General features: G+C 36.7%; 4 protein-coding genes across 14 annotated transcripts; 3 read left to right on the top strand and 1 right to left on the bottom strand.

Moving 5' to 3' along the window:
- Positions 1–44,410: 44,410 nt before the first annotated feature.
- Positions 44,411–108,794, top strand: LOC116180168 (SH3 and cysteine-rich domain-containing protein 2-like). 11 transcript variants are annotated; one of them, XM_031500025.1, is made up of 17 exons: positions 44,411–44,543; positions 48,396–48,560; positions 63,371–63,451; positions 67,380–67,577; positions 67,631–67,906; positions 78,631–78,785; positions 78,918–78,962; positions 96,009–96,127; positions 96,172–96,336; positions 96,471–96,569; positions 96,825–97,079; positions 103,947–104,012; positions 104,241–104,399; positions 104,602–104,664; positions 104,751–104,890; positions 104,944–105,156; positions 107,210–108,794. In XM_031500025.1, exons 2-17 carry the CDS (start codon positions 48,516–48,518, stop codon positions 107,369–107,371), a joined length of 2,241 nt encoding a protein of 746 aa, XP_031355885.1. In that variant the 5' UTR covers positions 44,411–44,543; positions 48,396–48,515; the 3' UTR covers positions 107,372–108,794. The 11 variants fall into 11 exon arrangements, with proteins under 11 accessions (XP_031355885.1, XP_031355890.1, XP_031355889.1 ...); XM_031500030.1 differs by lacking the exon at positions 96,471–96,569; XM_031500029.1 differs by lacking the exon at positions 96,471–96,569 and having other exon boundaries at positions 96,822–97,079.
- A 1,740-nt stretch (positions 108,795–110,534) lies between these two features.
- On the top strand, positions 110,535–111,948 carry LOC116181011 (leucine-rich repeat-containing protein 27-like). Its single transcript, XM_031501224.1, has 4 exons — positions 110,535–110,854; positions 110,899–111,400; positions 111,449–111,773; positions 111,829–111,948. The coding sequence occupies exons 1-4, from the start codon at positions 110,578–110,580 to the stop codon at positions 111,883–111,885; spliced, it is 1,161 nt and encodes a 386-aa protein (XP_031357084.1). The 5' UTR covers positions 110,535–110,577; the 3' UTR covers positions 111,886–111,948.
- Positions 111,949–115,630: 3,682 nt separating this feature from the next.
- LOC116180947 (short-chain dehydrogenase/reductase family 16C member 6-like) lies at positions 115,631–116,977 on the top strand. The gene is made up of 5 exons (XM_031501139.1): positions 115,631–115,842; positions 115,896–116,050; positions 116,105–116,282; positions 116,337–116,707; positions 116,758–116,977. The coding sequence occupies exons 1-5, from the start codon at positions 115,741–115,743 to the stop codon at positions 116,831–116,833; spliced, it is 882 nt and encodes a 293-aa protein (XP_031356999.1). The 5' UTR covers positions 115,631–115,740; the 3' UTR covers positions 116,834–116,977.
- A 9,471-nt stretch (positions 116,978–126,448) lies between these two features.
- On the bottom strand, positions 126,449–129,557 carry LOC116180015. The gene is made up of 2 exons (XM_031499837.1): positions 126,531–129,557; positions 126,449–126,487 (listed from the first exon to the last, which is right to left on the bottom strand). Exons 1-2 carry the CDS (start codon positions 129,555–129,557, stop codon positions 126,449–126,451), a joined length of 3,066 nt encoding a protein of 1,021 aa, XP_031355697.1.
- Positions 129,558–144,179: the final 14,622 nt, after the last annotated feature.

Raw genomic sequence — 144,179 nt, 5'->3', positions numbered from 1 at the left:
GGAACATTGGCTTGTTTATACGTGCATAATCACAATCTCGAGTTTCACGAAATTGAAACCGGTTTGCTTGAATTCGCGGAACTTTTCTTCCACTAAACCTTGCATTCACAACGAAGATAAACGTACCAGGGTGGTGGAGAATTAACGGTACAATCGAAGCGATCTGTTTCCATTTTGCTAAAGAACGCGACATTTTCCAAGGAAAGATCTTACCAGAACCCACATGAATAGATGTACTGTACAGGGTGGTTCAAATTCGTGGGAATTTTCGTAAGTTCAACGCCGGTACAGTTGCCCCTTTTCGTGATGAAAAAAGCGCATTTGAACTAATATATCACCGAAAAACTAAAAATAGCAAATATCGTTTTCATTTTTCCTACCTTGAACGGCCGAAAATGGACGGTTCCAATTAGCACCTTCTGTAGCCACTATTTTTTCGGAGAATCTGAATCTCTTATATCCTATAACTGGTGACTTCCAAGTGTATAATCGCTTCTTATGATATTCAAACCAAGTGTTCTTTACAAACATGTTACTTAACCTGCAAAACTCTTTAAGCCTGTCTCCTCGTAGATGTCTCCCACTAAGTCTAAACTTTCCAACAGTACCTTCCACCTCACCTTTCCCAATTGAACCTTGTACCCTGGAACTTAGAACCACGAGCCTTTAATTTCGAAAACTATATCTTGTGTTTTTACTTGTGTATTTCTTATACGAGGAGATATCCAAAAAACTTCCCTTTTCTGTCAGTTCTAACAGCAATCCCTCCTCTTTGTCTAATAACAGGATCTCTATTGTTTGCCCTTTTTGATCCATTTTTCTTTATCCTAGCGTTTAGATCCCACCCCCTCCTCTAATGTAGCCACCTTCTCCACTCTCCTAACCATATTTTTTTAGCGTCTCCTTCAGTCTCCTTTACAGGTTTTCCCCCTGTATGCTCTATTCCTTGCGTATTTCCCCCCTTCTTTTTCGTTTTGGATCGTGGTCATTATAATATAATTTTTCAGTATTGTATAGTTTATTGCTGTTGGAATTTTGTATCCTTTTACAAAACCCCAAAAATGTGTACCCTCGCGACGCCGCGGAACATAATCTTCAAGTCCTTTTTTATCTTTTATCATTCTCGTTTCCTTTTTAAGTCCATTTTCTTTCTTTCTCCCTTTTTTCCTCTCTTACACCTTGTTTCTCCAAACCCCACCTTTTCCTTCCTAGTCCCCTCTTACTCTTACTAATTAGATTTCACGTGGTACTCTATTGAAAGGTATCGTGTTCCGCTATTTTTATTGGAGGGGGGTGGGGTGGTAGTGTCAGAAAATGATTTGATCTTTTATGGTAAATTTAAGTAAAGGTCTCAACGAATGGAACTGTTTTCTACCAACTTTCTTTTTCCTTTCTCCATTTCAAAATTCCAGGCAGGGGGTTGGAGAAAGAAGAACTGGCTTTTATTCCCAACGGTACTCTAATAAAACGTCTCAACGAAAGGAATTAATGTCCACAGCCCTCCTCCTCAACCCTTTGTCATGACCGGCTATAATTCCTCACGTCTCAAGAGCGGCACTCGAATTATAACATTCACTCTTATATCGACGTACTTATTAGTAAAATCTCTGATAGCACTAACCAACTTTCTTCTATAATAAACTTATACAATCATATACACTGACTGTGTCTCAAAAGCTCGACTAAGCAGACTGTCATGCTCCAAAAATGTCCCCAACAAACAAAAATCTTGACGAAAAAGCAACAGTTCCGGTCCGGTTCGTCTTTAAACAACCGCCTGCCTCCCCTCCGCTTCCCTTTCCTTACCAAATTAATGCGTCGTCGAACGATAAACTGAACACCTCTATTTCATTCGGCGAAAAAATGTCCTTATCTTGAAACTAATTAGCTTTACGCAGTGATAACGAACTCGTATCCCACTGACCGGAGATAAACTTCTACAATTCCAAATCAAAACACAGCGACTATTTAAACAATTAAACATCAAAGAAATCTGATACAATATCACACTAACTTCGAATTCAAATACAATTATCGAGTGTGTTCAAGCTAAAATTAGAGACCACATTTGAACTTGAGATTTGCATTATATTGGGGAACCCATTGCTAATATAGGTGGTGATGGCAAAGGATGCAACATTATCTATGTTCGAGATCGAATCGAATATCTTGAAAACAAAGCATCGGATGAGGATACTCATAAATGGCAATAACTGTCTTTCTCACCTCCGCTTCCCTTTCCTTACCAAATTAATGCGTCGTCGAACGATAAACTGAACACCTGCATTTCATTCGGCGAAAAATGTCCTTATCTTGAAACTAATTAGCTTTACGCAGCGGTAACGAACTCGTATCCCACTAATCGGAGATAAACAATTCCAAATCAAAACACTGCAGCGACTATTTAAACAAAATTAAACATCAAAGAAATCTGATACAATATCACACTAACTTCGAATTCAAATACAATTATCGAGTGTGTTCAATCTAACATTAGAGACCACATTAGAACTTGAGATTTGCATTATATTGGGGAACCCATTGTTAATATAGTGCTGACTGCTGATGCCAAAGGATGCAACCTTATCTTGGTGCGAGGTCGAAACGAATATCTTGAAAACAAAGTATCGGATGACGATACTCATAAAAGGCAATAACTGTCTTCCTCACCTCGGTTTCCCTTTCCTTACCAAATTAATGGGCATCGAACGATAAACTGAACACCTCTATTTTATTCGGCGAAAAAATGCCCTTATCTTGAAACTAATTAGCTTTACGCATCGATAACGGACGTATCCCACTGACCGGAGATAATCTGTTACAATTCCAAATCAAAACACAGCGACTATTGAAACAAAATTAAACAACAAAGAAATCTGATGCAATATCACACTAAATTCGAATTCAAATAAAATTATCGAGTCTGTGTTCAATCTAAATTAGAGACCACATTTGAACTTGAGATTTGTATTATATTGGGGAGCCCATTGTTAATATAGGTGATGATGCCAAAAAATGCAACATTTGGAGATTTCATTCCGACTATTTGAATAAGTATGATTAACTGCAATTAGTTAAACGAGTTACAGACAACAGGCTTCGGGTCAGTTGACATTATATCCGTTAGGTGTGCTCCTAAAGAAACTTGAATTTTGACACCGGCCGTATTTCTACGACTAAAAACTTTGTTGTTTAACCGTATCTTTTGCTTTCTGCATTTTGCATCATTGCAAACTGCGTATCGTAATCTTGAGCTTTTCCGTAAATTTATTTTGCATTCAGACCGTTTACTTTTTACATTAAGTTTACCGCACCGTATCTACAGTTTTTGCTTTTTTTTGCACAGTAATTTCTACCGCTGCGTTAATTGCAATGTAAGCTATTTTTGCTACTTTCCGTTTAATTAATTATAAGAAACTTGACGAATATTATGCAGCTGATTGCAAATATTTAGTAATCGCCGAAACCGAGGTCATATCTCTTTTAATGTTTTTTTTTCTAAATTTTTATAGGGTTATAGTTGGTAGACAGAGAGGTTCTCTTACATAGCGGGTTGTTATTCTAAATTTTTGTTTAAGTCAGTAATTATCCTAAAGAATTAAGCGCACTTTAATTCAATAAGACGATGGCAGATGTCATGGAATTTTTCTTTTGTTTTAATCATGGCCCGATAAAATTAACAAGTTTGGCACGAGAGTGGATGAAGTTTCCAGGAGGAGATATTTAAGATTCAGGTATGTTTTATTGGTTGCTGACAGGGTTTCATTGATTGAGTTGGGGTCATATGTTAAGTCGGACTGGTCTTGGAATTAATGGGGAGGTTAGTAGTTTTCGAGAGAGGAAATTATTGAATGCGGGTTGAACCGTCGTAGTGCTCACTTGAAAATGATTAATGGATTTGATTGTTTTGTTACATTTTTGTAAGGTAGGCAATTTAAATTAATTATTTAGTTATTACATTGCACGTTGTCAAGAAGAAAAATGGTTCATATTTCCAAAATATCAAAATTGGTCTGTTTAACCATCAGAATTGGTAAAGGGTATGGTGTTCTACTCACAATTCACAAACTCTAGTAACACGATCCATATCATTTGCTAAGAGGTCAGTTGATCCTATACGATTTTTTACGCGTTTATAAATCACCTTTGGTTACGTACGTTCGCGATGACGTCTGTGAAGGACAATATTTACAAGGAGTAAAATCTCAAGATCTATTTATTCATAACCTCCAGCGGCGCTCGTATCTAATAACGTTGAGAAACTCGCGTAATGTCCGCATATGTTACGAACGTACAAGAAGATCAGCGTGGTGTGCGTTTGAGTGATGTTAATTGCATTTCTTGCAAAATCTCGCCTCCGTAACCTTCGTGACATATTATAACGATTACTTCACCGTTGCACATTACGAGTGAATCGGTAATTGTTTATGCAAATCGCCAGATTGACGTTATTTGCCTAAAACCCCTAAAAATGATAGTTATTAACTGGAGGAACACACGCGCCGTCTCAAAATCGAGCAATTCCCATTCTCGACGTCGGACGAGTGCGGCTTATAAATAAACTGCCCGGCGTATGATTAAAATTGAGCTGGTCGCAAAAAGTTGCACGCTCTCTTTCATTCAAGCATTCGGAATTGTTTAAGAAGGAAAAAATCGACCGCCATTGATACCAACCCGCAGATAAAATTCGATTTCTGCGCGAAGACGAATGCTACCGGTTATTCGAATTTCGGCTCGATTACGTCGACCTTTCACGGAACGACAATTAAAAACTATTCCGCAACGAAACGCGGTTTCAAACGTAAAACCGCAGAAATTTCTCCGTTACACAACCACCTTTTTGTCGCACGGCCATATACCAACCCCTATCGCCGGTCGAGAGAAGAAAATCGATCGATTCGACGTAATTATTGCGATCGAGTTTGTGGCCGCGTTCAGCCAGACAGGTGCCGACCTCGTCGGATTGATTTCAAACAAATTTAAAATAATGAGTGAATCTCGGCATTCAGTGAACTATGGAAACGTCACGTTTATCGCAGGTGGCCACTTAAAAATCGATCCGATGATTAAACGACTACCTGCCGAACCATTTGTATCGAATTTGTTGTTTAAGTACACCTTATTATAGGTCAATGGTCCTTCGGGGACCAACAAACTTTTATTTTTAATCTCTTTATTATTAGGAACGGATAAATCAACAGTTCCACAAGCTATGAATTTGGAAGTTCACACCTTAGCTATGTACAAGAAGATGTTAGACAAACATCATTTCCATATCATCACCGCTGGAAGGGTTCCAATCGCAACTCCTAGCGTCCCCAATACAGCTACAACACAACCCATATGACGACGGCCCCAAAAATATGAACCTCACCGGAACCGCTAAAATATTATACCATAGACACAATCAAAAACAACATTAGAGCGATCTCCGATACCAAAAAAAAATTACCTCGTGGTTCACGAAATCCACAAATCGACGTAGTTAAATGATTGGATCCCGCAAACCAAAAACCCAAACTGACGCCCCAATTAAGACCAATTAAACGCCGGAAATAATTTAGACGCGAGGTTTAGGCTGTAGTAATCCATACCAATTCTTACATTAAAATCAAAGTAACCGTCACAACGGCCTGATTATTTGGATCATTAGACAAAGAGAAAACCGTAAGTAACAAGATTTTTTTAATTTTTTTTTACTATCGACCATCTGCGTACGGGGTGTTTTGCAAAAACAAGCTTATATCAGGAATTTTGTTTAATATTATTTTCATGTGTGTTTATTCGAACCCATTGTGCGACCCTGATAGTCTTTATGACAGATGTAAATTCCCGTATCCAAGATTTATTTCAGGTGTTAATCAAGATTCGCGTAGTAAATTCAGTGGAACGTTCGGAAGTTAACACTTAGCCTCTCAAATTGTTAATATTTAGGTCTGCATTGTAATTTTTTTTTTGGAGCAGATTTTAGGTTTCAATTTTGATTTGTTTAAGCTAGCCAGACAGGTATTGTGGGAGGTGTAGCTGACCGCACGCTATTGCACACAGCAATACATTCAATAAACAGGTTTACTAGTATTATATGGTCGTTGTCTATTTTTAGAGCTCAGAGAATTAGTATCTGTTTGTATGTTGAGTCTAGTTCTACGCGCTTTATATCGTAATAATGTGTCCTTGAACTCACCTCCAGTTTGTAAAAAGATCATTTGGAAACGTGAACTGACCTTTGATCGACACATTGAAGGTTACCACCAGGAGAGAGCTTGTCCCACTATCTAAGGTCACCGCAGGGTTACTAACAGAGACCTCGGAGGACCTTGAATATTTACGTTGTCAATGACCTCAGATGACCTTGAAAATGTAATTTGACATCAGAAAAATGGAGCCAATGACCTCGGATGACCTTGAAAATGTATGGGGGTCATATGACCTTGAAAATGTAATTTGACACCACAAGAAATGGAGTCAATGACTTCGGATGACCTTCAAAATGGTGTCTGGTTTTTAATGGCCTTGAGAATGTAATTTTACACCCCAAGAATGAGGTGAATGCTTTCGGGTCAATCGCCACGTGGCACGTGACCTTGACCTACTTCATAAGGTCACCACAAGGGGAGCGAGCGACCTCGAACTGGTCCAGGATCGGCCCCTACTGTTAATGCAATAATTGCACTATAAAATGCATACCTGTTAGTATTCGGTTGTCTAAAGACGCGTTAACATATCCTAAGGTTTACGGGCATCCGGTGCATCGCTTTCGCGTGCGAATGTTATGTAAACTTTGGGATTTTTTTCAGAGCAATAACTAGGAAAACGTTACAATACAGACCCTGTTTTGGTTTGATTGAACGCTTTGCTTTTTTTTGCAAAATTTCAAATGCATAACTTGTCATCTAGAAAAAGCTTAAGCAAAAAGGCCTCTTCCCCCGTTTTTTCCTACCGCTACCTTTCACACGGATTATTTATTTAACTTATACACGTGATGTGTTTTATGAATTGCCCTTATTCGATTGCTTGTCTATTTTTAAGAACACGAAAACAAAAAAACCAAAGAAATATTCCAAAACATCAATACGCAAATATTTCACGGTTAGTCCTTTTTGTTTTGCTTGAACGCGCAGGACCTACACCATAAAACAAATGGCCTGACTTATGTCACCATGGGAAATTCTCTTACCCAAGGCCGCGACCTTGGACGAAAAAATGTGGTGGGATATGTGCTCCTGTTCTACTTATAAACAATACTTACGAACTTACCAATTTAATTAACTTGTGTTATTTATTGTGTGTTAACGAAGAAGTTGTGATAATTACCCTGCATGAGTTTCATTGTAGTCCAACGTTCTACCACTGAACCATAAAGCTGGTTTAAGGCTTGGATATGGAATCTGGTTCTGGTTTCTGGTCGGTAACAATCACATTTTATAGGGACAAGGAGAAGGTGGGAGATTGAGAAGGGATTTAAGTTCAAAGAATGGGGACGATAACGGCGACATCTAACGGAGGAATTTTACAACTCCGGTATTTACCTTACGAATTAGGAAAAATGCAGGAAAACCTAATTCGGAGTAGCGTGCAGAATGCTCCAAACTGATCTAAGGAAATTCCCATCTTTGCCACGGATGAAAAATTCTTACGTCATTCCAGGTTCGAACACCCGACCTCCGGCTATGTAGCCCAACGCTCTATCACTGAGCTACACAGTATACAAGGTGGCCGGCTATTCCAGAATGTTGTTTTTTTTTTCTAGTCGATGGATTCCCAATGTATTCGGCGCTCTTTATTTATCGGATGCGCCACTGGTCGGTTAAACGTATAAAATCTGATGGGTTTTGATATAGTACCCTTATACACGCGTGATTTGCTTATCTAAGCGCAATCTATTTATTAATGATTAAAGATGACCGACGTGCCCCTTTAGCACCACTTTGGGGAGTGTTAGGAAATTAAAAAATAGTAGGGAGGCGTCCAGGAACAAGTTTTTGGAGAAGGCATTACACAGGTAGCCGTCAATCAGTGAAGTTTAGTGGTTGGAAAGGACTGCCCCTCTCACTAGGCCGGGCCCTGGGATTGCGTATTTTTGGAAGTTTAGAGGTAACGAAGGTGACGACTGTGTTATACGGCCTCTCGGACACGGCCACCACCTTGAGGCAAAATCCTGGTTTCAGGACGAGCCCATTGACGACGATCTTGCGCAGCAAGAAGTCTACTAGGACCCTTCTTGGATTTGGTGTCAATGAGGCGTCCTATCGGGCCCTCCAGCGGCAGAACTTCTTCGGTATCGACCGCGAAGGGGCGTCGGAATGACTACGGGCGCCCTCAGAAGTTGTCGAGCTTTTAGATCATGTTCCACTTAGGGATCGGAACTGTCGGCATCACTAGGGGAGTAGGGAACCTAGGTAACCTTCTTACAGAGCAATTTGCAGCACACTAAAAGCGCGACCTGTTTCATTGGTCTTGCTGTAAATCAGACAGGCGCATGCCTCATAAATGAACTTTAGGTTTACAGGGGACAAGTAGGAGGTCTGAGGCAGGTATTATAATAGAGACAGCCAACTGCACTCTAGGGCTTGCATCTATGTCCAGAGACAAATCGAGTCTTATCTAATGACCGATTTCTGTTTCAGGGACCTCGTAGCTTTAAGACTTAAGCTGAAAGATGGCAGAAGACGGAGCAGGCACTTGGTGATCTTTTCAGCCTACCTCCGTACAACTCGTGAGAGTCTCCACCTACCAAGGAGCTGGGTGAGTTGATAAGAACTCGCCCACTTTCTGGCGCACGCGTGATCATAATGATCTTATCTGCATTGGGACATACGTAGGGAATGCAATACCGGGATCGCGGGATCCCGAAGTACCGGGATCCCGCAGCATGTTTACAGGATTAATTCCGCACATAAATGGAGCGGGATTTGTCGACCAAGGGGACGACTCTGTTTACTTTACTATGATTTTTGAGGCACTTTAAAAGTTCACCTTTTTTGTGCTTTACCGGTGAGGTTTTTTTGAGTTCAAAGTTAGGCTGAAGGTACTTTTTGTTCAATATTATGATAATTAGCGATTTATTTTATTACAGAAGTTAACCGCACAAAATTGCTTATTAGTTATTTAAAATTTTACGGGATCCTGCAAATACCGGTATCCCGCGGGATTCTAACGATCCCGCAAATACCGGGATTGAGATTTTGCTGCGGGATTGCATTCCCTAGACATACGGTATCAAAAATGTTTACTACGCCATTATACGTGTGGCTGCGTTACATTTAACTAAGTTAAATAACCTCATTAAATGAACCATAGAAACATACGGAATATCTACTTGAAAACTTAAAATTTATATTATATTTTACTCAGTTAGAAGATTTTCGTGGCTTAATATTGATTTTAAATTGAAAACTTATTACTTTCTTCTAACCGAGTCCATACACCAAAATTGATTATTAACGAGCTCCTATCGAGTTTATAATTTTGCGGTGTCTGTCCGTCCGTCCGTTAGCACGATAACTCATAAACGAATGGACCGATTACGATGCAATTTTGCAGGTGGATTCTTTATCAAATTTGTAGATCGGAGTTCGTGAATTGGCAATGTAGGTCAACAAATAAGGAATGCCCTTTTGACATCTCCGTTAATTATGAACCGAATTGCATGAAATTCAATATGCGCATAGATTTAGCCATATAAAACACAATTCCAAAAGTTGAGCTTAATTGATCAGCATTCACAGTGCTCTTTGCGCATCTCGATCATTTACAGATGGAATTGCAAACTTTCTTATTTAAGAAGGTAAGTATTTAAATGAAATGTGATACATAACCACTTGGAATAAAAGCAAATATAACGCCATTTTCCAAATTTGGTTTTGTGTAGGATGTGCCAATTCATATTTATGGAAGCAATTAAATGAAATTTCATACATATACACTTTAAATAAAAGCAAAACTAACAGCAGGTTTAAAATTTGGTTTTGCACATGTTATAGCCGTATTCAGGAACTCGTTTGCTATATTTGTTTAATTTATTTACAGTAGACAATTATTTTGTTTTACAAAACCCAAACGGATACAAAATGATTAGACAATTACAGTCTCAACGTCAAAATTGCAATATGTCAAAATCCTGTCTGTATTGAAGATAAAACAAAATACAATTTACCTTAATCACACGGCGCCGGCGTCTAAAACTACCAACCTTGCAAAACTGAATCAGCCTGTATTTACGATTCGTGGAATGGAACTCCAAAATCACTGACGTTAACTCCAGGTTCATAACGGGGAGGCCCACTTGTTTGTAAAATCCCGAGGAATGCTCAACGTTGCGGGACAGGGAGTAACCCCTACCTTCTTCACAGCGATCTGATGTTGGGCTCCTTTTCGATAGCTCACATGATCACGAATTGTAGTGTCTGAAAAGAGATCTGGTGAAGAAGGTAACCCCATTAATAATAATAATAATAATAATATGAGGACAGCTGTAAGTAACGGACCTTTCGAGAAACGAGCCCACGTGCAGGTTCGGTGGCGAGAATGTGATCTGCCACTGTGACGCCTTGATCAGAGACAGACACGCTTGTAGGCTCCTTGGCGACAGTTACTTGTCAGCGGAGAGGGTGAAGCAACTTAGGCTAAACGGGGCCTCTCCTTTAGTGAGAGGAACGGGCTCTGAACCTAGTTGTGAAAGAAAGGGGGTGGGCACAATGGGCTTTGGTGTGCCTAAGTGTTACCTGGTCTGACAACCCTGTAAATAGCATAGAATGGAAACCTTTGTAGGTAGATTGTATTCTTTCAACCTGAAACGCTTCGATTACAAATTTTGAGTTCTGATTAAGGTTTCGTATAGTCCCTTCGGTTATTTTTAGAAGACGGTTTTCGTTTGCTCTTGTTGGTGTATTCGATCATTCAGCATCAATTACAATTCGTACGAAATAGTAAATGGCCGCGTTATATTTTATGGTACGTAATTCGAAGTAAAGTGGAAAAATTCGATGACGTGGGTGTTCCGTCCGGTAGCTTAAAAGGCCGAAGGACGCCGCGCCATAAAAAAAACAGGACGATAAAAAAATTAATCAAGACCAAAACCAAATAAGATTATTTAAATCCGAGATAATAAACAAACTATTAACCGTATCCCTTATATATTAGTTCTACATGAGCGCTCGGTATTTATCCGACCAACCAAGCAATGTAATACCTTCTCACCTGTCGGTGACCACTACTCGGACACGGTTAATTTGTACCTTACATTACGCGATTGTTTTTACCTACATCAAAAATGGCGCCGCACTCGGTCGCCTAACACTTCATTGGTTATCAATGAAGCAGCAAAACCGTAGGATATTAACTAAGTTCACAGTTTATTATTGTAATATCGTTTTTGTTTATAAAATGGGGCGTACACCTTGAAATATACAATTTTATTGGACAAAATTAAATGTTAATAAAAAGTGCTTTATTTCCGGACTGAGTAGGTGCCTAATTTTGTTTCGCAAATGATTTCATTTATATGTTAAGTGAGGATCCAGTTTGAGTCGTGTCATTGTTCCAGGAATTCTTTCATTTTGGATACACGCCCCTGAGCTTCATGGATGTGTCGAATTGGGCCCTTCATTATCAGAAATAAAAATCATTAAATCACGTAGTTTGAGGAAAAGGACTAAATGGCTGTTGTATACATGAATTGCATTTCAAAACGAATGGTACCGAATGTGTTTTGAAATTTTGATGTCCATTAACCTAGCAGAACAAGGTCACAATCAAACGTATTGCATAATTAGGTGCTAATTAGATGCTAATTAAGTGCCCTTATTCCCGAATTAAATGCACCTTTTTTTAAAAAATTACCTGTCAGGTTCATATGAACTCAGCAGAGCACTACCTCAAAAAACCAAGAAAATGGAAAGTGAACTAACTATAATTAGGTGCTAATTAGGTGTTAATTAAGTGCCCTATCCCCGAATTAAATGTTCCCTTTTTTTAATTATTACAATAATTATGTTCTGCCAGGTTCATATGAACTCAGCAGAGCAGTACCTTAAAAACACAAAAAAAATGAAAAGTGAACGAACTATAATTAGGTGCTAATTAGGTACTAATTAAGTGTCCTATTCCCGAATTAAATGCTCCTCTTTTTAATTATGAACCTGACAGAACATGTAATAATTTAAAAAAAAGGAGCATTTAATTCGGGGATAGGGCACCTAATTAGCACCTAATTAGCACCTAATTATAGTTAGTTCGCTTTTCATTTTCTTGGTTTTTTGAGGTAGTGCTCTGCTGAGTTCATATGCACCTGGAAGAACATGTAATAATTTAAAAAAAGGAGCATTTATTCGGGAATAGGGCACTTAATTAGCACCTAATTATGAAATATGTTTAATTGTGTTCTGCTGACCTTGCTCTGCTAGATTCATGGACATGAAAATTTGACACACAGAACAAAAATTTCAATTACTACACCAAGATATAGGGATGATAGTCATGGGAAACCATACAGGATGAAATGATCAAATTAGGGAAAAGAGAAATTATCATGCCTTAAACGAAACCAGAAATTTCCGATTATTTCCGGAGATATGCCAGAAAAACCGAAATTTTGTTTTTATTTTATTCTGAAGCTATTGGAACAGATACAAAAAAATTAAAGCACTTTATCATTGCCGCTTTTTGAGCTCTACAAGATAGTGTTGAGAGATTTTCAATACAACGTTTCATTTCGGAGAAAGCATCATCAACCTTACTTTTTATGGCACTTACAAAAGTACTTATTGTATTGGGAAGAATTTTTTATTACGAATACAATGATGTATATCACACACGAAGAAAACAAAAGATGGAAACTGTTGGTTTCAACAGGATGGCGCACTTGCGCACAACTTCAGAAAATAGCTATCGGCCAGATGTCTTGATGGAAAATGGAGAATATGTCTAATAGATATTCTCGCGTAACAAGTGGCAATAAGTGGCAATTTTCTATCTGTTCAAATAACTTCAGGATGAAATAAAAACGAAATCGGCAATTTCCGCCTTTTCTGGCCTATCTTCGGAAGTAATCGGAATTTTCTGGTTTTCTTTAAAGTATGATAATGACTGTGCAACCTTTTCCCTGACCCTCGTCGCATCTTCTATGGTTTCGGAGATCTCCACGATAGACATCCTTATCTTGGACACAGAGAAGCAGGGGGAAATTTAATGAAAGGTTTCCCTTACTTTTAGAACTTACCCACGCAGCCCGAGCTACTTCCACTTTAAAATTACAATATGCGCCCATCCGCAATCGAGAAAAAGAGAAAGACTGTCTTTCGGGGGAGAAAATTATCTTTACAAAAATACTACTGTGTAAACAATGGCCGATTGGGACGTTGTTGTTTGGAACAAGGCATTTGAAATCAATTTGCAGTGGATCTAGACACCGCTATGCTTGTAGAAGCTCGACATTTAATGAAGTTAGTGGGTAAGTTTCAGGAGCCGGGAACAGTGTATAATAAAAAAAAAATTGAAGTAGCTACTCGGTCAATTATCCTACGTCATCAATTCGAACGCTCGCAGAATTGAGTAATGTGTCTACCGGGTCAGTTCATGACGTTTTGAAGAACAAGTTTTTTTCCATACAAGAATTGGGCGAAGAACGTTCGGAGAATTGATTTCTCCCAATTAATGCTCCAACAATATGAATGGAGGTGCTAAGGTATTCTTGGGAATCAAATTAATTCCAACTTTTTACAACACATTATAGACGTAAAATCTAAATTTTGAGCTCAGCTGAAAGATTCCCATTATTTAATGTTACATGTTACATGCATGCAGTGCATTTATTCTTTTGGAAAATATTTTCAAACCGATTAACATGAGGCGTCCGAACTGTTAAGGGTTTTTCTTTACTATTTTGATTGGCAAAATTTTCGATAATTCAAACACCCTTAAAACAATCGGTTCAACTTGAATATAAAATAATAAATTTTACTTGAAACCGTCAAGAAAATCTAAATTTCAGGGTTATTTTGACATTGGAAAGTTGATCTTTACCTGACTAGTACTGTAATATTTTTGCCAGACTCCCATTACAGTCCTAGTACATGCAAAATGAAAACAAGTTAAAAAGTAATCGTAAACGATTTACATAAAGCGCATTTCCACTTGCATTCATTTCCCATTTGTAAGATGCAACTTCTGTTAAAATCATAAAAATCCGGCCACAAATATGAAAGATAGCGTTGCACATGGGCAATCCATTGTTGACGTGCTACTTCAATTTCAGTTTATGAGAAGAATTTCATTTCAATACTTTTCTAAATAAGAAAGTTGGAACTGCGCATGCGCAAACCTAAATTTTAAAACTAATGTTAGATTTTCCTTTGTTCCAAGCGCCTAAGTATCAAATTTCACTTAAATGGTTCCATAGATAAAAAAGTTGGCACTGCGCATGCGCAAAATAAAATTTTGAAACTGGCGCTAGATTTTCCTTTATTCCAGGTGCCTATGTATCACATTTCATTTAAATTCTTCCATAAATTAAAAAGTTGGCACTGCGCATGCGCAAAACCAAATTTTGAAACTGGCGTTTGATTTTCCTTTATCCCAAGTGCCTATGTATCAAATTTCATTTAAATTCTTCCATAAATAAAATAGTTGGCACTGCGCATGCGCAAAACCAAATTTTGAAATGGCGTTTGATTTTCCTTTATCCCAAGTGCCTATGTATCAAATTTCGTTTAAATTCTTCCATAAATAAAAAAGTTGCCACTGCGCATGCGCAAAACTAAATTTTGAAATGGCGTTTGATTTTTCCTTATCCCAAGTGCTTATGTATCAAATTTCGTTTAAATTCTTCCATAAATAAAAAAGTTGGCACTGCGCATGCGCAAAACCAAATTTAGAAATTGGCGTTTGATTTTCCTTTATTCCAAGTGCCTATGTATCAAATTTCATTTAAATTCTTCCATAAATAAAATAGTTGGCACTGCGCATGCGCAAAACCAAATTTTGAAATGGCGTTTGATTTTCCTTTATCCCAAGTGCCTATGTATCAAATTTCGTTTAAATTCTTCCATAAATAAAAAAGTTGGCACTGCGCATGCGCAAAACCAAATTTTGAAATTGGCGTTTGATTTTCGTTTATTACAAGTGCCTATGTATCAAATTTCATTCAAATACTTTTATAAGTAAAAAAGTTTGCAATTCGGTTTATAAATGGTCGAGACGCGAAAAGGGCACTGTGAATTTTGAATCGATTCGATTCAACTTTTGGCATTGCGTATTATATGGCTAAAGCTATGCCCATATTGAATTTCATGCAATTCAGTTCATAACTAACGGAGATGTAAAAGCGATCGAACATTTCTAAACAAAGTTATTGTTCACACGGACAGATAGATGGACAGACAGACAAAAGAAACAGACGGACAGACCAGCATACAGACGACAGATAGCAATGCAAAATTATAAACGATCTCTAGGATCGTTAATAAACGGCAAAAGTGTAAAATTATGGAACATGTAAAAAACGGTTTTTTGTTTTTTTACAATAACTTTTTTTTGTAAGCGGTACAGAAAAATTTCCTTCCTTTGTACAAGACTCGACACCATAACGAACCAAATAGCGAAAAAAGTAGAACAATAGCTCTTAAGATAAAGAACTAGTAGCGTCGCAAAATGAGCGGACGGACGGACCGACGGACGGACGGACGGACGGACGGCCGGACGGACAAAGTGGCCACAATAGCGCATTTTTTTTATTTTTGTGGAAATGCGCTAAAAAGATATTTAAACAAAATGTGATGCTTTTCTTGCGTATACTATCGATACCGAAGGTTATAAGCGTCTAAATATTTACAAATCGAGAATCGCGTTTATGTTGTTTAATTGCTTAAACCAGCACAGTTCTGTTTTATCTACGTCTTAAAGAGACTTATTATTTACCCTCATCAATCGGCTACCTAATATTATTGTGCTGATTTCAAATTTCTATTCTTGTATTTCACTCGTGCTTAAAATCATTACCTAATCTTTTATCGAGTGTATTCATCTCGTGTGCGGTAAATTCAGGCCAAAAGACTCGGTCCCAAGAGAACTTTCGGCTCTTCGCTTTCGGAATATTAGCCTCCGGAAGATTCCACAGTGGAAAATTCCCCGGCTAAGGGCTCTAAGACAACTTGTCCTATGAATTTTTACCCCTCTCCCCTGGAGTATTTTTTCATAGAAAATTCGTCCTCGGAAAATTTGCCGTTAGTATTTTCGCTCCCTAGGAACCTAGGAACCATATCGTCTGTCACTTTTAAATAGAGGCCCTCGAAAACAGGTACCTTTTTTTAATTCTCTGTTCAGGTAAGCTCACTAAACGACAAATGAGAAGCAATTAAGCAAAGATAAGCAAACCTTCCTTTCCAAATTGAATTGCTTATCTTTCAGTTATTACCCAACGGAAATACTGATATCAAATGTCAATTCTACTATGAGATATTGAGTGTTAATTCATCAGAAATAAATTTTAGTTAATCTTCTATGATTTCTGAAATGAAAACACAGGTTTTGCGATGTTGATTTATTTACAGTGTTTTTTACATACTGTTGCGTAAACCACGTCATGTAGACGTTGTTTTGGTTTAAACAACAAAAATAATGACGGGACACCCTGTATATGGTAATGTTTCAATGTATGTGTAAATCTGGAGGATTATTTGTGAAATAAGCAAACAAAGTTGGTTTGTTTTATTTGAGTATGTGTCTCGACGTCTGTTTTCCTCTTAGAAATTTTGTTAGATGCGTAATTTTATCGCTGTTGTGCATTATTCAATTTAGATATGGTGCATCTCGTCAAATTTGTATTATTTAAAAAATGCTACATCTGGTCGTTTGCGATAAGGAGTTTATATTAGGCGAAATTTAATTAAGGCAAGTGTTCTATGCTGTTAAGAGATACGGTTTCAAATAATTGCGCGTTTGCTTTTGGAGAATGGAGCCTCGTTCCCTGTTAAAGCTGGAGTTATAGAAATCTATTATGATTGGCAGTTTATTGGAAAAATTTCTTAAAAAATGAGATTATTTTATGGTGAAAGTGGTGATTCAACAAAAACGTGGCTGCTGCTGGTAGTTTTCGCGACGGTAAAAGATGGTGTACATTTTTTTACGTTAAATTTCGGGCAGTCAGCCCCATTTTTTCTGATGGAAGCGCGTTTAGTCATTTTTTGTAATAAATCTGTGCAAAAGCAAGTTAAAAAAAATTATATAAGAAGTTTAAAGCGTGTTATTCAATTACGGAAAAAGGGTTTGTCGAGTTGAAAAATACAAGCAGTTGTAGTATAGTAAGGCGTTTTGTTAAAATCGTCTTTTTAATGAAAGTTAAAGGTCTCTATCGTCCGAACAGATACCGCAAATTTGTCATCAAATTCAACAAGCCAGATTTTGTCATCAAGTTCAGAGTTATTAAGAACAAGCGAAGTTTGCTGAAGGTGTCAGCGAGTGTTTTTGTTCAGATTCACTACGCCTGAATATCGCAAACCTTGTACGACCAGATTATTTGGATTATTAAGAAAAAACTGTAATTCTGAGATTTCAATTTTAATTGTCGACCGCTTGCGTCCGAGGTAATATGCTCAAACAGGCATTTAAGCTCTTCTTTCTTTCAAGGATTTTGTAGTTTGTAAAAATGAAGCTTCGATATTTATTATGTGAGGACTGTATATGGAATGCGTGACTTTCGCATAAAGAGGAATGTTATATCGACACTAATGATTCACGTACTTAATTATTAAAAATACAAATAAGGTAAATTGATTCTAATCTTGCATTGGTGAATCGATACGCAGGCATGTACTAACAAATACAAATTGTGCACAACCCTTGTGCATGTAAAGCGCGTTTTTAAAGCACCCCTACGAAATTTCTTCCATAAATTTTATTTGAATGCCTCCATAAATAAGAAAGTTGGCACTGCGCATGCGCAAAACCAAATTTGGAGAATGGCGCTACATTTGCTTTTATTCCAAGTGGCTATGTATCAAATTTCATTTAAATCCCTCCATAAATAAGAAAGTTGGCACTGCGCATGCGCAAAACAAAATTTTGAAACTGGCGTTAAATTTGGTGTTATTCCAACTGGCTATGTATCTTATTTTATTAAATGCCCAATGGTTTTATTTCTTCCAAACGTCCCAATCGTCCTCGCCCTTTGTAGGTACTTTTCCTTTGACAATTCACCCTTAAGATTAGAATACCATGAAGGGTAGAACATATGTTTACCCCCCCTCTCCCTCCACTTTCTAAAGTTAACGGTAGAAATGGACCCGAACGGACGGACGGACGGACAAAACGCAAAGAATAGCACGTTTTTTTTAATTCTTAAAAAATGCGTTAAAAATAGGATAAATTACAAAAGATATGGCCAGAGACATGCACGTTCAGACTAGATCATTCTTTGTATTCTGTAATGTTGCATATTTTCGAGGAACAAAAGAATACTAACCCACCCTTAAATATTTCTTCATTTTTAGTACTTCTAGTACGTCACTTCATTCATCCACTTAAGCAATGGCTTCAAATAGTTGCATGCGAATACATCACTGCCACGACAGCTCCCGTGAGAACCGTACCACTAGTTAAAAATGGGGATTATTTCCGAAGTCGAACCATGCAGGGGTGAATCTTGCGTGCGTGAAGTTTCTGGGGCAGTTATTGTGACGGTGTATATCCCGGGGACGCATTTTCAAGGGCGAATCTTCGGAAGGCGAACTTACCTGCTGTTTTTTTTTAGAGACGAATATTTTTTAGGCGGATTTTTTCGGGAGCGAATTTAGAGGGACCAATGTTCCATATCGATTCTTTCACAATCATTATATCTACAATTCATTTCTATTGTTCCGTGGTTGTATACAACGTCGTCCATTGTTAACCACAAAATCTCTGGCATAATGAGCTATCCGTGGTTATGGCTTCTGGTCTCTTCGTCAACATGAAATTCCTTCAGCCGGTGGTCGTGTACTAAAGGAATGAAAGTGATCAGACGATAGCTAACCCTCCTTTTTGACAAAATATGAATACTGTACAAACTGACGCAGCTTCGAAGCCCTCGTTGGTTCAACCGGTACTGTTCTATTTACGTTGCGAGCCAGTTTCTTAGACAGCTTCACAATTTACGAGTGGGTAAAATCAATTGACATGCGATTACTATATAATATATAAGGTGGTAATTAACGATCGAACCAAAACTCTCACTCTCAAACCATCTTCAATTTTTTTATACCAATATCGTGAATGATGGAAAAAAATTTCTTCAAATGGTCCATATTTCAGAAAATTAAGATATGACCTATGTTGCAATTTAAAAAAATAAAAGATGGTGGTCGCATTCAAAATCCATGTATCAAACACAATTTTAACTTCAAAATATGTGAAATAATTTGAAATGGAAGCTTTCTAATTTTCATGTCTATATCTCAAACGGTTTGAGCGTGGGAGGTCTGGTTCCATATTTAATAGGGGCCCTATATACTCGTATATAATCACAGTTGGAAAGGCAACTAATTAAATTTACACTTGAAAGAGATGTTGAATGAAAGTGTAGATGGAGAAAAATCAGAGCAATATAAACTAATCGATTAAGCAATTTGTTTCTGTTATGGATCATCGAGACTCTTCCGGTCACGTTCCTTCCAGCATTTACACGAGACGGTGTGAGCCGTTATTTACCCAAATAGACGCGTCATGTTTTATTCAAGATTTGAGAAGTAAATTTATTATATTTTTACGCTGAAGCTTACCGTGTCCTCAAGTTTCTGTAATTTATCACCCTTTCTTCTGATAAAGGGAAAACGTAAAACAGGACAGAAATTAAAGTGCAGTTGTGAGAATTATCGATTCTGGACGTTTGCAACGGGCAATTACATTAAAAACTGTTTACGTGGCGTATGTGAAATCTTCGCAAATTGCTTCCTTTACACACCACTTAAGCTCTAGTGTGTCATTTTACGGAACATCATGTTCGGGAACGTTACAAAATGGAAAATGGGAAATTTTACGATTTTCTTGAAATTGCTTTGAAGTGTGTATGATTTATTACCTCAAATAGCTTTTCCCACCGACTACGACTTATATGTTATGACCGTAGTTATCGCATTAAAACTTTTATAGTGTAGAAGAAAGAACTCCCCTGTGGCATTGTAAATTCCCAGTCATTTAACATTCACCTCTGCTTTCAGTGCTGTGGTTACCAACATTCGCTTCGTACGACCACGCATTAATCTACCTAGTGTTCATGTTATCCATTTACGTTACGCTGAATGTAATAAGATTGCGGCCAAGAGATTTACTTTTGATTATGTTCCTTTTTAATTTATATAATTGCAAGACTTTTAACAAAAGCAAAGGAACTAATTAATTTCTTCACAATGAGGTTACCTGCAGCATTTTTCTCAGTTTGCTTTGAAACGAATCGGAGAGATTCTATTCGCCTTTTGAATTTTGATCTCAAAAGAAAATTGAGAGCACTAGGAATTTTTTGCTGCAATTTAATCAAGTTATTTTGGATTCTTTCCTCAACATCTTTAAATTTGTACGAATTTACTTTTTTAAGTGTAGGTGGTCAGTCTTTTCCTTCACAACATGATTGTGCTTTTGTTTGATTGTAAATGCAAAGGTATCTAAACGTAAATGGGGCGTTAAATGATTAAATACGGTTCTATTCATCTGCCTTGACATGATTATTTATCTCCTTTGTTTGTAATAAAGTTTCTCATTATATTAACTAGGGGCGGTGCTTTGCTCCAATAGAAGAGAGGCTATCTGTGTATCATGTTCATCACCTTGTCAAAGGATGGGGAGACCTATCAGCACCATCACCGTGGCCCAGGTGCAATTTGACTTCGGGAATAGCATCTTCCGAAGTAAAAAAGAGATGTAATTAGGGTGCATTGGGTTTCAAGTAATCTACTTCAGTATGGAGTAGAAAGAACTTAAATGTGTACTTCTACCAGCCGAGGTTTTCGAAACCATAAAATTGTTTTGTAAGTGCGTTTTAGTTGTGTCAAAGTATGACAGTTGCTAGCTGACTTTAATCAAATATGCGTGCCTTATGTCAATACGAAATAGCTCGTAGGATTTGGTTTTATCAGACTATCAAGTCAACCATAAAACGAGCAAAACGTCAAAATTGACTCAAATTTGTATTAAAAGTACAAAAATTTCTCTTAAAACATACTTATTGAAAACTTTAATTTTTTTTCAACTCAAGAACTTCCTTAAATTAATAATAAATAAATCCTCAAAATCCAAAATTTAGAAAAGGAACAATCACATAATTAAAAAAATGGTCAGGGAAATTAAAACAGGCCAAATTCGAATACATCTGAATGACAATTCGGATAACAATGAAAAATTCAGAGACATTCGAGAAAGAGAACCGTATAAATTAGTAACCTTGAAACTTCGAACAGTTTACAAGAATTTAAAGAAGAAATTTAAATGTTGACGATAACCCACAGTTCAGAAGATCCAAAGTTATAGTGCCCCAAATCATGCAATAAGTCATTAGGAGAATTTTTCCCTTTGATAATTTGGCCCCTAACCTATTTAAAATGAGTGGGTGGGAAATTGGGGCACTATACGTCAAGTAAAATTAATTTTTCACCATTAGTAATTACCTATGCAAGTACCAAATGTATAAAAATTTTCCAGCTCAATTGAACTAACAGGCTTTATAAATCTGATTGGTTACAATTCATTTTGATTATTACTTTCTAAAATTAAGTATAATGGTGCAATAGACCCAAGTGGCACTACGATTGAACTCTTGCTAACGCTTATTTTTCTTTCCAGGTGAGTACGAACATCTTCCAGTTCCAATAATGAGGTTTGGTGAATTAACTTTGACTTTGACACAGAATGACTGATACAATTACGAACCACTCCAACAGAAGTCGTTAAACTCATCAAATGAGAAAAAAAGGTGTTGAATAAACCATTTTTTTAGTGTAATTCTAAAATCTGAGAGGGGTAGCGATCTAATCTTCCGAGGAACTATATTAAATAAAGATTGCGATTGGTATGTTGCACCATTTTGGCTCTTCAGCAATCGGCAAAAAGTCACCCTTAAGTTATCCTTTTGTCGAGTGTTATATGAATGCACCTGGGATTGTAACACATTCTCCACCATATTTTTCTTACAAAAACACAAGGCCTCAGGAATATAAAGACTTGGAAGAGTTAGGATCTTTAGTTCCGAGGATGATTGACGACAATCATCCCTGTACTGTAGATTGTTAATCACGCGCACGGCCTTTCCTTGGAGGCGAAAGATGAACTTCCATGAAGCACTATGACCCCACGCTAGTATTGCATAGGCAAGAGTACTGTAAATCAATGCGTAATACGCGGAAGGCATAACTGTTTTTGACGTACTACTGCGCAGTCGTTTAAGTAAAAATATTGACTTATTCAGTTTGTATGTAATATTATCACAGTGTCATAAAGTGACCTTTTTGTGAAGTACTGCAACAAATGGGAAGTATTAAATGATGGCATTTTTTTTAAATTTAATTCGCACCACCAAACAACGTCATTATGTATTTACAAGGCAGCATACTCAATTTCGGTTTAATTTTCTTTGTATATATTTATCGAGATGTGTCGCTAAAGTATTAAATAACAAAAGTGCAGAGAGATCGAGCGACCGACATAATCGAGAAATGACGGGTCATTTTTTACCTCCAAAGCAATACCTCCCTTATCAACGTTCGGGGAACAAAGTCTAATTAAATCAATACAAAAATGGCGGCAAAAAATTACAATAACATTTTATTTTTCCATTTAAATTTGAATACAATCCACAGACGTAGCGTCCTTATTCCCAAAACAATTCGGGTTTCGGGATTAATAAACCGAGAACATTGTATACATGTTTGTTTGCCGTTGAAGTCGTATAAAGCAAACATTGGTGTACGCCTAATCACCATTGAATTTTAAAAATCCAATATGGATGTATGTACCTAATAATATTTAGCTACACAATCTCGAAAATCGATACACCTGCGCCCGGCAGACAGAATATATTTCCTGATTATCCGAAATACACGGCTTACAATATGAACAGCAATTGCTGGCTTTAACATAAAGAAAATTCCAAAATCAATTACTCGATTGTGTAGGCAGCAGTACAATTGAGCAATCTCCATTATTAGATATTAAATTTTGATAGCGTGCACAATTCCCACGAGTTAATTGCTTCAAATACCCTCTCCGGTGCGGGAATAATTACAATTAAATTTTGTGTAACGTAGTTAGATGTAAATTTATTTTCAAATGCTGTTCAATGAGATTTATTCCTTTTATATCAATTAATTCAGATTCGTCAGCGCTCTTTCCACTCGCAGAGAGTTTTATCATTCGAGTATCATAATCCTTTTCAGTTTTTGAGAACGACACGCTCCTCACTTCGTCATCGGCGTTCTTGAACTTCCCCGTAAACGTAATAGTCGATTTTATAAATGTCATTTGGTGCACGAAAATTTGGTTCAAAGGTGGGTTTTTCGTTGAGCCGAACCTACGCAATCTGTTTGCAGAATTCTTATAAGTAAACACAATACTCAATTTCATTAAGACGAATAATTGAAAATACCAGATATTATTTTTCCAATAAATATCTATCCACGACCTACAACTCCTAGTTCATAATATCCGACCAATCATGTTATCTTACTAATTTAAGTTTCAATTTAACAATAGTCTTTAATATCCCAAATAAACTTGGTTTATCAAAATTGAATGTGATTCAAAACAGTGTATAGATGATATTAAATTTTTCCTATATTTGTGGAAATCGTTATTAAAACTATTAACAAGAAACTACATTATAACGGTCTATAAATATGTTGATTTATAACAGAGAATTATGATTTATCACTTAATGTACCTACTCAAATTCCCGGATTTCACTATTTTTCATTCCGGCATCAATGTTAAGAGGAAGTCACAATAATTTGCTTATATAGCAAACAATAATCCTAGAAACATATCATAAAAATGAGTCATATCCGCTTTCATTTCTTATCGCCAGTGACTAATCCTTTAACGATGTGATGATCTATAATGTTTTTAAAGGATAGCTACAAGACTTCGCCCATAATACACAAAAAATGTGGGCAGCACAGGAACAATGTATCATAAAAACTCCCACGTTCATTAAGTAAAAATATTGGTTGTGCTTCAGCAATAAATGTTAAAATTTAAAGTAATTCAAGGGTATTTATAATCGCAATTGAGCAGCATAACCAAACTTTTCGTAATTAATTTCTATTCACACACAAAACTATATCCTTATATAGAACTGAATGTCCACAATGTAGATTTTACCTTACGCAGCACTTTTATTCACAGAATTTCGCAAAAATACCAAAAGAACATGTGAACTCCTATTAATACCAAGGTCATTTAGCCCCAATATGGCGGCCGGAATCAAGGACTACAAACAGCACGTCTTGCAAAATGTAAACTCGTTGTCGGAGTGAAGAAGAGACTCGTCTACTCGTTAAATAAACAACAGACACTACCCCACCACTGGAGGCCCGACTTATTTTCGAAATTGAATTTTTATTATTTTAATGTCCGAAATCTTTAGCAAAAATTGTAGTACTTTGTGGGAGGCCTCCAGAACTATAAATGCAAAATCTTTTGAATTCCATGACCAACTTGTTTTTTTTTTGTCGACTGTAGGATTATAACCATTTATTGCATGGCCCATGAATGATTTACTAATTTTTCCAGTGTTTTTTTGCTTCATGTTCAAATGTAATTTAAGTAGTAGGTATGTAGTATTTATGTAGTCACTAAGTAATGTTGAGTAGCTCATGAAGGGGAGAATATTTATGTATTATGTGTGCCAAATGAATCGAAAACGTTTCTTTAGAAAGTTTCTAAAATTCTGTATGCAAAAAATTACAAATCGAGATAGTTTTTCATTACAGATTCCTGCACTATATTACTCACTTTAGAAAAACGGTTAATAACCAAAATTACCTATTTTAAAATCTAATCGATTTTGTTTACACAATATTGCACTTTGAAGATCCGTAACACAGATCTAGCTTGGCGGTAAGAGGTACAAAGATGAGAGAGAGCATTTTTCCATAACGAAATCAACATTTCACCGCCTAAGGATTTTTTTTTCGTTTCGCCATTCACTGTAAACTAAAGAATTTAGACAAGTTTAGTTAGACAAGATTATTTAAAAACTGTTTCATGAAAATGAGGGGATTTTATTAGTGTCAAGTGAATGCCACTCCGTTCTGCACATACTTGCACTGAAAATTTGGAAATCAACAATAGATGTGTCTCTTCTAGACGTTCAACTTGCCTTTTATGAGTACTCTCTTCCGACATTTCATTTTTAAGATATTCGCTTCGACTTCACCAAGATATAATATGTCATATGTGATAATATGTCAATGGATATAGTTTATCCAGACGCCGTAATCTTTTTTTGTGTGTACCCTCCTCCGACAATCTACTCTTGAGATATAAGGAATTGGTCGAAATTAATTCTTTTCATTGAGTACCATGAAAACCTGAAACCTTTAATTAGAATACCATGAAGGCATACGTATGCAAAATCTGAGATCAATTGGTTGTCGCATGTAAAATTTATGCACGTTTCACTTTCAAAGTATATCTTAGGAAATAATTCAGGGGGAAGGGGAGGGGGGCTTAAGACAACAAAATTTGACGACCGTTTGGCACACCTTCAAGGTCTAGGCTACCCATTGGAAAAAATTCCTGGACTCGAGAACAATTCCTCTAAAAGTTCAAAACCGTAGAACTGGTCTGGACAGACGGACGGATGGATATACAAAACACAACAATAGCACGTTTTTTTAGCTCTTCAAAAATGCGCTAAAAGTGGTTTCATTTTTATTAAAAGACGAAGGCTTTTGGTCTGAAACAGGAGTAATAGCGCTTGTTTGAAAAGTCTTTCGAAGTCCTTTATTTTGACGTTCGATTTTTTAAAATCGGTCGATTCGTTTTCGAGAAAATGGATTATTAACGTGGGACAAAGCTCTTTCATGATTTAGGACTTTCCGTCCGCCTGTCCGTCCGTGACATGATTAGCCGCGAATGGTTTCGAATTTTCCAATTCTGTTTTCAGTAATAGGTAGACAATGCATGGTTAAGGGACTAACTGATTAACTTTTGGTCAATGCTCGTCAACCCGAAGTGACCTTGGTGAAATTGGTTCAGTTTATTATGGATAGTGATTTCTTTGCCCAAGTAATCCGAAGGACAAACATTCGTAATGCTTAAAAAAATGTGGCAAGAACGTCCCTTCTAACTATGTATGGACTGAATATTGATGATCATCATACGACCAAATCTTGTCAAACCCTTTGCTTTATGACATTCAAATCTATTTGTCAACGGAACACTCCCACTTTCCATTAAAGCAGGTGTGCACGATTCCTACTCGTAAAATTATTCGGAATTCCCTACGTATTTTGGCAACTATTCAAGAGAAGTTCAAAGTACGCTTTTCTCATGATGACGCTAACTGTGTTAGCAAACAAATATTTTTTAGTCACAGCAACTTTACGTACATAATAAAGGCACTCACACTCCCTTGACGTTCGTAGGGTGTCAAAGTAACTGACGTCTACATGAAAAACTCTAAAATTAGATTGGAAAACGTGCCTAAAATATCTAATGAAAAGATATGTAAACTCTATTGCAGAACGTACAGATATCGTCTGACTGTCAAGAAAATGAATGACTCCGAGTGGAAAACGACGGAATCAAGAAAAGTGTTAAAAAAGGTTTGGTTATCTTTTATAATTAAACTGCCACTGTGATTTGTATTCGTGGATACCTTGCTGTTTTGTCAAACAGCTCTTGTTACTCCTGGCGTCTTGCGGTTACATATCATTCTGATTCATGTTTGATTCGTTGCCAAATTCATCTAGAAGCTATATAAGCTACCGAAAGTGTGGAAATTGATTTCGTGCTCTGCAGTTGCGTTGTTAATGAGTCAGATAATTTTATTCACGTACACGCATATATTTATAACATTTATGTATACACGCGTACTGTAATTCGTAAATTTAGAGCTTTACTTGAACGTTTTTTGGCTATTAATTATCTGTAAGGATGGCTCACTTGAGTGTATGTCCTAATTGAGTGGAAAGCCGCTGACAACATTAGCCAAATTTAAGGATCACTTTTAAATTAAGTTCTGGAAAGAAGCTTTATTCTATAGAAGCATTATTTATTAGAAAATTCAATCTTTAATTGTTAAACCTGAAAGCGTACATAATTGATAACCATACAGCCGTTCTAAAATTATCACCACTAGTACTATCGCATAAGATGCTTGATATTTAAAAGCTTTCAGTATGTATAACATTCCCGAAAGCTGTTTACAATCCCCATATTATATTTCCCATTTTTAAAAAGGTCTGTTTTAACAATTAAAAATTGAATTTTCTAATCAATAATGCTTCTGTGGAATAAAGCTTCTTCTCAGAACTTAATTTAAAAGTGATCCTTAAATTGATAAGGATTTTCGTATAAATTAATCTTTTGGAATTAGAAACGCGGGCGTAAGCCGCGGAATTATTCGACACTTTATACGAATAAATAATCCCCCTAACAATCGTGTCTATTAAGTTAGTCGCTATTTCTAATGAATATCGAAGTTGACTTCGCGTAAACATGTAGCCAAGACAACCCTCAAATGCTATAATTTTGATATAATTCCAAAAGGACTTATCGTAACATGACAACACAACTGAGATTAATAACACTTAAGTTAACTAACGTTTCTCTGGGAACTACTCATCTTGCTCAAACTGTTTGCAGAAGATAACTACGTCGAAGACTGTGCCGTTCAATGTCCCTTAGACGCGTCGATGGTAATGTACTTTAGCAAGCATAGAATTTAAAATTGGAGCTCTTAATATTTAAAACCCAACGCTTTGTGTTGGAAAAAAAGGTGGAAACCCTTTTCAAAAATTCCCGAATTTCAACGAAACATGCGCTTCGTCAAATTAAATTTTCAACGGGTTTGTAATGTATTAACGCGGATGGATTCAAGCCTTTATCTTATTTTTCCGTTTTTCGCCTTGCCCATCTTCGTATTTGCACAATTTAATTTTAATTCAAGGCGGAGTGACTGAGTTTTCCCTTGTCGTGATTTGCGGTTCAAAAGTTTAGTGAACGTTGCACTTAATTTGCGAATATATTACCTAGGTACTTATGCGGTCGTTGCGAAAACTGGGTCATAATTGAAATAAACAACCAGCTCAAACTTAAGTGCTTCGAATATTTTATGTTGATACACCGAGAGAGCATCGACGATTGATATAAGCGGAACAAAGTCTTCGATGTAAACTGAGCTTAAACTTTAATCTAAGCGGGACACTAAATTAGGGTTGTACTTGTATAGATACGAAAGTTTCCTTTCTAACATTTTATGGATACGTCCACGAGATATTTAAAGCTACCAATAAAAACTTTCTAATCCAGTCAATGGATGCTCAAAAAGGGGCTTAGAATGAAAAGGGCGATAGAACTGTTGCCTTATAGGATTTTTTTTTTATTTTTAACAGGCAACCATGTAAAACGTTTCTGATCCTATGAGGTGATCCACTTTCGGCTCTGCAAGATTGAAAAGAACCGTTCTTGAACGAGTTACAGCACATGCAGTTGACAATGACATTCTTCTTCTTCTTCTCAAACTCAAATCAAGCAGACCTACGGATGTTACAAATTTAATTCTTTTCCTCCTTCCTCTGATTAATCTTAGTCTATCTTAATCAAATTGGGGATGGTTCTTGTTATGTAATTATATAATTAAACGTGCTCCGGCTGAATGTCAGTCAGAGATCCTCTCTTCTGGCCTCTTAAGGACAGGGTAAAGGGATAAATAGTAATTCATCTTTATTAAATTGTGAAACGTTCTTGTAGGTACCTCTGCTGTAATAGAATAAAATATTGCTAAATGAGGGTTTGAAACGGAACAACCCTCTAAAGTAAATGGTTAAACCATATTCATTCGCAAAAAAACCTCGCATTGATATGAAATATCCAACTTTATTTATAAATTATAACCATAGGCAGTGTATCAGGAATCACCGTCAGGTGTTCAAAAAAAATCAATTAATTAACACCTGGTATCATAAAAATAAATCGGACTGCAATACGTTAATATGTTAATAATGTTTTTAAACTATTTGGTACTTAAATACCAAATAACTTAAGCTTTTTTCAGTAAGAACGTTTTTTTAAATTGTAAATAAAACACATTTTGAATGAAATTTTGGAATATTTTAATTGAAATCTGTTGTACAGACTACAATTTATGAATGAAAAACAATATCCGATAAATGTCCAGCACGACTACAATGGCAGACATGGATTCTTTGACAAAATTTTCGATCACATTTGTGCAGCGAAATTGAATTCGTTTTATTAAATCCTTCTACTGTGAATCTAACCACAAACTGAATGACGTATCTGTCATCTAACCTATCGAAAAATCGCTGTGGACATTTTTAACTTTCTGGAAAATGCTGCGAAAGATCTTCGCCTGCAGCAGAAAGATTATTTGACGTAGACGCTTTATCTTACAACGACGAATCATTTAAATACCCTTTTCGAGCTAGCTTAAGCTTTTTGTCATTGAAAATCAGTAACGAGTAGAGGTACTTTAACTCTGGTTCGTACTTTAATTACAATGACCCGCTTCATTTACCCCATCCTGAATATACATACGTAAAGCAGTATTTATTAGCTTATTCTATTTACATCTGAAATAAAACTGCATTTTTAACCGCGTTTGTTACTTTATATTGCTAATTCCCTTTTAGCTTCCTTACGGTTAAATAAAATACCAACTTTTTTTTGCTATTAATAAATGAAATAATATATCTGATTACAATTCTAAAGCACACATTCGCTCACTCACTTCTTGCATATTTTGTGTTTAATAGAAAATTATGGGTCATCAAGGAACCCACTCAGTTAGAGAAACTCTCCCTAACAGAAAAAAGTTTGAGACATCCCATTTCCTTTTTCACCAGTAAATTTAGATAGACAGAAATGAACATTTCTGAATTGCTCATATATATAATTGGATTAAATCTATTATTGTTTCTATAGCAGATATACTCTCTCTAATATCTTCGTTTCGTCTCCTTTCTATTCTAGATGTTCTTCTTAAATAATCCATCTCTACAGCTATTAAACGTCCTCTATCTTCCTCCCGTATAGTTCGCATTTTCGATCCATATATTAGTACTGACTCTACCATAGCTTCGCCTATTCTCTTTTTATTGGTGCTCATGTAGTGATAAAATTAAAATATAATGGTAAAATACAAAAAGAGACCAGTAAAAAGAGAATAATAAAACCTTCGATCTAAATTTGATATAATTTGCGTTAGCTGCTATATGCGCGAAATTAAAAGTAATTATCGTTGGTAGAGCACATAAATTGGCATTTAGGTAAAACAAAGTGGTGGGAGATGCATTCATTTCGAGGCAATTGAACCCCACGCAAGTTTTGTGAATTATAAAAGCTACGCGCAAATTATTATCTATTGAATTAAATTAATCAATGCTAAATGAAAAGAAATTACATTGCAGTACGGCCTGCAGCTTATCTTAAAACCGTATTATTGCGCTTAACGGCGTAGCTGACTTACGTCAGTGCTTTTCCCAAGAATAGGTTAACATCAAAATATCATAAGAGGTGATACTGGTAAACTGATTATTGACTGCAGTGCCGGCCCGTGTGGCGCAGTGATGGGGAAACTGCTGTAATTATTTGTAAATGTATAGAGGGTTGGGTTGGTAGAACAGCCAGAAACAATTAAAATTAAATTTGAAAGGAATCGCACTTTTACGTTAATAAAAAATTTGGCTTGAGTCATAAAGCCAATTCACCAAGTTGACCAATTGAACCAACCTAATTTAACAGGTGCAATAAACAATCACTTCTGACCGTTGCGTTGTCTAACGTCAGTTTACTTAATTGACATGATTAAGAAAATAGATTGAACTGATGTTGAGCTATAGTTGTACAACCGGCTCTTAGGGCGGCCGTACACGAGCCGCATTTTACAGTTAAGGTAACCACAGAATTGTGGTCACGTCGACTGCACCGCGCGGTTGACCCATGACATTCTTGTGATTGACTTGTGGTCATATGAACCGCACTTAATGTATACCTGTCAAACGTATCGTCCTTTCGCTGCGATCGTCGATGCGGTCGATCCGACAGCAAAATGCGGGTGTGTGTATGGGCGCCCTTAGGCTCTTTGTTGAAACATTGCGCTGGGAATTGTGTTTGGACTAAGACGTAAACCTTTTGTGGAACGGACGGTTGGAAATATTACCACAGGGTGTATGAGGCTAAATAAGTGAAACACCGTACGACGGTTTCGTCTGCTTCATATTTATTTTACTTCGAACCAATTATTCTTCAAATAAAAATTCTGATGGAACACAGATAAGAGCAAAAGGCAAATAGGGGCCGGGAAATTCATTTGTTCTTTTTCAAACCGTCAATATTACAATATAATAAATCAAATTCATTACTTACAAAATAGTTTTAATTAATCTTCGTCAATTGTAACTGACGGTATGAAAAATGGGGCATAAGAGGGCCCTAAATATAAAAATGTCAAACAGTTGTTTAAAACACTTTCCTATTTAATCTAATCATGGAAATAATATTCCGTTTTCACATAGTGTTAACAAAAAGTACCATTTTTGCGATTAATTTTCTGAACTTCCGGCATTTCAATAAACATTTTGTAATCTATAATTTTTTTTTATTTAATTTTCCTAAATTTTCCAATTTTCAATTTTCTGTTTTTTAATTTCCACAAATTTTTCTAAGACGGAGTGTTGGTGCAATTGACGTTATTTGAGCTTTGTTTAAATACATATAAATGGAATATATGCAAACTTATAGTATCTTATGCTTGTACAACTGGCCACTATATATGTAGTTGCACTCGTGTACACCTTGATAATAATGATAATATGCTTTACATTATGACTTTTGCATTTTAATTTAGCGCATTTATGTAAATGGGTACTGTTTTTTTGATTATGATTAGAGAATAAACCCATTCGCCAGTTTGTGCTTCAGGGTAATTTTTCTCAGTTAAAAAACCATAAACACCGTAACCCGCAACAGATTATCACGACTGCGTTTTCGACTAATTTATTAATCATCGTGTACTAAGCTACGCGACAGGACCGGGCTTAAGGTTATCTAGAGTGGATAATTATTTATTTACTCACAACATGAAGGGAAGCTGAAACCATATTACACTATGCTGAAACATAAGCCATTGTTAAATTTCATTGGACAACGAAAAGCCATAGAATTTACATCTAAAGGTGCCAAGTTACTGTCAAATTGCAATAAAACAATTTAATTCTACTTATTTTGAATTTTACTGGTCACACCAATCTGATTGTATTCTAGAAACTGAACCTTCGTTGTCACAATAATTTAATACCGGATATTATACGAAATCCTACGCCAGAAGGGTTCTATCTAGGTTAAACATAAAAAGGAATGATTCAATTTCTCGATGTTCACTCCAATTAGGCTACCCCACAATTTGAAGTGAGGCAAAATGCATAACAAAAAATCATACTATTTCGCGCGTATGTAGATGTTCCTTTTTGTCGTATACGTTCGGACAACCGTCAGGTGGTCCTCGCATCCGAATGCATAATATAGATGCGGCGAATGTGGACGGTCGTGGAGGAATATTTATGCTAATTCAAAATCGGTTAATTCACGCAGAGGGTGCTAACAGAATTGTGATTTATTATTACCAAAATACAAACCCTAAAATTACTACACTAAAATTAACGCGGATTTATGAGGAAATTTGCGCTTTCATTTCTCTTTTTAGAAACAAAAGGGTCCGTGGCGTCGTGACTGAGGCGTAGATATGTCAGAAAGATATGATCTTGAGATGAGAGATCTAGACTACGTCGTAGGGTTAAAAAGAATCGCTATTAGTAAAAAGTTTGATTAATTTTGTGTGATTAAAAGCGTTCAAATTTTGTCTTTACAGTTTTCTTTTTCCCCAAGTACAAATAAATAAATTTTATACCTAACAGATTTCTTCTACTTATCAGAGCTCGTTCGTCCATTATATTTAGGAGGTCGCCGTGATTTATTTTACGCTCAGTGTATTGTGCATATTTTAAGTAATAAATGAACTTTAATATCAATAACACCCTTAAATAACAAAATATAGTATCAGTTTTCTCTTTACCAAACACTTGAAAATTTATAATTTACATATTTGACTCAGGTAGGAGACTTTGATTATTTAATATTGTGGTTAAAAATAGATGAAAAGGACCGACTTTTCCCCTACACAAATTTTATTTACAATGGAACAATGTTGCTTTTACAATATTACACAACTACAAAAGACAATACATTAAATTCGCTATTTTTGTGGTTCCAAATTCAAAAATTGTGTAATGAAACCCCTTGAAAGACACTATCCGCATTTAGTATAAAAATATACATTACTTTATTTGGATAGAAGTCTAAGCTACCCTCTAGTCGTTCGCGCGGATTGAAATCCGAATTTGTGTTATGCACTACATTGTTTTTTATGACACTAACACGCCTGGCACACTTTCTTCTTGCGTAAGCAGAAACTGCACGTAATCTCAAATACGTATTCTATATTCTTTGGCACCCCGTGACGGAGCCTCTAATTTTTTTTTTCAGACGCTCGTATAACATGGATTTACGTTTTCGAACTTGACTTTTCAAAAACTACCCGCATAAAAAATTGATCTCGTTAGCCCGTAAAGGAACTTAGCAAATCGGAGTATCCTTCTCTTGCCTTTCTCCCTGCACATTTCCACTAATGAATTCATGCATGCCCGAAAATGGCGCTTTATTAATGAAATCCGCCATCCTTAATCATTATCTCATGTGATTCGTTTAAATCCACTAATGCTAGGGACATTCATCATAATCCCACGACCGTTTATTTTTGAAATTCCGCCTTTTGCTACAATATTCGTCCCCGAAATACCTACTCGATAAGGGTTCGATGAGAGCGATGCCTTTCTTGTTGTAACCATTCTCTACATCTACAACGAAAGTTTTTCTGTACGAAACCAATAACTATCTATCGATATCAAATGGGCTTATCACCTTTTAATCTCGCAGAACTTTGGCGCTATCGGTAACGGAAGTGCGTGATCTCTGAAATAAATTGAGAAGGGAGAAGATAAAGCATTTGTCTCATAGCTTGCACGGTACGGCCGGTAAGGTCTATGAAAGGAAGCACCTTCTTGCTTTGTAGCTCTGCGAGCACTTTACTGTATTAAATTTTAATATTAAAAGCATACCCTTCGACAGCAAAGAAAGCGCTAATTAATACCGACAACAGAGATTACGTCGTAATTAATTCGAAGTGAAAGATCCGCATTGAATCTAAGAAAACTTTTGCAAAATGGAAAGTTTTCCACGAGAAGTACGGTGATGTTGTACGCCCGAAACTTCCATTTATTTCTTTACTCTTTTACATGGGATTTAATTAGAAAGTGAACTTGTCGAGATTGATTATTTAAATTAATGTACCTACGTCGTAATTCAATATTCTCCAAAATGCATTTTCTATACCAGTAAATATGGAGGCAGATATCCTGCTGAGAATAGGGGTGGAGATTAATAATGAAAAATCCACTGACGGTGCGCAATATAAACTTCAAACGAATTTTCCGTAGCATCAAACGTTGCACTTAATTTTGTGTGCATGGAAAAATGTTTTTCACTTTAAAACGTAATGTTTGGTTGGTTCTGGTAAATGGAAAGTTATATGCGAGAGAGGGTTATGAAACAGGAAGCTATGTGTAATTATTTAAAGCAATATTACAGTTTATGGCGTAATCGATTTTTTATTTCCATTACAATTAGGGTTATACTTTTTATTTACATTGGTATGTTCTGTCCAATGATTTGCAGTAACTCAAATATTAATAATGATGCAACATTTAATAAATGATCCCTCGTTTAAATTAATTTGCAATTAGTAAATTCTGATTCAGTTAGACTTGTAGATATACAAGAGGTTTAACTCCAAACCTATATTTTATTTATTTATTTATAATCCCTCTCTTGTTCTGGGCCCTCAACTTACTTATATCCAGTACAATTATTACTAAATTATTGTAAACAAAATTTGAAAATCTAAATGTATAAATAATAACTTCCATAATCACCAGAGTAAAATAGTAATCGTGCTTATTTGTATAGGTACGGGTCCTTCCAAAAAAGCATCCATCAAAGGTGTAGCATACCATCCTCTCCGAAGGTCACTAATGCAACGATCAACATCTCACTCATTTGTATGCCTTAAAAAAGGCATCCGAAGGGATATATTTCTTGGAACCAGGAGAAATAGTGCTAATTTTCCAAGCTCGTGCTCTTGCGATTACTTTTGCAAAAAAAAATAGTTTAGGATAAACACCCAATTATCCATAGGTTTTTAAGCGAATCCGTTTCAGCCTGTAGGATTCTCTCTACTAAAGCGATGGGTATACATTCAAAAAAGGTAAATCTCCTCCAAAAATTGTTTGGAAAAATATGCTCGTCATGGTGTACGAAAGTCATATCTCACCTTGTCTAACTTGCACAATTTTGCAATAGTAATTTTTGTTCATGAAACGCTCTCTGATCTCAAAACTTCAATTGCCAGTATCTCATGAATTGTGTGTTCAAAGTAAGTAAACATAGAGGTTCTCAAAAGAAGTTTGAAAATAGGAATATCTTCAAAAGTTGCAGTTATTTTAATTATTCCAGTCCAGCTATTTTAATTATTTTCGAAGAAAACAAAATCCCCATTTGAAGGTTCAATTTTTATTGCAAACGGTGATTAATATTTGATATATTTGCCAATTATTACAATCTCAAATGAAATCAAGATTTTAAATTTTGCTTATTTTCGTCGTAATTTAATACAATACTTGTCTTGTCGCGTAAACAAAGTTTTATCAACTATTGTCTCATCTAAACCAATTTTTATATATAAAATAAACCCTCAAAGACCAAAGACTCTCAAAAATAAAGAAAATGGACATCAAGGACGCATTTCCCAACTTTTTTCATCTTACAAGGTCTTACCAATTTAAATCAAAACTATAATTTTGCATTTTATCTAATAATGGTCTACGAGTACATTCAATTTATTTAAATCAAAGACGAACCACCCGTCGGGCGATAAGGCTTTCTCAATAAACATAATACAATTATGCAAACTAAAATAAAAAAAATAATGCGTTTTATCACAGCAATACTTAAAGGTGTAATTAAAATTCGTTAAGAAAACACACGATCTTTGTATACGATCTGCTACCATTTTAGGCAAATAATTCCAGCAAGGGTTTGTGAGGATTTAGAATTTCAAATCTACGATCAGGCAATTATACTGATGCAATTTTGTACATACAGGGTGTAGAAACGATTTACGCACTATAGGGATTTCAATGCTAATTTCTGTATATCGAATTATTATTTTCTCCCCTAATTAATTTAGAGCAAAGTTGTAAATAGGTCTCTTGTAACTTGAAAATTTCCGCGTCTACTCATATCGCCATTTATTAAGGATCCTCAGATTCTTTATAGTTTTGTATGATTGTCCGTCCTTTGTTCGCCCGTTGGTCTGTTCTGTCTGTCGCTATAGATAACTGTTCGTTAATATCCTGATACTTTTTATAGCTTTTAATTTTCATCCGTCCATCTCCGTCCTCTTTTTAAAGGTGGCTGATCTTGTTTAAATTTTGTGTACGGAGTATTAATAGGAGTAAATTGGGAATTTGAAGGACTGTGTAAAAGTCGTTATTTTTTATATGGATGGAAATGGCAAGGTTAAAATAAATGACCGTTAAGGTACTATATCGGTTTAACATTTTTCAATTCGGGAAACCGGAAAATAGTTATTTGTAAAACTAGAGAAGAAAGTGGAGTTTTGCAACTCGAGTTCAAAATTTGACTCACGAGTGTAGCGAGTGTGTCAATAGAACAGGAGTTGAAAAACACTTTCTTCTGAAGTAGTTTCAGAAAAATTAAATAAATATAATTTTGTAGTACGCTCAAACCTAAATAACTCGCTTAAGCTCAACTTTCTATATGCAAAAATTATTCAACTTCTTCGACCTAGACGAATTTGAACAGCTTTGTTTATACTAACCACTGCAATTGGTTGATAAAAAAAATCCTTATCTCTCCGATGGTAACTTAGTTTTGTTACACATTTGTTCATTATTTTTTCTGTCAGTAAAAATACCCCCGGAAGTATTATTTAAGTCATTATTCAAAGTTAAAATAAGCACTGATGAATCGAAGTATCTTCACAATTTTTCGCACTGTTACGCTTTAGATTCCATGCTTTGTAGTTTATTTTAAAGCTAGTTAAATGGCTGCACTTCTACTTTGATGATTATTACATTTATGCGCAGAGAAAAATTAACTCTATTAAACGTGACGTACAGCCTTTGTCAGTTCTATACTCATATAGGTTAATTTATGCAGTTGCATGAATTGTTTAAATTTGCACAAACGCGGCTAATTAAGCAGAGCGCATGTTGATAAATTGTAAACGAACTAGGTCACCAGTCGCATAAAAATCTGGCTTCCAATACTGTATTCGATCAGAATGAAATGCACAGTGTTACATTTTCAGATCCTACTCAAGAGTGACTAACAACGCAAGTAAAGGAATATAGTTATTTGTCATCGGCTTGGAAACTTCGATGGATTTTTCACTCTGAAGCTCATCCATCTTAATTTTCGCTAAAAGCATTTCTTTTGTAAGCGTGCCCTTATTAATCTATCTTTAATGTATTATTGTTTAATGGCGCTTTTACTTAGAAAACCCTCTCGCACTTCATTTGTACTCTAAAACAATTTCAATAAGCAAATTTCATAAAAGACCTAAGCGATGCTTAAGTGTACTCCAATTAACCTAGTTGATTTAGAACATGGGAAAGTTTTGCAAGTACCTAAACCAATTCGGAGTCTGGAGAATCTTCATTAATAAATACTTCATTTCACTAGAAAGTAAGTACATAGTTTCTCTTTGCTCGTGCTGCAGTTTGATTTCCACTGCAGTTAGCACAGACAGATCCACGATCGACAGATAATAAGAAATGAACACTCAAACTCGATGTAAAGTTTTGATGTGCAAATCGAGAAGGCTCTCTGTAGTGTTATTAATCTTGCGATCGTCTGAAATACAACGCTACGACATTTTTTTTGTATTTTTTGTTTTTGTTTTGCCTTATAAAGGACAATGTGTTTGTTGAAGGAGTATACGTAAACTACGTCATGCGGACGTTTTTATTGTATGAGTTGAAGTTCAATTTTTATTTTATTATTCAGTTATATTACGTGTTAAAAAATTAGGGACATCTTAACGTAATTTCATTGTGCGATTTCATTTATCTCCGGTCTTGCGATACTATCATAGCCAAAAGTAATGATTCGCAGGTAATTATAATATGCAACTAAACATACCATGGTATGAATACGAGCAGAGCCCTGGGCAGAGTGCACACCTTCGCATTAGGAAAACGAACCCTTTTATTGTAGCTCGTCCGAATACCTGTAAAATGGGAAAAACCGATCCAGAATAGTATATTCTATATAACGAGTAAGGAATAGACTAATAGAGTACCTTCCGGGCGAGTGGAAAATTGCTCGAGCATTTATTGTGAAATAGAAGTCACTGTTCGCAGGCTAATATTTAATGCATCCGCAACTTTTAGCATTTGGATCTTGTAGAAAGCAACAAATCAAGTATAGTGTTTGTACTAATTCAGAGTTGCGTGGTAGTTTGAACTGACATTGGATCGTACATTACACGCATTTAGTTATTATTATTATTATATTATTATATGCCTATGTAAATATATGCCTATGTAAACATCGATATGCAATAAAGGAATATTACTTGCTATAGGTAACGCTGAAATATTCCTTTATATGCATATTGAAAAATTATACCGTTCAATTTTAATTTGAGACAATGTAGGTGTACTAGACCATTTAAATCGAGCGTGTCGTCGTTAAAAACATTTCGAGTTAATAAAAAAAAGGTTAGGGTCAAATTCAGGGACGAGATTATGATTAAACGACGGTTTCCAACCTTTTCATCGGATCGACACTGATGAGCGAAATGTGTCGCGTTAGAGCTGCTCGCGCAGAGCGGTTATTTAGTTTAAATGATATCCAACTGAAAAGGGTAAAACAAGACTCTAAACCCTTCACTCTATTCAAAAATCTCCATGATTTAAATATACTCAAACGTGCAAATAGATAGAACTTATTTAGGTTCCGTCGGTAAACTGAGTGGATGAATTAACTATTTCAATTCAGTAGCAGTACACACTCTTCACTCCCTCAATAGTATATTTTCTACTGTATTACGCGAGTGGAAAAAAAGAGATTTCCCCTCTGCTATAGCATACAAATGTGATTTTTCTTATATTTTTGTATTTCACAGCCCGATTCGCTTATGAATATTTCATATTGCAAAAAAAGAGATTGAAATGTAACTAAAATTGTGATAAACGCATTCACGTTCCACATTCTTCTTATTTTAGCATGTTGAAGTATTAAAGACGTTGTCACATGCGAATGGAAAGCTTTAGAGTGCCGAGTTTAGAGCTAAAATAAATAGTAATTTTATTTATTGACTAGCGCAGTAGTAAAACGTGGCTACCTACCGCACTAAACTTCCTTGGTCTCATGAATGGTTCATTAACAGTATTTGGAAGTGGATTCCTTAACTGTACTCACTCACGATCAGTAATTCCCATGCATATAAAGCATCTTATGCGTGGATGTACCTATTATAAGATTTCTAGATGACATTTTAATGTTCATGGAACCGTTTATAGCAGTATGCGTTACTGAACAAAAGTACGCTATAAAAAACTGTCACTATTTAGCTACAATTGCCAAAATCTCTAATGAAGAATAAATTTATTTTGCAGTCTTCATTTCAAGTATAAAAAAAATGTATTTCTATTCCCTACCTGTTCTACAAGCTTCACGAATTCCTTCATTTTAACAGATGGCAGTCCAATTTGACATCTACGAGTGCATACGTGTTGACGATTTGCCCCCATGCTATAAATACTTAAGCGAAGGACATGTAGGTGGAAAGATGTTTTTTTTTGTAATTTTTTATTAAAACACCCTCATCGATGCATAAAGCTATGTGACCACCTCAAGCACACTTGCTTTTATGGCGGGTCATGACCATGAGTCTTGGCCTTCTACTCCTCCTCGGTCTAAAAATTATACTGTACACCATAAAAGCTTTATTATGCTTTCCTTACATAAATAACCCTTTCGAATCAATAGGCACCTAGCCGTTTAATATTGCGCTAATACTGCCCGCCCGTGGCGAGCCACTCATATTAACAAACCCACGAATCATTTAGCGAAGCATCTCTGCTTTTTAGGTAATACACACAAAATTAGTAACGGGTAGTTACAAAATTTGACCTGATTATTTTGAAATTTATCGAAATATGGTTTGCACCGACTAGCTCAATGCAATGGGAACTCTTTAAACTTACCTTATGATTCCCGATGGTGTTAAAACTAATTTTTTTAAACTGGCATACAGTCTTTTGTTTTTGACTTATGTGCAAAAAAAAAGCATTTTTCGATATTTAGATACAATATGTTTAGTACAAACGCTTGTTGCATAATCTACCCTTTTCAAAATAAGTAGGTATACGGGGTCAAGTTATAACGTGATATTGGAGTTAACTGAACTGAAAAAGAACGAAACGTGTGCACGCACGTTTAGAGAGATCGTACAAAAGTTTGAAGACTATACGTTTATATATACTGATGGTTCAAAAACATGTAATGGTGTCGGAAGTAGTATCTACCTCAATAATGAATCCCATAATTGGTGCCACCATCCTACCGCAAGTGTGTACACTGCAGAATTATATGCAATATGGCAGGGCCTTCTTATCTGTGAATACCTTGACATACAACGTATTGCAATATGCACAGACTCTCTTAACTCAGCTAGCGCTATTGTAAGTCGTCATGTAAAAATCGAACCGCTCGTTAATGTAATTAAAGAACGCATATACTACTTAGAATCCCAAAATTTCAAAATTATAATAATATGGATTCCCGGTCATGTCGGTATATATGGAAATGTGAGAGCTGATGAAGCGGCACAAATTTCACCACAGCAAAAACAAACCGATGTTACAGTTATTCCACCGTCAGACTGGAAAGCATATTTAAAAAAGAGTATTGTGACCCATTGGGAAATAAAATGGAAGAACTCCAATAACTTTTTAAGTAAAATAAAGTGCCACACAAGACCATGGATAAACAGGTATAGCTTGAGCAAAAGAGAGGAAGTAGTGTATACGAGAATACGTATTGGGCATACCAATATCACACACCTTCATATGTTGGGAAGGTGTGAAATTAAAAATTGTAGTAGATGCGGCGAGCCATATACAGTGCAACACATTCTTTTGGGTTGTCCTGAATACGAGAATGATCGGAAAACGCACGGATTGCCCAAAAACTTGAAAGAAGTCCTTCATGACGATCAGAACAGTATTCAACGACTGATTTCTTTTTTAAAGAGTATTGATATATTCAATAAGATTTAACTTAGAAGGAGGTACATCAGGCGAAAGACCAAAAGCAGTCGAAGCCTTTATCACTGAAAAAAAAAAAAAAAAGTTCTCGGACCTAACCATATTTTCTTTAAGGAACACCCTGTATGTTTTAATGTAAACAAACAGCATATTAAATATTCTTTTTCAAACTACAGCATTCCATGGGTATTAAAAAAAGATTCAAGCGATTCAAAAACTTTCAACAAAAGATTCAAAAAACATTTTTACAGATTAAAAAAGGTCCAAATGATCCCAAAAAATACAAATAATTTCACAATTTTTTTAAAAACCTCGTTTGAAACCATTTCAAAAATGTGGTTAGATGCGACAACTTTTTTACCTGACCTCGTATACTAAGAAAAACGAAGTTGTACAGCGGGTGGTATTTGTGCGGCATACAGCAAATTTATTATTTCGCCCGCCCGCTCTGTAGATTTATTGGCCCGCTCTTGGTAATCAATCTGGCTACGGCGCTGGAGGTTAGATCATTGGTGTATATGGTTAATGAATTGCTCCATTTTTTAGAGTTCGGTGGGTTTTAATTAAAGTATGAAGTATATTCCGAACAAAGTTTTATTAAATTTTTCTATGGCGATCGATTTCGGGTACTTACATCCCATCGTCAGGCCTAGCGTCATAAAATTGACCGAAATCATTGCTGTACTTTCGGTCGCCAAGGGTATTTCCGAGTAGTAAATTATTACATTGAGTGTCTAATTACCTTTTTGTATTAATCTAAGACTAAGAGCCAGTCACCGTTTCTGCAATGAGACTTATACGGACTCCGATTATGTATATCAAATTATTGATCTATACGATTCACATCCTGCTTCTTCCGCGAACTGTGCATAAAGCAAGGTTTGTCGGCGTCAGGATTTTTTCCCAGTTTATAATATGTGAATTGCATATAACTTTTCTAAACTTAACCAGATTTTCGTTAGATTGGATTTCAATTCCAGGATTAGAATCTTAGCTGACGATCAAAGCATCTTCTCTCCAAGATCTGTCGTTTTCAACACAAACGATGAGAGACTGATTAACTTGGAATAGCTGCAGAGTCTTGTGGCTTGTGGTACGGGAGGGGTGCAAAGTGTGTCCTCCAAACCTCTGACACTTTATCTCGAACTCTAATCAAATCAAATTATACCGGATGCTGTGGTATACACAATTTTTCAGATTATTCAAATTTTTCCAAATGCTTCAGATTCTTTGGTTTCTTTAGTTTTTCGGACTTACGATTACTTTCGATGCTGCAGTATCTTCAGATTATCTATATGGATTGATATGTTATTCCTTCGGTGTCGCATCATATTCTTCGGATTCTGTCGTTTCTTTAAATAATATTGTACATTTACATATACTGTTTGTTGTGCCAGAATTTGTATACAGATTTTATTCTCTATGACACTAAAGATGTTCTTGTACCAGAAATTCCAAGAAATGTGTTCTGTGATTGGTTGAAATTTTATAGCGGCAACCTTATTTGAATCAAATTTACAGACACCTGCCATTTATGATTTATTGTGCCAAATAATGACGATTTTCGAATGACAGCAGTCGCTGCTATTATAGTGGTAGTGGTAGATTAAAAGAAGAAAAATTCCAATATTATCCTAAAATTTCTGTTTCTGAGACCCGATGGCCCCGATCAATTTCCTAAAATTCCTAAAAACATATTACACAGATTTTGATCAACACCTGAAATAAATCTCGGGCACCAATGACATGAAAACTATCTGGGTCGCAATTTGGATTCGAATAAACAGTATAATTAATTGAACGACAATCACAAACATTTATTCCGAAACATGTGAAAGGATTAAAACAAAATCCCTGTGTATAAACCAGATTTTGTTTGGCGCCTTATTTTTCAAAGATACCATACACATAAATTCGGCTCGTGACCAAGCGCGCATATATTCCACAAAACGACAACAAGTGGTATTGTTGATAAGATAACGAACTTGGGAGACATTCTTCGGCTACGTATAATAACGGTTTTTTGTTCCATACTGATTTCTATTTCGATGAAATGAATAACTATGTGTTTTCGCCTAATAATTACCGGACGTCAGCAGCAATCCTATACCTTATTTGTTTTCGTAAAAGTTTGAATTTTTCCAGAAAAACTTTTATTTTATTCCTCTTCTTTGTGTAGTGGGTGAGATATCCAACTTAACTTGAAAACAAGCCAATTATGTGGTGCTAAGGGCAACAACGTCACAGTATTCACGTGGCAAAGGTCAAATATCTAATTTAATTTATACCCCTATTTGTTTTGGTTACTAACCAATGACTAATAAAGAATATATTTACATAAATTAGACATTCTTAGCACTTCATTGTGCTCCACTAGTAGCAAATAAAAAGATTTTTAGTAAAATTAGTTCAATAGTATTAAAGCTTGCCTTTTTGTTTCAGTATCTGATTTCACTCAACAACTAGGACAAATCTACGAACAACAGGCGGAGGAGCTCCAGCTGCTCGTCTCAAACTTCAAAAAGAAAAATTTAGAGCTTCGGAAAGAAAGGTAAGGAAAGTTTTAATTGTTTTTCCGTTAACAATGGACGCGCGCCCATCCTTTGTTAGCCTCATTAAAATGTATACAATTTACATTGCAGACCGGCGTGCCCAAGTTCCCTCTTTCATGTGTGGGAAACTTTACTGCAGGAGGTCGAAATTGATTCGCAAGCGTTAGGGGATATCGCCTCGATTTTGGGTAGACAAATTTCGAGGCCACTGTTAGAGCGTTCATTTTTTAGGAAAATACAAGCGAGGAAGGTTTTTAGTCATCGGGAAAGTTACGAAACAATCGTGACGAAAACTGAAGAGAAATTAGCAAAGGTGAGACAAGCAAAGCGTATTTAATTGTAATTGCGCCTTTATGAGTTATTTTTGGGTGTAAAATGGCGAATGAGCATCTCGTTAATTATTATTTTGTTCAATTAATCGAATACAAAACAGCTAAAGTGTTAATCTTACGTCGACGAAGAGTTCTTTCTTAATTGTCTCTCAAAGCTCGAGACTTAATTGTTGCGACGCTTCATTAATTTAGGCTTCGTGCGTTTACTAACTTAAATTTATTACATTATCTCGAATTTGGGATTCCATATTGTCAAAAAATTGTGCTAAGCAGCACCATTATTTTAATCACCTCTTTCGTGTAAATTGATTTAAATTACAGACAGACAGAATAGTAAATATTTTCAGCAATACAATAATATGACAAGTACTACCCAAAAAAACTGATTATCCTTATCGATGAAGTGCTCCATTTCAGCTAGGTCTGAAGATGGCCTAGGGCCGAAATCGATTACCTAAAGAAAACATAACAATTATAAGTATACCGCTACATTCAAGTTTAAACTGATTATCCCTTTTATTATTTTACGGGTCCCAGTCATATTTAAGAGTACCAGCCTACACAGCCGGTGCTACTGTTGTTAATGATATAAGTATAGATTTTAATTGTTTATTGAATTCCATGAAATTTTCATTTTTAAGGGTTGTTGCATACGTACTTAAAGCTTTGTATATATCACATCCATAAAATAATAGGCTTTGTGTGGACTCGCCATGTTTATTTGCGCCTCGCTCGCAAGCTCGCTCGGCCACATAACCGACTCGTCCATAAAGTAAAGACCCAGTTTATGTACTTCGTATATAAATAGCTATTATAATATTCTAGGGGGGAACAACTTTGAATTTTTGGTGAACCCCTTTGAATTAATTTGAATGAACGTGACTTAATGTGATTTAATTTGAATTAACGTGAATTAATGAGAATTAATTTGAATTAACGTGAATTAATGTGAAATAATTTGAATTAACGTGAATTAATGTGAATTAATTTGAATTAACATGAATTAATTTGAATTAACGTGAATTAATTCGAATTAACGTGAATTAATTTTGAATTAACGTGAATTAATTTGAATTAACGTAAATTAATTTGAAATAACGTGAAAATTTGAATTTGAATTTTTGGTTTGATAATATTACTACACGTTGACAGGCCATTTTTCTTATGGTACGTTTTTTCCAACGTATATCACAACAGGATATTTTTTATCTTTCTATTAACTGAACGCATTGATTTTTGTTCATTATTATGCGCGCCTAAAACACTAAAGGCCGTTTGCACAGACAAATTTAAGCGGATCTTAGCTTAAGCATGGCTTAAAATCCATGGAAACGATTATTGAGACAATGGTTGCCATGGACTCTAAAGTGCATAACTGGTTTACATTGCGCGAATCGTTCGTGCGATCTCCTTTGATTGAAATCAGAAAAAATTCTCTATCAAATGACATAAAAAGTCAAAATTGCTTCCATAAGAAAAAAACTGAGTTGATGATGGTTAATCGGAGACGAAAGATCAGACTTAAAATTTAAAACTAGCATCTTACAGAGGGAAAAAGTGGCCATAATAATCTGTCATGTATTTTGAAATATCCTTTTTAAATAACTTTGATAAAAATAAAAACGAGTTTGCAAAATTTCATTTTTCGGGATATCTCCGAAAGTAGTTGGCATTTTTTCAGTTTCTAAACGGTATTTTGTAAGCGTCAAAACTTAGCCAAATTTAAACTAGGTACCCATCTATCTCTTACAGTTTCCAAGGTCCCCGTGGGGTGGTCATCGAATCTGAATCAGCCTGTATTTATATAATTCATTATTAATAATCCCATATTCGCCCTGTGTTTATTTACCTCTCTTGCCCCCCCGGCCACCAGTAGGCACCAAATTGTAAAGGGGCATTTTATAATTGCAGGAAGTTTCCGAGGTTCACAGAAAAGAAGGAATTTTTTATATTCTGAATTTCACTGACGAAATCATGAAAGAAAGTGAATCCAAGGTAGCTCGCTAAGAGCGGTACATTCTCCCCAATCAGATCATAAGCAGAAGAAAATAATTTTATGTTGGAGTTTGAGTATAAACATGATAGTTTTAAAACGCAACAAAAATAATAAATCGTATTGGTGTGTGTGCAATGACCAACGGTCGCCCTCAAAACACCTGTCCATCTCGCTCAAATCAAAACAATCTTTAAACTAAAAATTGTAAATATGTTCCTCGTAGACGTCCGACTTCTGTCACAAAAATCTCACTTTTAACTTTAAATCAATAATTTGGGAGACTCGGTAGCCTCGATCGTCTACAAAAAAATTCCAAACAATTAACTACTCAAATTTTCACTAACACATGACATAATTCTTAGGCACAAATAGAAAAATCTGACATGAAAACTCTATCTGGGTCGCACTTTGGGTCCGATTAATCACAGTTTAAATGACAAAAGCAAAAATTTATTCCGCAAAGATGAATCTAGCTTGTTGGATTTATTGACAAAATATGGCGGTTTTCCGAACGGTAGAAAACTTTTAACTTTTAATGAAAAGAGAACCTTAAAAAAGTAGGCTTCAGGATGCAACAACTTGCTTTGTTCAATCGCACTTCAACTACCTCTTTTTGGGTTAACGGACAAAACGCTTCTTAACGAACTTTTCCTACTTCACATAATGATGTAATATCTTAAACTTTTTAGTAACGTTGCATAACTTCTTCTGCACAATTAATTAAAATTAAAATACCGGCTCCTTCTTTATGAATTTTCAAATAAATCGCCAATCATAATTAGATTGGATAAAGGCCAGCCACGATGGAACGCTCCAAATGTCCGCACTTCTCCACATGAAACGTGCAATTTTTCGTACCACCCTCATTCTCTCACTAGCGAAAGAACGCGTGCGTTAATTAAATTTCACCTGACAATAAAACTCCAAATCGCAAGAACCTTTAAAACACGCAAATTTGACCAGATGTATTTTATTAACACACTATCTAAATTAAACAATTACAAAGCGATAAAATTTATACAAGAAATACGCATTTACAAACATTTCTAAAAGGAAAAACAAACACTGAGATACAAATTCAAGCAAAATAAACCAACTTTGTGTTTAGTCGTACATAGATTTACATTTAAAAATTGAAATTGCAACACATGCTGGGGGACAAAATAACGTTTACACAACAATATGCATAAGTGGAAACTCTTAACCCTTTAGTTTCTATAATATTTTATTCTTCGATCTCGTCCAAGGAAATTACTAAAGGACACACATAAATGACGAAAGGCAAACTACTCTTACAAGAAGGTCCTACATATGAAGAGACAGTTTTTAATAGAATGGTTTTAAAGAAAACTGATTTAGCGTGGGTGTAGTCAGCGATACATTGGGATTTTAAGTCTGCTTTGAAGACCCTAATAACGACGCTAATACTGGATAACCTTTACAACCAGACCACCTTTGTTATTCCGTACAGCGTTCATTTTCTTTACTGTTATTTGTACTAATGAGATCAAGCTCGAGGATAAAGTATCCGCTCTAATTCATCTAAGCATACCATTCATTTACATTGGTCTCTCGATATGTTCCTCAGAAGAAAAAGCGAATGAAAGTTTTATGAAATGCACTGACAGTTTATCTTTGGTTAAATATCTTTGGGTATTGTCGTTATATGGAAAATTACCAAATTAAAACCTACCAAACAGAGCATATAATGCCGTGTGCTAGACTAGAACCATTGAATACTAGAACACAATACGAATACAGTACAACTACAACGTCGAAACTTTGTTTCGTAAATACTCGAGAGGTACCTAATTAAGTTTTCCATATTGTGTTACAGTGTCGACAGGAGTATAAGGCAGCGTACCTCGCATATTTATCAACGCCAACAACTGAAAGCCTCAGCGGATATTTCAATAACCACAACGCTTACGTGCAACAGCTACACGCGACTAATGGGATGCTGGATGCATACTCTAAGGAAACTCTTCCACAACTCTTACAGGTAGGTTTTCCACTTTCAAATTACTTCCGAAAGGATTTTCTTGTTGGATATATCACTGAAACCAACTTTATTGAATTATCAAAATTTAAACAATTCTAAAACACTAATGCACTAACGCCGATTTTCGTCCGACCACCGGTTCAGTTTATAGGAATGAAACGCCAATCAAACGCCAAGCGTTGCGATGGAAACTCATTTGAAATTCGTCATCAACGTCATTTACAAGCTCTAATTTAAATAATAGAATTGTCAATTGAGACTATTGTTGGGAGGACGTCGACGCGATAGTCGGGAAACCGTTCTTTGAACGAGAAAAATTGATTTCACGATGTAATTCAGTGTGCACTAATTTAACGTCACCGATTTGTGGTAATCGGCCATTACTCTTTCTATGCTCTTTATACGCGTTCCAAAGATTGTTATCTTTAAACTGTGTTATTTGTACAGCTGACACTTACAGTCCGTCATTTTGTTAAAATCTTCATGTTATTCTAATGAATGGATTCTTAATGCTTTGTTTTCTCTACATAATTTGATTTGAAAGTATAATTAATAAATGCAATTTAGTTACAGTACAGTGGTTGAAGTAGCATTTGCCCAGAAGGTCCTGTTCCTGAACACTTTTACAACTAGACGAACGTTTAGTTTTATAATAATCTTGACCTACTTATATTATACTTTTAGAAATCTTATTCCTAAAGCACTGATTAGTAAGTAAACTTAAATTGGAGTAGATTCATAAACTAAAACTCTAATATGAAAACAAGAAATAAAGAATTTTCCCCAGTTAGTTTCCTTGAAATACACATAATAAAATATGATTCAGTTTGTTATTTGAAATTCTTTACACTGTAACGCGGTCAGCGACAAAAATAAAAGGAGACAAAATAAATTAAGACTAATGGTCCTAACCACGACTGCTCACGAAGAAGCTATGACACGTTTGTGCGCGTCGCCACTAACCTCTGCTTCCCGTTAGGGAGCCGTGCCCCAAAATTAGAAAATAGCTCTCTGGTGGTCGAGGAAGCTAGATATAAAAGGGGAAAAATGCGACAAACACAAAATAAGAGGAAAGTCCTCTAGGATTGATTATTATAAAGTAAGAGTTCTTTACATAAAAGTCCGGAAAATGACACATTAAAGTCGAGGAAACATTGAAGTGCGAGGCCCCTTTCGGGTCGAGTACTTTAATTTCCGAGTCAAGTAATGTCATTTTACTGACGAGTTTTGTATTAAATTTTACCCGAAATCGTATTTTATTACAAAATTTCAATTTCTATATAGAACTGTTGATTACTGTCGATCTCTCAGTGATGACAGGAGTCATTATAGACGTTTAGCAATGTCACAGATGCAGCCGGTAAAGTGACAAGCGGTAGGAAACTTAGTTTGCTCTGCCTCTATCATGGAAACTAAACTTTCCGGACAGAAAGTAGGCATGAAAATGAAGGTTTTAGGGCGATTTTGGGTCAAATTGTTTGTTGTTTTTTTTAAAATGAATTTGGGCAGGAAAGGGAATGAGGGTAGGAAATGATACAATTTCAAAAAAAAAAATTAAAAACTCAATGAGTGAATTGAACTGGTTGCGAGGCACAATAATAAACAATTGTTGGGTATTATTTCTCTTTTTCAATATAGCTGCGGGAGATAAGAATTTGATACATTTGGTGAACGATTAGATAATATACACTTCAATGTATATTCTATGTATATATTCTACCATATGAAATTTTTTTATTTCAAGTACATAGGGCAGTTTAATTCTACAATATGTATGTACCTATATCAAGTAATCATCAAGTAACTTGAAATTATTACTTTCTATTGAAGAAAATCAAATATTAAGTTTTCGAAATACTTGTTCGTCAAAAATTATCATAACTTACCTATACTATGAACCACATACACTTGGGTATGGCTCATTTTTTTAAATCGAGTGGTGTAATATTCAGGCGATATCATTCGAAGATTAATCGGCAATTTGTCATAATGCGCACCGGTAGATGTCTCCACTATAATCTGTCAAATTGTGATACCACCTTTTCTAACTAAGTGTGGTGTCACACTATGCGTTTTTACCGCTCCCGTTAAAACGGATGGGGTTTGTGTTGTGTACGCACGGGAGACGCTGGCCGGTACGCCACTGGACAGGAGTGGCAGAGACGCTAGAATAAGTGAGGTTGTGTTCGAGCATGACCATGTATTGTTTGAGGAATTCTCGTGTATCTTTTTGAGTTATTAAAGTAGCATATTTATAACATTGGCGCAGTCGGTAGGATTGAAACATAACACAGTGCAATGGCTACCATCGGGATGGTCGAACCGTTCGATACGGAACACCCGGAAAATTGGGACGCCTACGCGGAAAGGGTTGACTTCTTCCTCGAGGCCAACGGGATCACCACCGATGGCGACAAAAGGGCTGCGTTCCTAAGCATTTGCGGTCCTACCACGTACAGTATTTTAAGATCGCTGGTGCAACCACAGCAAGTAAGGGAAACCCCACATACGGAGATCATGCAAAAACTGAAGGCACATTTTGCTCCGAAACCGTCAGAAATTGTGTGCCGGTTCAAGTTCCATCAGCGGCGCCAGCAACCCGGGGAGGGTATGGCGAAGTTTATAAACGCACTACGCAATCTGGGAGAGGGCTGCAATTTTGGCTCTGTGTTAAATGACATGATCCGCGACCGCATCGTGTGCGGAGTGGCCGAGGAATCCCTGCAACAGCGACTCTTGGCAAAGGAAACCCTTACCTTGGAGGTGGCGCAAGCAACAGCTTTGGCATTCGAAGCAGCTGCAAGGAATGTATCGGACCTGCGAGGAACTCCTGAGGGCTTTCTAAAGAAAATAGATAATCGGAAGGAAATGACAAAGTTATGTTTTCGGTGTGACGAATCGCATTCATCGGAAACATGCAGGTTTAAAACAGCGGCGTGCCGTTTTTGTGGAAAGATGGGGCATATCGAGAGGGCATGTTTGAGGAAGAAACGGAACAGGGGTAGTAAGCGGTCCGAGCAGGTGAAAGCAGTGGCGTCTGACAACGATTCTGGTCGACAAAATGAGAGTGACAGTGAAGAGGGAACCGAGTATTCTATTCACAGAGTATCCCCAGGAGATCCTGGTAAGCTACAAGTTAAGTTGTTACTTAATAGTACTGCATGCTGTTTGGAAGTCGACAGTGGCGCGGCTTATACCGTCATTAGTGCCAGCTGTTTCAATTCATTACGAAGGAAGCCCAACTTAGAACGGAACACAATCATATTACGGGACTATCAGGGCAATATGATTGAGACACTGGGGACGGGGTACGTACGTGTCGAATACAAAAACGTGCACAAAACTCTTCCTGTGATCGTAATTAAGGGAACGCGCGTGGTGAATCTTTTGGGGCGAAACTGGTTTGAGCCATTGAACATTAATGTGTCTGGGATTAACCAAGTGCACAACGCGGTACTTAATAACGTGATTCAAACTGAACTAGAAAGCGAATTCGCGGAAGTGTTTGACGGGACTTTGGGCGTGTTCCGAGGCCCTCCAATTAGCCTCAATTTACCACGAGATGTCAATCCCATTGTGTGTAAGGTACGAAAGGTCCCATTCGCATTACGACCTCTGATTGAGGATGAGCTGGATCGCCTACAGCAGCAAGGAGTTATTGAACCTGTGACGCACCCCAGATGGGCCACGCCCATAGTTCCGGTGGTTAAGGCATCGAATGAGATCCGGTTGTGCGCCGATTATCGTATAACTGTGAACAAGGTGTTGCGACCAGAGACCTACCCCATTCCGAACGTGCAGGATATGCTGGCCAACCTAGCTGGAGGTCGTGTTTTCGCAAAACTTGATTTGACACAGGCATACCAACAGCTGACTGTCGATGACGAAGCCGCCGAGGCACAAACTATAATCACACATAAGGGGGCGTTCCGGGTGAAACGTTTGCAATTTGGGATTAGCAATGCACCACAAATCTTTCAGCAGCTAATAGATCAGAGGCTGCAAGGCATACCAGGGGTCATGCCCTATTTTGACGACATTCTGGTGGTTGCTAAGGATGAGGCACAGCTGTTAGGACGATTGCGGGAAGTTCTGACCAGATTTAGAGAAGACGGCCTTAAGCTGAAGAAGGCAAAATGTGTATTCAACGTACATGAAATCGAATTCCTGGGTCATAAGATTAGTTCCAGAGGACTAGAGCCAGCAGAGGAAAAAATTCAAGCGATCATTCGAGCACCGGCCCCAAGTAATGTTACGGAACTGCAAGCCTTCTTGGGATTGGTCAATTTCTATGGGCCATTCCTCGAATCGAAAGCAACAATAGCGGAGCCACTGCATAAGTTACTGCATAAAAATGTAACATTTAGATGGGGAAGAGACGAAGCACAGGCATTTGGGCGTGTTAAGTCGCTATTAACGAAAAAACCCATTTTATGCCATTACCATGAAGGTAGGAAACTAATCTTAACCGTAGATGCGAGTTCGTTTGGAGTAGGCATGGTTCTCAGTCAGCCGCAGGAAAACGGAAGGGAGGCGCCCATCGCATTCCATAGCCGTACGTTGTCAAAGCCGGAAAGAAACTTTGCCCAGGTGGATAAAGAAGCGTTAGCCATCATGGTGGGAGTTACGAAATTCCACAACTACATATTCGGACGGAAGGTTGAAATTCGAACAGACCATAAGCCCTTGCTGGGAATCCTGGGAGAGAATAAGCATTGCCCAAACGAAATATCGCCTCGCATGCTGCGCTGGAGGTACAATTTGAGCGCATACGATTACAATTTGGTCCATGTAGCGGGTAAGAAAATTCCACATGCTGATGCCTTGTGTAGGCTTCCGCTACCGACAACTCGAGAAGATGTTCCGAGATGCGCGGATGTCCTGATGTTTGAGTGTGTGGAAGAATCTCCAGTATCTGCCCAAGATGTAGCTAGACAAACTGCTAAGGATCCCGTCTTAGCTCGTGTAAGAGATTTTGCATTAAGTGGATGGCCCACATCGCTAAGGGACCTGCAATCTGATATTAAGCCATACTGGACGCGGCGGAATGATATCACGTCGTATAGGAATTGCCTGTTGACTGGAACCCGTGTCATTATTCCGCCGGGAGAGAGAAAAAGGATTCTGCAGGTGTTGCACGAGGCTCACCCAGGGATCATTCGCATGAAGGCGCTGGCAAGAAGTTATGTATGGTGGCCAGGAGTGGACTCGGACATCGAGGATTTTGTTGCCAAATGCGAAATATGCCAGCAACACAGACATATGCCACCCAAGGCTCCCATTCACCCTTGGGAGTTCGCAAGGGAACCATGGCAGCGCATTCACGTGGACCATGCCGGCCCAGTGAACGGGAACTATTTTCTCCTGGTTGTTGACTCGTACAGCAAGTGGTTAGAGATGAGACGAGTCCCTTCCCTTTCATCGACAACCACCATCCAAGTATTACGGGAGATATTTGCGACACATGGGCTGCCGGACGTCATAGTCAGCGATAACGGCACAGCATTCACGTCTGAAGAATTCAAGCTTTTCGCTAAGAAGAATGGATGCCGAGCAGTGAATGTGGCCCCGTATAAGCCATCATCAAATGGGCAGGCAGAGAGGATGGTGCAATTTGCGAAAGACTCGCTGAAGAAGATGGGCAAAGGGGACGTGGAGACCAGGATCTCTCGATTCTTATTGGCCCAACACGCGACGCCGTGCACAACAACAGGACAATCACCTGCCGAATTATTGATGGGCCGGAGGATCACCACTGCACTGGATCGCATTAAACCCAGCTTGACCACGGAGATGGATCAGAAAAGGGACCAGTTGTTAGGGACAGAAGTGCGAAGCTTCAAGGAAGGACAACATGTAGGTGTTCGTAGTTACGTGCCGGGAGACAAGTGGATTCCAGCCCAGGTTGTGCAGAAAACAGGACCAGTGTCATACAAAGTACAGACTCCGGAGGGGAAGTTGTTGCATCGGCACAGCAACCAAATGGTTACACGTCCCATCGAACAAGAAGTCCCCGGGATAGAAACATCTTCAGAAACAGATGAAGACGAACAAGAAGCCATTCCGGAACGGGCAGAGCAACCTATGGCATCGCCAGAAGGTTCTCTTAGAGCGAAACTCCCATCACCAGAAGGAGGAACCACGCCACGTCCCAGCACACCACGGCCTGAGCGGAATCGCCGACCACCAAGGCACTTACAAGACTATGAGTGTGCGTACGTAAAGGGGGAGGAGTGTTGTGTACGCACGGGAGACGCTGGCCGGTACGCCACTGGACAGGAGTGGCAGAGACGCTAGAATAAGTGAGGTTGTGTTCGAGCATGACCATGTATTGTTTGAGGAATTCTCGTGTATCTTTTTGAGTTATTAAAGTAGCATATTTATAACAGTTTGACAGGATGAGATCTACTTGTCACACTATTCCGGTCTAACGGGATGCGGTTTTGCTATATTTTGGCAGTCTAAGTAGTGTCATGTCTCAATTATTGCTAAAGATGGTTTGTACGCTTGAGGCGGAGGGGTTATTGAGAAAGCAGATATATCGTTAATATTGGATTGATCCTTTTAATTCAGGACGAGAATCTCATAATAGGTTTGCGAAGTTTTATGAGAAAATTCGAATGAACAAGAACAAATTTGTTGTATATTACCGAATGTCCAAAATAGTTATTGTAACGGAAATGCTGCAGACATGACGTCGCCTTTGGCACTCTGGAATTTTCTACGCGTATTCGAGAATGTACTGGACTTACATTGCTTGCGTGTATAAATGGTTGCGGACCGAACATCGCGGCAGTTAGTCTACTATCGAACGAGATCGAGTACGGACGAAACATAGAGCGCGAAAAGCTGATATAAATTTCGAAGTGTGTGATATAAATAATCGATATAAATTGTACGGATTTTATAGTGTTTTAGTTTTGTTTAATAAATATTGATATAAATCGAACCCGAATTTATAAATAACGTTACATTGGTGTCAGGTGTGGGAATTAATTAAATTAATTAAAAGTAAGTTTAAATTAAGTGCTTGTGCTTGTGTATGCCTGTAACAAGATCTGCTGCCGCTAAAATGGAAGAAACGATGCTCAATTTGCTCCAGCAAATCCAAAATGGCCAACAGGTGTTGCAACAAGAAATGAAAAGCACCCAAGAAAATTCTAGAAATATTCACGAGAAGTTGGAAGAAAATTCTAGAAATTTTGAAGAGAAGTTCGAGAAAATGGAAGAAAATTCTAGAAAGATTAATGAAGAAAATTCTAGAAATATTCAAGAGAAGTTTGAGAAGTTGGAAGAAAATTCTAGAAAGATTAATGAAGAAAGTTATAGAAATATTCAAGAGAAGTTCGAAGAAAATTCTAGAAATTTTGAAGAGAAGTTCGAGAAAATGGAAGAAAATTCTAGAAATATTCAAGAGAAGTTTCGAGAAGTTTGAGAAAATGGAAGAAAATTCTAGAAAGATTAATGAAGAAAATTCTAGAAATATTCAAGAGAAGTTCGAGAAGATTGAGGAAAACTCTAGAAAAATGGACGAGAAGTTCGAAAAGATGGCGGAAAATTCTAGAAAGATTATCGAAGAAGTCTCTACATCAATTGAAGAAAAAGTTGAAGATAGAATTACGGAAGTTTCCAAAACATTTAAAGCAACATTCGTCGAGATTGAGCACAAGTATGAAGAGCTGCGCGAGCAATTCTTGCGACTGAGTACGGAAGAGCGTACTAGTAGTGCCCCAGATGAATTACTGATGGACCGTCTTCTTGAGGTGCCACAGTCTACTCATTACAAGAAGGTCGACCCAGAAACAAATACAAGAGTAGAAGGCGACGTTCAGCAAGCCCGAGTAAAGCCACCTACTTTTGATGGTAAGATTTCTTGGACCACGTACGTTCGACAGTTTGAAGCAGCGACTGCGGCAAATAAATGGACTCTTCAAGACAAAACTACAGCCCTGATTCTTGCTCTGAGAGGAGATGCTCTGGATGTGTTGCGGACCATCCCCGAGGATCAACAAAACTTCCAACAAATAGTAGCGCGACTCGAAATGCGATATGGCGATAAACACCTTCAGCAAGTTTACTATGCCCAAGTCAAGAACCGAATGCAGAAATCTGGAGAAAGTTTGCAGGAACTTGAAGCGGACATCGCTAGACTGATTCGATTGGCATACCCTACGGCACCGGAGAGCTTTCTTGATCAACTGGCTGTACAAACATTTATCGATGCCGTTTGTGATGGAGATGCCCAGCAGGCTTTGAGACTGGCTAGGCACGACAAAATTGAGAAAGCTTTGGCCCATGCGTTAGAATTCGAAGCCGCCAAGAAAGCTAGTCATGGAAGTGCGCGAGTACGTATGATGGAACCTCGCAGTGAGAGCCGGGTAAGAACCATCGAAGAGGAAGGTGGCTCTGAAAGTTTTGAAGAAAAGATCAGTAAAGTAGTGGAAGAAAAGGTCAATAAAGCAATACAGTCACTGGCAAAGAAACGTGAACCACGATGTTGGAATTGCGGCGAGATTGGACACGTTCGCAGCAACTGCCAAAAACCATTACAGCAGTCGGAAAACTAAGAAAGGTCGACAGGAAGGGGCTATCGTCGACCTGCAGAAACAAAGCCCCGATCTTCACTGTAAACATTTCGTCGTCTGGAAAAGTTCTGAGTTTGTACATCGACGGCCGAGTTAATGGAGAAGACAGATCCTTGCTAGTAGACACAGGTGCAACAAGAACTATTGCAAGACCAGAGTTATTGAAGAATCATTCTCGGATCTCATCTTCGACCGTGCAGTTAAAAACAGCAACTGGTGAAAGAATAAAAACGCACGGAGAAATACAAATGTCTGTCACCATCGGAAAGACCACCATCAATCACCAGGTGCTAATTGCTGATATTTCTGATAAATTCATCTTGGGGATGGACCTTCTTAAGAAACTCGGAGCTGTGTTAGACGTGAAAAAGGGCGTGTTAAAGGTCGGCGATGAAGAACTCCCTTTCCATGAAGACAAAGAAGATGTCATCCGCCTGGTAACCACTCATGACGTCATTATACCCGGACTTAGTGAAAAAATTATAATGACCACTTTAGATGGATATTGTCGCCAGGGAAGCCTACGGATAGTCGAAGCACTAAACGAAAAGGAATTTCTAGTGGCTAGGGCTCTGGTAAAAGTTCAAAATGGCGTTCCGATTCGAATTATGAATTTGAAAGATAGTCCTGTTAAGCTAAGCAAACGAACTGCAGTTGGACAGTGTGTGCCCATCTCGGCTATTCGCTCTGTGAAATCGGAAAATCTATCTAAAGGAAAGTATCCAAGAGAGCTGATAGATATGGTCATTAAGAACACTCCAGATTTTGACAATAGACAACGACAAAAGGTGAAAAATATGCTTGTGGAATTCCGAGATGTGTTCGCGGTAAACGACCAGGACAAGGGCAAGACAAGCATAGTCACCCATAAAATAAATACTGGCAATTCCCAACCGATTAGACAACAGCCAAGGCGACTCCCATTGGCTAAACGAGACGAAGCGGAAGAGATTATTAGAGACATGAGAAAACAAGGTATCATCGAGCCATCGAATAGTCCTTGGTCATCACCGATAGTGCTTGTAAAGAAGAAGGATGGCTCCACAAGATTTTGCGTTGACTACCGTCTATTAAATTCCGTCACCAAGAAAGATAGCTATCCACTGCCAAGAATAGACGACACCTTGGACACTCTATCTGGAGCCCAATGGTTTTCCACACTCGACCTAAAGAGTGGTTATTGGCAAGTGGGAATGGAATCGACAGACCGAGAGAAGACCGCGTTTTCTATAGGCTCTGGACTTTGGCAATTCACAGTAATGCCCTTCGGATTGTGTAATGCCCCCGCGACGTTTGAGAGACTTATGGAAGCAGTTCTAAGGGGACTAACGTGGCAGACATGTCTGGTATATTTGGATGATGTAATTGTCGTAGGAAAACTTTTGAAGAACACCTAAAGAACCTGAGAGAGGTGTTTGGACGATTACGAGAGGCCAATTTAAAACTAAGTCCAAAGAAATGCTTTATGTTCCAAAAAGAAGTTAAATATTTGGGGCACATCGTATCTCGTGATGGTGTTACAGCTGACCCAGAGAAGATTATAGCGATTCAAGAGTGGCCGATTCCTGAGAACAAGCACGAGATTCGAAGTTTCCTCGGTTTGTGCACCTATATAGACGATTCGTGAAAGGATTTGCCAACATTGCTAAACCATTAATAAAGTTGACAGAAGAGGGCAATGAGTACGAATGGAGTGAAGACTGTCAAAGAGCTTTCGAACATCTCCGGCAAGCTCTTACTAGCGCACCTATCCTTGGCTACCCCAGAAATGAAGGAAAGTTCGTGCTAGATACCGATGCCAGTAACACCGCCATTGGAGCTGTTCTCTCTCAATTGCAAGACGGACAGGAAAGAGTCATTGCCTATTTCAGCAAAGTACTGTCGAAACCCGAGAGGAATTATTGTGTGACTAGGCGAGAGCTCCTGGGTGTGGTAAAGGCATGCGAACATTTCCATAAGTACCTTTACGGCCGCAAGTTCTTGATAAGGACAGATCATGCAGCGCTAAAGTGGCTCTTGCAGTTCCGAAACCCAGAAGGACAGGTGGCAAGATGGTTAGAACGTCTTCAGGAATATGACTACGACATTGAACACAGGGCTGGAAAAGTTCACAATTAATGCAGACGCTTTGTCAAGAAGACCGTGCAAGGACAACTGCACACATTGTTCTAAAATAGAAGACAAGATTGGCCATCTGCGGCGAACAACTGTAGAGAGTGAGGAATGGAAGCCAAGCGAAATCAAAACGGCCCAAGAAAACGACCCAAGTATAAAAACTGTTCTGAATTGGATACGCCACGGACAAAGACCAGACTGGCAAGACATTAGTGCCACAAGTCCTGAAGTAAAGAGTTATTGGGGCCAATGGAATAGCCTGACTCTGAAAGACAACCTGTTGTATAGGACCCTTGAAAGTGAAGATGGCACCGAATCGACGCTGCAATTAGTAGTACCTAGAAGCAAAGTGTCGGAAGTATTGCAAAAATTGCATGACGGCGCTTCCGGAGGACACTTTGGTATTACGAAAACGTTGCAAAGGGTACGTGAGCGATTCTATTGGGTCAACCGTAAAGAAGATGTCCGGCGATGGTGTCAAAAAATGTGAGTTATGTGCTACTGGAAACGGACCAGTTTCCAAGAAGAAGGCACCCATGAGGCAGTATAACGTTGGTAGTCCGATGGAACGAGTTGCTATCGATATCGCAGGACCGTTTCCCGGGACAGATGGCGGAAATAAATATATCCTAGTGGCTATGGATTATTTCACAAAGTGGACTGAAGCTTACGCCATTCCAAACCAAGAGGCAGCAACAGTTGCAGAAGTGTTGGTAAAGGAGTTCTTTACACGTTTTGGTGTTCCTGTAGAAATCCATTCAGACCAAGGAAGGAACTTTGAATCGGCTTTGTTCCAAGATGTTTGTCGATTGTTAGGAGCCAATAAAACCAGAACAACACCTTTGCATCCTCAGTCAGATGGAATGGTTGAGATAATGAATCGAACGATGGGTAAATATCTTTCAAAAGTCGTGGCAGAACATCAGAAAAATTGGGACCAGTACCTCCACCTGTTCCTTATGGCATATCGATCAGCCGTCAACGAGACCACGGGTCAGACTCCTGCCTGCCTTATGTTGGGTCGTGAGCTACGCCTTCCATGTGATCTCGAGTTTGGGCGTAAACCCCATGAAGAATATGTCGCAGGTGAAAATTATGTTGACCAACTAAGAGTGAAGATGAACGACATTCACGACTTGGCTAGAAGTCATATTCAGATTGCCAGCGATCGCATGAAAAATCAATACAACCTCCGCTCGGCCAATGAAACTTTTGAAGCTGGAGATCTGGTATGGCTGCACAATCCACAGAGGCGAAGAGGTCTTTCTCCCAAGCTACAAAGACAATGGGAAGGTCCGTATGAGGTGATCAAGAAAATAAATGACGTGATATATCGTATCAGAATGAAACACCGGAAACCGAAAGTTGTCCACATTAATCGACTCGCACGATATGCCGGATCCAACAACAACGAAGAAGTTAGAGGTATTCGAGAAGAGGAACGCCGCTTTGGGATCGAGCCAAACTTTAACGATTTTATGTCAAATTACGCCCAGCGGAAGAAAGCTCGATTTGGCGTTACTCAGGGAATTTGTCAAAATATTTTTGAGCTTCCGGTTAACGTTTCCATCGCCCATTGTGTCGCCGAAGACCTTCGCATGGGTAGAGGTATAGCTTCCGTATTCCGGAAAAGATTTGGAAGAATGGACGAGTTGTTAAAGCAAAGACCACGAGTGGGTAAAGTACTGCGCTTGGAAGATAGTCAATGCTCTTTGTTCTACTTGGTTTCAAAGAAAACGTCAGAAGGCAAACCCACCTATGAAAACCTCTGGTCTGCTTTAAAAAGCTTAAAGAAACTCATGGCATTCTATGACATAAATAGCTTGGCGATCCCGAAGATTGGATGTGGTTTAGATGGGTTGGACTGGAAGATAGTGCGAACCATGATCGAAGTGATTTTTAGAAACACTAGCGTTCGAATTACAGTATGCTGCTTCAACCCACAGAGGACGACCCTCCGCAAAACTGTGGACTGTTACTTTTTCAAGAAAGGTGTTTGTCGAGCAGGCTCTGACTGCAGATTCCGACACGAGGCATTAAAAAGTAATACTAACGCAGTTTCTGAACGAGACGTCCAGAATTAAGAAGGGGGCAGTGTAACGGAAATGTGCTGCAGACATGACGTCGCCTTTGGCACTCTGGAATTTTCTACGCGTATTCGAGAATGTACTGGACTTACATTGTTTGCGTGTATAAATGGTTGCGGACCGAACATCGCGGCAGTCTACTATCGAACGAGATCGAGTGCGAACGAAACATAGAGCGCGAAAAGCTGATATAAATTTCGAAGTGTGTGATATAAATAATCGATATAAATTGTACGGTTTTTATAGTGTTTTAGTTTTGTTTAATAAATATTGATATAAATCGAACCCGAATTTATAAATAACGTTACATTATTTATATAACAAGAGCGCGAAGTTCAATTTCGCGCATTGAGACTGAAGGTATTTTGACGAGGCGAAGCCGAGTTAAAATATCAGTCAAATGCGCGAAATAACTTCCCGCTAGCGTTATATACAATATTTTTTCTACAACTGAACCGATTGTTAATTAAATTTGCTGTTTAAGTTCAACTTTGTCCCGTGCGCGAAATACTTTTTTTCACTGTTGACGATTTCGCGCACGTTGTCAAGAGCAACCTTACTTATTAATTAACCGATTAAAAATCTAGTACTTCGCGTTTCGAAATCCGTCAGAAAATGACAGGTTTTTTTGACAGTTGTAGAAAAATTCAATTTCTACCCATGATTTCTCCCTACAGTTTTTATCTACATACTCTTTAGATTGTTTTTCCCACAGTGCAGTTTTTGCATGCACGCACTCGATGAATAAACCGACATCAAACATTGTAAACCTAACAAAACACCCGGTTGCATCGCTCAGTGTGACAACTGATGACAACCAACGTGCAACAACACGTGGTTTCATGTCATTGTGGTTGTCATGTCATCCTGCGCAGCGGCAGCAGGATGCGGTTGCATCCGGTTGGTGCGGCGAAAACGCATACATATATGTGACTGGTACCATTTAATAACGTGTGATATTACCATCCCGTCAAACAGGAGCGTTTTAGCGGGAGCGGTAAAAACGCATAGTGTGACACCACACTAAAGGCGATTATTATTATGTTGATAGTAATAATTTAAGGTGTTAGTTAATTATGAACGTAGAAGAAATGTTATAATTACGTCTGCCCATTTTGAATTTCACAACAATTGCATAAATTTGTTACAATTTGCCGCTTAAACACTCCAGAAATGACCAGCAAAAAAAAAGACGAAAAGCTAATGCAAATGCAAGACGTACGTTTTGGACCATCAATATGAATTGCACAGCAGACTCAAGTTGCGAATTGCCATCTTTTTCTAATAAGAGACACGCTGAACAGCAAATTTATTATTACGATATACATCGATGATGCCCAGGGTCATACCCAAGTAAAGCTGGCGCAGAAAATAATCGCTAAATATTTGGTAAAGATTTAGACATGTGCAATTGTTCGCACGTGTGTTTATGGAAGTTATTCAAACAAAATGAAAAATGTTGAACAATAAATCAGTATCGCCGAAAAACTTTTTTAAGGCAGAAATATAAATGTACAAAAGTTTTCTCATATAATAAAGCTTTTGAAAACCGGTGTTTTTCTTTTGTCGAAAAGCTTTATAATCTTTCAATTGGTGTGGGTGTGCAAACTTTTTTGAGAACAAAGCCAACGGGATCATATAAACCAAAATGTAGTATGGATACCACTAAAACTGAGCACCCCTAAACGGTATTTATCTAACGAGATTACGGCAAAATTTGGGAGCTTATGTAAGCAAGAAAATTTAATTTGGGCGACCTGTGTATGCATACAAATTGTGTTAGTGAGCGTAATAGGTGAAACGAAATTAAAAAAGAAAATTAGCGTCCTTAAAAGCTTCAATTAAGGCGTATACTTTGAAATCGCATTTAAAGTGTAAATATACACGCCTGATTAAACTTTTGAAACTAAAATAGCAACTAAATGACATTCCAAATTGGATTACGCTATATTGACCGAAGTAAATGAGTTCTTTTAAGCTACTAGGAAAACGTAATTTCATGACTAATAAGCTTTATTTTCAGGAAATCGATGAAATCTACACGGATTTATGTTCATCGGTGTCGGAAGCTATTTTACAAGAGGCAGAAATCGTATCGGCGAGGGTGAGTGACGCGAAAATTTTGACATAGAAGCCTCCATTGGATAAATCCAAACATTAGTTTGTATTATTTCAATTCTGACAGTATAATAAATGAGTCACGTGTACATATTTAACAATGGGGGAGCGTTGACAAATATAAAACCGCAGTTTCCTCTTAAGGAAGGAGAGATTTATTTGCGTGTTATGTACACAAAGGTTCTCATCAATCTTTAGAGCCGCGCGGTTTCTAAATTTTCAATGCGATAACTGACGACGTAATATTCCTTAGGCCACTTATTAGGTCATTTCTGTGAACGATTTCGGAATATTGAAAGCGAGAATGTGCCCGTAAGGGCTTGTTCGGTGCGATAAACAGAGCGTGCCCTAATTGCAAATGAATCTACCAATTAAGTCGGAGAAATTAAACAGTGAAACTCGACCTTAGAATATTAGTGAACGAAATATCTTTTGGGATATAATACGAGACCTGTTCACTTCAAATGTATCTTTGGTTAAACTAACCTGACATTGAAATGCGTTAATTATCAAAAATCCGTCTCTAAGACCCAGTTGTACAATGTCAGTTTAAACTTCAGTTTATGGGTAAATTGTGGGTGAAAGGATTTGATGGGCTAATATTTCACCAGTTGACCAATCGTGTTTCTGAAATCTGTCAGTTAAACTAATCTGAAGTTTAAAATAACATTGTGCAACCGGGCCTTAGTGTGCAACCCTTGCAAATTCATAGATGAATGCAAGCAGTGTATGGAAATACATGTATCCAACTGACTTGTTCTTCCTTTGCACAAAGAAGTGCGTGCGCCGAAAAGAATTAAAAAGAACTTGCACGACCTCGGACGGCAAAATAAAGGACTATTGTAATAAGAAATCTATACTAAGGTAATAACAAATTTACTACAGGAAATACTTACATCTTAAACTAGTGGATTACAAAGTAAATACCTAGATGGCGTACGAATGTTTTTGAAAATGACGAACGCAAGGAATTTAAAAATAAGAATACGAATTAAAAGTTACTTAAACAGTATTTGAATTAGGAATTTTAATCGGTAAGAAAATAATGTTACAAACTAAGCAAATTAATCAAAATTTCTATGGTATGTTCCTCTAATAAAAAAACAAACAAAATGCACGCACAAAACGCAACTTTCCTATTTTTTGACGTATTCAATCGAAATTTCCCTCTAATAAAAGCAAACAAAATGCATGCTTTTTTATTTATGGAAATCGAAATGTTTATGAGAGCCTCTCTAATACAATTAAACAAAATGCACGCACAAAAAATTATACTGCGCATGCGCAAACAAAATGCACACTCACTAATCAATCATGAAATATCGATATATCGAACGTTGAAATTTATCACAAAGTACACATTACAGAAGGTTTCATCGAAATACGAAGCCTACTTAAATAGTTTAACAAAAAAATTGAAATTGTTCAATTTTACCATACAAAAACAGAAGAAAAAAATTGTCAAAAATCTTCGCTTTTTCGATGTGATCTTATACATTTCGCCACGGGAATTGCAAAAATTACGAATCCGTTTATGAAAAATGCACGGTCTTGGCCGTGCGGGTCAATTTTCATTTAGCGAGTTGTGCATACCTTTACAAAAAATTATTAATTTCGCTAATATTCATGGTATACAGGGTGGCAATTTGAAAACTTACCACCCCCCATATCTTAGTAAATAAACCAGATATTTTAAAAAATCTATCCGTTTCGTTAATTCGGAGGGGGAATCACAATGACATAGTTGGCGACGCACCCCCTCCAACCCCTCCAACCATGGGCGCAAATTAGGGACTTGCCGGTGAAATTCTATGGACTTTTTGTTATTAAACGATTACCTTAGAGACCATCACGTTTCTTACAGGTGATATTCCAAAACAACAAAATTATGCCCCACAAATTCCAACAAATTACCAATTCGGTGGGTTCAATAGCATTTTCTTACACACTAAACCTGAAACTGAGAAATTGTCTTCGTTCAGATCTCATAGGAACGCCGAGCTATAGACTTTTACGAATCTGGGCGAGATGAAGAGGCGTAGCGCTGGAGCAGGGTGTATGTATTTTCAAAATCAAAAAGTATTATCGAAATGGGAAAATCCTACCAAAATTGTTTCAATTTCTGCAGTACTGCACACGGTATAGGAATTACACATTCAGTACCTACGAGTTTTACCTGTATACTTAAAAAGATTAAATAAGAAAGTGGAACTGTGAACAGTTTTTATAATGTCAATATAATATCATTTCACTTTAAACTTGTATTTATTGTCTGCAGTCAATCATCTCAAACAAGTAACAAATGTTTGATAATCAGGATTAAAGAAAGGGCCAAATTACTGTAAAGTATTTTCCATTAGACACTGTGATATTCTATTTCCTTATTTTAACAAATTTAAAGGACATTAATAGTGAAATAAAGTAATTAGACGTTAATAGTAAAACTTATAATTTTTATATATTTTTTTTCTTAGGGCAATCGATTTCGACTAAATCAAGTCATCATCATTTAATAGATTATCAACTTTAAGAATGGCTTTCAGCTTTCAGACTAGCGATGCAGGAATAATACGATAATGAGTATATAATGCCGAAAACCCGAAAGTTTTACAATGCGCTCAAAACTGTATATTAATGAACCGAGACTTAAAATCTCTGTCGGACAATGCGCTACACGACCCCCTTTTTTATTTAAAATTTTAGAGATGATGCTCAGATTGCAGAGGGGGTGTTGGAGTGGAGTAATATTTTTATTCTGTAAATAGTCAAATAGAGAATAAAAATCCATTTTCAAAGTTTGATAACGTTTTTATTTGATGAGCACACACAATTAGTGTAGGTACGTAACAGCACGAAAAATACATGGAATATGTGGTGCAATTATGCATTCATTACGCCTACATAGTCATTTTCAAAATGATTATAACAGTTTTGTTTGATCAGAACAAAATTTTTGATCAGCAGCAACGAAATGAACACGAAACATTGCATACCTGTAATATTTAACGTTGATGGCTTTTAAGCGATCCCTAGATACGGCTAACTGGTCCTCGTAATTCACTGTGAACCACTACTCTATTTTCATGTACAACATGAATTAAATCACAGATTTGTAACATTATTTGCTCCACTAACACGTGTAACGGTGTAACTACAACGAGTACAAGCCTGTAATTTTGTTGGGTTTAGTCTTGATTACGGAACCCTAAGGTTAGTTATAGTAATGGATTGCTGGGATTGTAATGAACCTTCTCAATGGACCTGAAACATTTATCTATGTGTCATCTTTACGGACGGGTGTGAACATAAGCTCCAAGTTAATCTTTCGGTACAATTTAGTACAAATGGACTACGGTCGAAGCTGCCGATTTGTCTATTTCGTAACATTCTTGTCCTCCTCTCATTTACCTCATAAAGTTAAGACCTGTAATAATGAACAAAGTAGGTAAGCGGAAATAATATCTTCGAAATACACTGTATTTATAAAGTAAATTGCCACGGGGTATGTTGACTCTATGAAGAGATAATCGCCGTAAAATTGAGTTCGGGAATGGCAGAAAACTGAGCTGGATAATGAGCACGATTAGAAATGGGGAACATCCCATTCAACTTAAAATGCACCCTACGCAAACGCGCCAAAATATTTCATTAATGATACTGTAGGAATTTTAAAGTGAAGTATCCTAAAGATTTTTTAATAAGAAGGAATCTCCGTGAAATCTTGTTTTGCCTTAATTCTGAAAGCAGGAAATCCGAACCCCTACAACAAAAACATATTGCCCTCAAGAGTAGCGTACCGGTTTTTTTCATATTTGTGTATAAATCCGACACAAAATTCTATTCGCCGTTACCAGCTTGTATAAGCTTCTTTGCATATGCAATTATGTTACGTAATGGAAATTTTCATAACACAGGCAACCGAAAGGCACAGAAGGTACGAAAACCTCATATCGCAGTGTCGGGCAATTTCAGCAACATCGGATATGGCTCATTTAGCAAGATCGATGCCGACGGCGCAAGGAAGAGGACTTTCAGCAAAACGTCCCTTTATAGCACCTCAACCTCAGCCACCAGACGCCTTAGACGGTGGGGACCCCTGCGAAATTATCAACGTAAGTAAGTGCGGTGTAATCAAGTTTGCCTCAACAGCTCATTATTATTACAGGACAACGTCCCGCCGCCTTTGAAAGATCAATTGGTGATAGACCGACTTTCGGCGGTACAAGTGCAGCCGGCTCATGACGCCCTGAAAAAGGAATCTGCTGATCTAGATGCTCAAATAAGGCAAATACAGGACTCTCTAGAGACTCTTCTGCGAATTCAACAACGCTCGCTTGAGTCGGCTTTGTATAATAAGGTTAATGAAATACAAGAGGATATCTCGATGAAACGGTTCGATCTTCGAGTGGCCCAAATGCATCTAAGTGCGATTAACTCTCAGGTGAGTCGTTTTGATTTATCCACCCCCTGGAACAATATAAAAGTTTACCTCGATTAATTGGCTGCACGTTCCCGCAAACTAGAAAGAAAGTTGGTTAATGGAGAACTTTCCGAAAGTAATTAACTTTAATTAAAACAAGCACGTTTCAAGCTTGAATTTTATATCATTTTCGCGTATCGAAAGAATGATTCCATATTTTAAACAGTATTTCGGCAGTATACATGTTTTAAGATTGATTTTAATAACCCCATAAAAATTTTATGGCACAATAGAATTTGATATTCAAAGTCTTTTATATCTTCCCACCTTATCGTACCGTACATTCCAGCATTACATCATTTAAATTACGTGCCCGTTGTTAAATGTAGATAATTATTCGGTTTATTTCTTTAACGTTAAAGATCTTCGCTTTGATACCAATTTGCAGCGGCAGATCTAAAATGAAGGTGTCGGTATGATTTTATCATTAAACTAATAAACACGGATGGGAAACCAAGTATTTCATTAATCTTACAAATTTGGTTCAGAAACGTAAACAAAATCCTTTTGAGCCCGGAAACCGAGCAGTTTTGGGAGCCCGTGACCTGCAAATTTCTAGCTACTTAAAATCCTACGCCCCTTACTGTCTGCATACAGACCCAGTAGACTGGATTCACTTTGTAATAAATTCAAAGTATCGTAAGAATTATTAACAATGTCGTCAAAACTCAAATGTTATATTTAGGTCCCAGTTGGTAGGGATGTTCATGTTCGTACTTGGATTATACGCAACTTGAATATAAAATATATATTATATAAGTACGTACGGTGATATTCAAGTAGTAGACATAGGGATTTCCAATGTGTACTTTCAAATGATAAAAAGTCTTCCGAAGGACGCCTAATTTTATGCAACCAAAATAACTTCTTGACCAAATAAAGATCTGGATGTCATATTACTTATTAATTTGAATATTGTTGCTTTGGCTTCACTGTTACCGGCACTATACCAAGTGGAAATATCAACTTTTTCTTTAGTTAAATACATCGCACACGAACGAAAATTAGAATACGGAAGTCAAAGCGATAATATTCAAATTAATTAATATGACAGGCAGATCTTCATTTGTTGCAGGTAATTATTTTGGTTGCATATAGATAGGCGTCCTTTAGAAGACTTTTTATCATTTAAAATTAGACATAGGAAACTCCTAAAGGAAATTCCTATGTCTACTTCTACATGAATATTTATTTATTTATTTATTTATACTTTATTCACTGTATGTAACTCATAGAGGGTTTAGTACTTCTGATTGCCTACTGAATCATTGAATATTATTTCCTATTGGATCTGCAAGCCAAGACGTGCTTGTTCTAGAATATTGTTACTTTTATAGATCTAAACAAACGTTATACTACATTATTTATATTTATTTAAACAATAGCTGGAGAACCTGCAGCTAATTTGCATTTATTTATGTAATTCATGTAATAATTTTTTCTTGAACTACATGTACGTCGCGGTTGAGTGTTTTTGCTGATCGTCAAATCTAAAGTATTCTCAAACATTTCTTTGACTTTGCGTGTAACTAAAAACTAAAAACAATTACAGAGTGTAGCTCATAAGGAAAATTGGTCAGGGGAAATTTTTGAAAGATTCAGAGAAACGTATGCACTGCGTTGTCTATACCAGTCTGTAATAAGTAGTGAAATGGAAAAGTAAACAAGATACGAAGAATCGGATACAATTTTCAGTAGGGGAATTTTTTGCCACTCAGCTCGTATTCGGAAACCAAAATGTAAACCGGTTCATATTAAATAGAGCTCTTTTCGCTCTCGAGGAACAGGAACAGATGGACAAAACCATCACATAAGAGGAATTTGTTTCTTTTGAAAAATTCCCCTAAAAGGCATACATGATGAGAGCAAATTAACTTAAACTAAAGGAGGAATATCGAATTATAAAGACAAGTTAAACGCCGAAAATAGACTGATGGCTAATAAAAGAAAAAGGCTATGTTACGATGTTTTTGCAGCAGACTACTTTATGCTAAAAAGACTTCTGAATCTGATCCCTCCCTTTTCCTAATCAGCTTTTGCCTTCTTGTTCTCAAAATCCTATACAAGGTAACTAAATCTGAAAAAATAATCTAAATTGCGATTCAGTTTTATAGTCAATCGTTCCCATGGGTTTTTGGGGTTTCCGGCCTCTAATAGGCGCACTGAAAATCGCTGTGACACGCAGGTCGCTCAATACGAAATACGAAGATAGCAGACACCTAGGAAGATAAATTTCTACTGGGTTAAGTCTTGCTACAGTAATTGAGGATCTATCACTGGCAGATTATCCATAAGGTACAATAGGCTACTACCTATTGCAACACCAAAAGTGGTATCTCATTAAAAATTTCACCAGCTTCAATAAGAGGCAATGGCTTATTTGTCGGTTGTTTTTCATTCTGGGAAATTGAAAATCGTCTTCACGGGAACGGTTTCACTATCACTCGGAGCGGCAACACGCGGCCGGCGCGGTCGACGCTGCAGTTAATAATTTCATTTTCAAAGATTCCCGATTTTTAGTACAGTCAAATTAGACCAAAAAATGGGCATTCCGTGCATCAGATATGTCATGTCTAATTTTTCTTTTAAATTGTTAGGATCAATATGGATGTTAAAAATCCAAGTTTTCGACATTGAAAGACCTGTGCAAGCGACACAGCACTTGAAAATATGTAATTTTTCTTACCATTTTTGGGTTTTTGTAAGTTTTGCTCCTGAAGAACCGATTTTAATGCAAAGATTGTCGTATACTTTTTTGAACTAGACAAATTTTCTGACAATTTAAGCCCTTAACGATCTCCTCAAGTCTAATAGTTTCCGAGATACGGTGCTTCAACTATTGGTAAATTTATTAGTTATACAAGTTTTATCAAAATTTGCGTTTTTTCTTCGCAGAAAGTAAACTTACAAAATATGCACGATGAATTGTCGTAAATCGTGAGTCGTAATAAACTTGTTGTTGAAGAAGTGCTAAAAATTGCGGATAATGAAAGCAAATTAAATATTGATTTTTGTCTTTTAGTGGAAAAATATCCATGTTTATATGATGCCTTATTCACTCAAACCATAGTGTTGTGGTAGGCCTTCTGCTACTATCACAGATCTTCTATATTCGGTGTCCCTTTTGAATGGTCGAACAAGGTCAGGCAAAATTCACAGATTTCGCAATCCATGCAACAGGTAGTGTGGATCTTGTTGAAGAAGATTGAGATGACAACTTTCTTATCATGGGAGATGCTAGGGTCCCAGAGGATATCAACATTCTAGCTCTTTCTGTGCGGATTTATGGAGACTCCTCACCACAAAGTCCCCTCAAACGAACAAAATTATAAAAATGTTCATGAGGTTTTTATGCGAAAAAAATGCAAATTTGATTTAAACTGAAGAATTTACGAATTTTTGAAACGCTGTATCTCCAAAACTATTAGACTTACAGAGTCAGTTAAGGGCTTGAATTATCACAAATTTGGTCTAGTTTAAAAAATTATACGACAGTAATTGCGTTAAAATCTTTCCTTTCAGAACTAAAACTAACCAAAACTTAAAAATAATAGAAAAAATGGCGTATTTTCGAGTGCTGCGTTGCACACACAGGTCTTTGGATGTCGAGAAGTTGGATTTTTGACCTAACAATTAAAAAAAAAATAGAAATGACACATCTGATGCAAGGTATTATGATAATTTGACTGGACTATTTTGTGTACTTTCGAATTTTCCAATTCTGGTTTGAGTAATAGGTAGACAATAGTCGAGGGACTAACTGATTAAATTAAATTAAACTTGTATCCATCAACTTCTAGGTATATTTCCAACCACAAAAACGTTGTAGACTACGATAGAATAAACAATGTCCTTAAAGACCATCTGTTCAGCGTTTGATAATTATGACTATGGCTACCCACCTCCGTAGATCAAATACCCTTATTAAACATCGTTACGTTGCTAACAATTGAAATCGATATTTTCCATCTGCGGAAACATCTCGAAGGGATTTGTGATCCTGTCGCTCTCAAGTAAAATTGTTTGAATCATCCCGAATTGGACATGAGATTTAGAAAATAAAATGCGGAATTGGATTGGAAAATTGAATTTCACGATTACCTGGCTTTTCTCCGTTATCGCGTTAATTTTCCGCTTTGTTTTACTTTTAAAATTACCGCACAAAGCATTTTAACGCAAATATTGTTTGATCTTCATTCTCAAAATGCTCAAAGTTGCGCTTCAAATAAACTCTCTGAAATCCGACTTCTAAAGATATTACATGTCGTATAAGAAAAAAGAATGAGCAATATAACGTAAAGGAAAAAGAATATTTAAGTGGAAATACAATTTCCTTTCGGTTTTGAGAGGAAGGTTATTGAAGTTAGTACGGGATGTTTTGGAGGAATCAAATGTTTGTGTATGAAATTTACTCTTTACAAAAAGTAATGAAGGAGTGTTCGTTTAAATTAGTCGTGGCGCAATTGGAAAAATAAAAAGAAATACGTAATGAGATCACGCTTGGGGCGTCTTTCTGAAAGGCAAACATTCCTTCTAATACCGATCGGCGAAAGGAGGAAAAAGATACACCTGGCGTAACGCAGGCCAATATGATACACGAAATGTACCAGCGTCAAACTATCTGCATATTAAGGATCGTATTAATAGTCACATTCCACAGTTAGGATAATCGTATTTTTTCTTAGAATTTCCTTCGTCTTGTTATATTGCTGAAGTAGGTCAATTTTTGTTCTTTTACTCGCCAGATAACTCAGGTGAAAATGGATTACAAATAGGACAGAATTCAATCGATTTTTGTTTCGCTGATATCTCTTTAAATATGTTTTGGAGAGTTTATGTAATTCTTATATAAGCCTCTGTTCGAAATTTAAATTCTGTTACTTACCTGTAGAGAAAAGTAATAATTCCAAAAAAATTAATTGAAACCCTGAAATAAAAATAACGAATCCTTACATTCGTTTTTTTTTAAACCCCAACCCTACTACTAATTAATTTCAAAGTGTCTCTCTGAATAGATCGTATACTTAATAATCATAAATACCCAGGTAAATACCTAAACAAATTTCCAATAATCGAATTCAAAATACGACGTAAACGTTCTTTAAACGTGCACAAAAGATATACGCGATTAGAGTTTAATTCAGATATATAAAAAATGCAGCTAAGAAACAATAATTGATACCTTTTATCTGCTGCAGTCGTAGTCGTCGATGACCTCTGGTATTGTACTTCAAAGAAAGAATGCGTTACATCTGCTTTCATTCCTTATCACCGGTGACTAATCTGTTATCGACTTGATGGCGCCCCGATGTCTGAAATACTCGTTACAGTAATTCCGTTCTCAAATTTTATATATTTTGCCCTTCTCGGCGTTTCTTACATTTTCGTTACAGAAAAACTGTTTCCTGGTTGACGGAGCTCTTGTCCTTTTTTGGTGTAAAATAGTTGTTACTATTTCCTTCCTGTTTAAGTTTTTATCAAGAATTAAAACTTTTGTACCATCGTTGAAGCTGGTTAGTTCTTCAGGAATTGAAATTTCTTTTGTTGTCGAAGGATAGCGTATTAATCCATATTTTAACTTTTGTGGCGACAACGTTTGGCCTGCACTTGTGCTCTGTTTAACAATATGAACATTATAATAATTAATCACAAAACGTTTATAATAAAAACAAAATTAAATCGAATAAATAACTTTGGTTAATTTACAGACCAACAATAATGGAATTCTTTGTATAAAAACCACAACCACATTATGCAGTCTCCCCTTTCACGTTTCATTTTATACGTAAATCCATTATAAATCCCATATTAGCCCTGTCAATCTATTATCTATCCCGTTTTCGACATAGAAACCTTCAAATTAAGTTTGTCGACGAAAAGATAATAAAAGATAATTGAGTTAACGTAGAAATTCTGCTGATTAACGGCATCTCGGAAAATATTGTTAATTTATTAAAAACGATTGAAAATTCCCTGAACACGATACTTCTAACAACTTCTAAACGTCGTCATTTCGATACTCGAGACTTCGCTGGAGCTTCAGTACGAGTCAACTTCTTCATCTCAGCATCCACTATAAATTACTACTTTTTTTCATATTGCAATAGCAACAAAATTCTCACTTAAGGGTCAGCAAAACTGGTAAGGGTTGTGGGAACCGTTTTCAGTTTTTTTTTAACAAAGTTATAATAAACGATGCCATACAATTCAAAATTGATCAATTCAGCATTTCTATTATTCGAATCTGCCTCTCTAATTAAATATTTTTACAAAAACTACCTCAACAAACAGAAACTGTGTAGGTACCTACTTTTAGACGAATACAAAAATGAGATCAATTCTAAGAAGCAACAGGCTATACACTATACATACAGTGTTATAGTTATGAATTCCTTCAGTAGGCAAACAAAAATGTACATTTAATACAACATGACTGCCAAAGGGAAGTGCCAGCACCCACAAAAAACTTTTTTAGAAAAATATATCCGAAACAGACAATTTAACCGAAAGCAACGTGAGCTACAGAATCCCTTGATAACCCTTTAGGTATAAATAAATCCGGTAAAGAGGATAGTATAAGTTTTTTAGGTTTATTTTGTTTTTTTATTTTATAGCAGATACCATAGAAATCATGATAAAACTTCGAAAATTCTGTAAGTATTATATTTAGTCAGACGTCCAGAATAGCAAGCTTATGTTCTCCCGTCGTTTCCATGGAAAAAATATTGTATTCTAGTCTAGACTTCATTTTATATCGTGCTCAGTGTCCCATTTTTGCACAATTATTTGTTTCTCTTTATCTACCCTTGCCGTTAAAGTGACACTTAGTCTACTCATTCAAACCTGTTAAAATGTAAATTTAACATCTGTTATAGAACAAATAAACGTAAGTCAAAATCACTGTGGGATTTCAGAACTCCAACAAAAAACAAATGAGTCAATTTCATTCACCTCAATCACTCTGTAATTGGGCGCATGCCTGTTGAGGGCCCAAAACAAGAGAGGGATAATAATAGCACAGAATTTTTGTTGCTCAGATAGATCGATGATTTTATTCTGAATGTAGTAAACAATATATAAGCTATCCATATTAGCCTTAACCCTAATTTACAGGTCTGGGGTGGATCGCACCCCGCAGCTACTTTCAATGTCTATAAGTTTTTTTTCTTTCAATATTTTGGCCTGGGAGCTCGAGTACCTTTCAAGTATAGTCTTTTCTATCTGGGGTTCGTTCCACCCCACGCCCGTAAACTTGAAAGTTTTAGTGGCCAGTAAACAAGGGTAAAATTGATTGTTATTGAAATAACGAGTGAAAGTGTAAGTTGTCATAATTGACACAGACCAGATCAAATTTCATTACTAAGTGAATTGCTACGGTATTTCATTGTAACTATTCGCGTTACACTGTCCAAACGATCTAGGCTTTGCTAAACAAGATCGAGAAAATGAAAGTTAGTAAATAGTTTATACTATGTGTTAACCACTAAAGACCATTCGCACCTTAGTATGCAGTATGGGGCTTATGGAGAAACAGTACATGCTTGCCAAACTTATTATAGGATCGATTACTGCACCGTAAAACGGTAGTTTAGACACTATTTATTACTTTTTAACCTAACCTCAGAAGTCAAAAAGGTAAATTAATAACAAGTTGTAATTGTTTGTCAAATGTGGCCGAGAACAGCTTGTATTTATTAAGTCCCCAAAAATTTACAAATGTACAGTATACATATTAGTCACTGGAATCGAATTGAAATTCATCGGAAGATGACTGCGACACTTGAATTATAAATTCTTCAACATCATCTTGAAGATAATCTGCTGCCCACATGCCATCTTCGATAGTTTTCACGTGATTGACATAATGTTGCCAATTTTGAACCGTAACTTGTGAATAACCCATTTTTATTAATTCTTCCATGTCCTTTATTTTAAATGTTTTGTTATTCATTTTGATATGATGTTTAACTTGAGCCCACACCATTTCAATGGGATTTAATTCACAATGGTATGGAGGTAAACGGAGAATCTCGTAACCTTTTTCTTGTGCAATAACATCAAGCTTATTTTTGTCGTAGTGATGCCGAACATGCATGTATTTATGTCTCCATCGTATAATATCATCCCGTTCAATAAGGATACTCTTGCGGCCAACCTTCTTAAATTCAAAACCCATATCTTTCAAGAGATTGAATAATGTGGTGCGTTTAAAGTTGGGTAGATCGTTATCATCATTTACGGAAGCTAAGATGCTGTTCATAGTTGGTGGAATATTTGTAATGAAGAAGTTATGCACTTTACGTCGAATAACTGATTGCACATTTTCATCATACACATGAAGACGATCATTGCTTTGTTTCCCTTTTCTTTGCTTGCGTTTTTTCGGGCTTGATACACCTTCGTTTCCGTCTTCCTTTTTAATGGCATAGATGCTCCGTTCAGAACAACATAAAGCTTTACTTGCTTCTTTCACAGCTGCAGTAACGTTCATCGTTCCCGAGAAATAGTTCAGCACGTTGATAATGAGGTGTTTCTCCTTCCGGCTAAAACACTCTCCTTTATGGCGTTTCACGTTAGCAGATCCTGCTTCAGCTTCGGCTTCCATTTAATGGGATATTCTAAAAAGATGAAATCAAATAACGGTTCTACAAGAACACTCAAAGTTACCTTGTATATAAAGTACGAGATGGTGGCGTTCTTAAAAGAACGATTTTTAAAGCAATGAGACAATAAAATGTGTTAAATACGAAAGACAAAAACGAACCACACACGTAATGACAATACAAGAAGATTTGACGTTATATTTTGTTTTAAAGCTTAAATTCAATCATATGTAAGTTTGGCATCATTGCGGTAAGGAATAAGGATAGCGTTATTGAAGAATGACGCAAATTAGTAAAGGAGGGATATAGTCCATAAGACCCCATACTGCATACTAAGGTGCGAATGCTCTATAGTAAATCAATACGTTGAAAAAATGAAAAAGAAACTTTCAGGGCTAGCGCAACAAACCACTCCAGTTTGTAATTTTAAAAGAGGTTTTTCATTGTTTGTTTGTTAGCTGCATTTAAGTGAATACGTGCCAGAATTTTCCGTTGGGACGGACGGACTGACAAAGTGCTGACTATAGCGTATTTTTCTGGAAATGAGCTAAGAAATATATAAATCCCTTAGGAGCTCCACTTACACCATGAGAAGCTTTACCGAAGCACATATTTTTCTCTTAAGCGAGCTATCCTTAAAGACTAACAAACTCAATTTATTTATTATTTTGTCAGCCAACATTATAGTAATGCATGGAAAGTCCAAACTGAATCAGAATTAGTTCATTAGTTCATCCACTACGATTTTAGGAGATTTTTCCAATGTAGCACTCAGTTACAACTTCTTGCAAACCAATTTTTCACTAATCTTACTTATTTTAATCATTAATAACTTACCATGTAATTTTCTCCCGGACTATTAGCTACAACATTCTCGACTATTTTCTTTTACGGATTCACATGGAGTAGTGGATATCAGGATATCAATTTTTGTCGATATATACTGGATTGGGTATATCAGTCTTGAATAAACCCCGAAACTCAGAAATAAAGGCAAAATAAAATAATAAATTAAATATATTGGAAAATAAACCTTCGCCTGTTCTAGAAGGTAAAACTAGTTCACTTTGGGATCCTCAAGGATGGTTTCAGTTAGTGGACGGGTTCGGCAGCGAACCCCAAGAAAATACTCTTCAACTTAAAAGGTTGAGGGAAAATGGCCCCGGGAATGTCGAAAAATACAGAATTTTTAAGAGGAAAACACACCGTTCGAAAAATTCCACTAATCTACGAACTTAGAAAGCAAAATTTTTTTGCATTTTATATCGGATTTAAGGAAACTCAAAATAATTACAAAAGTAGATGCTGTATGTTTATACAAGAAACTAATGATCTTTTGGATTCAACTACAGCCACAGGTTACAATCGCCCGTCATCTACCCATGTGAAGCACTCTTTTTCAGAAATGACAATTTTCTCATGAAACATTTATTGCACAAAATTGCACCATAAAAAGCAACATAAGACAGTACATCTTACGAGCCAGAAATTTATTCCCATTTCACTCCGGGAAAATTTCATTCATTTTTAAACGGGAAGCTTTCCGGCGCACATCGCCGCCGCGCAGCATAGCAACCCTATCAATATAACGCGCCGTTCTGACGTAGGTTAGGTCGCTGCATTGCTCCAGGGATAATAAGGGCATTTATTATTCCGATGTTATCGAACTTGTTTGAAATTTTTCCACGGCTGTGATCAGTGAAAGTCTGTGCGTGACACGCTTCCATAAACGTGTGTTATTTTTAAACCGTTCGCAATTAAAAGCGCGTAAAAATTAAATCGGGTACGAGAATGGGGTGGCTTTCTCTTCGCAGCCAGTTGGTAAGCATCTTGCAATTGACATTACTGACCTATAATCGTTCTGGAATTGTTTTAAACGTTTTCACTACGCACGAATTGATTTCCAATAATGGACTTTACCTATTTGTTGACATCATGCTAAATTACCCGTTGTCAGGTTAGCCTGCCCACCAGTTGTGTACCTAGTATGTTTTACACTTTCTTCAAAGATGCCCAAAGTGAAATATAAATCTTTAGTAAGGGCGATGGTGACAATGACTTTTAACACATTTTTCTTTGCAGAAGGAACTTTTCCTCAACAAATTGGAGTCTTCAGATTCCACGCGCGAAAGAAAAATGTCACTCGTGTCGACGGGTAGTATGAAAAATAAGTGGCTAAAGGCATTTAAAAGTTTGAAAACACCACCACCTTCAGCTTCGCCAAAGGAAACCGAAAAGTACGTAACTCACTTTGAAATTTGAAATCATCATTTTTTACCTTCATTAACTGATTTGAATGATAGTAGCATTCGTTTCTAGTTTTTAAGGTTTGTATCTGTAATAGATTGATTGTTTCTTTTTAAATCCAGAAAAAATCAGATGTACCATGCGGTGTCAACAATAATTGCCATGAGGTAAACTTATGTGTAAAATTCTGTCTTGTGTATCCGACATTTGCACAACACTGGATGACTTTCGTGTATAATGTCGTACATTTGTGCTTGTGATAACAACCCCTAATCTTTTCGCATATCACTTAGTGTGCTTGTCTCCTTCTCTCATTCTCGCACATTTTCCTCTTTCAGCTATCTTTACAGGTCACATTGCTTCAAAAGGACCCACTTTTACAAAGGCAAACTAGGTGTCATGTTCATTTGCTTTTACATCATCTTCCCTGCACTAACTATGCTTTAAACTGATGGAAACATAAACCTAAGTTATGTTCATATAGTATCTCTCTCGACTAGTAATTATGTAATTACAGCGACACTCCACACGAAATGGCTTCGTTTAATATTGCAGATGTCACTGCCTGCGTCTGACATTCCCTATTCAATCGAATCACGAATTAAATAGACCGAAGAAAAACCGATTATTTGAAGCAAAATAACAAACGGACGTCCTTTCTTTTTTACACACTGGAAAAGCTCGACCTCCAGACATTCGGAAATATCCGTTTTAACAAGTTTTCGCTCTTTCTGATATTACAAAGTTAACGTAATAAAAGAAGAGGCCTAATCGGGTATAACCTTAAGAAGTTTTATCAATAAATAGGATTTTGAAAATCAACGCCGATATTTATACGGTTCAGGTTGGAGTTTCGTAAACTGAACCGCTTCAAAACTGAAGTGTTGCTTTAATCTTTGTTGAATTTATGGTTCTTGATAAGGGGAGGATTAGCGTAGTTTAGTAACTCACGTGGCATATTTTAATTCAAATGACTGTTCTGAAGATGGTTAATAATTTTATCCATGTTTTTGTAGAATTTATTCAGATAGCCAGATTTTCAAATACAATGGACGTGTTTGACCTAAAAAAACGAACCAGCTTATTTATTAATTTTGGAAAGAGTTCTTGCTCTCAAAAATTTGTTTGACATACTAAATAGTTGCACCGTACATATACGGACCAAACCATCTGAGCGCATAAAATAAGTTCGACCCATGCGGTTCGCTAAAATACAAATTGACTGAGCGGAACGTCCCAAACGTGATCAGACAATTACCAATACCGTTAGGTTTGGAAAATTTAAAGTTAACATTTAACTTTAAGTAATTATTTATTGTATTGACGATTGTAGTACGAGTCCTGATGAGGTGAAACTATACTTTTACCGGAAAAAGAGCGATTATTAACCAATTTTGTGCCGATACCCAGTTGTCTATTCTTAACGTGTACTTCCTGATGGCAAATAGGTACTCCTTGTAACGGGTGATCAAATACGAAGTACTTTTTCCAATAGGGATTTTAAAACACTTTAATCAAGATAGCTGTCATGTGCATATGTTTTTTGTTCATTATTAGTTGACATTTCACCATGAATAGACTTACATCAGAACAACGATTACAAATCGTGAAATTTATTTCCAAAATCAGCGTTCAGTGAGAAATGGTTTTCGTGCTCTTCGACCATTTTATGGTGCTCATAATCGTCAACTGAACGCACAATGAAAAATTGTTGCCAAAAATTCAAGATATTTATGTAGCCGACTTATGGTTTCAACAAGATGGTGCGACGTGCCATACAGCACACGAAACCATCGATTTATTGAAAGAAAAAGAAACTTTTGATGAGAACATCATATCAAGAAATGGAGCAGTGAATTGGCCACCAAGATCATGTGATCAAACGCCGTTAAATTACTTTTTATGGGGTTATCTCAAATCACTTGTTTATGCCGATAAACCACAAATTATTCCTGCATTAGAAGCGAACATAACACGTGTAGTTTCGGCCGAAATGCTTGAATGAGCGCTTGAAAATTGGACCCATAGAATGGACCAGCTACGAGTCAGTCACGGTCAACATTTCAAACAAATTATTTTTAAACATTAAATGTCATGAACCGAACTTACGTATCAAATACAATTTTTGATTATTAAATTGAATTTAATGCGTTTTATTTCAAAAAAACTTTCGGAAGCTTTTATTTGATCACCCTTTATTAGTACTACTGACCATGTTTCCCTCTTCTATTCCTTTTATCCCCTAACACTCAAGTTATTACCCTCCATATTTTTTTCTCACACACTTGAAAACTTACCCCAAACCTGATCAATTATTCCACTGAGATTCACATTGTCCTAAAAATCGCTCGCTTAAAAGATGCAGGAAAAAGAGATACATAAAAATGTTGAAATTGTTGAATACTCTGTTGTTTTTAATATAAGTATACGCAGTCAGGCAAAAAAGTTGCACGTAATCATATTTTTAAATCGGACACCCAGTATATTTTATTCTAAAAATTCTTTCTTCGAAAATATAACACAAAAATTCAAGAAATACAATATTGGTCCAAGAGGAACGTTTTACTCGTTTTTTTTTTTAATTCTATGTAACTCTTTCGATTTTTAGCGTTCACTGATTTGAGAGAATTCGAACGTGATATATATCTTGTCACCACCATCTTCCGTTTCATGCTTTACATTACATGATCACTTCGACGTTAAATATACATATAAACTATCATTATCATTATATCAATTGAATAGCAAAATGATTTCAGCTAACCTTGGTGATGGAGACTTCAAAAACCTTTTCAAAATTTTGTTGTATATTTTTTAATCATTTGAACTTTCTGAATCTTTTTTCAATATTGTTTAATCAGTCAAATCTTTTTTTTAATATCATCCCTTGTGTGCTCCATTTTGAAAAGAGGATTTAGCATTAAATTTCCATTTTAAAAAATGAGGTTTAGCTCCGACAACTTTTTTATCTGACCCGGTATACTTATTTTCAAAACGGAAGATTATTTAACAATCATTATAAAGAAACTTATGCAATAAACATTTTTCTGTATCACCATTCTGCAATTGACAATTTTTTAAATTTCCCCTTACCTCTTCACCGAGCGAATATTTTCAAATTTTGATCTTACCATTTTAAATTTGACACAAAAAGAGCGCATGCCGCCTATATTACTTTTTTGAGAGCACTAACAAGTTTACTCCCTGAACGCAATTTTACTCAGGAACCTCACACTATAGATTAACTTCCTTCCACCCAGAGGAAGCAAATATCTGCCACCCCTTTAACTTTCATTAAAACTGTGTTAATTATTCTCAAAAACAATGGCCGAAGTAGGATTCTTACTCCCTCTTTTGTTTAATCTTGTACATTTGTTTCAAAAGTTCCCGTCATCTTTCTACTTCACTATAACGCGCAAGTACGGAAAGCTCAGGCAAAGTAGATACGGGTCGGCGAAGTTAGTGGGTCCTCTTATACAACTAGTCAAAAAAGCGCAAAAAGTCAAATACATAAGTAAACTTAGGCTCATGGTAAATTTAAAAACAAGAAGAATACATACTGAGGAGCCTTAAGGTAGACTGCAGAGCCTTGTCTAGGTCTTGATAAGGTTAAATGGTGAAAGAAGTTGAGGGGGTATTAGGGTAACACAGAAACAATAATAAATTACAGTCAGTTGTCTGGTCAAAATCGTTGTCAATTTAATACAAAAATAATAAACGGTCTTCAAAATGTTGCAAAATGTACTAATGTTACCCGATAAAAAATTTAAATTCAACCTAATTTGCAAACAGGAGCAACTCGTAGTCGGTTTCGGACTCGAACCTCACAGGTGGTGCATGTGAAGTTGGCGGTCCCGGCAGTCATCACAACTGACAATAAATGACTATCCAAATAAAAATATTAATTACAATTGCAATCAGATACAAAAAGAAGAAGGTAGGAACACGGCATATAAATTGCGAGAATAAAATTAACGTTGGACACGTCGAGCAACTCGAATACTAGGAATCGTGATTAATACTTAACGACAAACAATAATTCAATTTGCGTGAGAGTAAAAGGAAAATTTTCATCGACTTTGATCGATTTATTTAGTGACAATAAACTTATTATTGTGTTATTAATATTATACAACAAAAGTAGACTAATTGATTTGAAAAAAAAAATACGAAAGGAAATCGAAAGCAACGATCTAAAGACTGTTGATCTGTTTCTCGTTTTTTTGGGGTGTGCATACAAATCATTCACTTATTATAGAGATAAGTATAGGGTGTTTTTGACGCTTATTTCTAAAGATAATTCGCTAACCAAATATCTCTATAATAGGTAAATGACACTCAACCTGGTATTTTGAGTTTTAAATTAAACCGCTGTACAATATTGATATATAGACATAAAAGATGGTATTTAAAATAAAGTGAAAACAATCCTAAAATGTAGTGACAGAATTACTTCAATTGAAATTTACCAGATTTAATCAATAATTCAAACTAAAGATTGATTTTTTATTGATCACGGAGAGGTATGTTGCTAGTTTGTTGCCCAATTTTGTGTGCGATAAATTCGTCTCGAATAACTCATCCTAGTAAATTCGCGTCCTAAATATTCATTCTCATAAAGATTCGCCCCCGGTATATCATTCTATCGGAAAATTCGACTCCAAAAGATTCATCCTCTGTCTATGATGATTTGGTTCCAAAAAAAATTTGCTTCCAGAATTTTCGGCCCCAAGAAAACTCGAATGCGGATTTCCTCCCAGAATATTCATCCACGGAAAATTTTCCGACAGTATTTTTGCTCTCAGGAATTTTTTTATCGATGCCATGGCAACTCTCATAAGGGCTGTTTGCAACACTACTTAACTAACCCTGGTCTGAAATATAGGCAAAACTCCATTTTTATTAGCGAATTGTTTAAAAATTAGGAAAATGTTATAGGTGGATCTAAAAATTGTTTGTGTCGAAACTTCCCGGCAGCCATATCTTTCGAGGGTGAATCTTCCAAGGCTGATTTTGCCGTAGGCGAATATTCTGGAGGTACATCGTTGTATTAGTAATAAAAATGCTACTAAATACAGTACGTACTTCTTTCACGGGCCATATAAAAAAATGATTTTAACTTGTAGAGCTCAAAAAATTGCAATGAGAAAGTGTTTTTCATTTTGTTGTATCTGTTTAAATAACATCAGAAAAAATAAAAAAGAAATCGGCAAATTTCAGATTTTTTGGCTTACGTTCGGAAGTAATTATTATTTTTTTGTTTTCGTTAAAGCATGTTCTTCAATTGCACATCTTTTCTCTAATTTGACCATCGTCGTATATTCTATGGTTTCGGACATTCCATGATAGAGTAGTATAGGGGTCACCATGGCCACGCCTTTACCCCCTTTAAGTACCGCCCCCTCCAGAAATCCTGGTCTCCTATTGGTTGACATATGCACCGCCTCTATCCCACTCCTTCAACCTGATTCACTAATTCTCAAGTCCCGCCCTCGTATGAGAATCCACGATTCCTGTCCTTATCTTGGACATAGTGTATATAACAAAGAGATTGTTTTTAAATTTTCTTGTATAAGGGTACCAACATGTTACATCAGCCAAAAGAGAAAAAATCTCTATCACATGAGCCCAATGCAAGGGCACATTGCTATTTAAAAAATTCAATTGATTTTCGTTACTCATTTTTTTATAAAATAAAAACAACTGAATGCTGCCTTATTATGAAAAATAAAATGTTAAACAATTTTTATATATACACATTTTGTATACAGTCGTTATTATAGAGTATTATATTCCACACATGATGGGCCCCCTGTATAGTCCGATTTGTGTATACTGGCACTCCCACTATACTTACTACTTGGATATGTTAAAAGAAATTAAGTGTAACTTTACTCATTACTGGTTGCTTTTTGACTACCAGGTACAATATTAATATGAGATGATAATTTTTAAATCAGAGATTCCCAAACTGTTTGGCCCCTTTTCCAAAATGAACTGATAACTCAGACCTCCATGGCCCCCATAGCCAAATTACTTTAAAAATCCTATCTATAGTTTTTTCCTATTACCGTGTAAAATACTTACCAATTAAAAACTTTGCTGTTGGTTATAAGTGAGTGAAGTTGACATAATTTTCTCATCAAAATTTAACAAAATAAGATTCAGTAATATCAAAAGTGTAATTAACTTTGAAATTTCCGAGGGCAAATTTTCCGTGGGCGAATATTTCGAACTTCAAAACTTTTTATAACCATTTGTCTGTCAATTCGTGACTGTTTTAACATAAAAACTCGAGCACGGAGAAAGTCCATGTGGAGGTCAATACGGTATGCTACACCAAAATGGGACTTGTGTAGTGCTCGAGATAATATTGAGAACAGTCCCTAACAAGACAAATCCAAGTGCAAGACATCATACATTCATACATTTGCGTTAACGACAAAATCTCAAAATCGCAAATGTATCGAACTTAATTAGAAGAACAAGCTAGAGAGAGAGAGAGAGAATTATCTATTTTTTAAGATTCATCAGGTTTGAAAAACTTGTTAATTTTCATAGATGAACAAATCTGCACAACCCTCACACCCCTGCATTTCCGCAATGATTTATTTCCTGAATGGTGTGACTTGCTTTCTTCTGACTACGCCAGTCCCCTTTCGAAGGGTTCATTTTCTGTATTTTTTAGCTAGATATTAATACATTTTTTAAATAGGTAATAATCAAACGCCTTTATGTTGAAAGCTTCTTTATGAAATCACACTTTTAGTCCGGGATTGTTAACACGATAACTCACGGAGGGAGGATAATCATTACCTTACTGTCTTCGCATTGAAAGTAAAAAGATGGTTGATTACACAATATTCCTCAGGAATTTGAGATTGTCTACACTGCAAAAATTCTGTAAAATTCAAAATTAATGAAGTGGAAAGTTCATTTTTTATTTTTAATAGTGGAGTGAATGTTCCCATCTCGCTTGTTTAATTTTGTTCGGAGACAACGCGCGCCATTTCTCTTCATTATGACGGCGTATTGCAGACGGGTGCTTATAAATTGGTAATTAATCTACACCTACGTCGCAGAAAGCTGTTAATGTTGTTAGCGGTTGAGCTTTGGTAAAAGCTCGTTGCTCCTTGCGAACTCTCTCCCAAGAATAATCAGAGCATCGAATTTGCCACATTGTATCACTCTGCAATAGAATGAAAGTAGAGTCTTTTTCTATTGCTTTCTTTGGTCATAAAACACTTTCGAGCGCGAGTTCTAACTACGCGAAAATTGAAGTTTGCTGTTACACGATAAAGATTTTCCAGAGACATATGTTCTTTTCGTTCCAGCCAGACTGTCACCATTTTTTGTAAATAATCATCGCCGAGGGATTCGCTCAAAATTTACCGGCAGTAACTCCGGTAAATGGGTTTGGAAAAATTGTGGCCGTGCGCTAGACAGACCAATTACGCTCAAAAACGGAAAACTTCCATGGCATATTTTATTTAAGTAAATCAATAAACATGATCGCAAACATTTACGCAGATGCAATACTTTTCATGGAAGAATTTTCTACCGATTTCTACCGAGACAGCTTTTCCCACAGGTTGTATGGGTGATCCATTAATGTTTTCCGGAGCTTTGTTTGTTTTCCGGCATAAATAAATCAGATCCTTAATCAATAGATACGTTAGTAATTTGGTAACTAGGGCACGTCACGTCTTTCTATTACTTTGCTATTTTATTTTAAATAAGTTAGTCCGTCATTTACAGAAATGAAAAATATAATTAACAATTCTAGTTAAAGTTAGGTATATTGATGGCTACCACAAAGTTCTAGCTTTACGTAGACCCGCATTGCGCAAAAAATTAACCGTTTTCGGAAATATCGTTAATATAGTTCTTGATAAGACATGAAAGTCAATGTAAAACTCCTCCCGAAAGGTACTGAAACACAAAGTGTTAATGTTGATTATGTTTTAATAACAACACAAACAAACAAATGAGGGAGATGGTGAATAGCCCAACACAAAAATATTGCGGTAGCAATGTCTAACGTCTGACACTAGGGTAATAGTATACTTAAACCGTATACTTGACGCTAGCAAACGCAAAAATTTGATCGACAACGAATCATCGGGTATAAGTATAAAAGTATAAACGTGGCATTAATTCAAGAAAACTTAACTAAATTACCATCCAGGTAGATAATAACGAAAATTAGTCCAGCAAATTAGGAGAAACTTAGGAGAAAACTGTGAGATATAGTCTCTAGCGGAAAATTAAAGAACTATTGTAAATGAAACGTATAATACTCAACTAACCTCATCTAAACTAAATGGATTACAAAGAAAGTGTCTTTTGGATACAAAACACCTTGTTTACAAAACGGTTTGGAAAAAACAATTTAAGATCTCAAAAAATACTCACCGTTCAGTGAGTAATAATGCAAACAAACTGGTTTGGACAAAAATATGCGATGATCGGCAAAACACTCACACAGAGGCTCGAAGAGAAAAAAACACTTAAATTTATTACTGCTCGGATGATAAGACATCCAGTAATAAATTCAACATCATTGTACCCCTACGACACTCGAAATTCCGCACCGTTGCCCGAATTCATCGACATAGGCGTTACTTATCTCGCACGTGGCATTGCTTATCGCAAAACCAATTATTTTTTGTCCGATATTAACTTTTTACTAACTTAACTAAACGATTAATGTTGCCTTATTTATGCTTTTTAAATACAAACTAAATACAAGAAATAGAACTAATTGAATTAAACAATTGCCGACTAAATTTACAATGATAATGTAACATTGAAAATGGCAATTCAACTAATTTTTCTTATTCCGTGCCCATTTGAGACAAAAAAATTTCCAGATCTTATGAAATAACTTGAGTTACTATATGCCCAGAATATTCAGGTCACCATTTCCGATGCTTAATCCGAAATTATGCTAATAATACGCATTTTTACACTACAAGGTGGCTCGCTCTGATTTTCGGCATTCTCCATCTAGAGAATTGTTTGCCATTTTGCCATTTTGTTAGATGAAAAAATTGGGCTCTGTGTAAAATTGTAAAATTTATAACAGTAAGTTGAAGAAAATGAATTGGTCCTATTAGTTTATACACATTTGGGCTCATTTTATGGTATACTTTGGATTTTTTTCGAGAAACGTCTGACTTTTTTCTTTAACGTCGTCTTGTAAATCTTGTGGTTTGTTGTGGTAAACCCTCCAAAGGAATGTCTGCCACGCCCAAGGACGGGAGATCACACAATTAAGTGTTCCAATAATTCCGCGTTCTTCAGAAGAGCACCTTTCCATTACTTCGTATCAGCAACCTAAATCTCTAAGTGCAATGTCATTTTAAAGCAATTTGACGAACAAAACTAACTTTATCAAAATTCTGAAGAACAACTTTGTGTACGTTAAAAAGGCACCCTTTCCACAAAATTTAGCGCAGAATTCGCGCTTTCCAACCGTTCAACGAGCAGCACCCCGGTTCGGAATTGGCAACAAGGCCGCCTTCTAACACCAACTTCACTCTCCTACTTTCCAAAATTTGAACATTTTCCTCTAATTATCGAACAGCAACACAGCCAATCATGCACTCGTTTCTTGTCTCTCCTTAGTGTCACGTATCCAAATATTGCTCTAAATCTCCGATGACATTTTTCTACAAAAAAAAAACGATAAAATGTACTCTTATCGCTAAGAAACTAAATCATCATTTTAACACAGTGATCATAAATTTAAACACAACTATCACTTAAATGATATAACAAGGCAAAATATTGATAACAACATAAAGAATAAATTGCCCTATATTTAACAAGTCTACGAATCATTCTTTTAAAAGTAAAAACAAACCACTTGGATACAACTAGAAACGAAACAATCATTTTGTGTGACCCTCACCAGAGTAATTAAATAATTTCAGAAGAAAAATTGACCAACAAAAATGACCCCTCATTAATTCAGGGGTCTGGACCAAACATCATCGTCCGCATTGACATTGTTACACAACAGTTGTTTTTAATGAAAAATGTCTTGAACAAAGACAGTGATATAGGAATGATCTGGCTTTTAAAATCACAGGCGATCAAACTACAATAATAAGAAAAAATACTGTGTAAGGTATGTATATACATTACATGGAATTTAAATTATAAAACTCCCCAATTCTAAGAAAAAGGTCTTTCCATCAATATGTCTAAGAAAAAGAAGGTTAAACAAGAAATATTAAATTTGTTGTTTCTATATAATTTTAATATAAAGCTCTTTAGAACCAGGAGTAGGTATATAATAATGTCGCCACCCCGATGCTTAAAAAACAAGTTTGCAGGTCAAGTTTCATAAGCTATTCAAATAAATATTAGAGGTCTTTTCAATAATTTACCTAAAAATCAAGTTAGGGACTAGCCCTCTCTTTCCTTGTCTGAGGACTAGCCAAAAAAAGGTTGGATGAAGTTCAAACTGTAGGAGACCCAGAGGCGGATTTAGGCAGGGGCTTTAAGAAAACGAACACATTTCGCCAACAGAGCTATTATCATTAGACACTAGAGAAAGTACATATTTTAATCTGTTTACACTAATTACAAGTTAAAGCTAAACTTTACGATTTTTGAATGATCCAATGCCCCCTCCCCATTGAATATCCATTAGGAAGCGTTTACTTCTGCAAATTTCCATTTCTATAATAATCCAATCGGTCTTACTATTTACTTGCTTAACTAAATACTAATAAGAGATCTTGTTTGCTCTTGTTATTTTCAAGCATATGTGCGACAATACTATAGATTTATTCCAACAATTGTATTTAAAGTAATCTTACAATTTTTCGTTTAATACAATCTTTCAGTTAACTGTTCCGCTTCAGTTTCCGGCAGAACGTCTGCAGTACCTCTTTGTTTAAGGCGGTAAACTCACTTGATCTTATGGTTAATTATTGAAATGAGACCAAAAAATTACAACTAGCCTTTTTCGTTTAATTCGCGAATTACACCAACAAACTCGATCCTTATAACAACATTAATATTGGAGAGAAATACTATATGAACAAATCTTTCAAGAAATAGCGTGAATAATGTTAAAAGCGCCTGGAAAATTGTGCAATAATTTGTATAAAGGCAATAAAAAATGTAATAAAACACTTTTAGCATTCTTCTTGCATTAATTGATCATAAACTTATAGAAGTGGTATGAAAAGATAAATATTTAGATTTTAAACATTTATGTACGCCCAAAGCATCACAGTTCCTCAATATTTCAACACAATTTCAAGTTTTAATGCAACTTTATCCTACACTGCGGAGATATCTTTGATTATTCGCAGACGTTGATGAGATCTAACATAACTTTAAAGGTACATGTCGTGCGCGAATAAACTACTTTTGTTCCTTTATTTATTTCTTTCGAAATACAAAAGAAACGAGCAACGGTTTTTATACAAAGAATGTCGTTAAAAGGAAACGCTTCGTTGTTTTTAGATTATAGAAGAGGATTGGACATATTATCTGAATGGTTTTTTACTTCACCCACTCTTTCACAATAAATCAGAAACTCGCAGGGCAGTAATAAATAAACTTCATTTTCATTTGTGTATTTCTTCAATTATTACTCGCTGAGGATATGTCACATTAGATGCTGACCTATAGATGTAGTAGCAGATATTGTTACAAATTGCAATCCTCTCTTACCTACGTGAAGGTTTAATACCAAATGACGAATTGATTACTGCTGAAGCTCTTCGTTGAAGTCGATCTCGGTAAGAAATAGTAATGAGATTTTGTAACGAAGGTTACATTTGTAGGGTTGAAAATCCTAACACATAGTAATTAATGTCTGTTGAAATTTATTAAAGTGGAACTTTTTCTACAGAGAGATTTTTTTATCATCGACTAGCTCAATATTATTGCTTCGATTATAATCACCCTGAAATAAAATCATGTCGTCCTCCAAATCAACCACTTGCTTGTGCAGTTTATCGAACCAAAAAAACCTAACCGAGTGGCCACCACTTTTATTCCACGTAATTCCTGGTGAAACAATACCAAATTTGAAGTACAATTCGCAAACATAACTAGAATTCATGAGCAAAATTAACATTTGAGGTAAAAGATACTTCTAGGTGGGTCCAAATTAAAATATAAATACGATTTAAACGCGAAATGGCCACTCCTTTAAATAGGTTACAAGTTTTTTACCCTTAAAGGCATGGCAATGGATTGAATACACAACTTCAAGAAAGATGCAATTACTTTATTTTACAATTTTACGGATATCCAAATTTTTTGTACATCCGGCTCGATTACGTGTCGGTTTTGTAATTTTCTCTAGGAGAACTCATTTGATGGAAAAATATGGCACTTGTTTCAGGAAAGCGAGTTGGTTTTCCCTGAGAAATGTTCAAACAGGAGCTGCATCATGCACAAATTTGAAAATGACATTCGTTATCTTCGAGCAAAGTGTGACTTAAATAGCCAGGGTACCTAATATTTTATAAATCCACATCCCTATTTTTTAGGTATCACTGGTAAAATCTACGTGTAACCTGTCCGTCGCTTTCATTTTATTTCCTGTAGCCACTTTTTGTTTTAACTGAGACGTTTCGTTTTTGATTTATTCATTTAAATAACTCCAATTCGCGCAATACGTGTATTACGTAATTTGATAACTTTGATCGTCCTTTTCACACGATACCCACACAGTTTAATGCGATTTTCCTTTTTTTTACTATTCACTTTTACAACTACACCTTCAAAATAGCTGCTAATCGGTTTCAGAATTCATCTTTATTCGTTCTGCCAACATCGTCATCTTCTTTCATGAGTCTCATGTTTAAAAACGCAATTCTCAAAAACCTCAACAAGAAACCTTTGCAAGTTCTGCCAGAACCCTCAGCGTAATCAGTTCTTCCGCTGCGTCACGAAACGGATCCAAATCGTATAGACGTATAACCCATTAACTCTGCTTATCTCACGCCAGACGGGCGCTACTAACTTTTCTCACGTAATCGATCGATCAGTTGCGTATCCGGAAATCATTTACCCAAAAAACAATAGAGCGACCAATTTTTTGAGAAACCTGCTCTATAATGAGATCACCCTGTGCACTCTATAATGACATTTCTTTCTACCAACATGGTTCCCCCAAAATGAACAGCTGTGTACTGTATGATTGAATAGACCTTCGTATTCAACATCCACTTGCGTGATTGATGCTATTTATTTTATCTACTGTTCAGCCTGTCTCACAATTGACGCCAACGTGAACGCTAACGCGAACGTGAACCAGCATTTAATTAAAACATGAATATTTACTATTTCCATTCACATATAACGGAACGGGAACGTGAAAACGTGAAACAAACGCGACAGTTGGTCAACTTTTATCTTTCCCGTTCCCGTTGGCGTTTTAAACATGCGCGCGCTTGCGATCCAGCCACATAACCTTTAAAAGACCAAACTTAATTATTTTTGTACGAAGTATTGCATGATTATCCGTTTGTTGCCATTTTTTAGGTTAGTTCAACTACCACAGAACACATTTTAATAAACAAAATATTCCGTGACAAAACTTAACACTCCAGGAGCGTAACGTTAATTGTGAGACTGCGAATTTGTTCATGTTCACGTTACCGTTTGCGTTTCCGTTGGCGTTTACGTTTGCGTCAATTGTGAAACAAGCTTATTATTGTATTTGATTTGTATCTGCGTCCTCTACTATAATAGGTTCTATGCCATCATGCCGACGTGGAGCACTGTATTCGCGTGTTCACCGATAAAATTGGGGTACCGATATTAGAGTATCGAATTTTATGCCAATTTGGTACTATTTTTGCCGTGTTAGAAAATTTTTAAAATTTTTGTTGGACTTCACAGATGTTAATAAACTAGAATCTTTTAGCCCCAATTTCGTGTTTATACAAATTTTATGCTCTTATGTCTGGCACTGGTTTTTCAAGTGCTTATTACTTTGGCCCAAAATCACTCTGATCGTAGAATAAATCTAAACCGACGAGGACCTGGAGCATTACTGCTTCTTAATTTTCAAGGCCATAAGTTCCAAAGTTAGCCTATTGTCGAACAAATCGTACCTCTTTTTCAATTCTACTAATGTTACGAGTACAGTTTTTCCTTTCAACTAAAACATTGTCATTGGAATGTAAGAAATGAATAAACAAATAACCGGAAAAATAACAGCCTATTACTTTCGAAGGTGAAACCATTATAATGTTGTGCAATAATGATGCCGTTTATACTTTGTTCCCACCGAAACGAATAAAAGGCAACCATGCAATTGGATTCGATTGTTCGACAAAACCTTGCATAGTTTTTTGCTTTGTTTTTCAGTTTAATTTTGAGACGAGGTGTTCAAATTTATAGCATTAATGTGACAGTAATGGATTTAAAATGAACTTTGCTCAAAATACAAATTAAGTCCTTTGTACCGGTAATTAAAGAATAACACATTTAGGAATTAGTTTCCGAACAGTTGTGTTACGAAGATGTTATCACCAAATGTCACGCACTGCAGTAGTGTTTTTCCAAAGTTTTCGCGTGTCTTAAAAACATTTCGCCCCTCAATCTGTCTTGAAGTCGTCGTTTGGTGATACGTAATGTGCATCTTAATCTAAATGTGTCTTTTCTCGTTTTAATTTAATAGTTGAGACGGTGATTGTGTCTTATGAAACTCTGTTTTTCTTTTAAAAAAGCAACCGTGTTAAAGGTTTGGAAGAATAATTTAACACGAAATGAATATCGATCAGAGATATTATTAAATACTTACAAATATCTTGAATGATGTACCGTGTGTCCTATTTTGATTGAGACTGCAGTGTATCTCAGCTATTTTTAAAGAGAGAGACTTGCAACCGTGTGCCACTTCTTTGTGAAATTTGAAATTGAAATTTAGTACCGCAAACAGAATCATCTGGTCATTTTTATTGATTGGTATAAATGTTGCCATGGATACAATAAACAAACGCCCAACAGAATCCTGGGTACAAATAGGAAAATTTATCTTGAGAAATCTTATCCAGGGTCGTAATTTAGACTCGCCTAAACACAAAGCTAATCATTTACAGATGAGATCAATTTATTCGACATACAGCTCTAAGAAAGAAAGGCACTCAGGACCTACAGACTATGTACCACGCACATGCGATCGATTGAAGCAAATTAGTTAAATAAAGGTTTAATAGTCTTTACGATGAAAAAAAAAATAGATTTATTAACCCTCTGAAAGAGAGACGTTTTGTCCGAAAATAGTGGATATCTCGGAAACGGCTCTACTTCGGGTCCTAAAACATTGTCATCTTTTTGTCATAATCAAAAAGCTACGTTTTCTCCAAATTTCGGAATCTGACAACTTTTTGTCGCAAAACTTGAAAATTTTGTGGTTTTGTAAAAATAGTGTAGCTATATTCAAAAGTTGTTCATTTTTTTATTTGCTACAGCTTACTTCCGTCATTTTCGCCCTTTCAACCCTCGGGATTTCACCCGCGGAAAATTTCTTCGCAAAAAGTCGTCAACAGTGCCGAATCCGTACCAACTGTAGCAAGCTTCCTCTGAGTCGATCTCTGAGAATTAGCAGCCTTGTTGCACAGTTGCATTGTCATGCAGCAGAAACATTTTCCGATTCATCTGAGAGGGCCGTTTATCGTCAATGGTTTTGCCTCTGAACTTATATTAGTAATTAGTCCCTTTTTTCATGTATTCGATTAGGAAATCACGTATCATATCCCAACAAAACCGTCGCCATCAGCTTCCCAGGGTGCGTACCTTTTTTTAGAGGAGGAGAATAATTGTGGATCCATTGTCTGGATTCAAATTTAGTTTTTGGTTCGTCTAAATCTCATCACCAGCCACAATTTGGATCGAAAAGTCAGTATCATTTTAATAATAATAAAGAGACTAACTCCTCCCCTCTCCTTTAGCTCACACCCCACCCCTCAGTACTTTTAGTATGTTGTTCAGGATACCTTCCCCTACATCTGTGCCAAAATTGGCTTCTACATGATTTTTCCTCTATTCACCCTTTTTTGGACTTCGTTGCCTGGACTAAAACGACTGTTAATCATTCAAGAAATTCAAGGTAAGCATTTCTTGAGTTAGTGGTTTATCACTTGCTTATTCAGAAATGAAACCTTATATTGCTTCTAAAGGGGGCGTAATTTGAGGTATACCCTAGACTTTAAGACGCTGAAACCTTCTGGAGCCATCTACAGAACAATTGCGTTCAATGACGTAATCGTTCATCTTCCAACAATCAACAAGTCAAATACTTTGCATTACATCACGAGCAATATTTGTTTGGAAAATAAATTCAAGTAACAACCAAAAAAAATTTCCACTTTATAATAATACAATTTGACGCACTACAAAAAATCGGACCTAACGAACCGGATGTATTTCGGGTTTTTTGAAGCGGGGAAGTACACATTTTTGACTCCTTAATCTAGCTCAAGCAGATTGTCGAATCTGTCGCTGTAGTCCTGCAATCTGAATAGTGAGCAGTTGAACAAATAATGACTTTCTTGTCTTGCCTTTTAACGAATATCCTCTGTTAGAGCCGATTCTGGTAAGGCAATTTATTTCAATGCGTCTCTCAGTCATATTAGTGGAATTTTGTTTTAATTAACCCATTATTATCATTATATTGAAATGGTGCAGATCTTACTTCGTAGGTGATTGCATCATTCATGTGCAGGACTTCAGAAAGACGTTTTATTTCTGAAAACATTTTACTTGGAAACCTAAATGTGATTGGGTTAACTATCCAAATTTAAATTTTATGGCATTAACATCTAAAGGTGGGTAAATACAGTAAATATCTAGTTGGTCGTCCCAAACTTTTCTCGGCTGCACAATTGCCATCAGCTGCTGTTAAAGATGGGTTACTTTGAACATTGATATCTCAGTGTTAATTCCGAGCAATAAAGTTGCACGCAATGTGTCGTTTTGCAACGAAATGAAAATATATTGAATAAAACCATATACTATACGTAAGTTTCCAATTGCTTTTATACGAGGCAATAAAACCCCCATAAAACTATATCTAGACATTGAGGAAATTGTGATGTCGCGTACATAAAGCTAGAGAACCCTTTAGAGTAAATAATACAATAGTAAGTTTAGATCGTACCCTTATCCCATTTCTATTAGGTGGCCATTTCGAAGTTCACCCATTAAAATACTTATGTTTCGTTTAGAAAAAATGGCTCGGCGTCGAACCGCGAAGTTCCGAGGTCAGATCCGGACGCCCACGTTTTCCAAGAGTACACCTACAAGAAAATTACACCGTGCGATATTTGCTCGCAGATATTGAGAGGTAGGCAGAATACTGTTTAATTATGTTACGTAATCGTATTTCAGGACACACGCGGCAGGGATTGAAATGTCGATATTGTAAGATGAACGTTCACGTCGATTGCCAAGATAAAGCTCCAAAGTGTCAACCGAAATCGCGTCTCTTGAGGAGGCAAAAATCTACTTCCGAAATTGAGTCACGTGTGGCGGAGTCTACGGTTGAGGAAGAAAGTAAGTATACTAGCGATATGTGCATTTTCATTTCTCTTTCAAACCGTAACTAGTAGAAAACAAAGCCTGTGTCAGTAATTCTATTCTATGTATCTGTCACTTGTTACTCTCTTAAAAGTTTCTCAAAAATTAAGGTGTCGAGGACGAACCCTATACGCGGATGGCAACAATAAACCGTCAGCTTTCATTCAAGGATAACAGCGTTATGAAACCTTCCCTTGAAAATCCTATAGGTATATTCAAAGTTGTCTGGTAGTAATTGTGTGTTTCCTTACTAATTTCTCATGACAATATACTTCTCTTTTCATTAGAAAGTCATCGGCGCTTCTTGCTGTATTTGAATCGTTTAGTTTTGAATTTGTTTTTAACTAACAGAAGTAACTCGAATCTTTGCAGTTCTTTAATTGAAGTAATTAGGGCATGACGCTGAAATGTACTTAAAATTGTGGAAATAAAACGAAAGTATAACAGATTCGATTTCCCAGAAGGATCGGAAGTGGATCAGATATACCAAGTATTAAAACAAGCCGGGGAAATATCCAATAACAAACCTCGTGTAAATTTGGAACCAGTTCCCCCGATAGGGATAACTGTGGACAGGGGCTTGCCAGGATCGGCTCCCGGTAGTTCGGGGAGTTCCGGTCAAAGTTTGAACCGCAAAGGGTGCCCGCCACCTCAATCCCAACGAGCACAGGGGTCTAGCCTAACTGTTAATAATCCTGCTCCTTGCTCTACTAGCTCAGGTTTGTTCCCCAAACCTCAATATTAAATTTGTTTTTCTTCGCACTAACTTTACATTCGTACACATTCTTAGTGGCCGCATGTCATTGAATAAGAAAGCGCGACGAATATAAAGTTAACTTCTCACTTTAAGGCTAGGAAGTATTTAGCCATACTTCAACATTCTCTAGATACACTTGTTCTTGTAGTAGTTCTTGTACTTTGCATGAAAGTATTTGCTCACGATCCTTTAATATCCCATATATCCTTAGTCCACTCTGGGGGAGTTCTTAAAATCTAATATAAATTAAAGGTTACCCACGGAAAGGTAAGTAACGTTTGTTGGCACGTGCATTTGACGCCTCGCGCTATCACCACATCATTTTAACGAGTTTTAACTAATAGCGAACTGACAATAACCCTCGAGGCTGGTTATCGAAAACCTTATTTAGGTAACTGGACATATGACACGGAATAAGCTTAAAAATACTTAAACGTGAATTACATCAGAAAGTCACATTCACAATTTTTTGAAATGCTAATAATAAATTTAGATCGAAGACGTGGTTATATTGAACGTGTTCAAGGACCAAGTACTGCAGATAGCACTTCGATGAGAAGAAGACTTTTTGCAGGAATGAAAAGTCTGACTGGATTTGGATCACGTTCGAGGCACGGTTCTCCGGGCCATCGTTCCATCTCTCTGCCAGAAAGTACGCGGTTTTTGTGTTCTTTTATGTGTTGTGTTGTTAACGAATTACTTCAAAAATTGCTTGTTATGTGTTATGCGGTATGTATATTCAGCTTTGTTGTCTCAGCTCCGTAGATACATATGCATCGACTGGGCATTGGGCAATGTTTATGGTTAGATTTAGCATCACTGCCGTAGCGAATTCATTAGCAACAATATCACCATCCCCATTCTTTGCCTTTATTGCATCGCAATAGGTTTATCCTGAACATTTTTTCAAAACTTTCTATGCAACTTTCGTTGCAACGAAACGTGTCATACATTTCATTCACCACGTATGCAGACAACAGGTAGAGGACAACCGTTCAAGGAGAGAAGTACTTAAAAATTCCAAAACGGACAGACGGACGAAATCAATCACAATGTTCGGTTTTCTATGCTTTTATATCAAATGAAATTACGTTTCTCAGTAAGGATCTCAAAATGTTTAATACATGTACCAATGTTGTGCTACAAAACTTGGCTCTTGAAGCAGATGTTTAATTAATTAAAAAAACAGGCTATAGCAAAATATATTACAAAACGTTCCATTAACTTTAACACCATTCCTCTTGAAAATAGAAACAAAGACAAATAAACTTGTACTACCAAGCCAACGCTTAGCACGTTTCTCATTTATTCATATCTCTATTATAAACCTATTCTCCTTCTTCGTACAATAAATATCGCCTGAATATACAGGCTGTACGTGAAAGTAAATATGTTGTTCGATAGACGGGACCAAAGCAAAACATTTGATTCTAAGTAAACCAAAGCTCCAAAATGGGTCAATTAGTAAACTATGTCTCTTTTTTTATTTTTTTAGCAAGTTTAGTGTGCTCTTTCCGATTAATTTTGTAAAAATTCCCACCCTAAGGTGGTTAAAAAAAGTTTTGTTGGAGAACTTTGGTGTCTGGTGATTTCCGAACATGAACATAGCAAATCTGGATTAAATTTGTAAGAATTGAAAACATTCTTGTCCCGACAACAAAATGTGGAAATCTCTGACACCTAATTTCTCACTAGCTAACGAGCTATGTAGTGGAAATAATGCCCTATTTCCCCTTCAAAAGTTTATTAAGAAAAGATTGAAGAGGAAATGGAAATTCCGAAATTTTTGGGACCGTTTGGGGATTTTTACTTCTCTGTGTACGGAATTAATTAACTATGCACGGCAGGTAAAATTGAGTCAGTACATCAAGTCGTGTCCCCGGGTTTATTTGGACCGGTGGATCGTTATGTACTTGTTTTGTGGTCTGTCAAATAAGACTGGAGTTTCTGAGCAAGATGAATCGAATAAATTCCAAAATACCAGTAGTCATCGTACTGAAATTGCCCTTATAAGTAGTAATGATGACCTGATGATATCACTAGATTGATTACTTGTATTTTTCCATCAAATTTAACTCTAATGAAATCATAAATGGTAAAAATACATAGCGTACAAACGGCTTCAGGTCATCAGAGGTTTATCTCTTTAAGAAAAGACTGATTCAATTTTCTTTCGATAGATTTAGTAGTTAAATTTTTAAATAAATAAACGAATATCACAACACATGAAATAAGCTCAGTCGGCCTTCCTTATATCGATAATATTTCGGGAAACTCAAAGAAATGGAGCTGCAGATTTGAACTTCCCGTCGGGACATGACATTACATTAAATTGTGAGGCGAATCAATTGTTCTTTGGATTTAGTTTTTTCAAACGATGCACTGATGTGTTTAGATTGTAAGCAAGCAAGATTTTTATGGCTCCAGCGACTTCCAGGCATAGGCATGCTTTTGCTTATTCTTTCAGGCGGGAGTCTATGACGACTCCCAATTATTTCACTGACCTGGTCAGACCGAGTTGACGTCAACGAATAGTGAGCCCGTCAAGGTGCATTCTCTCCTTATATTCGTCACCACCTATCGTCCGCCGTATCACTGGGTATACGCTCCGTCCTCGGCCATCTAGTACCAGGCAATGGGGGCAACACCCCACCCTGTGGATAGTAGTCGAGAAGCTCATCTCCGCCATCCCGATTGAAGATATAATGACTGCTTCCAAGCATGACTCGGATGCATCTTACCATTGACCCATCACTGACAAAGCCTTCAGCAGCCTTACGAATTGAATCAAACGTGATGTTGTTATACGCACCCTCTATATCTAGAAACGCTCCCTGGGCTACCTCCCCCCCCCCCTCTTCAAATACACAGGTCAGTTCCCTCTTTTTTTTGTTTTACTTCACACTTTGAATTTTGTAATCATAGCCTTTTATGGCAAACAAAATATACTGGCGCGCTAAATTGGTTTGTCCTTGGTCGATATACGGTTGTTTAAAACGTGCGTATTTCACCATACCCATTAATTCGCCCGATTACACAACAGTGATCCTTGTAGTGTAGTAAACTAACACATTCAATTAACTCGCTTCTGTGTCTTAATTTATCCAACTGGGTCGCGGATACGCACAGGAATTTTTTCCGCGTAACTTGTTGTAACTATATTTAACCTGGAACCCCAATCTCTGTTTACTTTTAGCTGCACGGTTAACAAACCCGTTATCCAAAGCCAAATAATTTTTTAACTTTTCTTTGTAACTGCAAAATTGACCCCCCCCCCCTCCCCGAGATTAAAGGGCCGGGTTTTTTCCCAAAATTTTCCCAGATTAATTCCCCGCCAAGAATCCTCAGAGAACAAATTTACTTTTTAACTAGACACTGCTTGCTCTAGTAATCCAGACCCGAACGAATGCAAAATCGTTCTATGGGCAACCCGCTGATGGTACCGGGCGTTGGCTCAACCGCGAATTAATTTTTATTACAATCTGAACTCCGCCCTTTGAGTAGTGAGTAGTTGGTAATAAAAACAAATTTTTTTTCGTGTAAGATGTAGCTCAATAAAGGCATTATTATTATTATTAAAAATCTCAAATTTCCCGGAATACCCCTTACTTAATTTTTTACTGATTAATGAACGGTTCTTTTCAGGGTGGCTTATAGTAATGAAGTAAACCATTTTATTTTTTGTTAAGAGCAAATCTAATTGGCCGTATCCCTCGAAATGTAATAACTCGTTGGATTTTCTGCACATTTGGCCACGATATAAAGATGACCTAATGCTTAATTCGCAAATTTAGTCCTGTAGCCTTAATTAAGATAACGCTGGACGGAACTTTTAGAATTCCACCAAATACAATTTATTGGAAAGTTCGACCCTCTGTAGATTCTATATGACATGTAATGCCCAAACCACAAAAAAAATCCCAACTTTACCTACCTCCATACAATTTGAATCAATGAATCCAAGTTTAGAGCTACCATTACAAAACGGGTTTGCGAGTCCAGTCGAGGTATAACAATACCATTGAATAAGCCTTATTCAATGATAATACTAATTACATTTAATTTGCGAAATTTGCATAAAGGAACTAACAACCGTAAACCTTTCGTGAAAAGCAAAATCGAAAAGCGTGAAGATCTATGCTGTACCAAGAGGAACGACCCTCTTAAATGTGTTTCCCAAAAATTTGAAAGTGAACGGATGGACCGATTACGATAACATTTTGTAAGTGAAATTTGTAGATCGGAGTTCGTGAATTGACAATGCAGGCCAAAAAATTAGAAAGGCTCTTTTGACATCTCTCCGTTAGTTACGAACCGAATTGCATGAAATTTTGAATGTAGGCACCTCTAGTAAAAAGAACAACTAATGCCGAATCAAAACATGTATTTTGCGCTTGCGCAATCCGATTTTTGAATTGTGAAGATATGTAAATGAAATCCATTGAATCCAGGTTTTTTTATTTTTATTTTTTCTGAGCATAAACTCGTCTTTAGATGTATCGTTATTACTCATGATTCACGATGATACGAAGTACATGTGAACATCACATCCTTTTATCACGTACCGTAATTATCACGATTCATAAAAGACGTGTGAACGGAGCTTAATGCTAACTCCCTATTTTTTTTTAATTTTTCCCATACCGATATCTCGAACGTTGAAGGGTTTAACTATGACTATTTATAGTATTAATATAAGTTGTTGGTTCTTCATCGTCGATGGCGCAGTAAACGTTAACAATGAACGATAACTGCTTAAATTCTAACTGAGGCTAGGTAGATTCCTGATGCGGTAAAAATTATGATGAGTTTCTGTTTTATGTGAGCCTGTAGTTAAATGCTATGATTACGAACCATGAAACTTGTCTTTGACGGGTGATGTTACTATATAAATCGAAGCAAAGAGCCACACCTGCTGCAGCACCTAATTTGTCCTCCAAGTTGTTCAAAAAGATTGATCTCATGAGGGGACATTGAATCTTATTTTTCTTATGGCCTTAAAACTCACTAGATCGTTTAGCGACGCTTTTGAAATGCAACTGCTAATAAGTATATGATGCCCTACAATACTTCTACAGTTTTTCTTTAGATTTTTTTAAGATTATAAACGGTAAAAAAACAGTGACTTGATACCCTATATTTAGGAGGTGGTTATATCCAACGTTTTAACTTTCAATTGCATTGACCCAGTAGTTACTTTGGCTTTTCATAATCTCAATAAATACGGAATGCGAGTCATTATCTTTAGAAGGAGATCACAAAGCTTAATCTCATCCTGAAAAAAGCGTGGCTATTCCTTACGACCATCAGAGATTAGATTCCAGAGAACTCGACAGTGATTCTTCAACTGGAACGGTAATTTTGTACAGGATCGGTATCCACAACTCTTCATAGCAGTCACTTGTACTACCAAGAGAGAATACAAGCTTACTAGTTAAAATTCGCCGGAATGCATAGTGTATGGTGGGGATAGCAGGTCAAAATAACATACTTCTTCCACATGGCCAAGAGCCAGGAAACGAATGCATCTCCACCACCAAATTTTTTATGGAAGCTCATACGCGCAAATTGCGATGAAACGATGACAATGTATTTAAAACAGCAACTCATTTTATCTATGCTCTTAGAATACATGATTATTGATTAGTGGCCGTCATTTTCTTCTTCACTTATCATTGTACCGTAGAAGAGAAACTATGATCTTATAATCATTATCATTTCAGCGCAGAACTCTTAGTTTAAGTTGTAATTGCATGAAGCATTTCATCTACCATCTAACATATTAATGAACGCACATGGAATAGTAATTGCATGTTGAAAGATACTGGTATGCCCATCTTCTCACTAAGCTCGCAAACTTTCGCATTACTGGCTTCGGTAGATTGTGGATGGTAGATATTTTTTGTTTAACTCGATCGCTCGTTTATTTGCAACTTATGTTTTTAAACTTCCTTATTATTGCTTGTCTCCTTTTAACGCTAAAGTATTTATAATCATTTATTTACATACTAGCGATTATTGGTGGAAAAGTTCTGTGCAGAGAGATGGGAGCGACCGAGTGAAACAACAAATTTTTGTACGTGTGGTGTTTTCAAAAAGCTTCGTTTACTTCAACTGGTTGTGACGTAAACGAGGTGCTAATTAGGCGTAAGGCATTTTTATTTTGTTTTCTTTATCCCTATTTCCCCAACTGAGAACAATGATAATTTCAGAGCGAGGTTCACAAGACGCTTCCGGTACCCGACCTTTTGGAGAACCTCTATGTTTGCTATCGGTAACTGAACAAGAAAATGGTCGCGATAAACTCCCAACACCCCCTTCACCTTCACCATCTAAAGGAAAAAATAGCTTAAAGAAAGGAACTAAATATAAAAAGTAAAATTCATTTCGACAAGTGACTTAGTTTTATTTACGTAAAGACTATTAATTGTAAAGACATTTAGGTATACTCAATTTTCCTGTACGTACTTCGATTAAAAGTGTTTCTTTTTATCTACATAAACCGCGACAAAAAAGGTCTTTTCGTATTGCGCGCTTGATAAAAAGGCAACGCGTAAGTGATATTGGTTTGAAACTAAGGTTTGGCGGCGTGTAGCTTCAATAACTAAAATTGTAGTGATGAGATCCCCCAGAATTTTGAAACTCCCATAACACTCTTCCTTTTACTTTGTTTACACTTTCGTATGTCTTTCCAACTTTGCTAAGTTTACACGCGTGGTAGTGCTTAGAAAGAAAGTTGCTAATCGATTTATTTTTGATATAAATCGATCCGTAGTCCTTCAAGAAATTCTAATCGTGTAAACCTAGTAAAATTGTCTTGTTTTATCAGGAACAAGCATGCGGACTTCTCCCACTGCTGTGACGTTTTCCCTTGAAAATGGGACGAAATCTTTCGGTCTGTATCTTAGACAAGTGCAGTAGTTCCCTAATAGATGGTAGTAATTTAGAGCAACACCGAAACGTGGCACATTCACTTTTTGAAAGCGAAGTGCACCACAACAGTTAATCCAGCATGTTTGTTATCCTCAGTGTGCATTTTTCGTTGTGTAGTGTTTTCGCTGTATTTTGTTTGAATAAATAAAGTATTGCTAAGAAAGTTAAAAATAATCGCATTTCTCGTCAGCTCCCCACTCCCCACGTCGGCAGAAGCTAAACCTGCGCATGAAAAGCCTCTCCCTGGACTCGCCAGAAAGCACAGAGCACGTGCAGAGGAGGAGACACCATGGCACTGCGACAACTAGTGAGCCCCACTCCAAAGAAAGCTCTTCTTCCAGAATTCAGTGTAGGAAGTGAATGTGTTTAGGTGTTTTTTCGCACTGAAATGGCTTTATGCACGAACACAGGAGATGGACGTGGAATATATTGCTTGCACTCCTAATATACTTGGCTTGTTTGTGCTTTTAATGTCTCCCTATTAACACTGCGTACTTGCTTTTCAACAAATACTAATGATTAATATTGCACGTTTCTTTTTGTTCTTTTAGTTCCAGCTCGTTCAAGACCTCCATACAACTCAATTGCACGGGGTTCTGTTAAAGCACGATCAAGTACGCATCTATACAGAGTTTTTTTTGTCTTATTCTTAATACGCTTTTTACTACATTGGGGTTGACAATTGCCAATTCTTATTTAGCTCCATCTAGCCCAGTTCACAATCGTCGATTACTCTCCGCCAAGAATATAAGAATGTCATCGGTTGAGCTTCCAGACGACAACGACAAGAGCCCGTCTTCGGCGAGCACGTCGCCGTGCCCCAGTCCCGTTGGTGTGAAGGTACCTTAAAAATAACCAAGTTAAATTGTGCACTTTAAAATGTGTCGTTTAAGAAAACGCATCGTTTGTTACCGACGAACCTCTACGTAGTCCTTTATAATTTTAAGTCGCGCCACCAAGACGAGTTGGATCTCAAGGCGGGTGATAAGGTGACTGTGATAGATTTTGCGGATCCAGATTGGTGGAAAGGCAAATGTTTGGGAAGGGTTGGTTATTTTCCATCGAAGTATTGCTCCAAGTTGGCGGCGGGAGAAAAAGCGCTGCAGGTAAGTCTATATTCCCTATACGGCGTAAATCACAGAATGTCCCATACATCGATATAGGTACACATTTGAAATGTCGATGCTGCTGTTCCCAATCGTACACTTACGTGAAATCTTTCATTTTAAATAAATTAAAAGATGCCCTAAGGAGTAAAAAAGGAGCAGTGCTTAGGCATCTGCATTCAACTCAGATATACCTGAAAACACATTAAACTTGGAAATAGACCAGAGTAGTAGTACTGTAATTCAGAATAAATTTACGGCAAATAAACAAATAAAAGATCTCGAGTAATGAAATTAGATAAACAACAGAAATTGACTTTGAGTAAATAATACTTGTTAAACGAATTCCGACGAGAGACAAAACTACACAGTGCAAAGTTTGTTTCATTAATTTCGATTCAAAACATAAATGGACGTAGATCATATCAGAGATAACAAGATGGCGGCTGGATGTCGTGAAGGTACAACTGATTGGCTCAAACAGGTGGAAACAATAAGATAGTTTTCGGAAAGAAGCCCCTCACTTTCTCCCGGGAATTTTTCCGGTACTCCGTCTGAGCGAGAACCACGCTATAGCTATTTTTTGTCATGTTTCAAAGAAACCCCCAAAGTGTTTTTTTTGCCGAATTCTTTGCCTTTATGTACAAAAGACAGAAAAAATTATTATGGTCATAGTGGATGAATTTTTGTAGGAAAATGTGATCTCATGCGCAGAGATAATACAATAATACACCGCGTGTAAGGCGGATCTAGAAAAGTGGCAGAGTGGTGTGACTCGACGAGGTCACTGGTTTTGACTCAAATACAGTGCTATTTATTGAGAAGTAGACATAGGGATTTATGTGTATTGTTTTTTCCTGTCTACTTTTAAATGAAAGATCTCTTCTGAAGGGCGGCTAATTTTGTGCAACCAAATTAACTTGTCAATTGGTATAGTGCCGGTGACAGTTTCAAGGGCGTAAGAGATTTATTTTCTGTTAAGCCAAAGCAACAATTTTCAAACTAATTAATATGACAACCAGATGTTTATTTGTTTTAAGTTTTGGATGCCTATAATTAGGCGCCCTTCAGAAGAGATTCGGTCTTAGACATAGGGAAAAACAATACAATATCTCTATATCTACTTCTTAATAAATATCACTGTATGTGGCATATGGGTCAACTGTACAAAGTTTGAACCGAATTGCTTCAAAGTTCAAGTGATTGTCAATTATCGTGTTCGCAAGCAAACAACCACCATATACTATCCTAAAAACCTTGTTTCGCTTTACTCTGTCACTTAATAATGGAAACAGGACAAACAAATGAAGGAAACGATGGAAGGAATTGAAAATATACTGCGAAAAAAAGGAATGGAAGAAGAAATATGGTATGTGTTTATGTATTAAATGAAAATTTTGTGCATGAAAGCAATACTCTACCGAATGCAAAAAGAACGAACTTAATATTTTGAAAACTCTAGGAGTAGTTAAGGCCTCGGACAGACGGACAGACGGACAGACGAATGGACAGAGAAAGTAGCTGCAATAGCGCACCCAGCATCGTTGGAAAATGCGCTAAAAAGGGGATTAAGATTTAAAAACATTTTCATGCTGCGAAATTTGATATGAATTCCTATGCACCATGTACAATTGTACAATTCTATAGCATAATCCCAACCTAATTTTAAGAAAATCCACACGTTTCAAATCTGTACCTACTCGATCTCTATTACTCGTTATGCTGTGTTCGTATATTTAATTAAAACTGCAAGAGCACTTTTGCAAATGTATGGAGTTAAATAATTTGAATAAATATTTTTGGCATTATACGTATCGACCCTTAAGCGCAGAAAACAAAAGAATATTTTAATAAAGTGGATACCCTAATTTGAAATCATTTTTCAGAAAAAGCATATTTAACAATCATAAATATTCACACGCTTGTATTTCCATACATTTAAATTTCAAATACGCCGCTAATATTTGATCTTCAACTTTGAAATCCGAGTTATTCTATTCGACCAATGTAAAAATTGAATTGGGGTTGTTCATTGATGGCCTTCGTTTTGTAGGTTACACACAATTTGCAACTGTCGGATGGGGAAAATGGATTAATGTTGCTGAGGGACCAAATAGTAATTCAAATAGGTGAGGAAATCGATGGAATGGTGATGATCCGTTCTGGTGATAATCGTCAAGGAGTTTGTCCTGTCAAGTTTCTGCAGGAGGTGTGACGACGTACCGAAGTTGGTTGTCAAGTAAATCAAGCGTGTACTTGTGTGAAATCAAGCACGAAGCCCTTACAATCAACCTTAAATAAAATTTACTACCATTATTCCAAGAACTCATCGCAGAAGAACAATACAACGACGTGGTACACGTTTGGAAATAGAAAAAATTTAAACAACGGGAAATTTGCCCAATACTACTACAACAATATAAACAACAATAACCTGTCGAAAAATAACTACGTATATTTACCAAAACAGAATAACCTAAATAACATAAATAACATATTCGCTTTATCAAACGCTCAGTATCAGAACGAGTATAAGTATTTACAATGTAAAGCGCCATTTTCCTCAACCAAACGGCCTCTATCGATCAAACTTTCTACCCCAAAGCACGTAACTAATTTTTTTAACAAAACATTTAGATCCGATTCGCAAAAAAGGCCTCTATTGTTAAATTTGGGCTCGTCGACCTGCAGCTTGGATGAGCCGGTCGGTCCCAATTTTCAAATCGTACCCGATCGTTGCGGGATAAAGATATCGTCGATTTATACAATCAGCGAAAACGTCGAGAAGTTCACTCCAAGAAGCTCACTGTATCCAAAAAGAAACTTCTACATCACATCGAGTAGCAGGCCTCTGTTTGTGCGAAAATAATGCCCTTCCTATAAAATTAAAAATTGAAAAAAAAAATGTTCTAGTTGAAATAAGTTCCCTATTTTTGTAAATGTTAGAATTGTTGTGACTGAAATGAGCACGTCCTTTGATACCTTAAGCACCAGCCATTAAAATGCGTATATTTTCATTTTGACAGATCAAAATTTACGGCTTGTTATTATATTAACTGGTTTTAATTATCCAGTGAGATTTCATCAAACTGCGTTACTTTGCTGGATTATGGTTAATGTTGAAGCTAAATTCATATATAATTTATTAAAGGAATTGATTAAATATTTAATAAATGTTAATACTACCTAATAGGGCTTGCGAGTTTAGGATTAGTTTTAACTGTTAAATGTTAAGCAATCACATCATTCCAAAGACTGTTTCGAAATTGGATTGTAAGTTAGTAATATTGGCAGCCTAAATTTATTTATTTATTTCCCTTACCAATAGACTTAAATGAAGGATATGTACAAAACAATTTCGAATTGTTATATGCACACGACCAATTTAATAAATTATAGTATTATTTAATAATAATTAAGTAATGTCGTCGGTGTACGCACTAGTGCTACAGCAACCGTGATTGAGAAATTAAACCTGTTAACATATTTTTAAGTCGATAAAGAAACCTTGGTGTCTCACATTGGCCGCACCATTTACCTACCTACCTGTTGGAAAATTGTAAGATGTATATATTTGTTTTAAAACTGTACTCACTAACCGTGTCCAACTTCAATAATAAAATTTCCAAAAATCTTCAGTTTACTTTTCCTTTACAGCTTGTTAAAATTAAAAAAAAAATGGTCCACAAACAAAATTTCGTTCGATACGAAAGTGTTGGGGTCCCAGGTGCAAAACGGTCAATTGCGCTGTTTTTAGAGTGACTAGTTATGATTAAAAAGGTAGTCTATTAATCAAATTCGTGCGCCTAAACTGTTTATATGCAGTGCGAACAACATTATGAACAAAACGACTACCGGTAAGAAGGTTAAAGACAATTAATTCAAGCTTCTGTTTGGTGTAAAAGTCTAAGTTATAAGGGTACATTTTTGATAATTGCACACTGCAACATCGGTAAGCTATTACTGTGAAGAACTCAAAGTTCAACTAAGGAAATCATAGTAAGTCTCAAGCACGGTTTCTCCAGAAAGAAATTGCGTCAACCATGTTTCGAAATTAATTTTCAACCAGTAACCTAATTCAACTGGTAAACAAGAGGTCCGATCGTATTGCCCAACGCGTGCCACCCCCCAATTTCAAATTGCTGCGACCTTCCAAAAGAAAAATGACAATTGCAGAAAATTTCAACCAATCGATAAAGGTAAGTTTATTTATTTTTTGTAAGAGAAATTAAAAGTTTATTTATTACCGAGCTAGCCGTGGTATTAATTATTTCATTGCCAAAAATTAATTGTTACAGTACAATTTTTACCAGTGCCGTAGAGAATAAAATTAATATTCTTCAAGAGAATTATTTTTTACAGAGTTATCAAATGTTTTTTTGTTAATTGTTAAATATTTTTTTGTGCAATTGGACGCGAAACAACAACTTCGCGTTCGCCATGGCGGCCGCGAAATTCACTTTCGCGGCCGCTGTCATAGCGACGGCCGTTAAAGTAAGACAATGTCACATATATTTTGACAATCAGCATGTAGGTAATTACAAATCTTTTGGATAAATGTTAATATTAAGCGAACAGTTCGTATTGTTACTTATACTTACTCCTGAAATAAAGTGTAAAGTGTTAGAAGCGGTTATACTTTGAAACTGTAACATTTTGATTTTCATTAGAACTCAAACTGACAGGTACACTTGAAGTCCTTGTAGCATTTTTCGTACTGCCGCTTCGATTTTTCAGGTACTAACTCATAACTGCAACACAGCAGAATTCGCAACAAGTTTTATTTCCGGAGGAGTTCCGGATATCGAAGAATCACTTTCGGAGTCACACATTTTGACTTTTCTTTCACGAAAAATTATTCATTGTTTATCTCATTTCCATGGTAAAATGAAAATTGGCCGTCTTTCTATTTGCGACGAAAATTATTATTTTTGAAATCTCATTTTTATTTATTGACGATTCTACACAATTGCACAAAAAATGTTGTGTATACCACGGCCGCGTCATTCTTTAACGCCCTCAAAGTTGCCTTGCCTCGGCCGCAAGCGGCCTCGGCGCCAATCTTCTTTTCGGTACGTTAAAGAATGACTTCGCGGCCTAAGTATACAAATAACTATTTTAAGAACCATTATCAACGTTTTCATTTGGCGTGTAACTTATTTTCTCAAAAAACAACCATTTAGAATTGGTGCCGCAAGTCATATGACCTGAGGCGGCAGACGGTCGATTTTAACTTACTCAGATAGGCCAAAGTAGAACTCCATCGGTTAAAATTTTGATAACGAAGTGGATTTCGAGCTAGCTCCCCTACTATAACTTCTCGTACTTAAAATCAATAATGCGATTTATGGATGTCATGTCATGGTAACAAACAAAGTTGCATCCACATCATTATTACATGTCAAACTCAAAATTTCTAAAATGTCGCTAATTGAGGTAATTTCCGATCAGGCTAACAAAAAATTAGAAAAAGTGCCGGAGAGCATTATGCAAATGTGCAACTTGAAAATGCTGTACTTGGAAAATAACGAGTTGTTTAATCTTCCTGACGATTTTTTCGCAAAGCTACCTAAACTTACATGGATCGATTTGAGGAAGAACAAACTTACGGCGCTACCGAGCGGAATGGCCGATCACGCTAATTTAGAAACGATCCTGCTACAAAATAACTTAATCCAAAAACTGCCAAACGAATTGGGTAAGTGACTTCAATTATCGAGGTTTATTAATTACATTTTTCAGGTGCAATTCCAAATTTAAAGGTGCTGCAAGTATCGGGAAATCCACTCACATATCCACCTCATGAGGTTACCGATAAAGGCATCGTGGCTATATCTAACTTTCTTAGGGAACAGTATTTTTTAACTCGCGCGCAATCGGATGCCGATGCAAAAATTGATGCGATATCAAATGCGTCCTCGAAAAGTGAAATTAGCTCTGACAAGGAGTATAAGGTCTCCGTGGACAATGAGAGACAATCGCAACGAGAGGTGAAATTCATGCCAGTAATCGACGTAAAGAGATTAACGGAGAATGAGACTAATCAAAAGAACACCGTAACTAATGTCGTTAAAAGAACGCACAAGATAACAAGGGGTTGCTCAAAGATATCTCTACAATCTCATTCAACATGGAACAATAAACGGAAAATCGAACGCGCCCAAGAGGGTGAAATGAAGGAGATATGGCTGAAGCGATTAAAGGATATCTTAGCCGATCAGGAAAAAATACTTCAACAGGAACGGTAAGGAAGTTCACACGATGACATCGATCGTCTTCACTAAAATTTCAGAAATTTAAAGGCGTTGAGCAAATGGAGGCTGAAGAAAAAGTTGGAACCGGTTAGAGAAGTAAATTTGAATGATCTGTCAGAACCACCCTTCGACACTGACCCGGAATACCAAAGAATGCTCACGCGACAAGATTTGAACGAGCAAATTGACGCCTTGGTACAGAAAACTAAGCGTATAAGAAAAATGAGGCGTCATGCGAAGAGAGTGAATATACAAGAATTAATAGATGACGTTGTAAACCAAATGAGATACCTTCAAACGCAAGCGGAACAGTCGAAGTCGCCGCGTACTGATCAAGAAATTGCAGGGAAGCAAATAGAAAGTGTAAGTATTGCCCGGTCTCCAAAGCAAAGCACCTTCAAGAGTACTTCTTTTGCAGATTGTGAAGCTCCATAAAAAGATTGTTGAACTACAAACACAAAATGAAAGATATTAGAAGTGTGTGCCCTTTACTTTGTCAGAACAATGTTGTAAATTGTGGTATTAAACAATGTGTATAGCAACTATCGTTTCCCTTGTATGTCTAAAGATCACAAAAGTGACTAAGAACAGCGGCGGACTGGCCCGGGGGGGGCGGGGGGGGGGGGCGGGTGGCGATTGCCACCTGGTCTGTTGGCCATGGCCCGTTGGAAAGTTATATTATAAGTATGTGCTGTATTTAGTTTCTTGTAATATTAATAAATTATTAACCGTTTCTCTCATCAGGGTTGATGTTAGATTGTTTTTATTTAAGTGTTTTACAAGGAATTTTATCATTTTTTGTCGCATTATTATTATAGGCGACGCGCCTGGTTTGGATTATATATATTTTGTTACTTTTAATTATCAGCTGCAATTAAAAAAAACTATATTTTAATTGATTTTCGAGAAAGCTGAAGCACAAAATGTTTTTGTGGTGCACCGCAAAGCTCCCCCCCCCTCCCAATCCTCATTACACTAATACTTTAACCTTTGCAATTCCACCTGGCCCGTAGGTACCCAGTCCGCCCCTGACTAAGAATAAGAAATCTCTGGAAAGTAGTTTCTAGGTTTGCCGCTGAAGAGCGTACGAATCGTGGTGAAGTCATAGATATATAAATACCTAGATACAGCCATCCTTAACAAACGTACCTCGGTTTTTAAAAAACATATCAAAGAAATTTGTACATCTCTCCATTACTTTCTAACCAAGATGAAACATGTTCTATCTCTTTTTATTGCATTAACCACTATGTCGTACGCGAATCGGACGCTTGAAACAAACTTAGCGCGTCCCATAAGTCATGTGACAGTTGACCCATTTCACGATAGCGCGAAATCCAATCTAACTAAAAATATTCGCCCTAAACATGATGGGCGGTTTTTTCACTAAATATTATGTAATTATTGCGTTATCAATTGAATACGAATAACATTAGTGCTTGCCATAATGATAGACGCGTCCATAATTGTTATTCCTGAAATAGTTTTATTACATCGAACTACGCCATTCAAATTTGGGATAATGTTTACCCTGTTTGGCATGATGTGCTGCATTGAATTCATTGCTGGCTTGCAGAATATCAAAAAAACCGTAAGTAAGTAAAGTTTATGTTCAACATTTTAATTTTAATTGCATGGTTTTAGGCGTAATGGTAAAGGAAATTGTTGCGACAGGAAGTGAATTCGTTTCCAATTATTATTTTGGCCTATATGATGTTGATGCAGTGCGTTTGTATCATGATCACAAAGAAGGATCCGTCCAATATTCTTAGGAAAACGAGTTTTTAGACTGTGTGTGCGTGCAATATCAAATTTTGGTCGCTACGCGTCTTGCCTACCTTTCGGCATATGTCCATTCGGTGGGGTTTCTTTTTGAAATTATAGTGCTAATTGTAGTAAGTAAGCTACTACGTGTACATTTATTTAAAATAAATACAACACCTTAACAATGATATCCAATTGGTGATAATACTCATTTAGTGAACATTCATTACGTTTGTAAAAGCTCACAATCCGAATCATCGTCAAATGAAATTTATCATCACTGTCATTATTAACACTTAGGTATTATAAAGTTCAGCAACATCAACCAAATATAACTTCTCTTTTAAATTAATCACTTTCCACATGTTCACACACTTTCTTCCAGTTGTCAGCTGTAATTTTTTCAAATTCTTCATTTGCCAGCTTTATAAGTAACATCTTCCATTTTAAATGTAACATTTCTTGCTGCTATGCGATTTAAATAAATAAAAAGGCGGTTTATTTATGTTGTAAAGTCTCAAATCTGATAATTTTCTGTGTGATTTGTGCTAACAATTTGATTGACAGTTATAATAAATAATGCGAATCTTGTCTTCCATGCTCAGGGTACCTCTATAAAAGATAGCGCTATACGTAATTAATGTGCCGAAAGTGATGGTAATAGATGGTACGTCCTTTTGAACTATGTTGGGGTATGGCTGTATCTATGTATTTATATATCTATGGGTGAAGTGTAGAGATGTTTTTTTTTCTAAAAATATACCCAACAAATATGCATAAAAATACGTGCATCGCAATCTTGTATGAATTTTGTATCATTTTGATGCAGTACATATTGCGCTAGCTCATAAAATATGACGCGAGGAAGTCTCTACATGAATAGAGTCTTTCAGTAAATGTGATAAGTGTTAGACGTCTCATATGGAATAATTATTTCATCATTTTTAACTGGTGCTAAGCATGTTACAGTAACGGGGAGCAAAACCAGTTTTTAAAAACGTTAGTGTTACATAGCCAGATTCCTGCCGCCGAAACAGGCATATCTCCTGTTTTCAAACATTTTTATTGTAGATTCATTCATACCATATTCTCTGACAATAATCGTTTAGACTGCTCATTTTTTATTTTTCTTGAATTTCGGAAAATTTTACTAGACGATTATCTTTTCCTTTGTAGTATGTGGCCATTCATGGTAAGGAAAAAAAGATAATTTTACTGAGTAAGTACCAAAAATCAAGCAATAAATCATAAAATCTAAATTTTCTTCATGGCCCAATGTGGGTAACGTAATTGAAATAAACGTTCCAAAAATAATAGAGTTTTTGTATTTAATTTTATTTAGTTGGGGCCTAATGGGCGCTTAATTAAATTTAAAAAAAAGCAATTATTTTTTGATAATTTATTTCAATTATGTACCTTATTTCAAGAAATAATGTTTTGAGCACACATAGTGATACGAATAATTAAGTTAATTTCCCCATCATAAAATTGAGTAAGACTGATAGAAATGCCATTAAATAAATTTGTGATGCTCCTACATTAACCATTCCCTTACACGTTTCTTTCCTTCTTTTTTGGGTGATATAGTGTCGTATCACCTTTTATTATATTTTATTGAAGTCATTTTAAACATCAGCGGTATATTATTGCGATGTAGTAGTGGTAGCGTTTTGAAAAAAACTCGTTCGATATAAATGAATTTTGAGTACCCTCCTTCCATATATAACCGATCACGATAAGAGATCAAAGAAATGGAGAGTGGAAAATTAATTCCTTCCTTCCTTCCCCCATCATTTAGACACTCGTGCACAAATGTCATTTATATTGTCGATTCTGTGCGCCTCTCACAAATCCAATTTTTGCTGACGAGTCGATCACTTAATAGCGACAAAGATTTCTGACGGCGGATAACTCATTAGCCGTATTTTAGAAAAGGTTTCATTTCTTGGGTTCGACTCGTTGTGTTACAGCAGTGAATCGTACTCATTAGATTGCCTGTGAGTAAAATTTCTGTGAGATCAGACGTAAAAAATGTTTATGCGTTGTGTTAAAACAGCAAGAACGCAGACACGTTACTTTTGATAGCATGCGTTACCTATAGAATTTTGATCCAAATCTAATTTAATAACCGAAATCATTGAATAATTTTTTATTCAATGCCGAAGACCAGTATGAGGCGAGAGGGGTAAGTAAATGGCACCACCAACCACGTTACTTGTTTTAGACCGTACACAACTACGAATTCGCCGGAAGTACTTTCTATTGTATGCTAACAATAACATACATATTACACACTAGAAAGTAGATTCAATTAAGAAATTAATTCTCATCAAAGTGTATTATTTAAAAATAATACAAGTAAATGCCAAGTAAATTAAATTACTTCCAACATGCGATACTTAAAATTACAATTAAGTAACCAAATTCATTCCAGTTCAGAGGTCTTTACTGTCAAGGCTCCCTGGGAGTTTACTATCAGTATTGTACATGTAATATTTTATCACTGTTATCAAGTTCTAGTTTTCTAAATCCATCGGAGAAATAAACTTGCGTTCCTTTCCTGAACATGTTTTGCATCATCGCAAATACTTTGTGTGCCATTTTGGGGTCAATTTGGAGATATTTTGTCCCTAACTCCAAAAAATCAGTGAGTGGCGAAATAGTTTTGGTAAGTTCCAAAAACCTTAAGTTTCTGCTGTTGTCATTTCAAATGTCGATTAGATAACGGGCGCTGCCCAAGGTATAGGAAGAGAGATGGCACTTCTGTACGCATCTGAAGGCGCTACCGTGGTCTGCGTGGACATACAAGAAGAATCCAACAGAAAAACTACCAGAATGATATCCGATCTGGGATACGGAAAAGCACACGCTTATACGTGGGTATTTTCAAGTTTGGGAATTAGATACACTATAATAATATAGACATACAGGTGCGACGTAAGTGATTACGCAAAAGTGATGGATATGTGTCAAGATGTCGAAAGGACAGTAGGAAATGTTACCATTTTAGTTAACAACGCAGGTATTGCTTTTGTCAACCGACTTTGTGCGATGTCCAAAGAAGAAATTGAACGAAATATCTGCGTTAACACCTTGTCTCACTTTTGGGTGAGTATATATCTGCAATCACTGTGCCAGTATCGGCTTCATAAATTGTTTCAGATGATAAAAGCTATATTGCCGTCAATGTTAAAAAACAATTATGGTCACATAGTCGCTCTGGGATCGATAAGCAGTTTTGGGGGCGTTCCACTTCTTATTCCGTATAGCGTCTCAAAGTATGCAATTCAAGGGTTAATGGATAGTTTACGAAAAGAGCTTGCTTTGTACGGAAATTGTCAAATCAAAACTACTTTGGTACATCCCTTCTTTATTGATACGGAGATGGTGAACAGAGCCAATGTTAACTATCCTTCTTTTTTGCCGAAGGCTAACAAAAAGTATGCCGCCACGAGTATAGTGAACGCCCAAAGAAGTGAAATGGTGGAGGTTACTATTCCTGGTTACTACTTAGCGTTGAAGTGTTTATTTAGGTACGTTATTCAAACATTTTTTGCTTATGTCATATCTTGTATTATTTCAGATCAATTCCTCCAAAGTTATGTGCCTTATTCTACAAATATTTTAAAATCGAGATACAAAAAGACTCTTCTTCATAGTAGGTAGCATAGAATAACCAATAAATACTTATTCAATGATAGTACATATTAACCATACATAAAATGCAAGACTGAAACCTGTACTTTGTTTAAACTTAACTACTACCTATACCTTAAGCTGCAGTAAAACTTTTTTTTCTATAATATTGTTTGATTGATTGCCTGCTTCATACCTACCATCGAGTGAAAACCTTTTTATAAGAACTAGCTACTTACTATCGACAAGCTCTGGGAATATTGAGTTAAACAAACGGTAGTGGTGACGAAACTTGTGTTGTGTTCTTTGTTCTTAAAGTAAAGTAAAACAAATTCAATACGATACACATACACACAAGATACAACGTTTAATTTTTTTACTAAAGCCAAACTTCTGGCCCAGAGACTCGTTTTCCAAAATGAACTGATACCTCAAACCCCCAACACCAAATTACTGGCATATAACTTATATGCGTCAAATAGCGAGCAAGTCAAAACGTGGCTGTACGCTTCAACTCATTATAGTATAGACCGGGAGGCGTATTGGCATTCTGTACTATTATTCAGAGCAGCTCTGGTCTGATTCGCAGTATACTATGGCTTCACGTTATGCGCAATTTGATAATAAATTATATACTGCGATTCAGAGCGCCGATATGGTTTAGTGCTCGGTGTCGTGTTTGTTTTATTACTAAAATCAGCTAAGCACTTGTCGCACCAAACACTGTTAATATCTTCACCCGTTTTTAGCGCATTTCCACAAAAATTAAAAAAAAATGCGCTATTGTGGCCACTTTGTCCGTCCGTCCGTCCGTCCGTCCGCTAACTTTGCGACGCTACTAGTTTTTTATCTTAAGAGCTATTGTTCTACTTTTTTCGCTATTTGGTTCGTTATGGTGTCGAGTCTTGTACCAAGGAAGGAATTTTTTCTGTACCGCTTACAAAAAAAGTTATTGTAAAAAAAACAAAAAACCGTTTTTTACATGTTCCATAATTTTACACTTTTGCCGTTTATTAACGATCCTAGAGATCGTTTATAATTTTGCATTGCTATCTGTCGCCTGCCGGTTGGTCTCTCCGTCTGTTCCTTTGTCTGTCTGTCCATCTATCTGTCCGTGTGAACGATAACTTTGTTTAGAAATGTTCGATCGCTTTTACATCTCCGTTAGTTATGAACTGAATTGCATGAAATTCAATATGGGCATAGCTTTAGCCATATAATACGCAATGCCAAAAGTTGAATCGAATCGATTCAAAATTCACAGTGCCCTTTTCGCATCTCGACCATTTATAAACCGAATTGCAAACTTTTTTACTTATAAAAGTATTTGAATGAAATTTGATACATAGGCACTTGGAATAAAGGAAAATCAAACGCCAATTTCAAAATTTGGTTTTGCGCATGCGCAGTGCCAACTTTTTTATTTATGGAAGAATTTAAACGAAATTTGATACATAGGCACTTGGGATAAAGGAAAATCAAACGCCAATTTCAAAATTTGGTTTTGCGCATGCGCAGTGCCAACTTTTTTATTTATGGAAGAATTTAAACGAAATTTGATACATAGGCACTTGGAATAAAGGAAAATCAAACGCCAATTTCAAAATTTGGTTTTGCGCATGCGCAGTGCCAACTTTTTTATTTATGGAAGAATTTAAACGAAATTTGATACATAGGCACTTGGGATAAAGGAAAATCAAACGCCAATTTCAAAATTTGGTTTTGCGCATGCGCAGTGCCAACTTTTTTATTTATGGAAGAATTTAAATGAAATGTGATACATAGGCACTTGGAATAAAGGAAAATCTAGCGCCAGTTTCAAAATTTTATTTTGCGCATGCGCCGTGCCAACTTTTTTATCTATGGAACTATTTAAGTGAAATTTGATACTTAGGCGCTTGGAACAAAGGAAAATCTAACATTAGTTTTAAAATTTAGGTTTGCGCATGCGCAGTTCCAACTTTCTTATTTAGAAAAGCATTGAAATGAAATTCTTCTCATAAACTGAAATTGAAGTAGCACGTCAACAATGGATTGCCCATGTGCAACGCTATCTTTCATATTTGTGGGCGGATTTTTACGATTTTAACAGAAGTTGCATCTTACAAATGGGAAATGAATGCAAGTGGAAATGCGCTTTGTGTAAATCGTTTACGATTACTTTTTAACTTGTTAAAAAATGTCTGTATGAATGGGTGTATGTGCGTGCGGCATGATTCTTGTAAACATGGTTCAGAAAGAAACTACCCAACCGATTTGGTTGAAATTTTGAAATAAATCGTCTTAAGAGTTGAAAAGGTTCTAGAAGCGATTCGAAAATGGCAAATTCACATGCCTTTTAACAACACCGGCGTTAGGTGACAACATTCTATAATACCAGCTTAAAGACTAAAGTGTTACCGCCCACTGCAGGGCCCACTGTCATGGAAACTAAAATTGCCTGACATAAAGTAGGCATGCAAATTAAGGTTTCATGACGATTTGGGGAAAAAAGAAATCATACGGTAATAAATTAGTAGAATACGGGCCAACCAGTATTGGGCTTCGCAATAATTATAAGATGAGCAGATAATCACTAACTATTTTAAGATTTATCTAATCTGTTAAAGCTCTTGAGATGTAGGTATAAATGCGTGTGCAGGCTGCCTCATAGACGAGTATTATCATCATTTTGAAGATATGTATTTTAAACTTTTATTGGTTTCTGTTGGTCTGGTGTGTGTAGGTGTTGTCTCAGGTAGGAAACGACACTTTTATGATGCTATGCACGAACGAGGGTTTCCCTCAGGCATACGTAGCTTCGCATACTGCTAGCATTATGTTGAAATCTACGAAGCGAATGCTGGAGCAATACTCTCCCCCTCAGTACCCTAACTCCGTTCCTTCCGTTCCCATCCCTAACTTTACCTATCCTTACATTCCCGTTCTCTGGCTGAAGAGGCTCTGGCAAGCCTGAGCAACCCGCCTCCGGCGTCCCTGTAGTCAGAAATGTCGGAGGAATGAAACACGATGACCTTTTCCCTCGCCTTTTCCTTTTCACTCACAACCTCATAACTTGTGTAATTTCTTATACTTAGGTATACCTACCTTTCTATAGGTATTTTGCGAGCAATGCTTGCAAACCCGTTTATTTAAAATGAATCGTCGTCTTTTCTAAGGTATTGACGTATACAGTCGTTTGCTCCAAAGATGAGCTTTAGATCACTAACTTGTGAACAAATTTCAATCGCTTTTGTCATTTTCTAACACATGCCAACACTTCAGCGATAAAGAGATGGCAACAATTTCATAAAGAAATTGCTTTACAAATAAACGATGTAAAAGTCATCTTTGTTGTAAACGAAACGAATGTAGGTTTTTAAATCGTGTTCCCATATTGACGGACGGTGTTAGTACTACCATTGAGTAATTAAATCCTTCACTCAACGGTACTACTGTACTCAAGCTTTGTTTAATGCTACCGTTGTGTCCGATGTGCCAATTTTGCTAGGGAAACGAGGGAACGCACGTACCAGTTCAGAAAGAACTAGTAACCTCGCTAATAACGTTCTCTAATAATGGTTCTGGAATATATTTTGAATGGGTCACTACGCAAAAAATTGATTTTGTCATCCACTTTGGTGAAAATACTACCTAACACTTTTTTGCGCAAGTATACGTATATGAAAATACTGGACTTCTCTACCTTGATATATGTATAATGTACTATTTTTGAACACGTCGAATACCCTTAGATATATATTATTTTTTCTAATTTTGACAACTTTTTTTAAATTCGACGTTAAATGCCTTACTTTTCGCAACCAGATGTGAAAAGTAAAATATTTCGTAACTGGTGATGAAAAGTATCACTTTAAATGTCAAAATTAGGAAAAATATTGTGTGAAACACGTTGGGAAAAATAGTGCTTTTCCCAACAGGTTGCACAAATTAAAATTTTTGTAGAGTGATCAAATTACCGGACTTTTTTGTCAAAAAATCGTATGGAAAGTGTTACTTTTTTCACGATGTTTTTTTGAGTGACAGTAAATCGTGAATGTCAACGATATTACTTTTCCGCACCCATATATGGGTTGGGTAGGTATCACTATGCAAAAAATTTCGTGTACCACACGTTTTCAAAGTGCCTTTTTTTCACTTACTTATTTGCTTAATAAAATAGTCACTTTCAAAACTAGTTGTAGCTACATAGGTAACTACGAGTATTAAATTTACGTATCGAATCGTAGGGGCAGAATATGCAAACTGCTATTATTGCAATGTTTATTCCGACGACAACCCTGAAGCCTTTAAGAACTGTCGTCACTTCATTAATATTACCGAAATTCATTCATGCCGTGCTACTTTCCTTTGGCCATCTGCAAGGTGCATATTTTATTATAGAAGTAAGTACTTAATGTTATGTTATCTAATACACGAATATCATATACCTCTTTTTAGCTTTGACAAGAAACGGAAACACCGTAAATCAAGCGGTGAGACATTGTTCTGACAGGCAATGTCATGAACACTCGAAAAAGTACCCAAGAGCCAATCACTGTTCGGAGTGCAGAGATCCGGATTATTGCAATACTGACAAATATTGAGCAATAGGATCAAGTCTATAAATATTGTCAACATTTTCCTGCAACCTACTATTACTAATTAGGTATGTTATTGTTTCTTAATATTTTTGTTCTTTTTTCTTTGCCATTATCCTCTAAAATATAAAATGATTACATTTTATGTATGTATTGTGTAATCACGTATATTACGACATAATTATTAAATTATGTCGTAATATACGTGATTACAGCATCACTCATTGAAAGCCATTTCTGAGAAACCCTATTCCACCGTCATCACAGACACAACTCCTGACTCAAATATCGATAGATACGTACTTATGCACTGTGGGTAGACGTCAAAGCATGATCTTGGAATATCGCAAAACTTTGAAGTTAGGGAAGTGTTTTTGGAAGGATGATCACCGTAACCCGAAAATATCAGTGATTAAGGCTGATCTCACAGTCGGACGAAGTTTCTCAGGGGAACGAGGAGTGCATAATATCACAGATTTAATATAAATCTGTGATAATATGGTTTATATGTGGACTGTCCTTATGCACTCGTAAGCAACACGACACGCCGCGGTTCTGTTCGAACATGCATCTTGAGTTTAAATTTTCATGAGCAAAGACGGCTTCAGGACACGTATAAAGCGCACAATCCAATTCAACAAAATCCAGTATGTTTAACTGTAGATAGGTGGAACATTGTGGGTTTGTTTATTAACGCACATATTTAAAATTCATTATATCAAGGTAGAGAAGTCCACTATTATTGCCTGAGCACCAAGATTACATCTCGAGGCGCTTGCGCCGAGGGGTGTAAGGTGCGAAGGCAATAATAGACTTCTCTACCGTGGTATATATACTATTTTTTTCACTACTAGCACTTGAAATCCTCTAAATTAACATATTATATTGATAAGAGAGTTAACGGTTGGACAGAATTGTTTGTTTCTTAATTTAACATGTCAATCAAGTACGTGGAAGTACAAGTCAAACAGGCCGTATTTTGTTCTGTCATTGAGATTTTTCAAAGAGTAATTTCGTTCGAATTTTTTCAAAATGTGATAATTTTAGGTATGTAATTTCTCTGGAAATTGCGAATGGTGGCAATTATTCGTTTTAGAGAACTTGTCTAAACGTTCATTGAGCGAAATTTCGGGTTGTGTTTTCTAAAAGTGACAGCGTGACAGTTCTCATTATTGACTACTAGTTAATAATAAAAAATTATTAACCACTTTGAACAAATGCCGAGAAAGCCTACTTTACAAGTGGAAAAAAGGTTAATAATCATGTCATCAGACGCTAGTAGTGAAAAAAAATTCATTATCGGGGCATGTTGACAACCTAACTATTGTTATACAGTTTGATTTATATCAAAAGTTGCATTTTTTAAATTGAATCCGCTGTATATTATTACATATATCAATTCCTTGGTCAATTTTAATATTATACATTATATCTAAAATTAGTCGTTTACCCGCAATTCGTCATTTTTTTAAAAGTAGATGTGCACTAAAAATTGCATAGTTATCACAATGATCATAAAACTTTTAAGTCCGTGACTTTGCAGTGTTAGTAATTATGAAATGTACTAACGGTCAAAGTTACACCTTTTTTGTATTAAAAGTCACTTTTCCAAATTTGAATCACAAGCTAACTTGATTTTTATTCATTGCATCAAATGTAGGATTTGATTTGTCAGTTTGGTTCATTAGCATTGTTGGTTGATTAGTTAAGTTTATTAGAAAAATGGAATTTGAAAAAAGTGATTTAAACGGTGCTTTTTACTTGTTTACTATAAATATTTAAGTACTTTTTGATGGTCTTCAAAATGTTTCGGTGCACATAATAGAAGAAAGTGATTCACCTCATTTTGCCTAAACGTTAAAGAATGACTAAATAATATTCTGCGAGGTGGATACTTTGAGGGGGTTGAGTCTCTTTTGTTTTGCTTTGTTTGCAGGGAAATGTTTTATAATTTAAATTGGTGTTCATAATTTTTAACGGCCTACTAATTACTGACAGCTTTTGAAAATAGAAAAACACTATGAATTATATTAGAAATTGTTGAACTACAAAAAATATGTAAAAGGTAGGTAAATACTGTAACGTGATTTATAAATTCGGGTTCGATTTATATCAATATTTATTAAACAAAACTAAAACACTATAAAATCCGTACAATTTATATCGATTATTTATATCACACAACTTCGAAATTTATATCAGCTTTTCGCGCTCTATGTTTCGTCCGTACTCGATCTCGTTCGATAGTAGACTGCCGCGATGTTCGGTCCGCAACCATTTATACACGCAAGCAATGTAAGTCCAGTACATTCTCGAATACTCCTACACAATCACTATCGCGCGCGTAGAAAATTCCAGAGCGCCAAAGGCGACGTCATGTCTGGAGCATTTCCGTTACACTGCCCCCTTCTTAATTCTGGACGTCTCGTTCAGAAACTGCGTTAGTATTACTTTTTAATGCCTCGTGTCGGAATCTGCAGTCAGAGTGTTGTTGGTCGTAGTCGCGACCAGTCGTCGTTTTGATTAGGTACTGGTTGGTTCAGGTGGCACTGTTTATAATTTAATCCTCCAAACTAATATTCACCATGTCAAAGTAAGGGAAGATTTATTCTCTACAACATGTCAAATTCAAAATACAACTTGTACTACTAAAAAACACGTACTAAATTTGGTGCCCTTAAAACCAGTTCACCAATATTCAAAAAAAGCTCAATATTTGACGTTAAATATTTCAGCTGACAAAATTAATAAAAAATGCAATTATTTAACAGTCAAGGCTAAAATGATGATCTGCAACATTCCAACCCCCGTAAATCAATTACTGGGTTGATTTACTAATGACATCCAGAACTGCAAGCTTAGATACAGGTCTCTGAAGAAGTCGATCATTTGTTCGTATTTCTGCTCTCCGTACTTGACCGTCTTTACCAGGAAAAACTTTCTCTACTATTCCCCGTATCCATTGTTTTCGATGAACATCGTCTTCACAAATGATTACTAGATCTCCTACCTTGATCGGCTCCTTCTTTTCAAACCACTTTGTTCTCCTGGTTAGTATAGGTAAATATTCTCTTATCCACCTACGCCAAAAATGATTTTTTAAAGCATTTGCCACTCTCCATTGCTTTCGAAACGTCCATAATTTTTCGTCTGGCGTATAAGGTGATTGTATAACATTTGTATCTCCAATTAAGAAAGAATTTGGTGTTAATGGATGTTCTTCTAATGCTGACACAGGTACATGAGTCAATGGTCTAGAGTTCACCATGTTTGCTGCTTCAAGCAAGTAACTGCGTAATGTTTCAACCCTCGGAGCTACTTCCTTTAACGAATGTTTGAGAACTCTTTTAATAGATCGCACTAGTCGCTCCCAACATCCACCCGCTGATGGATTGGAAGGACAATTAAACAGCCATTCTATTCCTTTCATTGTGGATTCCGATATTATGGCATCTTTATTATACAAATTTTCAACTGTCATCAACTCACCCTTCACTCCGAGGAAATTAGATCCGTTGTCTGATCGGATTCTAACTGGAACTCCTCTCAAATTCATAAAGTTTCGGAGGCATATGATACAAGAATCTGTCGATAAGTCTTGTGCAATTTCGAGATGTACTGCACGAATCGTCAAGCAAGTAAATAATGCCACCCACCTCTTTTCACGTCTTCTTCCAATTGTAACATGAACAGGTCCAAAATAATCTAGTCCGGTGTACGTAAACGGTCGAATGTTTGGAGTTAGGCGATCTAGTGGTAACTGTCCCATTTGTGGCACCTCTGGTTGAGCTGTTTCATTTTTACATTGCTGACATTGGCGTTTAGATGACCTTACTAAAACACGTAAATCGTTAATCCAAAATTTTCGCCGAATTTCACAAATGATCAATTCTTCGTTTTGGTGGTGACATAAACGATGATAATGACTGATGACAAGTTTTGTGACTGGATGTTGTTTTGGTAAAATTATAGGTCGCTTGGTCCTCATTGGTAGTGTAGGAGCGTTGTCAATTCGTCCATTTAATCTAATAATCCCATCTTCATCCAAGGCTGGTGTCAACTTATATATATCGCTTGATTTGCTGATAGGAACACGATTAGTCAGTGAATCGTATTCTTCGTGAAAAGTTTCCATCTGTACAGTTCGGAATATCAAAATTTCAGCCTGTCTTACTTCCTCAACTTTTAGTTCACCTGTATGCAAATTCATGTTGGAAGCTTTAGCTTTTAAATTCTTTACAAAACGTATCATCCAAGCAGCTGTACGTAAAATTTTGAAATAACTCGAGCTATTTGCAAAGTTAAATTGAATCATATTTTCACGAATCATCATAACTACATGTTTTGGTGGTTGTAGTTCTAGGTCTTCATCATTTACTACATGACAATCTGTTTGATGAGGCCATTTACTTTTGTCTTGCTTCAACCATTCTGGTCCGTTTATCCACCTTCGATTAGGTTTGAACTGAGGTGGATAAATGTCACGTGTCGCATCATCAGCAGCATTTTCATGTGTTGAAACCCAGTTCCATTGAGTGGGTTCTGTTGAATCCAAAATTTCACCCACTCTATTAGCAACGAATGTCTTGTATTTTCTTATGTCATCCTTGATCCAATGAAGTACAGTTTTCGAATCGCTCCAAAATGTCGATTTTGAAATAACAAAACTGTGAGATCTCAAAACAGTTTTATACATTCTAACTCCAAGAATTGCTGCCTGCAATTCGAGCCTTGGGATGGAAAGGTATTTGACAAGTGCGCATTTAGTTTTCCCCATGACGAATGATACTGTAACTTCATTTTGCGAAGTAACTCGAAGGTAGCACACTGCTGAAAAAGCGACTTCACTCGCGTCTACAAATATGTGAAGTTCAACAGCTTTTGGCATCCGCAGTCCCTTTGAGTAACAACGTGTAATACGAAATTGACTAACCTTTGTTAATTCTCGACTCCATGCACACCATCGCTCGTAAAGATGTGTAGGTATTGGTTGATCCCATTCTACACCAGACCTCCATACAAGTTGCAAGAGTACCTTCATGTATACAAGAAAATCCGCTAAGAATCCGAACGGATCATATACTGACATGACAATCGCTAAAAATTCTCTCTTTGTTGGAATTCTTTCACAAGTGATTACTGTCGATTCTAAACGATTAAACTTCAAGTTGAATTTGAACTCGTCAGTGGATGTGTCCCATACCATGCCCAGTATCTTATCACATGTAGAGGATTTGTCCAAGTTCATATCCACTTGATATAGTTGATCACCTTGTTCCTGATTCAAGATCGAAGTAACCTTTCTTGAATTTGATATAAAACCTCGTAATTCAAAACCACCAGCCATCTCAATATTTTTAACCATCATGGATACAGTTATTGCCTGTTCATCGGTGTGAAAGCTATTAACGTAATCGTCAACGTAATGTCGTTCAATAATTGCTTTGGCCGCTTCGTGATGACTTTCTAGATACTGTGTTGCATGAAAGTTTTTGACATATTGAGCTGTTGTCGGTGAAGATGTGGATCCAAATATCATAACTAACATCTTATATACCTCAATTTCGCCAGTTTTATCATTTCTCCATAAAAATCGTTGAGAGTTTTGGTCTTCTTCACGAATTATCACCTGGTGAAACATCTCCTTGATGTCAGCACATACCCCAACTTGACCTTCACGAAATTTAGATAAAACTGTGAGAAGTGGCTGATTTAGATCTGGACCTGTCAACAATGATGAATTAAGGGATGTTTCTCCAACTTTAGCCGCGGCATCAAATACAAGTCTGAATTTTCCAGGCTTATTTGGATTCAGTACACCGAAATGTGGTAAATACCAAGTCCGTGGAGAAATTTCAACAACCTCTTCAGATGACAATTTACGAGCATATCCTTTCTGCACGTAGCTGACAATAGTTTCCTTGTACTTCATACCGTAAACAGGTTCTTTTTTCATCTTGTTTTCAACATTTCTCAATCGACTGATTGCCATTGGGTAACTATCTGGTAAAACTATGTCATCGTTTTTCCATAATAGACCACTTTCGTAACGACCTTTGACCTTTTTTGTTGTTGATTCCAACAGTTGACGCGCTCGAACCGTTTCAGAAGACTCTCTTGGTGTTGTTGATAGTTCAACACCAAAGTTTTCAGTGGTAAAATAGTCTTTTACAATAGAATGGATGTCGTCAAAGTACCCTCTCACATGAAACATTCTTTCTGGACTTGATTGTATCTCATTGTCAACTGTTCTTCCATAAACTATCCAACCAAGAGGACTTTCTGCAACAATAGGTCCATTTGATGTTTGTTGAATCTTTCTGTTCGATAATCCCAAATGACAAAAGTCCAATCCTATTAATAGCTCTGGTCGGGCGTCAGTATAGCTGGCAATAGGAAGATTTTGTAAGTAGTCATATTTGGAATGAAGTTGATTCATGTCTACAGTTTGCATTGGAAGACAAAGATTGTTTACGGTACACACATTCCTCATCTCAAACACTTCGGCATTGTTATGGATTCCAGATATGTTAAATTTAACGATTTCAGTTTCTTCAGAACTACAGTGGTCTCCGAACCATTGGAGATTCAACTTTCGCATAGGTCCCTTCAACTTCAAACGTACAGCTACGGTTCTCTTGATCAGACTTACGCTTGATCCCTCATCAATCAATGCATACGTGGAAACAACTTCTCCTCTATTGTATAATTTTACTGGAACTACTTTAAACAACACCTTGGATTCATTTGCTTTCAACGCAGCATGACAGGATACTTCCATATTTAAAACCGTTGGCGTAGATTTATTATCTTGACATTCACTGTGTAATTGAGGATGATGAACTCTGTTACATCCATTCTTATTGCAAGACTTTCTAATGCGGCACATTCTAGTAGAATGTCCAAATTTCAAACAAGAAAAACACAATTTCTTTTCTGTTACTAACTTCCATTTATCATCTGTAGATTTATTCAAAAAATCCGGGCAGTTAGCGATGAAATGGTTCTTTTCGCATAAGACACAGTTCATTTCTTTCTTACTTGTAACGTTGGAAGTGTGAAGCATTTGATATTTCTTGGGTGTCGTCTTTTTCTCTGTCGGAGAAATCAAAGAATTGCACACAGGAACTCTGGCTATGTTGTCGGCTTTAACTTCAATCCAGTTACTAAAATCTAATATAGACGGGACACCAGTCAGTGAACTAATATGAGAGGCCCATGCAATTCTCATATTCATTGGGAGCTTTAAGATCAACTCATTAAGCAGTGTGGGATTGGCAAGCTGATGTTGACTAGAACAAGTTAACATAAAGTGACTAAAGTTGATCACTTTGTCAGCAAAAGGAATAATCTGTCCCACATTATTTTCACAGATTCCGGGAATGTTCTTCAACATAGTAATTTGTGCGTCCACTAAAAGTTCTGGTCGACCAAACCTGCTATACAATCTCTCCATGATCTTCTCCGCCATGTCGTCATGAATTAATAACCACTGAACAAGCTCACGAGCTTTCCCTTGCAAACTACTGTTTAGTCTCGTTGTATTTTCTGAAGAAGTATATGCAAACTCTGTTGTAGTTCTTTTATACTCTGCATTGAAAACCAGCCAGTCGCAAGGATTTCCATCAAACTTTGGCAATGCTACTAAATACTTTCTGACAGGTAACGATGGATGCTGTTGCCAATATACAGGGTTATTTGGGTAAACAGAAAAACTAGGAATTGAACATGAAGGTGTTGACTGTTGGTGCGTCGAATTTCTTGTCGGAGTTATCGAAGGCGAAGGCGTATCAAGCTGTGCAGGTAATGTTACTGGGACTGAATTATTCAGTATAGCTGATGATCGAGTTGTAGGAGGGACTTCAATTTTCATCGTTCGCTGAACTTCAGCTAGTTGTCGATTTGTAGCTTCCAGCTTCTGATGAAGTTCATTATTCTTCTCTTCCATCCTTGTCTGTACCTCTGTATTTTGCATCAGCTGTGCTTGCATCAATGTAATCTGATTCGTAAGTCCTTCCAAAAGTGATGTAACCCTAGAATCTTCCATTTTGATTGTTACATCCAAGTCTTTGTCGTCGTTTGAATCGTCAGATAAACTTCCAGTAACAAATTCCTCGAGGTAAGGTGGTGGACGCCCATTATTCAACCGCTCACTCTTCTTTGGCATAAATGACTATTAGAATGTCAAATTTAAGAATAAAAATGTTGTTGGTCGTAGTCGCGACCAGTCGTCGTTTTGATTAGGTACTGGTTGGTTCAGGTGGCACTGTTTATAATTTAATCCTCCAAACTAATATTCACCATGTCAAAGTAAGGGAAGATTTATTCTCTACAACATGTCAAATTCAAAATACAACTTGTACTACTAAAAAACACGTACTAAATTTGGTGCCCTTAAAACCAGTTCACCAATATTCAAAAAAAGCTCAATATTTGACGTTAAATATTTCAGCTGACAAAATTAATAAAAAATGCAATTATTTAACAGTCAAGGCTAAAATGATGATCTGCAACACAGAGCCTGCTCGACAAACACCTTTATTGAAAAAGTAACAGTCCACAGTTTTGCGGAGGGTCGTCCCCTGTGGGTTGAAGCAGCATACTGTAATTCGAACGCTAGTGTTTCTAAAAATCACTTCGATCATGGTTCGCACTATCTTCCAGTCCAACCCATCTAAACCACATCCAATCTTCGGGATCGCCAAGCTATTTATGTCATAGTATGCCATCATGAGTTTCCTTAAGCTTTTTAAAGCAGACCAGAGGTTTTCATAGGTGGGTTTGCCTTCTGACGTTTTCTTTGAAACCAAGTAGAACAAAGAGCGTTGACTATCTTCCAAGCGCAGTACTTTACCCACTCGTGGTCTTTGCTTTAACAACTCGTCGATTCTTCCAAATCTTTTCCGGAATACGGAAGCTATACCTCTACTCATGCGAAGGTCTTCGGCCACACAATGGGCGATGGAAACGTTAACCGGGAGCTCAAAAATATTTTGACAAATTTCCTGAGTAACGCCAAATCGAGCTTTCTTCCGCTGGGCGTAATTTGACAAAAACGTTAAAGTTTGGCTCGATCCCAAAGCTGCTGCGTTCCTCTTCTCGAATACCTCTAACTTCTTCGTTGTTGTTGGATCCGGCATATCGTGCGAGTCGATTAATGTGGACAACTTTCGGTTTCCGGTGGTTCATTCTGATACGATATATCACGTCATTTATTTTCTTGATCACCTCATACGGACCTTCCCATTGTCTTTGTAGCTTGGGAGAAAGACCTCTTCGTCTCTGTGGATTGTGCAGCCATACCAGATCTCCAGCTTCAAAAGTTTCATTGACCGAGCGGAGGTTGTATTGATTTTTCATGCGATCGCTGGCAATCTGAATATGACTTCTAGCCAAGTCGTGAATATCGTTCATCTTCGCCTTTAGTTGGTCAACATAATTTTCACCTGCGACATATTCTTCATGGGGTTTACGCCCAAACTCGAGATCACATGGAAGGCGTAGTTCACGACCCAACATAAGGCAGGCAGGAGTCTGACCCGTGGTCTCGTTGACGGCTGATCGATATGCCATAAGGAACAGGTGGAGGTACTGGTCCCAATTTTTCTGATGTTCTGCCACGACTTTTGAAAGATATTTACCCATCGTTCGATTCATTCTCTCCACCATTCCATCTGACTGAGGATGCAAAGGTGTTGTTCTGGTTTTATTGGCTCCTACCAATCGACAAACATATTGGAACAAAGCCGATTCAAAGTTCCTTCCTTGGTCTGAATGGATTTCTATAGGTACACCAAAACGTGTAAAGAACTCCTTTACTAACACTTCTGCAACTGTTGCTGCCTCTTGGTTTGGAATGGCGTAAGCTTCAGTCCACTTTGTGAAATAATCCATAGCGACTAGGATATATTTATTTCCGCCATCTGTCTCGGGAAACGGTCCTGCGATATCGATAGCAACTCGTTCCATCGGACTACCAACGTTATACTGCCTCATGGGTGCCTTCTTCTTGGAAACTGGTCCGTTTCCAGTAGCACATAACTCGCATTTTTGACACCATCGCCGGACATCTTTTCTTTACGGTTGACCCAATAGAATCGCTCACGTACCCTTTGCAACGTTTTCGTAATACCAAAGTGTCCTCCGGAAGCGCCGTCATGCAATTTTCGCAATACTTCCGACACTTTGCTTCTAGGTACTACTAATTGCAGCGTCGATTCGGTGCCATCTTCACTTTCAAGGGTCCTATACAACAGGTTGTCTTTCAGAGTCAGGCTATTCCATTGGCCCCAATAACTGTTTACTTCAGGACTTGTGGCACTAATGTCTTGCCAGTCTGGTCTTTGTCCGTGGCGCATCCAATTCAGAACAGTTTTTATACTTGGGTCGTTTTCTTGGGCCGTTTTGATTTCGCTTGGCTTCCATTCCTCACTCTCTACAGTTGTTCGTCGCAGATGGCCAATCTTGTCTTCTATTTTAGAACAATGTGTGCAGTTGTCCTTGCACGGTCTTCTTGACAAAGCGTCTGCATTATTGTGAACTTTTCCAGCCCTGTGTTCAATGTCGTAGTCATATTCCTGAAGATGTTCTAACCATCTTGCCACCTGTCCTTCTGGGTTTCGGAACTGCAAGAGCCACTTTAGCGCTGCATGATCTGTCCTTATCAGGAACTTGCGGCCGTAAAGGTACTTATGGAAATGTTCGCATGCCTTTACCACACCCAGGAGCTCTCGCCTAGTCACACAATAATTCCTCTCGGGTTTCGACAGTACTTTGCTGAAATAGGCAATGACTCTTTCCTGTCCGTCTTGCAATTGAGAGAGAACAGCTCCAATGGCGGTGTTACTGGCATCGGTATCTAGCACAAACTTTCCTTCATTTCTGGGGTAGCCAAGGATAGGTGCGCTAGTAAGAGCTTGCCGGAGATGTTCGAAAGCTCTTTGACAGTCTTCACTCCATTCGTACTCATTGCCTTCTTCTGTCAACTTTATTAATGGTTTGGCAATGTTGGCAAATCCTTTCACGAATCGTCTATAATAGGTGCACAAACCGAGGAAACTTCGAATCTCGTGCTTGTTCTCAGGAATCGGCCACTCTTGAATCGCTATAATCTTCTCTGGGTCAGCTGTAACACCATCACGAGATACGATGTGCCCCAAATATTTAACTTCTTTTTGGAACATAAAGCATTTCTTGGGACTTAGTTTTAAATTGGCCTCTCGTAATCGTCCAAACACCTCTCTCAGGTTCTTTAGGTGTTCTTCAAAAGTTTTTCCTACGACAATTACATCATCCAAATATACCAGACATGTCTGCCACGTTAGTCCCCTTAGAACTGCTTCCATAAGTCTCTCAAACGTCGCGGGGGCATTACACAATCCGAAAGGCATTACTGTGAATTGCCAAAGTCCAGAGCCTATAGAAAACGCGGTCTTCTCTCGGTCTGTCGATTCCATCCCCACTTGCCAATAACCACTCTTTAGGTCGAGTGTGGAAAACCATTGGGCTCCAGATAGAGTGTCCAAGGTGTCGTCTATTCTTGGCAGTGGATAGCTATCTTTCTTGGTGACCGAATTTAATAGACGGTAGTCAACGCAAAATCTTGTGGAGCCATCCTTCTTCTTTACAAGCACTATCGGTGATGACCAAGGACTATTCGATGGCTCGATGACACCTTGTTTTCTCATGTCTCTAATAATCTCCTCAGCTTCGTCTCGTTTAGCCAAGGGGAGTCGCCTTGGCTGTTGTCTAATCGGTTGGGAATTGCCAGTATTTATTTTATGGGTGACTATGCTTGTCTTGCCCTTGTCCTGGTCGTTTACCGCGAACACATCTCGGAATTCCACAAGCATATTTTTCACCTTTTGTCGTTGTCTATTGTCCAAATCTGGAGTGTTTTTAATGACCATATCTATCAGCTCTCTTGGATACTTTCCTTTAGATAGATTTTCCGATCTCACAGAGCGAATAGCCGAGATGGGCACACACTGTCCAACTACCGTTCGTTTGCTTAGCTTAACAGGACTATCTTTCAAATTCATAATTCGAATCGGAACGCCATTTTGAACTTTTACCAGAGCCCTAGCCACTAGAAATTCCTTTTGGTTTAGTGCTTCGACTATCCGTAGGCTTCCCTGGCGACAATATCCATCTAAAGTGGTCATTATAATTTTTTCACTAAGTCCGGGTATAATGACATCATGAGTGGTTAACAGGCGGATGACATCTTCTTTGTCTTCATGGAAAGGGAGTTCTTCATCGCCGACCTTTAACACGCCCTTTTTCACGTCTAACACAGCTCCGAGATTCTTAAGAAGATCCATCCCCAAGATGAATTGATCAGAAATATCAGCAATTATCACCTGGTGATTGATGGTGGTCTTTCCGATGGTGACAGACATTTGTATTTCTCCGTGCGTTTTTATTCTTTCACCAGTTGCTGTTTTTAACTGCACGGTCGAAGATGAGATCCGAGAATGATTCTTCAATAACTCTGGTCTTGCAATAGTTCTTGTTGCACCTGTGTCTACTAGCAAGGATCTGTCTTCTCCATTAACTCGGCCGCCGATGTACAGACTCAGAACTTTTCCAGACGACGTAATGTTTACAGTGAAGATCGGGGCTTTGTTTCTGCAGGTCGACGATAGCCCCTTCCTGTCGACCTTTCTTAGTTTTCCGACTGCTGTAATGGTTTTTGGCAGTTGCGGCGAACGTGTCCAATCTCGCCGCAATTCCAACATCGTGGTTCACGTTCCTTTGCCAGTGACTGTATTGCTTTATTGACCTTTTCTTCCATTACTTTACTGACCTTTTCTTCAAAACTTTCAGAACCACCTTCCTCTTCGATGGTTCTTACCCGGCTGTCACTGCGAGGTTCCACCATACGTACTCGCGCACTTCCATGACTAGCTTTCTTGGCGGCTTCGAATTCTAACGCATGGGCCAAAGCTTTCTCAATTTTGTCGTGCCTAGCCAGTCTCAAAGCCTGCTGGGCATCTCCATCACGAACGGCATCGATAAATGTTTGTACAGCCAGTTGATCAAGAAAGCTCTCCGGTGCCGTAGGGTATGCCAATCGAATCAGTCTAGCGATGTCCGCTTCAAGTTCCTGCAAACTTTCTCCAGGTTTCTGCATTCGGTTCTTGACTTGGGCATAGTAAACTTGCTGAAGGTGTTTATCGCCATATCGCATTTCGAGTCGCGCTACTATTTGTTGGAAGTTCTGTTGATCCTCGGGGATAGTCCGCAACACATCCAGAGCATCTCCTCTCAGAGCAAGAATCAGGGCTGTAGTTTTGTCTTTAGGAGTCCATTTATTTGCCGCAGCCGCTGCTTCAAACTGTCGGACGTACGTGGTCCAAGAGGAATCTTACCATCAAAAGTAGGTGGCTTTACTCGGGCTTGCTGAACGTCGCCTTCTACTCTTGTATTTGTGTCTGGGTCGACCTTCTTGTAATGAGTAGACTGCGGCACCTCAAGAAGACGGTCCATCAGTAATTCATCTGGGGCACTACTAGTACGCTCTTCCGTAGTCAGTCGCAAGAATTGCTCGCGCAGCTCTTCATACTTGTGCTCAATCTCAACGAATGTTGCTTTAAATGTTTTGGAAACTTCCGTAATTCTATCTTCAACTTTTTCTTCAACTTCTTCGATAATCTTTCTAGAATTTTCCTCCATCTTTTCGAACTTCTCTTGAATATTTCTCGAATTTTCTTCATTAATCTTTCTAGAATTTTCTTCCAACTTCTCGAACTTCTCTTGAATATTTCTAGAATTTTCTTCATTTTCTCGTTGCAACACCTGTTGGCCATTTTGGATTTGCTGGAGCAAATTGAGCATCGTTTCTTCCATTTTAGCTGCAGCAGATCTTGTTACAGGCATACACAAGCAGAAGCACTTAATTTAAGCTTACTTTTAATTAATTTAATTAATCCTACACCTGACACCAATGTAACGTGATTTATAAATTCGGGTTCGATTTATATCAATATTTATTAAACAAAACTAAAACACTATAAAATCCGTACAATTTATATCGATTATTTATATCACACACTTCGAAATTTATATCAGCTTTTCGCGCTCTATGTTTCGTCCGTACTCGATCTCGTTCGATAGTAGACTGCCGCGATGTTCGGTCCGCAACCATTTATACAGGCAAGCAATGTAAGTCCAGTACATTCTCGAATACTCCTACACAATCACGCTATCGCGCGCGTAGAAAATTCCAGAGCGCCAAAGGCGACGTCATGTCTGGAGCATTTCCGTTACAATACCGACATGCTTATATCGTTGGAAAGGTAATCAAATCCTACAATTGATGCAATAAAAAAATTGTACCTAGTTCTATTAATAAAAATCAAGTTACCTTTGATTGAAATTTTGAACATTGACGCAGTGATTTCATTTAACATAAAAAATTTAACATTGACCGTTCGGCGAATGGTAGTAGGGTAGTACATATCATGCAGTTGCAGTCCCGGCCTTTTAATCGCATTGTTACTTCACCAAGGAATCAAAATCTGCAACAACTATTTAACAAAAATGCAACTTTGATATAAATCAAAGTGTATAACAATAGCAAATTCGGTGAAAATATTTTGAGGCTGTAGCCACGTTGATAAACCCACAATCTTCTACCTACGCACTAATGGCCCACCCTGTATGCAAATTTCAAGCAACTTTTGTTTAAAAAAATATACAAGAACGTTGGTATGTTTAAACGTCTTTTGGATATTACCTTGCAAACCTTTTCTCATTTTATCTTTCCGAATAAATTGACGGACATGTCTATTTACTGATACAAGAATTTGCGCGTTCTTGTTCTATTAGCCCAAAAATCAACCAATTTTTTTCTGTCTACTATGGTCCAATTGTGCTCTATTGGGTATTTATGTCGCCTTTTTTGGATTTAGGAATAATTCGAAAATTAATGGGGGCGAGGTGAACGTCCCCAAAAATACAAAACTTTATTATACTCAAAACTCGTTCGGGTGCCTTTTATAACCCTACCGATATCTAGATGGAGCGAGATTAGATAAGACTATACTAACTAAGAGCCTTCGGGAGTACTGCATTAGCTTCGTACTATCGAGTTATTCCTGCCTCGCTTAGTTTGAAAACTAAAGGTCATGCCGAAGTTGATAATTCGTCAATTTTATTTAGACGCCGGCTTTTATATATCTATCAAAAGTATCTGAATACTTTAAAAAGTGTTTCATTACTTTGACAAGTGCTCAAATATAGTAAAAAGTATTCAAGATTCAAGATTATCCATCATCATCATGATCACTTGATGTCATTTTGGGTGATTACATTTAGTAGCCTATTGCGGTGTTTAAACAGTATGTATGCATTTATAAAAATACTACTTTTATCATATCGTGGTGCAGTGGCTTGAAACAATATCGTTATCATCACATCTCGAAATTCAATACAGTCGAATACCGAATGATCCTCGAGATGTTCACACATCCACTATTTTTACATCTTCGTAACTGAAAAACAATAACGACCTTTCTTATACCCTTAAGAAACATGTGTACCAATTTTTAAATCGATCTGACGTTTCTAAACAAAGTTATTATGCACACGGACAGATAGACACAGTATAATACAAAATTATAAACTATCTTGGCGATCGTTAAACAACATATGAAGTATCGCATACGATTTTTAGTGGGGGAATTTTTTGACACTCAGTTCGCATTTGGAAATAAGACTTTTAATTCAGCTCATATTCAATAGCATTGATCTTTGAACTCATAGAAATAGATTGGTGAAGGTTTGACATCCCTGTCTCTTTCCATTCTCCAATTAGACGAGGAACAGACAGACAGACGGGCGGACAAAACCATCACATAAGGGGAATTTCTGTAGAATAATATTTAAATCCTTCTGATAGTATTTAAATACTTTCCATTGAATACCTACTTAAAAAAATATTTAAATAGTTCTCAAAGTATTTGAATGACTTGAAAGGTATTTGAATTGTTGGTGAAGTATTAGAATACTTTGCGAAATATGCGAATTGTTTGCAAAGTATTTGAACACTAAAAAATATATGTTAAAGTATTTTAGTTGAGAATACAAATACTGCTTCCATAAAAGTACCTATTTAATTACAAAGTATTTGAATATGTACTCGAAAGTAATTGAACACTACACAATATTTACAACGAAGAATACTGCCCAGCTCTGATTGTACGTTACAATTTTCATTCTATATGACAAATATTTTTCCAATTTCTTAGGAAACGAATTATTTTTTTCAAAATATCGCATCGAAATATCTATCAGCATCAAAAACTACACAACTTTGCCAATTTAACCGGATCTGTAAGTATAACAATAACAAAGATGGCCACGGCCATGTTATCCCACTCAACCCATCGATTCAAGAGCTATTCTATATTCTATTTTTTTTACTATTTGATTCGTTATGGGATCGCAAGCTTGCACTGGGATCGCAAGCTTGCACGACGGAAGGAATTTTTTCTGCGTCCAATACTAAAAAAAGTATGTATAGTGAAACCAGACCATATTATTAAAAAATTGATTATTTACGCGCACATCTAACTTTCTTACTTGTGTGCCACTGTTTTTTTGAAATTTTAACTTAAGATGTTTCCTACAGTTACAAAAAGAATTGAAAACACACGCGTACGATACTGAATTCTGCCCACATTTTTATCGCTCAGATCGCGCTGATTTTATCGCCCGCTGTATGTTGTACCTCCCTAGGGAGGATATATCGTCGCAACATATCACCTACGATATATCGCTTATCTTATATCGCCTCAGTAATCAGTATGAATTAATACACGTGGTAAATTGGCACCTATTACCGGCCATTATTGTAAAACTCAAGTACCGTATATAATACAAAATAAGAAAATGAGAAAATTAAAAGGCCAATTCAATAATTTAAAAAATTGCAGGTAACGTATACTGGTATCTTCGTGCATATGAAATTTTTAAGTAAATGTTATAAGTATAACTTTATAACTGCGTATTTATACAAAACAAGAGGCAGAAAGGATTAACAGTTGAATAAATCATTTTCAAAGTAAGCTTAAAAACTGCGAAACTTTATCTTACTTTTAACTAACGCAGGTGTAGGTATAGTAAAATGGTATTACGGCTCAGTAGACACTTATAGTGCTTACTAGACCGAGAGCCCGCGTAGAAAATACCTCGTCATAGGGTACAAAAGGTTTGATGTAACTAGGCCGTAGAATGTCACCGTGTGATTTATCTGGGCAACTTTCCCGAGCAGACGCGTTTAAAAACATTCAAAAATTGTTAAATACCTCGTCATAAGGCACACGCTCGAATTATAGCTTAAAATAAAGCTCTTTGAATGTAGAATTTGGGAAAACCATGAAAAACGCGGCAGACGGTCGTATAACTATAGCAGACGCCTTTGAAATTTGTAGTTCCATCTTCGTTTAACGCATACTCCCCGTGCTGTAAAGCGAGAGCGCTGTCACTCAAGCACGCTCTGCTTGTAAAAACGGATCTACAGCTGGATCTGGCATTCCACAAATAATAGGATTTATGAAATACAAACCGTTATAAAAGTGTTTAGAATGGCAATATAACAAAAAAAAAACGAATAGGTGCGCTAGGTGTGCGGGGGTAAATGCCAAAACTGAGGGAAATCTTCCATTAAATATTCTCATAACTATCTAAATGAAGGTGTTTTTAAAACTTCATCGATTCATTTTATCAAAATTGCAATGGATCGTTTTGAAATGAAAGTCTTGTATAGGTATCGTTACGGCATTTGACATTATTTTACTATTTTGAATTTTGGCACCATCAATGTGTATTTCTCACTATTTTATCAAAAATTCGTCAATAAATCCAATTAACAAAATCATGTTACGCCATGGAAATTTTCTGAAGAATTGATACAACGTGCGATCATAAATGAGTTGCTGTCGAGTCGCCTTTGGAAGTTCAAGTTAAGTACGATTTCCCATGTAAACAAAAATTCCAAACTCGATAACTCGACAGCAACTCATTTTTTTATCGCATAGTGGCTTTTGACACAGACGGAATGGGACGCCCAATTATACCATGGACGCTCATTAAAATGTACGGAAAACAAATATCGCGTACAAGAGTAAATATTTCCGCTGTAAACGTTGTTTATTATAAATATTTTTTCCTCAGTGAACTGCATTTTACAAAAAAATTAATGCCAGTTATCAGAAACTGATATTGATTTGGATTTGAATAACGTTTGAATCTGCTTTTTGTCTTACTAGTCATGGCTAACCATGATTTTGGTAATTGGATTTATTGCCGAATTTGTGCTAAAATAATACACCTGAAAATGAACTATTTCATACAGCATTAGGTGAGAAAAAAATGTTCTTTCGATTGGTGTCATTATAAACCGTGTAAGTTAACATGGGGAGTAACTATTTACAAAAAACCTTTTTCCCATGTTAATTCTGTATGTTCGGTTTTAGTATACGGACCGTGCGGTTTGGGAAGATCAACCCGGTATGTAAATTGCGAGGTAAATTGTGAAGATAGAAGATATATGTTACAAATTTTATAGTTTAGATGGCTATATACATAGGGAAGTTCAAAACAGCCTCAACTGTATACGTATGCAGAGGGTGACACAAGAATTTTATTGTTTTACGTTGATCGTAAATGGCAGTTGCAAAGAACGTAGATCTTATCTTGCTAAGGTTTTAAGAATAATAATTGGGTTTCTTTAACTCGATAGTCTCACCTCTTGATCTGAAAAAAAGTTAGATTTGGGACCTTTAATTGAGAAACGCTTTGGTTTGAGTTACGCTTCGTTTATACGGTGTCTGTATCACCGTCCGTTTGAGGGTGTTGGCGCACTCCCTTGATTTAATATAGGTATCTCATTTAATTTATTTCACATCTAATAAAGTACGTAAGATATGTGTTATTCTATGGTAAATATGAAAACTGAATTTTCAATCAATATCACCTGGTGAATTTTGTTTAGATATTAAAATAAAAATTAATGACATTATATGAAATCACATTATAAAAAACATTGATGGTGCCAAAATTCAAAATAATAAAACAATGTCACATGCCGTAACGATATACCTATACAAGACTTTCATTTCAAAACGAACCATCGGGTGTAATTTGCAATTTTGGTAAAATGAAACAACGAAGTTTTAAAAACACTTCATTTAGATAGTTATGGGGATATTTAATGGAAGATTTCCCTTAGTTTTAGTATATACCCCCACACGCGCACCCCTAGCGTATTCGTTTTTTTTGTTATATTGCCATTCTAAACACTTTTTATAGCGTTTTGTATGTTGTGTTAGTCGTTATTTACATTAATAATGTAGTGTAGTATAGTGTACAACTATTTTTTAATATTTGTGTTCATGTTTTGTGACATAAATCCTATTATTTGTGGAATGCCTACATTTAATTTAGGTGTAGCTGTAGGTACCTACTTTCAGCTGTAGATCTGTTTTTACAAGCAGAGCGTGCTTGAGTGCTCTCGCTTTACCGCACGGGGAGTAATGCGTTAAACGAAGATGGAACTACAAATTTCAAAGGCGTCTGCTATAGTTGTGCGACCGTCTGCCGCGTTTTTCATGGTTTTCCCAAATTTTACATTCAAAGAGCTTTATTTTAAGCTATAATTCGAGCGTGTACCTTATGACGAGCTATTTAACAATTTTTGAATGTTTTTAAACGCGTCTGCTCGGGAAAATTGCCCAGATAAATCGTCTGCCGCTGCAACTATGAATTTGGTGCACATTTCCGAATAAGATTGCAAAAAATCATACGTGTACCAGTGACGAGGTATTATGCGATTTGGAACAGTTTTCAAAATTCGCTCCCACGCTAAGTTGACCGCCGCGGGCCGACAGACGGGCGATTTTGGAATCACACGGTGACATTCTACGGCCTAGTTACATCAAACCTTTTGTACCTTATGACGAGGTATTTTCTACGCGGGCTCTCGGTCTATACACTATGGTAGACATCACGTCTGTCGCCTTATCTTCTATTCAAGGTCAGTCTGCGCGCGAAGGTATATTTTTAGTCGTCAAAAGAATTTAGTCTTACCTACTTATTTGTCAAATAAGCGTTTTGCTAATGGTTTTGCCAATTAACGAATATAAAATCATGTTAGTTATTAGGAGATTGCTCGACTTCATGCTGTTCATAAGTGTACCTGTACATACATAACATGGTAAATTGATAACCATGCAGCGTTGAATGAAAAATAAAGGCATGCAGTGTGATATCCAATTTCAAATGATAACGTTTTGAATACACAATACAATGAAGTTACCTACTGAAACAGACAAACAGCGGTTGTACAAACCACTTATTAAGATGAACGTAAAGAAATCTCTAAAACCATTCATCTACTAACAGCAAGTTTGTTTCCTTGCTATGGTTATTACGCCTCTGACCGTTGCATCCAAAAGTACTGATGCTTTGAATCCATAAAACGTTTGTTTGGTATTGCAACCATACCATGTTGCAATCATGTGTAATCGCCTAGCATAAGTTAATGTTAAGAGAAGTGACAGATGTAAAAGATACCATGAATAAAGTTGATCAAAGAAAGTCTAATGTTTAATATGTTTTGTAATTGGAAAACTCCATGGGAAAACTTATAATAATTAGACTTTCTTTGATCACCTTTATTCATGGTATCTTTTACATCTGTCACTTCTCTTAACATTAACTTATGCTAGGCGATTACACATGATTGCAACATGGTATGGTTGCAATACCAAACAACGTTCACCAAACTTAGCATTGACGTAGCCATACTATTCTTTTATAAATACAATGGTAAAATAGTTATAAATTCAATGCCCCTTGAATCGCTTCACAAATAATCCACACATGCGCACTCAAACGATTACTACACAACAAGTACGACACAAGTTACGAATTTAATTTCACCATGGACATGGACGAAGAAAAGCAATGGTGCAGAAATATAAGGGTCCGTGAAGTGAGCTAGCCATGAAAAGCACAAACAACGGATTTAGGTTTAATCGTTTGTGCTTCGTTTGTGCTCGTTTGTGCCGTATAACAAAAGTCAGCAAAACCAACCATACAAAAATTATGGGCAATTCAAAATGGTCAGCTGACTTCACGCACGAAATTAAAGCACAAACGACGGGTTTAATTGCAATCGTTTGTGCTTCGTTTGTGCTCGTTTGTGCCGTATAACAAAAGTCAGCAAAACCAACCATACAAAAATTATGGGCAATTCAAAATGGTCAGCTGACTTCACGCACGAAATTAAAGCACAAACGACGGGTTTAATTGCAATCGTTTGTGCTTCGTTTGTGCTCGTTTGTGCCGTATAAAGTAAGTCAGCAAAACCAACCATACAAAAATTATGGGCAATTCAAAATGGTCAGCTGGATTCACGCACGAAATTAAAGCACAAACGACGGGTTTAATTGCAATTGTTTGTGCTTCGTTTGTGCTCGTTTATGCCGTATAACAAAACTCAGCAAAACCAACCATACAAAAATTATGGGCAATTCAAAATGGTCAGCTGACTTCACGCACGAAATTAAAGCACAAACGACGGGTTTAATTGCAATCGTTTGTGCTTCGTTTGTGCTCGTTTGTGCCGTATAACAAAAGTCAGCAAAACCAACCATACAAAAATTATGGACAATTCAAAATGGTCAGCTGGATTCACGCACGAAATTAAAGCACAAACGACGGATTTAATTGCAATCGTTTGTGCTTCGTTTGTGCTGGTTTGTGCCGTATAAAGTAAGTCAGCAAAACCAACCATACAAAAATTATGGGCAATTCAAAATGGTCAGCTGACTTCACGCACGAAATTAAAGCACAAACGACGGGTTTAATTGCAATCGTTTGTGCTTCGTTTGTGCTCGTTTGTGCCGTATAAAGTAAGTCAGCAAAACCAACCATACAAAAATTATGGACAATTCAAAATGGTCAGCTGACTTCACGCACGAAATTAAAGCACAAACGACGGGTTTAATTGCAATCGTTTGTGCTTCGTTTGTGCTCGTTTGTGCCGTATAACAAAAGTCAGCAAAACCAACCATACAAAAATTATGGGCAATTCAAAATGGTCAGCTGACTTCACGGACGAAAATGAAAGCGCAAACGGGGGCTTCAGGCTCAATTGTTTGAGTTTAGTTTTTGCCGGTATGTCCGATATAATAAGTCTTTAAGAGAACCAGTAATACCTACACAATTATAGATATAATGCATGCACAAAATTGCAGAACACCTAACATAAGATGCACGAATTCAAACAGCTGTAGATTTAACCATAGTGTAAAGACTTACTTATTTAACGTATCTAAGTAATTGTACATAATATGTAACTGTATGTAAAGTTTTATCATTGAGTAATTAAATCGGTTTTATGAAGAAATACATTCATATTTACATATCATATGTAATGCTAATATTTTACAAGACAAAACAATATTTTGCTTTTCCATTAAATAGTGTTAACAATTTATAGGAGTGTAGGTAATAAGAAGTCCTATTTGGGGTTATGCTTATATTTTCCAAAGGCTGTGCTAAAATGTTCTAATTATTACGATTCTGATAGAGATTTATAAATATACGTACTTACCGTCAAATAGTTAAAGTTAATAAGTTGAAACAATACTGGTAAAATTGTTTAAATTTTTAAACTTATTTAATATATGTATAGTCACAATTTACTGCTAGTCATATATCTTAATCTTTTCATTTCAGACTTTTACTACATTAGATATGCCAAAATTTTACCACT

The sequence above is a fragment of the Photinus pyralis genome, unplaced genomic scaffold (assembly GCF_008802855.1).
Source record: "Photinus pyralis isolate 1611_PpyrPB1 unplaced genomic scaffold, Ppyr1.3 Ppyr1.4_LG9, whole genome shotgun sequence".
Classification (NCBI taxonomy): domain Eukaryota; kingdom Metazoa; phylum Arthropoda; class Insecta; order Coleoptera; family Lampyridae; genus Photinus; species Photinus pyralis.
This window is presented reverse-complemented; position numbering and strand designations above follow the sequence as displayed.

Bases quoted from the DNA above. Each gene is read 5' to 3' on its own strand.
- LOC116180168 (XM_031500025.1), top strand. From the start codon at position 48,516: ATGCTGGATGCATACTCTAAGGAAACTCTTCCACAACTCTTACAG. The intron at 67,578-67,630 runs GTAAGTAAGTGC...TTATTATTACAG, and splicing joins ACCCCTGCGAAATTATCAAC to GACAACGTCCCGCCGCCTTT. The intron at 104,400-104,601 runs GTAGGAAGTGAA...TTGTTCTTTTAG, and splicing joins CTCTTCTTCCAGAATTCAGT to TTCCAGCTCGTTCAAGACCT.
- LOC116181011 (XM_031501224.1), top strand. From the start codon at position 110,578: ATGTCGCTAATTGAGGTAATTTCCGATCAGGCTAACAAAAAATTAGAA. The intron at 111,401-111,448 runs GTAAGGAAGTTC...CTAAAATTTCAG, and splicing joins AAAATACTTCAACAGGAACG to AAATTTAAAGGCGTTGAGCA. The intron at 111,774-111,828 runs GTAAGTATTGCC...CTTCTTTTGCAG, and splicing joins CAGGGAAGCAAATAGAAAGT to ATTGTGAAGCTCCATAAAAA.
- LOC116180947 (XM_031501139.1), top strand. From the start codon at position 115,741: ATGTTTTGCATCATCGCAAATACTTTGTGTGCCATTTTGGGGTCAATT. The intron at 115,843-115,895 runs GTAAGTTCCAAA...AATGTCGATTAG, and splicing joins TGAGTGGCGAAATAGTTTTG to ATAACGGGCGCTGCCCAAGG. The intron at 116,708-116,757 runs GTACGTTATTCA...GTATTATTTCAG, and splicing joins GCGTTGAAGTGTTTATTTAG to ATCAATTCCTCCAAAGTTAT.
- LOC116180015 (XM_031499837.1), bottom strand. From the start codon at position 129,557: ATGCCAAAGAAGAGTGAGCGGTTGAATAATGGGCGTCCACCACCTTAC. The intron at 126,488-126,530 runs GTAATCACTTGT...GAGAATTTTTAG, and splicing joins TTAATCGTTTAGAATCGACA to CGATTGTCATGTCAGTATAT.